Source organism: Budorcas taxicolor, chromosome 5, assembly GCF_023091745.1.
Source record: "Budorcas taxicolor isolate Tak-1 chromosome 5, Takin1.1, whole genome shotgun sequence".
Lineage (NCBI taxonomy): Eukaryota > Metazoa > Chordata > Mammalia > Artiodactyla > Bovidae > Budorcas > Budorcas taxicolor.
The window spans coordinates 149,181,922-149,299,362 of record NC_068914.1 but is presented as its reverse complement, the minus strand read 5'-3'; the positions used below and the strand labels follow the sequence as shown (position 1 = coordinate 149,299,362).

At 47.5% G+C, this 117,441-nt stretch overlaps 3 protein-coding genes across 4 annotated transcripts; 1 reads left to right on the top strand and 2 right to left on the bottom strand.

Moving 5' to 3' along the window:
* The first annotated feature begins 16,290 nt into the window (after positions 1-16,290).
* TIGAR (TP53 induced glycolysis regulatory phosphatase) lies at positions 16,291-33,991 on the top strand. Of its 2 annotated transcripts, XM_052640047.1 has the most exons (6): positions 16,291-16,409; positions 21,967-22,004; positions 27,549-27,670; positions 30,022-30,099; positions 30,730-30,840; positions 31,881-33,991. In XM_052640047.1, the coding sequence occupies exons 1-6, from the start codon at positions 16,378-16,380 to the stop codon at positions 32,310-32,312; spliced, it is 813 nt and encodes a 270-aa protein (XP_052496007.1). In that variant the 5' UTR covers positions 16,291-16,377; the 3' UTR covers positions 32,313-33,991. The 2 variants fall into 2 exon arrangements, with proteins under 2 accessions (XP_052496007.1, XP_052496008.1); XM_052640048.1 differs by lacking the exon at positions 30,730-30,840.
* Positions 33,992-39,328: 5,337 nt separating this feature from the next.
* Positions 39,329-47,880, bottom strand: FGF23 (fibroblast growth factor 23). The gene is made up of 3 exons (XM_052641440.1): positions 47,685-47,880; positions 41,326-41,429; positions 39,329-39,766 (listed from the first exon to the last, which is right to left on the bottom strand). Exons 1-3 carry the CDS (start codon positions 47,878-47,880, stop codon positions 39,329-39,331), a joined length of 738 nt encoding a protein of 245 aa, XP_052497400.1.
* A 38,506-nt stretch (positions 47,881-86,386) lies between these two features.
* Positions 86,387-101,566, bottom strand: FGF6 (fibroblast growth factor 6). The gene is made up of 3 exons (XM_052640459.1): positions 101,066-101,566; positions 100,004-100,107; positions 86,387-89,209 (listed from the first exon to the last, which is right to left on the bottom strand). The coding sequence occupies exons 1-3, from the start codon at positions 101,409-101,411 to the stop codon at positions 89,033-89,035; spliced, it is 627 nt and encodes a 208-aa protein (XP_052496419.1). The 5' UTR covers positions 101,412-101,566; the 3' UTR covers positions 86,387-89,032.
* Positions 101,567-117,441: the final 15,875 nt, after the last annotated feature.

Here is a 117,441-nt window from a genome sequence, read left to right as displayed (position 1 = left end):
GCTATGGGCCATCCCCCAAACTCTGTGAAATGGAGGCAGACGGAGCCCCAGGGTGGGATCTGGAACTTTTTTTTTTTCTCCTGAGGTGTTCAAGAGAGTAATGTGACCTTGGCATCCCTCATTAGGAAAAAAAAAACTAAAACGTGATTTTTTTTTTGGTGCTGATTGGCATGTCTGGTCCACAGGTGAGCGTTGGTATAAACCATTCCATTCGAAAAGCACTTTGAAAAATTGTTCCCGAGGGGGTAGATGGATTGGTTTATGCAAGTCATACAGAGTAGAGGCCTCCTTCCTTCTGTGCCCCCTCCCCTCCTGCCCCCCAATCAGGTTGCTGTCCTGTATCCGATACTCTCTGGGTTCCCCTCCGGGGACTCAAAAGACACATCCCCTTCCGCAGAAATCCCTATGACAACATTCCTAAAAGCAGAGATCTGTAACCATTTTGATGGCACACAAGGATCTTAATTCCCACCTCTATACTTCCCCTTTGGACATGGAAAGAAACATGATTGCTGGTGCAAAGACAGACAGCGGGTCATCCGTGTGGCATTTTGTTCCCATTTCCGTTTTGTTTCTTTTGTTGTTGATTTCATTGCAAAGTTGCATTCAGCGTACTTGAACTTTTTTTTTCCTCTCCACGTCTTAGAGGCATTCAGTTAGCAGAGAGGTTGAAGCACCAACTTTTTTTTTTTTTTTGCACAATTATAATTGACAGGTAATGAAGCTATTAAAATATTTGCCTTTTTAAGTAAAAAAAAAAAGATCAGAACAGGGCTACTCTGAAGAATTATTTTATACGCAGATTCTGCCTTGTTTCATAGTATTGAGGGTTTAAGATGGAGAAAAATCTAAGGGTCTCTTATTTTTCATTTTATTATGTTCAGTTTTTTATTATTTTTTTTTTTTTTGCGCTGCTAAGAAGCTAAGATCATTCATCGTTATCCACATTAACAGTACCTAGCTGTAATGTTTCACCGAGTGTGCTGCTATTATATAAACATTTTTATAATATATTATTTTACTGCTTAAATTTCCAAGTCCTGAAGTAGTTGGTTGAGATAGGAGTTCTTCGTACTGGAAAAGCCCTCTTCCATACATAGTGTGTTTTCTTCTGGTTGCATATTCATGGGTTTTTTTTTTTTTTTTCCCTCTCTGATCACATCCTTCAACGACAGAGTATTCTTTACCTCAGGTTTACTGGACAAAATCAATAGCTACGAAAGAAAATGGTTCACATTTTTGTTCTCATTAATACCTCACAACCGTACAGTTTCTGCTTGGGAGCCCATCAGTTAGGGAAGGCGGAGGGGGGAGGGGCCCACAGCCTCTCCCCAATGGAAGGTGGGGGGCTTAACCCCAGGGTCTCATGCCCAGGGACCTCTTCAGTGGTGAAGGTCATCAGGCTTCCATTCTGACTCCGGTATCCTCATCATGATGGAAAAAATGCAATTGGACCAAGGGATTTCCCCTCCCCCTGCAAGGCCGACACACAGCGTTGAGTGATGCCGTGTGCTGGGCACGCAGCATCTGCACATGGGTGCCAGCCATTTCCAGCAGGCCATTTGCTCAGAGAGCCTCGTCTGGTGGGCCTTTCTAAAGCACACCTGCTTCCAGTTCTCCTTTCACCTGGGAAGCTTCCCTTCTTTTGGCATGTTTCTCTCTCTGGCAAGTTTCTCTCTCCGGGATGCTGGCAGCCCCTTGGGCCCCCCCTTCAGGACCATCTCAGAGGGTTTCCTAGGTTGCCATGGGAACTGCTCCCACCTGTCTGGCCTGTGACAGGCAAAATGCTGGGGCAAGGGCGTGGTCCTCGCTGAGTGGCACTGAATGGTTTTCAGGTTTTAAATCGTGCGCTGAATTGGCATGATCGGGAAAACGGGTCGGGGTGAGTATCGGATCGGTGGTTGAAGGCAGGTGGGCAGGCTGCTTCTGTCCAGAGATGGAATCCCAGGTGAGTCAGGCTCCGCTGACGTGGGTTAGAAGGGTTCAGGACTCGGTGAGTTATGTGATCCTGAGATGCTCAGGATTCCTGGTGGGCCAGTGGGTGGTGATTTCTGAGGTTTGGGGGAGAAAGGCTGAGCGGCCTGTTTTATCAAGAGGCCATTCTGTGTAGGCCGCTCTTCTGGGCCCCGGGGTTGGGGGGAGTCTGCGTGGTGGAGAAAAGCATGGGCCCTAGAGTTCTTGAGAATCTTGGAACCTAAGGAGAAAGGGAAGTACAGATCCCTCTAACAGTGACCAGCTGCTCAGCTCAAACAGAAGCAGCGAGTGAGAGAAACGAGGAAGGAGACAGGCCAACAGACTCCCCCCGCAGTCTCTCCTCCACTTTCCCCGGAGCCCTGAGGGTCCCTGGGACCTTCTAGCTTTTTCTCCTTTTCCTCTTCGTGCCTAGTGTGATGGGAGGTGCAGGGTTGCAGGTGGGAAGGGTGCTAGGTAGTTTCTGCTTTCCTGCCTGCTCCTTCCTTAAACAAAAGACGGGCCCCAGGCATTGTTGAACTGTCTTGTGCCCTCTTCTCGGATCTTGGATCTTGGTTTCCTCCGTAGGAGTTTCTGTCCCAGAGGAGTTCAGGTGCATTGTTTTTTTTTTTCCCTCCCGTGAAGGAGGTTCCAAACCTATTCTGTTTTTTTCCCTACCTTGTTGTCGTTGTATTTCTCCTTTACTTTATTCTCTTTTATGTTTTTTTGTTCTTTTTTTTCTGGTTGTGTGTTTTTCTCCATCAGTGGGGACTGATTGTTCCCCTCGCCGGCCAAATTTTGTTCCTTCCCGTATTTTGGCCAAATCCTAGGGGGTGAAAATCCTCGTATGCCAAAAATATATGCTGAGCATAAGTCAGTTCCATGTGGGTTGTTCATCGCAGCTGAGAAGCCTGCAGGTGGGGGCAGGGGATGGGTGCCTCAGCAGACTGCACCCCCCCCTTCCAGGCCAAGAGAAGGGGCTTCTGTCCACGGAGGCTGTCCTCTGGAACTGTCCCCACCCCACTGAGCAGCCAGTGTTCCCCAGCCAGGTCCCCCTTGGTCTGTGGGCTGTTCTGAGGCCCCGTTCTGCCTCCTGTCCTCACCTGAGTCGGGCACGTGTGACTCGGGAGGGGCGGCCCTTGGCTGCAGGCATCGGGGTCTTCCCTTCTGAGGAGCCTGCCATCCACCCACCAGGGCCCCAGGAGCCCTGGGACTGCCCGCTGAGGATGGCGGCAGGACTGGACGACTTTTTCTCAAAGAGGGCAGCAGACTGTTCTCCCCACGGGCCACAGGGGGACAGGGCTGGGAGAAGAAATAGATGTGCACCTTATGTCATGTAAATATACTGATTTTTCTAGTTCAAGAAGAGAGAATTATTGGTAGAGTGGGAACGGGAGATAAGAATGGGCAGGAAATCTTGAGTAAGCCAGCTGGCTTCTAAGCCAAAAGGGTTCCTCCGTGTTTATCTTTGAGACAGTCCAACCCCAAGAATAGCTTTAAAAGGGAAATCAGTGCTGAGACGGTGAAGTCCCTTACCCAACACGCGCCCTGTAGCTTTAGAACGAACGCAGGCTCCTCAGCTGTGGGCTCGGCGTGGTTCCCGTCACCCGTTGGTGTGAAACGAGGCGGGAAATTCATTGGGATGTTTATGGCTTCTTCATCCCACCCGGCTTTTCCTGGTTCTGGATTCTAAACAACCCAGAACAATCTCTTTCCTCCAGAACCACTGCTCTGCACCCCGGTGTCTCTGCTTCTAGACTTGCGTGGACCCTCAGACCCGTTTCTTGGCTTAGGTTTCCGGAAGCCTTCGGCAGACGTATACACGCACGCTCTTGCTGCCACATTTATCCCTTTGCCTGCAGCCTTCTTTGGGGGGAAAAAAGTGCCTTACTGACTGTAGCCATTACAGTAGCCAGTGTATTTTCACAGATGCCTATCCTTTTTTTAAACAGTTCTCTCTTTTTTTTTTTTTCTTTCTTAGTTGGTTCTATTTCTTACTGCTCACCACCTCTGAAATCCCCAGCGTGTCACGGGGCCATTGGATTTTTTCCATTATGTTCATTACCCTTGTACCATGTACCTCAGATCTCTCTCTCTCAGTTACAGTTTCTCGTCTTGGACTTTCTTTTATTATTATTATAATTTTTTTTTTTTTTTTGCTTTAAACGAGTGTGATGCCATATCGAGTCCATGTTAATCTCTCACCATGTACTCTATAAGAGGTGTGGGTGTTTATTTGGTCGGTGTGCGAGCAAGTGCTAAAGTAGCATGATCAGTATACACGGAAGGTTTTTAGGAAGTATGGGAAAAAAAATGTTGTATTGGCTATGATGGTGGCATGGTATAGTCAAGCTGCCTTTTCTGAGGTCCTATCTTTTCAGTGTTAAGTGATTTTTAAAAATAATAACCTGTTTTTCTGACTAGCTTAAAGATGGATTTGAAAATGGTTCTGGATGCAATTAGATTATGCTATTTGGACAATAAACTCACCTTGACCTAAGGTCTCTGGCTCTTTGACTTATTTTTTAGACTAGCAGTCCTCAATGTGGAGCACAGCCTTCTCGGGTCAGAACTCTGTTGGCCATAGTTGGTGTTGGGGTAAAATGTGGATCCTAACCTGAAGGGTCATTTAGGTGGGTCACTTGGGTGCAAGCCACTGATGGCCTTTTTAAAAAAAACAAAAACAAAAACAAACCTTAAGGATCACCCAGGCAACCCTCTTGTGAAAAACCGGAGCCTCAGACCACTTTCAAGAGGTGCGTCAGTCACTGCTATCATGACTGACCTCAGACGCTATCCCCTGACTATTGCCAGCTCTTCACTCCTGGGTCTGAGCAAGCATCTTCTGGCTTCTGAGGGGCCATCTCAAGATTGTGTGTGTGTGTGTGTGCGCGCGCGCTCAGGCGTGTCCGACTCTTTGCGACCCCATGGACTGTGGCCCGCCAGGCTCCTCCATCCATGTGATTCTCCAGGCAAGAATACTGAGGTGAGTAGCCATTCCTGTCTCCAGGGCATCGTCCCAACCTAGGGCTGGAACCTAGGTCTCCTGCATTACAGGCGGATTCTTTGCCCACTGAGCCACCAGGGAAGCCATCTCTAGAGTGGGTGGGGCGTGTCCGTGGAGAACCAGACCACCGATCTTTTCCGGTTGCTTCCCGCTCTTCATGGCCCTTACCTGACTCCCGATTCTCTCTCTCTGTATCCCTTCCTTGAGGACTGCACCACCACTGTCTTGGAGGAAGGGGTGGTGAGGCAGAGCCTGGGAAAGGGGTGGGAATGGCCACACTTAAACGAATTGCCAGTGGCTCCATGACCTCAGAAACTCAGACTAGCCTCTTTCCCAAGAGTGATGGGTTATGCCCGTTGCTGTTGCTATGAAAATTCATTTGCTCTGTAGTTTCCTGTCTCTTTCGAAGTCACTGAATCGATAAAGAAGACGTGGTGCACATATGCAATGGGATATCACTCACCTATGAAAAAGAAGGAAATGATGCCAGCTGCAGCAACATGGTTGGACCTAGAGATGATACTAAGTGAAGTAAACCAGACAGAGAAGGACAAATACCATATGATATCTCTGACACATGGATTCTTAAAAAGGAAATGAACTCATTCACAGAACAGAAACAGACTCAGATTTAGAAAACAAACTTATGGTTACGAGAGGGGAAAGGTGGTAGGTAGGGATAAAGCAGGAGGTTGGAATTAACGTACAGATACATGTCTGTATGTTATCAAACAATGAACAAGGACCTCTGTTGTATGGCACAGGGAACTCTCTTCAATACTCTCTAATAACCTATATGGGAAGAGAATCTGAAAAAGATAAATGTATAACTAAATCACTTTGCTATATACCTGAAACTAACACAACCTTGTAAATCAGTTACACTCCAGCATAAAAATTTGTAATGTGAAAATTTAAAAATGAATTTCTATGAGAGTTAATAAAATATTAAAGGAAATAATAGAGCTGTAGAGAGAAAATAATAACCTAGTCTCTAAGGGGGTAAAAAAGTCACTTTAGGCTATTTTCCAGTTTAATTCTGACCTGAATTGCAAGCAGGAAGGGTAACGGTGGTCACGGAGGGACAGTCCGGATGAAGACATTTCACTGTTATTTCCTAGTAACTCCACTCCATAGGATGCTTCATCTTAGAAGGACTCTAGAAGTTCCCCTTTGTCTCCGTCTGCTGTGGACTTCCAGTGTTCTTGGAGGAAAGCAGACGTAACTTTTTTCTTGGGTTTCTGCCTAGTGGCGTCCGCTGGGCCTCTCGGGAGTTTCCAAGGCCTCTTTCGTTGGTTGCTGCTCTTAACCATCCTTGGAATCCTCTTCTGCAAGACCGACAGTGCAGCCCTCCCTCCCCTTCCCTCCCCAGTCTGTGCCCCGCAGTGCTTGTGCCTTGTCTGTTAATAACACTCCAGCACCTCTCCTCCCAAATACCGTCCAGCTGGGGCCGGCTTCTCCCTTCTGGGGCTCTGGGTACTGAAGGTGGGAAGGAAGCTGAAGCCTCACTCTGCACAGCTGGCTTGGGATCCATCCACTGGCCCCTTCACACACATTTTCAGACCCACTTCATCTTACACTTGGAAAATCTCAGACTTCAGACATCGTGAACACCGGTGTTACCCTCATGAAAAGGACGCAAGTGTTCTTTCTGCAAGTAGAGCAGAGATGTCAAAATCCCAGGTCTTTTGTTTCTGCTCTAGGGACTTCCCTGGTGGTCTAGTGGCTAAGACTCTGCACTCCCAAGAAGGGGGCCCAGGTTCAATCCGGGTGCCCCCTGTAAGACCCAGATGTTTTGGTCTTCGCGGGTGGCTCAGACAGTAAAGAGTCTGCCTGCAATGCAGGAGACCTGAGTTTAATCCCTGGGTCAAGAAGAGCGCCTGGAGAAGGAAATAACTACCCACTCCAGTATTCTTGCCTGGAAAAATCCCACGGACAGAGGAGCCTGGCAGGCTGCAGGCAGTGGGGTCACAAAGAGTCGGACGCGACTCAGTGACTAACACTTTCACTTTGTTTCTGCTCTAGGGAGAACTTTTCTAACAACTTTGCAGAGATCTGGGGCTTTGAGTCGGGATACAGAGGTCACGGCAAAATGAAAAGTTCCAGTTGCCCGAGTAGCATGCTTAACCTGCTGCCATGAGGAGAGTGTTCAGAGCTGAGTGTCACACTGGATCATTTCTGCCCTGTCCTTTCAGCAACAATGGCAGCAAGAATGGTGGAGACGGTGTGACGTTCAGCGTGTCTCAAAGAGCTGACCGGCCACGGCCAGCACGTGTGTGCAGGGCCAGCTACACTTGGCCTTCAAGGAGAAGCAGAGCAGACATAACCCATGCTCTCTGGTGTAGGAGGTTTTCCATGAGACCCCTGAGGTGGCACAGAGCTCTGATGGCAAACGCCGATGCCCTGGGTGGCTCAGGGTGCTTTCTGACTAGATGAGTTTTAGGAAAATACATACAGCCGGCCTTTCTGAGCTGATGGCGTGGGCTCGGGGATGTCCTGCTGTTGAGGGGCAGATTCCGTCAGGATCCCGTCAGGAAGGCAGACAGAACTGGGCGGCCTGAGGACACAGCAAGACAAGCCCCCAGGGCCTTGCCTCAGCATCCCACGGGAACTTGGTATCTATGCTTATCCAAAACACAGCTTCCATTTCACTGGTGGTGACTTGATCTGACTCTGGCCTTTGCTCCAGGTGGCTCAGTGGGTGAGGAGTCTACCTGGAGAAACGCAGGAGACTACAGGTTCGATCCCTGGGTGGAGAAGATCCCCCGGCGGAGGGCGTGGCAAACCACTCCAGTATTCTTGCCTGGAGAATCCCATGGACAGACGAGCCTGGTGGGCTACAGTCCGTGGGGTCAGAAAGGAGTCAGTCACGACTGAGCAACTGAGCACGCAAGCTGGGCCCCTGCCATCCTCTGGCCTTGGTGGGTATCAACTTCCTGGAAAGTCCGCTAGGTGGCACTAATGCCATGGGTGGGAGCAACTAGCAGAGAGAACCTTGGCAGACAGGTGTAGGGCGACACCTCCCTCCCACAGGTGAGCAGAACTGGCAGCTGCCTCCCCAGCATCTCTCAGCACTGCTGCCTTCTGACTTCTCCTGGGATGGGTTGGTGCCATTCATGACTTCTTACCGTTCTTCTCACTGTCTAATTTGGAGATGCAAAAAGTAATTTATGGGCCAAATCCAGCCCTCGGGCATGTTTAGCTTGACTCCCATCACGACTTATATTCATTGGAAGTACTGATGCTCAAGCTCCAATACTTTGGCCACCTGACGCGAAGAGTTGACTCTGGAAAAGACCCTGATGCTGAGAAAGATTGAAGGTAGAAGGAGAAGGGGTCCACAGATGATTGGATGGCATCACCAACTCAATAGACATGAATTTGAGCAAGCTCCAGGAGATGCTGAAGGACAGGGAAGCCTGGTGTTCTGTAGTCCATGGGGACACAAAGAGTCAGACGTGACTTAGCAACTGAACAATGACATCTCAGCCCAGAGAATCTTCCTGGTCCAGGGGACAGGGAAGACCTCATCACAGGCTCCCAAGCCCTTGCTTATGTCAAGGTTATTTTCTTTATCCTCCAAGGAGAGATGGTCATTTCCCTGGCCTCTGGCACCTACTCTTCCCTGAAAAGGGGACATGGGATAAAGAGCCAAAAAATGCAAGGGAAAAATGCTGGAGGAAAAACACTGATTACTATCTCAAAAAGTATCCTGCCGTGGACATGATCACCTGAACCCTGCAAGGGCTTATGCTGTTCTCAGTGTAGGGTCACTCAGCAATGGAGGCCTTGACAGGGAAAGTGCTCTCAGCTTGTGTGGGTTTCCGTTTGTGGCTGGGCTCAGTGAGTCTGGACACCTCAGTCAGTACCTTCCTGGAAAGTCTTGATGCCTCAGATGTTTTGACAGCAATCATTCACTTCTATCTCCCGTGTGTCCCTGTAGAATCAGAATGAAGAGTCTACGGGGGACTTCCCTGGTGGTCCCTAGGTTAAGATTGTGTCTTCTAACGCAAGGGGAGAGGATTGATCCCCAGTCTGGTAACTAAGGTCCCACACGCCATGGAGTGTGACCAAAAATTGAAAAACAAAACCAGATAAGAGGGTAGGGAAGATCTGCTTCAATATGACACTTCCTATGGCCTTACCCACTCCACATCCTAAATCTTTCCAGATACGAGGGCCAGGAGAACAGGATTCTAGGGTCTTGCTGAGCACTCTTCCTGGCTCTAGGGGAACCTTCCCAATCAAGACCCAACAATGCTTGCTCTCTGCCTGGAGTGTTGCTGACAGTGTTGTACATTTATTCATCTCATGCAGATTGTCACAGTGATGGGAAGAGTCAGGATGGCACAGCGCAGAGGCCGTTTCACTCAAGCAAGAGGATCTATATTTGAATCCCAGGGCGGTTGCTTGTTAACTGTAAGATGCTGGATTATTAAAGGGATTACATGAGGTAGTGTAGGTACAACACCTAATACTGGAAGTTTCAAGCAGTGTCTGACCATGGCCCTTCCATATCCACAGGTTCAACCAAAGATCAAGAATATTTGAGAAAAAAATTCCAGCAAGTTCCCTAGTGGCTCAGACAGAGAAGAATCTGCCAGTAATGCAGGAGACCTGGCTTTGATCCCTGGGTGGGGAAGATCCCCTGGAGAAGGGAATGGCTACCCACTCCAGTATTCTTGCCTGGAGAATCCCACAAACAGAGGAGCCTGGCAGGGCGCAGTCCATGAGGTTGCAAAGAGTTGGAAACGACTGAGTGACTTACACTCCTAGAAAGCAAAGTTTGAATCTGGAGAGGGCTGACAGCTATTCACAGAGCTTTTACATTCTGGGTATTCTGAGTAACCTAGAGATGACTAAAAGTGTCTGGGAGGACGTGCATATGTTACCTGCCAGTCGTATATGGTGCGTTATATATGCACCATCATATATAAGGGACTTGGACATTCACAGAGGGTGGTACCCAAGGAAGGTCCTGGAACCAGTTTCCAGTGGGCAGTGAAGTATATGCAAACACGTCAAGTTCCTTGTCAACTATTTTTAAAGGCATTATGAATGCAAATGTTAACTTTCCAGAAGGGCAGGGATGACGGGAGGTATCGCTTTCCTGTAGATCCTGATGGAAGAGACTGCTCTGATCCACGACAGTGAAACCATAAGCGTTTACTCTGTCTACAGTATCCCCTTCATTCTGCTGCCCTTCTCCCAAACATCAATGAACTTGGGCTCAGGCAAAGTTCTCTTCCCCCACTAAGTGACAGGCTATCAGGCGAGGCATGAAAAGGGATTACTGGATACATGTATTCAAATAAAGGGGAGTTCCCCAGAAGCAGGCTGAGAAGGCCTCCTTCCACCATCCAGTAGAAAAGCTGTTTGACTGGCAGATATAATTTTTTGGAAGCAGCAGTAATGGCGAACTCTGGGTGACAGATGTCAGATGTTGGCAGAGTGACTGCCAAAACAAATCTCCTTGCACCTTCAGACATCAAACTGATGGAGGACTGGGCACAGTTGGACTGGCAGCCCCTTCCTGCTTGGATCACTGCTCACATTATTATTTCTCAGTCGCCGGACAAAGCAGATGGTTTACCATGTATTTGTGACTTGTTATTGGCCTTGAAGTTCTGTTCTTCCATCAGGGTACAGCATGTAATCAATTATGACAGTGGGTGGTGTAAAAAAAAAAGTCCCTGCCAATAAAAGTCCAAGACTTTCTCTTTTATTACATTTGCACAAACCCTGACAATTTCCAACTTAAAAGCCAGAGGAGCAAAAAGCAAAGTCATGGTGTTAAAAGTACAGTAACTGGGGTAATTGAAAAAGCACCAAATCTTAGTTGGTCCTGAAGACTCTCGTTAGTTTAGACTAACATCTGATGTCAGCTTTGTCCATTTTGAGTCTTCAACTCAAAATCTTCTCATCTCTATTTTGGTGAGTCTTTAAAAACATTTTGTTTTTCTTTATTTTTTTAGTTGCTCTGGGTTCTTGTTGCTGATCGTGGGCTTTCTCTAGTTGTGGCGAGTGGGGGCTCCTCTTCATTGCAGTACATGGGCTTGTCACAGCAGCGGCTTGTCATGTTGCCGAGCGTGAGCTCTAAGCGTGCAGACTCAGAAGTTGTGGTGCACGGGCTCAGTTGCTCAGGAGCACGTGGGATCTTCCTGGACCATAGTGAAGAGTTTTCTATCTTATGATTTTTCCTTTTTTCCCCCCACTTTATTCTTTAGGAGCATGGTTTTTGTGGATGACAAATGTTGACTGGGCTTCTGCAACATGACTGTCACCATTCCAGGCCCGTGTAAGAGAACAAGAGAGTCCCTTCCTTAAAAAAAACAAAAAACCTACATTCCAGCATATAACAAAACAGAAATGGATTTATACATACAGAGGGCAAACAGGCGGCAAAATGGGGGTAGTGGGAGGAAAGAGATAAGGTGAGAAAGATGAGGAGGTACAAACTTCCCATTGCAAAATAAATGAGTCAGTGGGTATTAAAGGTTCAGTGAGAGGAATACAGGTGACATGTTGTAACCACTTATCTTGGTGATCATTTTGAAATGTGTCAAGCCACTATGTTGTAACAGGAATTAACAGAGTTTTAGCTCAATTAAACTTCAACAACAAACCCATGGACGGGGGGAGATCAGATTTGTAGTTACTGGGGGCTGAGGAGTGGGGAAATTGGATGAAAGCAGTCAAAAGGTACACACTTCCAGTTACAAGATAAATAAAATTTTGTCTCTAAGTCATGTCTGACTCTTTTTTGACACCATGGGCTGTAGCCTGCCAGGCTTCTCCATACATGGGATTTCCTAGGCAAGACTACTGGAATGGGTTACCATTTCCTCTCCAGGGGATCTTCCCGACCCAGGGGTTGAATGGGTGTCTCCTGCAGTGGCAGGTGGATTCTTTACCACTGAGCCACCTGGGAAGCCCTAAGATAAATAAATACTAGAGATGTAATGTACAACATGATAAAGATATAAACACAGCTGTAGAGAGTAAATCCTGAGTTCTCATCAGGAGAAAAGCTTTTTTTTTTTTTTTTTTTTGCTATAATTTTGTGTTTCTAAGATGATTCTTTCAGGAAAAGAAACAATTTCGAACTTGATTGATAATCACTAGAGTTTTACTGGACTCCCCTGGTGACTCAGATGGTAAAGCATCTGCCTGCAATGCGGGAGACTCGGGTTCGATCCCTGGGTTGGGAAGATCCCCTGGAGTAGGAAATGGCAACTCACTCCAGTACTCTTGCCTGGAAAATCCCACGGACAGAGGAGCCTGGCAGGCTACAGTCCGGGGGTCGCAAAGAGTCAGACACGACTGAGAGCAACTAACACATGAGATGACAAGATGAGGGATATTCACCAAGCTTTTTGTGACAGTCATTCCGTGATGGGTATAAATTACATCATTATGTTGCACACCTTAAACTTATAGAGGGCTGGATGTCCATTATATCTCAGTAAACCTGGAGGAAAAAGTAGACGAATAAGGAGAAAGCGGAGGGAGGGGACTGCAGGCTGGAGGTAGGATCACTGAGGAGACGCATGGTGGAGGACGGAAGAGGACCAAGGCATAGCCCACGGCGACCTGGACGCACACTGACCACTCCTGTGTTCCTCACTTTTCTTATCACCTTTGCAGTTAAGGAGGGTCACGTGAGCAGCTTTGGGCACTGAAGGAAGTGTCTAAAAACTGGCTCAACACCCTCAGTCATTCTCACTTCCTGCCCTAGTTATTGCGAATCCATGTAAGGAGGTCATTGTTAACTGTTAACTTAGGACTTTGTGGAGTAAAGCCCCTTCCTGATCCATGTCAGACATGTAGCATGAGAGAGAAATAAAACTTTAATGTAGTAAACCATGGGAATTCCAGGATTAATTTGGCACCATAACTTGGCCTATCCTGACTAATTCAGAATTCTATCATATGAGTTGCCACAACAAAGCATCCTTTTTTATAAAACAAACAAACAAACCAGCATGTTATTTTCTCTGTTGTCAACAAAAGTATATCAGTGGTCATTTCCAGCTTATATCTAAACACAGTTGAAATGAATTCCTTGTCCATTTTATAAACTGTAGGGTAGTCTCTGAACTCTTGAACGAATAACGTAGAATAATGTCCATTCTTTCAAAGATTCTCATTTTTCAACTGTTTTTTTCATGATTCTCAAAGTTTTTGAAAACATACATGGTTTTTATAAGTAGTTCCTAGATAATTAAACATTTTGTATTATTTTAATTTTCTAAATTTTTCCAAAACAATTCTCTCCCCTTACATTATAAAGCTAATTTTTTTTTAGATGTTTGATTTATTTGCCAAATGAATGCAACTCTGAACACAAGGACGAATGGAAATTTATAAAGGGTGGGCTACCCGGAGGCTGAGCGGAAAAGAATCAGCCTGCAGTGCAAAAGACTCAGGTTCAATTCCTGGGCTGGGAAGATCCCCTGGAAGAGGAAATTAATTATACCCTACTCCAGTATTCTTGCCGGGAAAATTCCACGGACCGAGGAGCCTGGCAGGCTAGAATGCATAAGATCACAGAGTCACACACATCTGAGCACACATGCATAGCCAAGGGTGCAGGGTGAAGGACAGAATAGAAAATGAGGAAGAGAACGGAAAATATGACCATGAGGAACTCGGTGAGATATTGGGGGAATGGGAACGGAGAGGAACAAGATTTTATTAACAGAATGGAGGAAGAGGAGTTTGATTGGACATCAAAGGTGGAAGGATTCTCCAGCAAGTGGCTTCGCAGGATTTTTGGTAAAAATCGGGCCCTGCAGGTGAAACAGGAGGCCTAATTGAGAAATGGTATGGACCTAACACAAGCAGAGATATTAAGAAGAGGTGGCAAGAATACACAGAAGAACTGTACAAAAAAGATCTTCACGGCCAAGATAATCACGATGGTATGATCACTCACCTAGAGCCAGACATCCTGGAATGTGAAGTCAAGTGGGCCTTAGAAAGCATCACTATGAACAAAGCTAGTGGAGGTGATGGAATTCCAGTTGAGCTATTTCAAATCCTGAAAGATGATGCTGTGGAAGTGCTGCACTCAATATGCCAGCAAATTTGGAAAACTCTGCAGTGGCCACAGGACTGGAAAAGGTCAGTTTTCATTCCAATCCCAAAGAAGTTCAGTTCAGTTCAGTCGCTCAGTAGTGTCTGACTCTTTGCGATCCCATGAATCGCAGCACGCCAGGCCTCCCTGTCCATCACCAACTCCCGGAGTTCACTCAGACTCACGTCCATCGAGTCAGTGATGACATCCAGCTATCTCATCCTCTGCCATCCCCTTCTCCTCCTGCCCCCAATCCCTCCCAGCATCACAGTCTTTTCCAATGAGTCAACCCTTCGCATTAGGTGGCCAAAGTACTGGAGTTTCAGCTTCAGCATCATTCCTTCCAAAGAAATCCCAGGGCTGATCTCCTTCAGAATGGACTGGTTGGATCTCTTTGCAGTCCAAGGGACTCTCAAGAGTCTTCTCCAACACCACAGTTCAAAAGCTTCAGTTTTTCGGCCCTCAGCTTTCTTCACAGTCTAACTCTCACATCCATACATGACCACAGGAAAAACCATAGCCTTGACTAGACGGACCTTAGTCAGCAAAGTAATGTCTCTGCTTTTCAATATGCTACCTAGGTTGGTCATAACTTTTATTCCAAAATCCCAAAGAAAGGCAATGCCAAAGAATGCTCAAACTACCACACAATTGCACTCATCTCACACGCTAGTAAAGTAATGCTCAAAATTCTCCAAGCCAGGCTTCAACAGTATGTGAACCATGAACTTCCAGATGTTCAAGCTGGTTTTAAAAAAGGCAGAGGAACCAGAGATCAAATTGCCAACATCTGCTAGATCATGGAAAAAGCAAGAGAGTTCCAGAAAAACATCTATTTCTGCTTTATTGACTATGCCAAAGCCTTTGACTGTGTGGATCACAAGAAACTGTGGAAAATTCTGAAAGAGATGGGAATACCAGACCACCTGACCTGCCTCTTGAGAAACCTATATGCAGGAAAGGAAACAACAGTTAGAACTGGACATGGAACAACAGACTGGTTCCAAATAGGGAAAAGAGTACATCAAGGCTGTATACTGTCTCTCTGCTTATTTAACTTCTTTGCAGAGTACATCATGAGAAACCCTGGGCTGGAAGAAGCACAAGCTGGAATCACGATTGCCGGGAGAAATATCAATAACCTCAGATATGCACATGACACCACCCTCATGGCAAAAAGTGAAGAGGAACTAAAAAGCCTCTTGATGAAAGTGAAAAAGGAGAGTGAAAAAGTTGGCCTAAAGCTCAACATTCAGAAAACGAAGATCATGGCATCTGGTCCCATCACTTCATGGGAAATAGATGGGGAAACAGTGTCAGACTTTATTTTGGGGGGCTCCAAGATCACTGCAGATGGTGACTGCAGCCATGAAATTAAAAGATGCTTACTCCTTGGAAGGAAACTTATAACCAACCTAGACAGCTTGGACTGCAAGGAGATCCAACCAGTCCATTCTAAAGGAGATCAGCCCTGGGTGTTCTTTGGAAGGAATGATGCTGAAGCTGAAACTCCAGTACTTTGTCCACCTAATGCGAAGGGTTGACTCATTGGAAAAGACTGTGATGCTGGGAGGGATTGGGGGCAGGAGGAGAAGGGGATGACCGAGGATGAGATGGCTGGATGGCATCACCGACTCGATGGACGTGAGTCTCAGTGAACTCCGGAAGTTGGTGATGGACAGGGAGGCCTGGCGTGCTGCGATTCATGGGGTCGCAAGGAGTCGGACACGACTGAGCGACTGAACTGAACTGAGTCCAGATAAGGGCTGCCAGGGGCCAAGCCTAGACTTTGAGCCCGGAGCAGGTCAGTCTAGGGGGAGTTGGGGGCTGAAGCCAAGGTGGGTCTAAGCACACTGCTGACCCCCGCTCCCAGTGCCAGCGGTTAACATAAACCCTAGGACTGAACGTGTCTGGAGCTGTACATCCACGAAGCAGGACTGCTGGCCGCACTCCAGCCTCAAATCAGACTAACCGCAATCGGAGCTGCAGCAGCCTTATCATCGCGGAGCCTCCAGCCCTGGGTTTGCCCTGGCGCGACCTGTCTGCCGGGGCGGGGCCGCCGCACCTGCGGCGCTCCAATCAAGGGCCTGCGCGCAGCTGCGCACGCGCCACGGCCCTGGGCGGGATCTGGCCGCCCATCAGTCTTCGCGACCAGCCGGGCCCCCGCCTCCCTGATTGGCTGGTCAGGGAGTGACGTAGAGGCCGCCTTCACCTATAGCTGTGGAGCCGGCCGGCGGCGCGGTGCGGAAGCGGAGGGGCTTGGCGGTCGCAGTGCGGGGCAGCGGGTGCGGATTCCGGCGGCGCTGGGGTCCTTGGTCTTCTGGCTCCGGGCGTGGGCGGGATGACGCGCTTCGCTCTGACCGTGGTCCGGCAGTGAGTATGGCCGTCGCGGGCTGCCCTGTCCCTTCCGTGGCGTGCTGTGGGGCTGGGCCGCGGGGGCCGAGGATCCGCACCCGCCCCGCCAGTCCTGTCCTGTGTGTTCCCCCGCGGCTCGGCCCGGCGAGTTCTGGGTGTTCCCCGTGAGTTACCCTCTTCCGGCCCTCCTGGCCCAGCGACGCCGAGCAGAAGGCCAGGGGTCAGATGTCATCGGTCCCCCAGTACGTGGGGACAGGGATGTCGGAAGGACTGAGGTCAAGGTCACCCCCCCACCTCACCCCAGCTGGGTGGGGTGGCTGAATCCGAAGACACAGTCGAGTCCCCGCACTTCCCGGGCCGCGCGTTTGCCCCCAGCTGGGCCCGCAGGGTCTGCAGCGTGGACCGGCTCGGGGCTGACCTTTCCCCTGCAGGCTCTGCTCCCACTCATGTCCCCTCGGTCCCCCAGGCTCGGGTCTGAGATTCTCTTCTTTCCCGCTGAGCTTCGGTCGCTGGGGGAGGAGCTGGGGGCTGGCGGGGCGGGAGCGGGGGGGGGGGGCGCCTCGCCCTGCTTTCAGCCGCCTGCACTGCCCTCGACAAATATTTTTAACCTACAACGTTACAGGGAGCCAAATGCTGACATGTCTTGCCATGCCTTCCTTTTCCTTTTCGACTCTGTTTGCCCGGTGTTGTTAACTGAGTTCAGGGCGGTCAGGAGCACAGATTTTTCAAGCAAGGGCGACACAGGTTGGAATCTGGGCTCCACCTGGGAGCCTTGTAACCTGGGCTTCCTTTAACCGACTTAATTTACATCACCTCAGTTTCCTGATTTATAAAATGGGGATAGTGATAGGCCCCACCCCACTGGATTAGTGTGATCATTGAATGTTAGAAAGGTAAAGTGCATCGCACTGGGGAGGGGTGGGGAGCATGTAAGAGAATTAAGGAACTTTTATTTTTGTAAGGGACAACTCTGATAAAAATGCAGCCTGTCGTCCAATATGTGTGTGTGGTTAGTGGGACCAGCATTCTGAGTGAGTTCTGTGTATCAGAGGACTGGGTTGCAGGTAACTAAGATTCCAGTTTTGACTTCTTGGCGCTTGCAAGGAACATCAGAATGGTCTAACCTTGTCAAGCTGCTTTTAGCTGCTGTCTTTTTTTGTTCCTGTTCTTCCTTAATAGGAAGGTTATCTCAGCTGTTATCTGAAGTTGTCCCTTTAGGACTCACAGGATTTTAATGGCCAAGTGAGAAATGGAGATGCTTTCTCCACCCCATTCCTCTGCATTTTATAGAATGATTTATGACCATCATGTGACCTTCTAAGGACCTATAGCTACTCAGTAGCAGACCAGGAACTAGTCTTAATTGTGAAGTGAAGAAGTGAAGTGAAGTCGCTCAGTCCTTTCCGACTCTTTGCGACCCCATGGACTGTAGCCCACCAGGCTCCTCTGTCCATGGGATTCTCTTTCCTGTTAATTTGGAGCACTTTCTAGATGCCTGACCCAGGGCCTGACATAAAATTGAAGCCCAGAAGCCGTAGAAAATCTAGGCTAAACCACCCCTTGAAAAACAAGCTGATATCTATTTAGATGCTTAGTAGACAATTGTTACATGAATGTATATTTTATCCCCTCCTCCCTTCTTAAAAAGGGCTTGAAAGGTGTAAAATTGTTTCCTAAAAGAAATCCTTTGAGGAGTTAATTTAAAAATAAGTCTTAATTAATTAGTATTTGCCAGGTACTGTTGTAATTAAATTCTGACTACCATCCAGTGAGGTAAAGAGGGCCTCTCAATTTGCAGATGAGGAAACAGACACAGAGGTCATGTGACTTGCTTAAAATCACATGATGAGTTGGGAAGGGGGTTTAAACTGAGGTGGCAGTACTGTGGCCCATCCTGTTAACTGCTTTTCCCTTCTGCCTCCTATTTTAGAATTAAAGCCTAGTGTTTGTGGATTGCTTGACTTCCAGCAGCCATTTCAGAAGCTACTTTTTACTTCTTGTGATTTGACTGTGACGAGTGATAAGAACAACTTGCTTTGTTCTGTTCTGTTCATGGGAAAGGGCTTCTCTGGTGGTTCAGTGATAAAGAATCCACCTGTAATGCAGGAGATGCAGGTTTGATCCCTGGGTCAGGAAGATCCACTGGAGGAGGAAAATGGCAACCCACTCCAGTAATCTTGCCTGGAAAATCCCATGAACAGAGGAACCTGGCGGGCCGCAGTCCATGGGGTCAAAAAGTCGGACACTACTTAGCCACTGAGCACACATGCACCCATAAGAAATTGCAGAGAAAGTGTTGAAATAATTGATAGGGAATAGTTTCCTCTTTCAGAATTCTCAAAGCTAAAATTTGATAATTCATTCAGGAAAAGAAACAAGATGCTAAAAGACGCTTACTCCTTGGAAGGAAAGTTGTGACCAACCTAGACAGCATATTAAAAAGCAGAGACATTACTTTGCCAACAAAGGTCTGTCTAGTCAAGGCTATGGTTTTTCCAGTGGTCATGTATGGATGTGAGAGTTGGACTGTGAAGAAAGCTGAGTGCCGAAGAAATGATGCTTTTGAACTGTGGTGTTGGAGAAGACTCTTGAGAGTCCCTTAGACTGCAGGGAGATCCAACCAGTCCATCCTAGGGGAGATCAGTCCCGAGTGTTCATTGGAAGGAGTGATGTTGAAGCTGAAACTCCAGTACGTTGGCCACCTGATGTGAAGAGCTGATTCATTGGAAAGACCCTGATGCTGGGAAAGATTGAAGGCAGCAGGAGAAGGGGATGACAGAGGATGAGATGGTTGGATGGCATCACTGACTCCATGGTTTGGGTAGACTCTGGGAGTTGGTGATGGACAGGGAGGCCTGGCGTGCTACGGTCAGTGGGGTCGCAAAGAGTCAGACAGGACTGAGCAACTGAACTGAACTGAGTTTTATTGAACGGTGACTCTTCTGATAATGGAAGAAAACTTTTTAATTGCAATTTAAGCTCAGCCAAACCCTTTATGAATCTTGTGCTTTAAGCTCAGCCAAATTCTTTATGAATCTTGTGCTGTTACTGTCAGCATGTTGATCTTCATCAACATCCTTGAACGTGAGAGTGCCAGTGTGTGTCATTGTTGGAACAGAATACCCCAGATTTCAGACTTCAAGTCTGCTGATCTGATTGAGCTGTGGTTTCTCATGGTCTTAGAACAGCATTGTTGAAAAGCCCAATAAATGCAGAAAGGCCCCTGGTTCCCTTCAAACGTTCTTGTAGGTGTTTGCAATTAGTTGCCTGCAAAACTATCCCATTTCACTCCATTTTTAGCTAGTTCTTTAAACATTTTTACAAATTAAGTTTCATTTACTTTTAATTCCTGAAAGATGATGAATTAGTATAGGTATTGACAACACTGATTTTATGTTTTTAATTCTGCCTCTTTGGGCAGTTAGTTTTCATTGAATGCTAATCATTGTTCTAATAGAGCAGGCAAGTTGAATATTGGATCATCTGTAAACTCTTATAAAGACACATGTAATTGTTATGTTCCTGTGATGTGTGTTTTCTGGGATTGATTAATTGGAAGAGCCTGTGCAGCTAGGAGTAATCTAATATAGACAAATGTATCATGAATTGGGTATTTTACGTTCCCTAACTCCCATCCAACCATCCAGTGAAAATCCTCACATTCCTAGCCCTTGCAAACTTCTCTATTTTCAAATGAATTAATTGGTGTGGAGGAATCACTGTAAGGCTGTATATTCATGGTTGAATAGCAGGAGAGCACACTCCATTCTCGTGTATACCAGAGCATATCTACTTTGACAACTCGCCCCAGTTGTACACTAATGTCCCATGATTTGTCTCTCCTGTGGCAAACCCAAGTACTTGTCTGCTGAATTTGAATTATTTAAAAGGATGTGGTTAGGAAATTAAGCTCTCTTACATGGTTTCTAGAGAAACGCTATCAAGCATAAACCAGAACTAACAAAATGTCTTTTAAAGTGAAGAACAGCGTGATAATCCCCCAAATGAACGGTGCATATTTGAGGGCCTATAAATGGCCAGTCATCAGACTTGGCTTCTTATCATAAGGCTTGGGATTCTTATAGAGTCAGATATCTGTCTTGGAAGTGAATCACACTGCAGATTTTGAAAATGAGTGCTGTTACTCCTGACTCCTTCAAAATACATTCCTCTGACCTTTCCACTCTCCTGATTTTCCCTGTGGCTGCTACAAGCCAAGCTTTGGTTAGGGAAGTGGATTAATAGTAAACCTGTTCTAGCCACCCACTTTTCTTTCCCACTCCCCAAATAAGCTAGCTATAACCAGTTGCTTCAAGGATTTGTACAAACCTCTCGAGAAATGTTTGGTTTGTAACATTTACAAAGCTGTAAAACTAAATATTTGTGCACGTTTTTTTGGGGGAAAAAAGTTCTGTTGCTAGATTGCTCCTCTGTGATGTTTATAAGGTGATTTGAAAACAAAATACGCCCCATAGAGTGCCAGTGCGCCCCCGCCCTCCCCTGCCCAGCCTCAGTCCAGTTATTCTGTGACAGTATTTCTCATCCTGTTACTCTTCTGGTTGCTTCAGAATGGGCTGGGTTTGGTTTTGTAATCTCTTAGCATTGCAGAGTGGAGCAGCTGGAGCCGCTCGGAGACTCAGAAGCCAGGGTGGGGGCTGTGGGTCACTGTACCCCTTTCTGCTCCGCTCATGGTCCCCTGAACCTGCTCGCTCAGCCCAGCAGATGAATGGATGGACTGGCTGGCCTATTTGGTCCTGATGCCTGGGGAAGTAGTTTTGGTCAACATATTTAAGAAGATGATTTAACAAAAATTTTCTGTCTGTACATACACTTTTTTTTTTAATTGGGGTATAATTGCCTTAGTGTTTTGTTAGTTTCTGCTCTACAACAGTGTGTGTCAGATACACGTGTACGTACATGGCCTCTCTCCCTTCCCTCCCTGCCAGGTTGTCACGGAGCACCGAGCTGAGTCCCCTGCACTGTGCAGCAGCTTCCCTCTAGCTGTCTGTGGTACACGTGGTCGTGTGCACATCTCAGGGCTACTCAGTTCGTCCGCCCACCCACCCATCCCCCCCAGCCATGTCCACTGATGTGCTTTCTACCTCTGTGTCTCTATTCCTAACCTGCAAGGACGTGCATCAATACTTTTTTCTAGATTCCGTATATGTGTGTTAATATACGGTATTTGTTTTCTCTTTCTGACTTGCTTCACTCTGTACGACAGGCTCTAGGTTTATCGACATCACTTAACAACTGAGTTTCATTCCTTTTTATGGCTGAGTGATATTCCATTGTGTACCTGTATATATACTTTGAAAAATAATATTCTCTGCCTTCAGTTCACTTAAGATTTATCTATACATTTTACTTCAGAACAGTTTGAAATTTTTAGCTCAATTCGGTCCATAGAATAGACAACTGCAGACAGTAGAGTGTCATTTTTACAGGTTAGAGTCTAACGTATGTACAATGTGCTATCTTTACAAATATGACCTTTTCTTGCCAATTTTTTTCCCTAATTTCAAAAGTAACCTAATTTGATAATAAGGGCTTTCTCCCTGTCTTTCTATTCTAGTGGAGAAACAAGACTTAACAAGGAGAAAATAATTCAAGGTTGGTATTCTCTGACTTATATTTTTTAGCTCTCTCTGTTCATGTTCATGTGAAATGCAGGGTAAAGAGATCTGATAGGGTAGGATGGACCAGGGGCAGGCCTGGACTGTGACCTGGGATTACGAAATTAAAGCATATGGTCAGAGAAGTATGATCAGAGTAGACGGAACTCAAGAGGAGCAAGTCTCTAGAGTGAATTGGATGTGAAGACCAGTGCTCCACGTTGTTTGTGGGAGGCTTCAGAGCGACCTCTCAGCTGATTAAGGAGTTGTATTGGATCTAATTGTCTTCAAATATATCTGCCAGAGTTTAAAATGACTTCATATTTGGAAACAAAAATTTACTGGCTGGTGTTAATGGTATTTTTCCTGCTAAGATGTATTATTTTTAGTAATAACAAAGAAATAGTTTCAAAAGAGAATTCCTGTTCTCACATGGGGTTGTTACTTTATTCTGTCTTCCTCCCCACCCCACCTCAGCCAAGCTTGTTCTGTTAATTTGGGCTCAGGTTCTTTTAATCTCCCTGCGATCCAGCGTTTCTGGCTTCTAAAGAATATCTTTCAGCTAGACATGCTATTTCCGTGCTCTGATGATACAAGTGTTGAGTTTTATATTTTGGGGCTAGGGACATCTGGTGTTTGCAGGAGCTGATTTTTAATACCTCACGTACCTGCCTCCTTCTGCTGGAAACCAGGCTCTGTTTCCCACTGACCTGGGACCCACCCAGAGCATCCTCAGGACTCATTACCTTGTTTGTTCATGGGCCCTGCTCACTTGTCTCATTTCATTTGAAACTGACAGTTCAGTTCAGTTCAGTCCCTCAGTCGTGTCTGACTCTTTGCGACTCCATGAATCACAGCATGCCAGGCCTCCCTGTCCATCACCAACTCCCGGAGTTCACTCAGACTCACGTCCATCGAGTCAGTGATGCCATCCAGCCATCTCATCCTCTGTCATCCCCTTCTCCTCCTGCCCCCAATCCCTCCCAGCATCACAGTCTTTTCCAGTGAGTCAACTCTTTGCATGAGGTGGCCAAACTACTGGAGTTTCAGCTTTAGCATGGTTCCTTCCAAAGAAATCCCAGGACTGATCTCCTTCAGAATGGACTGGTTGGATCTGCTTGCAGTCCAAGGGACTCTCAGGAGTCTTCTCTAACACCACAGTTCAAAAGCATCATTTCTTCAGCACTCAGCTTTCTTCACAGTCCAACTCTCACATCCATACATGACCACTGGATAAACCATAGCCTTGACTAGAGGGACCTTTGTTGGCTTTTTCTCTGCTTTTGAATATGCTATCTAGCTTGGTCATAACTTTCCTTCCAAGGAGTAAGCGTCTTTTAATTTCATGGCTGCAATCACCATCTGCAGTGATTTTGGAGCCCCCCAAAAATAAAGTCTGACACTGTTTCCACTGTTTCTCTGTCTATTTCTCATGAAGTGATGGGACCGGATGCCATGATCTTCGTTTTCTGAATGTTGAGCTTTAAGCCAACTTTTTCACTCTCCTCTTTCACTTTCATTAAGAGGCTTTTTAGTTCCTCTTCACTTTCTGCCATAAGGGTGGTGTCATCTGCATATCTGAGGTTATTGATATTTCTCCCGGCAATCTTGATTCCGACTTGTGCTTCTTCCAGCCCAGTGTTTCTCATGATGTCCTCTGTGTATAAGTTAAATAAGCAGGGTGACAATAGACAGCCTTGAAAAGCCTTATCAATTTGTGGTTTATATATTCTGCTTTTATATACTTTAAGGCTATTTTATTAGGTGCATGCACATTTAGATTGCTCTATCTTCCAGGTGAATTGAACCTTAAAAAGTACTCCTTTTCCTATTTGAAACCAGTCTTTTGTTCCATGTCCAGTTCTAACTGTTGTTTCCTGACCTGCATATAGGTTTCTCAAGAGGCAAGTCAGGTGGTCTGGTATTCCCATCTCTTTCAGAATTTTCCACATTTTTTTGTGATCCACACAGTCAAAGGCTTTGGCATAGGCAATAAAGCAGAAATAGGTGTTTTTCTGGAATTCTCTTGCCTTTTCGATAATCCAGCGGATGTTGGCAATTTGATCTCTGCTTCCTCTGCCTTTTCTAAAACCAGCTTGAACATCTAGAAGTTCACGGTTCACAAACTGCTGAAGCCTGGCTTGGAGAATTTTGAGCATTACTTTACTAGCGTGTGAGATGAGTGCAATTGTGCGGTAATTTGAGCATTCTTTGGCATTGCCTTTCTTTGGGATTGGAATGAAAACTGACCTTTTCCAGTCCTGTGGCCACTGCAGAGTTTTCCAAATTTGCTGGCATATTGCGTGCAGCACTTTCACAGCATCATCTTTCAGGATTTGAAATAGTGCAACTGGAATTCCATCACCTCCACTTGCTTTGTTCGTAGTGATGTTTTCTAAGGCCATGAATAAGTTTTCATGTTCATTGCCTGTGTTTTAAATTTGTTTTCTGTTCTTTTCCTAACTTTGGAAGTTAGATGCTTAGTTTCTTCAGTTACAGCCACCTTCTTTTTCTGTTAATTTTTGTAAGCATTCAAGCTATATGGTTCTGAAGTGGAGTGAAGTCGCTCAGTCGTGTCTGACTCTTTGTGACCCCATGGACTGAAGTCTACCAGGCTCCTCCCTCCATGGGATTCTCCAGGCAAGAGTACTGGAGTGGGTTGCCATTTCCTTCTCCAGGGGATCTTCCCGACCCAAGGATCGAACCCAGGTCTCCCTCATTCCACGCAGATGCTTTAACCTCGGAGCGTACTGTTTTTGTTGCATGCCTACAGTTTTGATTTATAGTGATCTAGTAAGTATTTAGTACCAAGTATCTTAAAATTTCCATTATGAGTTCTTCATTGACCTGTAAGTTATTTTGAACTGTTTTTAAATTTCCAAATGAGTGGACTGTGTGGTTTTGTTCTTCATCGTTTGTGATTGACTTAGAGTGTGATTGATTTCTGTTTTGACAATATGGTTTATTTGGTAATATGTCTGAAATTGGTTAGCGTGGTCAGTTTTTATTATAAATTTACTATATGTTTGAGAAAAATCTTTGTTTTCTGATTATTGGGTTTGGAATTTTATATCAAATCATTAATCTTGATTTTGCCATTCAAATCTTCCCATACTTTACTAGTTTTGTAAATTTGCTCATGTGCCTGTATGACCTAAGGGTCAGTTTATGCGTGAGGTATATTGAATTTGCCACTGTGATAGCCAATTTATCCTTAAATACCTTCAATTTTATCAATTTGTGGTTTATATATTCTGCTTTTATATACTTTAAGGCTATTTTATTAGGCGCATGCAAATTTAGATTGCTCTATCTTCCACGTGAATTGAATCTTATTTATAGTGATCTTCACAATCCTTAGTAAGACTTCTGTCACAGAGTCATGTATTTCTGAGCGTGATATGGCAGCTCCAGCTGTGTGGGGTTGGAATTTTCCTGGTGTGTATTTTCCCATCCCTTTCTTTTCAGCCTCGCTGGACTGGTCTCCTAAGTGTTACCTTGTCAATGGTAGGCAGCTGATGCTGGTTCTCTTAAAAAAAAAAAAAAAAGCAGTCTTTTTGTTAACTGGTGAGAGTGGTTTGACCCATGTTGACTCTGGTTTCTGGTGTGTTTGGATTTTTCCTTTGTGGTGGTTTTTTCCCTTCGTTTTCTCGTCTTTTCCTTCTCACTCACCTTTACTTCTTAGGTGCCTGCTTTTCTTTCCCTTATCCAACCCACTGTTACCTTGCCTTCTGGCCTTGAAATAAGCCATGTCTGTGCTTTTAACAGTTGTCTTTATATCTTGACCATTCATACCTAATAAAGGATATGCTCAATATCCTCTCTCCTGAAAAATGTGACGGCATGTGCTGTTGTTTTACTCTCCTGCCCTTTTTCACCTATGCAGCCTAGGCATTATTTTACTTAGTGTTTGTTTAAATTTACAGCTGTACTTGCCAGTTTCTCCTGTCACCATTTCTTCTGCATCTCAGACCTTCATTCCCGAAGCATCTTTTCTGAGAAGTCCTCTCGTGTAAATCAGTTGGTGGTAAAGATAGTTTCAATCAGTTCTATTCCAGGCAGTTCTGTTTTTATTTTCTTTAGACTTTTTTAGTCCAGTTCTAGACTGATGGTTCTTTTAGAAGCTATTACTCTGCTGGGTTTTTTTTTTATTTTGGCTTCCCTTGCTCCTGTCCAGAGATCTCTCAACCAAATGGTGTCCCATGGTGGATATCGCATCATGCCCATGGTGTCCCATCATATCCCATGGTGTCCCATCTGTCTTCCTCTGTAGCTGTTTTTAAAGTCTTTTTATTTTGGTTTTCTACAGTTTCTCTTACTAAATCTGGTAGGTTTTTTTTTTTTTAATTATCCTTCTTGGTGTACATCATGTTTCCTTTATCTGTAGCTTTATGTCTTTCCTGATTTCTGTTCTCCATTTCATACTTTGTATTCTCCATTTCACACTTCCTGTTCTCCATTTCACACTCCCTGTTCTCCATTTCACACTTCCGGTTCTCCATTCACACTTCCTGTTCTCCATTCACACTTGCTATTCTTCATTTCGCACTTCTGTTCCGTTTCATGCTTTCTGTTCTCCATTTCGCACTTCCTGTTCTCCATTCACACTTGCTATTCTTCATTTCGCACTTCCTGTTCCGTTTCATGCTTCCTATTCTCCATTTCTCTCTCTCTTTGAGTTCCCACTAGCTGTGGTTAGGAATCCTTGTCCTTCCTCCATGTCTTTAACATGTCTGAGATGTGCTCTTAGCTCCTCGTATCTGTGGGAAAGGGGCACGGACGACTTCAGCCTTACCTTTGGGTTCGTGAAGCTTCTCAGCTTAATGTATTTCCTTTTATCCACTGAGGGATATTTTTTTACCTCCACAGCAATTCCGTTTTTCATTGTTAAAAGGTTTGTGTAGTCCTTTTAGAAACCTGTCTGGTTTTTGAGGACTTGCTGCTGCTTGTTTTTGTGGTTCAGTGTGCAGTCTCTGCTGTCTGAAGTACTGGCGTTTCCAAGTCTGTTAACCCGTTGTTTCTGCTGACCCTCATTCACGATGGATTATTGTCCTGGGTGTTGTGTCACTGGCCGAACTGATATTTGCTCTAAGCTGGTAGAAGGCTTGTTGGCCTTTGTGGAGAATGGTTTGCAGTACTGCATGTTACTGAGTTTGAACAGTGGAGATAAAGAAGGAAAACTTCTCTAGGCGATCATCCAGCCACCCAAATACAGCAGCTGGGCCGAGAAGGTAGATCAGAGGCAGCACTAACCAAACAGACTGGTGAAGTGGTGGGCAGTGCAAGGCTGGGGAACAGTCTCATCACCCACCAGTTCCCATCAGGCAGACATTCTTCTGGAAAACACTTGGATACCTGAACCTCTATAGGGATTATAGCTTAATTTTGCTTGCTTTTAGTTTTCTGAAAAGTTATGTGGAAAGTACCCAAGGAAGTCTTTTAATAAAACATAGATGAACGCTCTTTATATTCTCTTAGGTGTGATTTTCATTTGCATCTGTTATATATTTGAACATTGCTGTTCCTTCTGTTAATACTGCAGGACAAGGAATAGATGAGCCTCTTTCAGAAACTGGATTTAAACAAGCAGCTGCTGCTGGTATATTTCTTAAAGATGTGAAGTTTACTCATGTTTTCTCCAGTGACCTTAAAAGGACAAAGCAGGTAAGTTTAGTCAGGGATGAGGCTCGTGAGTCAAAAGTTTCAACAGCTGTACATTGGAAAATTTCCTCCCAGAGTTCACAGAGAATTAAATCGCATAAAACCATCATCCCCAATCCCCTTTCCTCGCTGACAGAAGTTCTTTTTATTTCACTTCTATATTTTATTTTATTTTGGTAATTTAATCAGAGCAGCTTGGGGGAAAATGTCTAACAAAATGCCAAAAAAAGGCAAAGAGGGTGTTGTGAGAGAAACCCAGTGGAAACACCGCAGAGATTAAACGATTGAGACATCAGATATTGGAACTCAGAGTTTAAAAAGCAATTATGTTGCTATACAGAAATGAAAGATCTGTGAAATATCTTTAGGGAACAGATTATTATGAAAACAATCCCAGAGGTTTGAAAAACCCAAATCAACTTCTGAAAGCCAAGGGAAGGAGACTTTAGTGACAACCATGGGGGAATAACAGGGCTGGAATGTAGCCTCCCCCAACAAACCACCAGAAAACAAGACAAAAGCTGTGAGACAACTGTTTTCAGGTAGTGGACTCCAGGAAGCCTGGGCTGCAACCTCAGCTGGAGTGAAACATAGGGGATGAGCCCTCAGCTGTCGTAGTTTTCTGACTGAAGTGATCCCCAGACGTCTGCAAAAGCAGCCAGCTAGCAGCCAGTGGTCTCCGAGTTGAGGGGACAAAGCTTAGAATTTGGAAGGCTTAAGTAACTAAAATCTGTTTGGTGTGCTGGAGAGAGAAATGCACAGAGAAGACTCTAGACACGTGTATAGAAGTCCTCTTCAGTCTTTGGTGAACGGTTAGTCTGCACACCTGTGGCTGGAACGACACGAGGGCAGAAAACAGAGCTCCAGGGGAGACCAGTCGCTGGGGTGCGGTTGTCCAGCTGATTCCTGGGGCCCACACAAAGTGGGGAGGTGTTAGAGCTCCCACAGCACAAGTGGAGGCTGTGCTGAACACAGAGAGCGTGTCATCCCTTCACGGTGAGGCTAAACTGCCCTCAGAACAGCATCATGAGGCGAGAAGTAGGAGACGGCAGAGGCAACTCCATGTTCTAGAGATAAAAAATGCAGTGCTCTGAAACGAGAATTTCACAGGGTGGGATTAGCAGTAGATTAGACACTGTAGAAGAAGAGGCCAGTGAACATGAAGACATGGAAATGGAACATTCCAAAATTAACTGTGGAAGGAAAAAAGGCTGGAAAAGGAAAAATGAAGAGCCTCCGAACTGTGGGACGGGACCAGGCAGTGCACTATCACATATAGTTGAAGTCTCAAAAGGGAAAGAGGGAAGAGAGTTGGGGTGAGTGTGAAGGTAAAAGATACTTTGAAGAAATGACGACTCAGAAGTGCTTTCGAAAATTAAGGTGAAATAAAGACTTTCCAGCACAAGTTGAGGGACCCACAGTTACATGGTCAGTTGTTTTTGTAAGTGTTTTTGGTCAGTTGAACTTTGTTGACAGAGATGCCAAGATAATTCTGTGTTTGAAAGGGTGGTCTTTTCAATAAAAGGTGTTGAAACAATGGGCCAGCCATCTGAGAAAACATGACATGTGACTCTTGCCTCACACAGTACACAAAAACTAACCTGGCAGCCAATCATAGAACAAGTCTACAAGCTAAAGCTATGGGACTTCTATAAGAAAACACAGGAGAAAAGTCTTCATAAAAGTTTTTTGGGACAAAACAGAAATAAGACACAGGGAGGGAGAAAATTATAAATGTGTATGTTATATATGTGTGTATATATTTGACACATATGTATTTGTCAGTAAATAACTTTTTATAAGTGATTGATCTACAACCTTTATTAATATATATACCTTTTCCAATTAGATTTTTGCTTTCATGTGTTCTTGATATAATCAGTGCCCTTTCTTTTCAGCTTAAAGAAGCCCCATATATATTTCTCGTAGGGCTGATTTCGTGGTGATGAACTCCTTTAGTTTTTATCTGGAAAACCCTTGATTTTATCTTCAATTCTGAACAACCTTGCTGGGTAGAGTATTTTTAGCTGGAATTCTCAGCACTTCGAATATGTCACACCACTACCTCTGACCTGTAAGATTTCTGCTAGAAAATCTACTATTAGCCTTTTGGGGTTTTTCTTGTCCTTGGGAGGAGGTGAGTTGAGGGTCTTCCTATGATGCCATCCTGAGCCCTCCCAGAATGATTTTTTTTGGGGGGCGGGGTGCGTGTCATGCAGAACCTTAGTTCCCCAGCCAAGGGTCTGAACAGTGCTGCCTGCAATGGAAGCATGCCCTGACCATTGGCGTGCTAGGGGAATCCCCAATAATGATTATTTTTATGAGAGAAGAAATGGTTGTCTTCTGATTTGTAGACCGTGCATGGGATTTTGGAGAAGAACAAATTTTGCAAAGATGTGACAGTAAAGTATGACTCAAGACTTCGAGAAAGGGTAAGTATTAATAGCTTACTTATATGTTGTTCTTCTACCATAAAATATCACTACAGCAACTCAGTTTATCCCATGGCTAGAAATCAAATGCCTTCCTGCTTGGGGTGTGAAATTGGCTATTACATGAAGAATCTACTGTGTGGCAGTTACTCTTCCTCTTGTGAATAGTGTCTTATTTAATCGTTAAAATCGTAGGTGAGAGGCATCTTAAAGTATAAAAGCAAGGCATACTTGTGAGGACTTAGTACAGAAGAGTTTAAAAGTGAAAAGTTCTCTTCCCAGCCTCCAATCCTCCTACATCAACACTGGCTGTTAGTGGTCTCTGTGGTCTTCTGATTTAATGACTTATGAAAGGTGTCATTTTAATCTTTCTTACTATGGATTCCTGAGAAGGTAGATTTCCCATGTTTCTTGGCCATTGGTATTTCCTCTGTGACTTGTGCGTTTTGCTAAGGCTTGATTTTTAAGAACCTAAACAGCTAATGAGCTCTGAAGTCACGTGGATCTGGGTTTGCATCTTTTCAGAGGAGATAAGATAAAGTAAGCTGAAAGTGTGCCGTAAACATGTACTTAATTGTCTGTGTATTGCAAATTCCCCTTGAGGCACTTTTGTCTGTTGGATCATTGCAGAAATATGGGGCTGCAGAAGGCAGGCCGCTGAGCGAGCTGAGGGCCATGGCTAAAGCAGTGGGGGAGGAGTGCCCAGCGTTCACACCGCCTGGAGGAGAGACCCTGGACCAGGTATGCAGCCCAGGGGAAAGTGGCTGTGTCCACGAGCTGGTCGACATCCGAGTAGCTGAAACCTGACGCTTTGTGTGAGCAAGACGTTTCTGAGTTTTAGCTAAGCAATTTGCAAGTTGTTTGGTTCACAAAACAACTCTGCACGATACCATTTCCGCCCCCCCCCCCCTTTTAACCTGTCCTGTCTTATCTCATTTATTAATTTGGCATCATTACTGATCATGGATTTGAGGAAATGGGTTATTAGATGGTCTTGTTAAGAACGGGGAGCAGGAGTCTTTGCAGTGACAGGGTGGGGGTCAGTGAAGCAGGTGTGTGCCGCTCTGGGGGAGGGCAGCCGATAGACAGGTACAGGGCCATCACGCCTCCCCTGCCCCACCCCTCCAGGTGACGTCATAGCCCCTGGAGTCTTCTGCTGCTCAGTTGTGTTATGGGTGATCATCTCTCCCCCTATTTTTAATTTTCATAGTTTCCTTGTAAGGACTTTGTATGAGTTTAGCGAGGGACGGCTTTTCATCCTTTCTGTCGTTGAACTTCAGAAGTGTTGGATGCAGTTTCCTAGGTGACACTGTTTCATGACCTTCTGTTTGCTTCAAGTCAGGAGTCAGGCATTGTATCTTACTCACCTTTGCCCACTCTTGGTTCCAGAAATACATTGGGCACTTAGCTACTAGTATCAGTGGAAGTACTGATTGAATGAATAGAAATAGAGTTTCATCTGCTTCTGTGGTATTACTGGCTTGCAGAAAAATCAGTTCTGTTTTTATCCTAAGTATTATTCGGTCAGTTGTGTCCAGCTGTTTTTGACCCCATGGATGGTAGCCTGCCAGGTCCTCTGTCTGTAGAATTCTTCAGGCAAGAATACTGGAGTCGGTTGCCATTCCCTTCTTCAGGGAATCTTCCTGACCCAGGCATTGAACCCTGGTCTCCTGCATTGCAGGCACATTCTTTACCATCTGAGCCACCAGGGAAGCCTGTTTATGTCTTAAGATTGTCATTAATGTCACTTTATTTCACCTTTTTTTTTCCTTTCATTGCAGCTGAAAATGCGTGGCAAAGACTTTTTTGAATTTCTTTGTCAACTGATCCTGAAAGAAGCCAGTCAGAATGAACAGTTTTCCCAGGATTCCCCGAGCAGCTGTCTGGAAAGTTCCCTGGCAGAGATATTTCCATTAGGGAAAAACTGTGCCTCCACATTTAACTCGGACAGCGGTGCCCCGGGCCTAGCAGCCAGTGTCTTAGTCGTGAGTCACGGCGCCTACATGCGAAGCCTGTTGGATTACTTTCTGACCGACCTCAAGTGCTCGTTCCCAGCGACTCTGAGCAGGTCTGAGCTCACGTCAGTTAGCCCTAACACAGGGATGACTGTCTTCATCCTAAACTTTGAGAAAGGAGGCAAAGGGAAACCAACCGCCCAGTGTGTGTGTGTGAACCTGCAGGGCCACCTGGCCGGGGTGAGCAAAACTCCCTAAATCTGAATCATCTGCATGGAAATCAACAAATGTGAGCCTCTGAGCGAGTGCCTCTTGACTTGACTTCCATCCTCTGCTAATGCAGATTTGGAAACAGTTAAAAAGCTGTCCATTACAGCAAGTTATAAAACTCGAGTGGAATCAGAGCCATGTGAAACACTAATAGAAAACACTAATAGAAAACCATCGAAAATGGACTTCTTTGGTGCAAGTACAGTTGGAATTTTCCAGGGTAATTTTACCACCCTGCTCAGAGACCTCTCTGTATTGTAAATGGATGAGGGAACTCAGTATTGTGAATTGAGGCATGAATAACCCTGTTACTATGGTTTGGGTTACTATGTCTTTTTTTTTTTTTTTTAATGTTTTTCTTTAATGTCTGAAAAATCTGACTTGTTTTCTTGGCTCTTGGTATGATACTGTTTTTTTTTTTTTTTCCTTTTGCCGTCTTCATCCAGTGCTTGGAAGAGGGAACTTGTAATTTCCACTCCATATTTGTGTGACAGTATGTTATATTCAAAAAGTCCTTAAAGGAAGCCTGCTGTCATAGTTTACATAAAAGCAAACGACACTAAATCTACTATGGAAATCAACTGTTGTAACTGTGGACTCTGGAGGGTTTGAGATAATAGATAAATGTGGCTTGTAGTTGCAGAACATTATAGTGAGGAAGAACCATCATCTATTACAGAATTTTAAAGAGGGAATCAACGCAGGAGAAACAAAAAGAGCAGACTTTTCATATCTAACCTGTGGGCTGAAGAATTTAGTTTGAACATGGTGCTTAAGAAAGCACACAGTTGCTGATTTGCTTCAAAGCAGTGGGGATTTGTTCAAGATGAGGTTTCCTCTCTTTTCCACCAGATGGTGCTAGAGAAAAGGGATTTGGGTTATCATTACCGACTTCATGGACCTGAGTTTGAGCAAGCTCAGGAAGTTGGTGATGGACAGGGAAGCCTGGCATGCTGCTGCTGTTGGGGTCGCAAAGAGTCAGACAGGACTGAGCGACGGAACTGAACTGAAATTCTGTGCAACAGATGGGGGTCCTTCTGAAGTCCTCGTCTCTATGGAGAAAGTGTATGCCATGCAGTTCTGCTTATAAATAGTCATGTTGATGAATGCTGTGAGCCTCAGCTCACAAGAGGGTGAGACTGAGTCTGTCTGTCACTTAAGGCTAAAGTCACACGTAGACGCACGCCAGGTTCAGGATCATGCAGTCCTCGGTGTGCCCAGTGCCGCTGGTGGTCCTGGAACGGAGGGTGTGGTCGCGCACGCAGGAAGCTCATGGCAGACAGACAGCTGCAAAGTAACCAGAAAAGGACGAATAATAAGTGCCCGCTTCCCCACCCTCCAGAAGTAATAACTAACCCCCTCCTTTTTTTTTAATAACACACTGAGATAGAAGTAAAGTTCCTCTCAGCAGCCATCACTGCCGTGTTCCCTCCTGTTCTCCGCAGAGGCGGCCAGCACCTTGGGTCCACACACCACCCCCATCCTTCCCATGGCCGCCTGGTATCATCAGGGAACGGAATCATTCTGGCGTTTTACAAACGGACACAGCATCGGTCTATTCTGACTTCTCACTTCCTGTGTGTATCTTGGGGCTCTATACTGGTCTGTACAGATCCGGTTACTTCTCTAACCACTGTATTCTGCAGAATAAACACACTACGTTTTATTTCTTTATTCTCCCATCAGTGGATGTTTTGGTTTATTCACCATTTTCTGAATAGAAACAGTGCTTCAGGGAGTGGCCTTGTGCTGTGTCGGAGAAAGCGTGCATCCCCAGTCTGACAGGAGCCAGTAATCTCCAGAACAGTGGTTTTTCAGTCTCACTGGAAGTATTTCAAAAGCTGGGCTCCACATCTTCGGCAACACTTGATTTTGTCTGGTGAAAGTGCGTTAATGTTACGAATGAAGGATATGCCCCTGTGTTAATGAGCTTTTCTGTGACTGCTGGAGTCTGGGCATTTTTGTGTGTGTGCATCTTGACCATGGGGTTCCCTCTCTGGCAGGTCATCAGTCAGCCTGCATCCTTGGTTTGGCTTTCTGTTCGGCTGTGTAGCTTTTTCTTAGTGAGTTATAGGAGGCCTTGATGTCCTCCAGTTCACTTGTCTCTTGGGTATGCCACCATACACCTTTTTAATATATGTGTCTTTTTTTGAAGTCAAACGGATATACCCTATTGTTTATGATTTGGGGGAGTTGGGGGTGTCTTTAAGAAGCTTTTCCTACCATGAGGTCATAACCTAATCTCCTTTTTCTTACAGTGTTAAGGAGTTTTCTGAATATTTCCTCTCTAAATCATCTGGAATTTGTTTTTGAATACTGTAAAATCAGAATTCAGTTTTAGATATTTTTTCCCATGTGGTGAACGGTTACCAAGTGTTTCTTTTCCCAGTTGGTTCCTGATTCTCAGTCAGACCCCCATGCACCCACATTTGCTAGAGGGAGTGGACTTTGCCCCATCTTAGGGAGCTCTGGGTTCCGATGCAGGCTTTCTCGGTGGTTCAGCTGTAAAGAATCCACCTGCAGTGCAGGAGACTTGAGTTCAGTCCCTGGGTTGGCAAGATCCCCTGGCGAAGGAAATGGCAACCCAGTAAAGCACTTGAGTATACTTGCCTGGGAAATCCCATGGACAGAGGAGCCTGGTGGGCTACAGTCTGTGGGGTCGCAAACAGTCAGACATGACTTAGCCACTAAACAACAACAACTTTGTTCCCATAGGACTGTCATTCTCAGTTACTGCAGCTTCACAGCCAAGTACCCTGCACGGTGAGCACCTCTATTCTGTACACATGTTGGAATCAGTTCATTAACTTCCAGAAAAATTCTGTTGCAATTATAACTGGAATCGCATGCCTGTGTTCAATTAGTCATTCGGTAAATATATTTTGAGCATGGCACAGACACGCCAGGCTGTTAAAAGAATTATTAGAGCTATTCTAAGAACTGCAAATATATAGCAATGAACAAAAAAAAATAGACCATCCTTGTGGAACCTGTACTCTGTCCGGGAAGATGAATACAGGACCTGTCAGTGGGCTCTTTGCAGTGGAGGGAAATGAGACCGGAAGACCCAAGGGAGGCGTGCTGCTTTATTTGAGGGATGCCGGGAGCAGAAGGTGGGATCCAAAGACTGAAACCAAGAGTGAACTCTGCTCGTCTGTGGGAGGAGACGAGCAACCCAGATGGAGATGGGGGGCACAGGGATGGAGGAAGAGGGGTCTAGCTCTGTGTGGGACCCAAGCTGGTGCCGGGGGAGCGGGTACTGGGAAGTCTGGGTAGGTGACAGGAGAAGAGGGCAGAAAGCAGAAGGGATGAGGGAGGGAGGCCTGCCTTTGTGGCCTGTTGTAAGGGCTGGGGCTCATCTGTTGATAGGTTAATGTCTGATGGGGCCAGGCCGTAACATGGGGAAGATTCGTGGTCAGTAGACTTGCATTCAGCTTCTAGTAGTTTTGTGGCTGAATGAGTCTGTCCATGTCCCCGAGCTGCTATTTCCTCATATTAAATGGAGAATAATTATAATAAAGTGTGTGTGTGTGTTGGTAACCTTTTGCTTTTGATATATCATAGCTACAGAAAAGTGGCAAGAATAATACAAGAAACTCCTCATGTTAATCTCTTAACCCAGATTCACCACTTGCTTACATTTTGAACCATTTGTTTTGTCCTGCAGGCTCATGTGTATGTTTTTCCCTTGAAACACTGGAGAGCAATCTGGAGATCCCATGTACTTTCCCCTGCAAAATTTCAGTGTGTTGAAATGAAAGTGTTAGGCACTCAGTCGTGTCCGACTCTGCCACCGCACGGCCTCCAGCCCACCAGGCTGCTCTGTCCATGGGATTCTCCAGGCAAGAACACTGGAGTGGGCTGTCATTTCCTCTTCCAGGGGGTCTTCCCGACCGAGGGACCAAACCCAGGTCTCCTGTGTCTCCTGTATTACCGGTGGATTCTTTACCCACTGCTGCTGCTGCTAAGTCGCTTCAGTCGTATCCGACTCTGTGCGACCCATAGATGGCAGCCCACCAGGCTCCCCCGTCCCTGGGATTCTCCAGGCAAGAACACTGGGGTGGGTTGCTGTTTCCTTCTCCAATGCATGAAAGTGAAAAGTGAAGGTGAAGTCGCTCAGTCGTGTCTGACACCTAGCGACCCCGTGGACTGCAGCCCACCAGGCCCCTCTGTCCGTGGGATTTGCCAGGCAAGAGTGCTGGAGAGGGGTGCCATCGCCTGCTCCCTTTACCCACTGAGCCATCCCCAAATCACAGTTTGACTGTGATTACCTTTGTTGTTATTTTTCTTGAGGTTTGATGAACTTCTTGTATCAGTGCATTCATTTTTCATCAATTTTTGGGAAATTTCAGCCATTATATCTTCAAATAATATTCCTCAACTTTTTCTGTTCCTTTCCTGGAACTTACACATGCTTTGGACAGTTTGATACTGTCACATAAATCATTGAGACACCGGTCATGATTTTTTTTTTTAACATTTTTTCTTTCTTTAGGGTATATGTTGACTTTATTATCTTCAATGGCTATTCTTTCATCTTCAATCTACTGTTAAACCTGCTTAATAAATTTATTATTTCAGATATTATATTTTTCAAGTCTTGATTTCTACTTGGTTCTTTTCTCTGATCTGTTTATTCCTTAGTACCATTCTTTCCTTTTAAATCCTTAAATATATTTATCATAACTGCTTCAAAGTTCCTGTCACTGGTTCCAGGACCTGGCTCATCTAATGGCTGGTCTCTAGTGCCTGCATTTTCTCTGGACTGTGGGCCATTTCCCCTTATTTCATCCAGAGCCTGGAGATGTGTCATGTTCCTTCAGAGGGTTACTGGAATCTTGATGTTGTTGTCTCTGGGTATTTTTCAAATAGAAAATTTTCTCTCTGAAGGAAACAACAACCTAGAGTGACCAGAAATATAATCACGATTAAAATTTTTTCTTTGTTTTCCAGAATTCTCTCTGAATTAGTCAAAATTACTGAGTTTGTTTGTGTATGGGAAAACCCGGAATATTTTAAAGTTCTGATTTTTTTTTTCAGTTTTGCTTTCTCTACATTTTCCCAGTGCTCCTCTACCATAATTCCTTTTATTCTCATTTTGAAATACTTTTATGTATGCATACAGAAAAAGAAACTCAGAGAAGCTGAGATAAATTTTATTTTTAACAGAAGAAAGGAAAAGGGTGGGGTTACATTTTTATAAATATCTATAAATATAGAGCGAGAGGCAAAAATCTTCCAAATAAATAAATAAATATTGCCATGTGCTAAGGGACAAAAGACTGTGGGGCTCCCTCGGCTCTGCCAAAGAGAAAACCCCAAAGAACCAGTTTTCTGCCAAAGTCCTTTCCATGGAGTTCTCCAGTAGCTCTTATACAGTATAATAGTATCTCCGATGGGAAATGAAGACTATAGAGGAAATAGTTGCCATGTACTGCTATATAGTGTCATACACAGTCAGTGTTTCAAAATAGGAACTGGTCCTTCAGCCTAAAACCATCAGGTGAGGACAGCGGATCAGTTTCTAAGATTGGGTGCATGATGAGAAGCGGGGGCCGGCAAGGAGGGTGGTGAGGTGACTGGGAGGAAGCTGCTATTCAGATCTGCCCTGCTTGCCCACATTCTCCTCTTCAGGTGGCCATTGAAACAGAGGTAGGAACGGGGCCCCTGAGGATGCCTAAGTCATCAGTCCCCTGCCTAGTGCTCCATCGTCTATAAGTGAGAGTCGGTATTCCTCAGGGTGCCGCTGGGGCTTCTGGGACTGAAAACTGTCTTTGGTGCCCCCAGAACTTCCAAGTGGAGTAACACCCAGACATGCCAGCCTAGGAGAGTGTTAGCTAAGCCTCTGGCCATGGCTGCAGGGCAGGTAGGGTCGTGATGAAGAGCTGACAATGCTGGCTTTTTCTAACTCCTGCACTGGGGTCCCCAGTCCTGCATTTCTTTCCCCAGGATCCTCAATGCCACTTCGTGAAAGGGCACAATTGTCACAAAGACCCCAAAACCCACAGCAGTGGTCTCAAGACCTCCCTGCAACAGTTGTATAGTTGGGATTGCCACTCAACCTGGAAGCAGAGACTTAGTTAAACGCCTCTAAGGAGAGTTTGAATTTTTTTCCCCTTGGAAAAACAAATCCTAGCAGTGTAGATCCTCTGGAGCCAAGACTGGATCCCCTCCTTAGGCTCAATTCACTCAAGCCAGAGGCGGTCCAAGAGGCAGAGCTGTGTCAGGGCCGCAGGGGTCACTCTGGGCACCCGGCTTTGGCTGCAGAGAGGGAGAGGGCAGGGCAGGGGGACCGCCCAGTAGGGAGGGGATGTTTCCACCTTGATCCCTTGCCTCCCATCTCTGAGCAGTCATTTTGGCTAAGTTTTGACCAGCCTACCGCCAATCTTGTGGACAGGCTTTTCCAGAGATGCTTAAGGATGTTTGCCAGTAGGATTGCCTAGTCAATCTGTTAATGTCCTCTCAGGTCAAGGTCAAGCAGGGTCCAGGCAGATGACACAAAGAAGTGTGTAGTGAAGAATCTGCTGGCTTGGGTTCTCCCCTTCACCTCCCCGGGTGAGAGGAGGGGGTGTTGGGGGGGATCAACTGCCTAAACCTTGGTTGCTTTTTAAATTTTGTTTGTTTTGGCCCGCAAGGCATGTGGGATCTCAGTTCCTCCACCAGGGATCGAACCCACATGCCCTGCATTGGCACGGCTGAATTTTAACCACTGGACCACCAGGGAAGTCTCTAAGCCTTTGTTCTTAATGACTGGACTGATGGAGAGGACAGGAGAGGGAGGAGGAGAGTGGGCGGGGACCCCTTCTCTCCCAGGGGTGCGTGGAGAGGTGGGATGAGGAAGGTGAGGAGTTCCATCCCGCAGGCCTCAAAGGGCGATTCCCCCTGGAGCGGGGAGTGCCAGACCTCCCGGGAAGGGAGCCACCACCCCACTCCACCTCCTTTGCTAGGGGTGGCAAGGGAGCCTGTCCCCCAGGAGACGATGTGCCTTTCCCAAGTCGGGCGCCCTAGGCGAAGCCGGGGAAGGGCCGGCAGCGCTCGGCGCCCGCGGAGCCGGCGCGCACGTCCAGCCGGTGTCCGCGGAGCACCCCGAGCGGGTCGCTGGCGGCAGGGCCGGCGTCCTCGGCGCTGGGTAGCTCCTGGGAGCAGGCGGCGGGCACGGGCGTGGCGCGGGCGCGCGGCTTGAGCACGCTGAGCGGGTCCCCGCCGTCGTGCGCGCTGCGCGTGTGGCGCCGGGGCCGCGCGGTGGCGGCGAAGTGCGGCAGCGGGATCTCGTTCCTGCGCGACAGGAACTGCGCGTATGGGGGCGGGTTGGTGCCCGGCAGGAAGGCGCGCTTGGCCCGGCCCAGGCTGACGAGGAAGCGGTGCTGCGGCGAGTGGTACACGTCGTAGCCGTTCTCCAGCGTCCGCTGCCGGAACCGGCAGCTCTCCGGGCTGAAGTGATGCTGCAAGCGGGGCGGGGAGACTGGGGTGAGCCCGGAGCCTGTGGGGACTGGATGCGACCAGCCGCACCTCGAGGACCCCATCCCTCCGGCCCACTCTGCTAGGGCCGTGCCTTTAAAACCCTTTCGTGCCCTGCTGGGCAAAAGGGATTTCCACTCATTTCCAAGCTACCAGGCCCCCAGCGCGGTTCCTCTCGGCCCGCCTGAGGACTCACTGGCGGCGTGTGGCTTCCTGGAGCCACGCTGGTCAAAACCAGCTTTCTGGAAGGAGGCCGACTTCCATGCGGCCTCGTCCTGCCCTGTCACTGCCCTTTAAACCCTTTTTGGGCTCAGTGGCGACTTGGGTCAGCCTTTTTACCTGGACAAAGGTGGGCTGAGGTTTGTGGGGCCCCACTTAAGTGAGGGTGCTCCCAGCGGAGACAGAACGTGGGAATTCAGGACATGAACTTCATCACCAGATGACCTAGGCAAGCCCTCACTCAGCCACTCATTGGGGCTGGGTTTTGCCCAGTGACCGCTGGGACCTTTTGCAGAGTATGCCATTCAATCCTCAAAGTCCAGGAAAGAAAGTGTTAGGCACTCAGTTGTGTCCGACTCTTTCTGACACCATGGACCTGCCAGTCTCCTCTGTCCGAGGAATTCTCCAGGCAAGAATACTGGAGTGAGTTTGCCATTTCCTTATTCAGGGGATCTTCCCCACCCAGGGTTTGAACCCAGGTCTCCTGCACTGTAGGCAGATTCTTTACCGACTGAGCTAGGGAAATCCCAGAGTCCAGGAAGTCAGTATTTTAAAGATGAGGACTCTCTATATGCCTGTATGTGGTCAACAGGTATTTTCCTATCTATTTATCTATATTTGTTCAACAGATATTTATCTGCTCTGGGTCAGACTCTGTGGCGGGTGCTGGGCCACAGCAAGCCAAACAGAAAGGAATTGCTGTCTTGGAATTTCTGGTGGGAGGAGCTCCGGAGCTCCGCCTTCCTGCTCCTGTTTTAAGGCCTGATGTTTGGGAGGGCGGCGCTGCTGCTCTCCAGCACAGAGCAGCTGTCACAGCTGGGACGGAGAGAATCCCTTACAGACCTTGAATTGGGGGAAGCCCACAGGGCATATGATCCACATCCCCACCCTTGACTTCTTCCAGGTCAGGAAACAAGTTGACAGATATAGGGGACTTGCCCAAGGTCACGGACATCTAGGAACAACATCATGAGATGCCAGTGGCTTCTCACCCTTTCTTTCTAACGGACTTTACAATATGAACGGATGTGACATGAGGACCTGGGCTGCAGACAAGGTGCTGTGCCAGGTACAAAAATGGGGACCAAGTGGGGCAGGTCAGATTAGAAGCTGAGAGCCCAGGAACCCTAGAGCTGGACATCCTGGGTTCAGAACCCAGTTGTATAAACCACAGCATCTGATACTTAGATGGGTAAAAGTCCTCAGTGAAAAGATCACCAAGATACACTGCAAGTGAAAATCTTTAAGCTATAAGGTTCTATGTTTTGCCAGAGCTGTGAGATAAGTATTTGCAAATAATAACCCAGCACAAAAAGAAACTCACGGATCCAAAAATGTTGCCTGTGAAGTCCATGCAGAGGTACCGCCTGCTCATCACACCTGTTATCACCACAAAGCCCGCATCCTCCGATCTGATCATCAGGGCGCCTGTGGAGAAAACCATTCAGGTCCAAACCTGGCTTCACATGTGGTCCCCACCTCCAAGAAGCCTGCCTTGATTGATCTTGATTGGGGCAGGGTGAGGACTTCACAGAACTCCTCACAGTTGTCCTTGTTCAGCCTCTTTCTTCTGACTCCCACTTCCCCATGCCCCTCCCCTCCACCTTGCCTCCTGTTTCTCCCCCTGCCTGTCAGGAGCACCCCAAGCTCCCAGCATTCTTCTACCCGTGCCAACACGGTTCTCTCTCCCTGGACTCTGTTGTCCCCTTTTGGGGGACATACTTTTATGTAAGGGGACAAACTTATACTAGTAACTCATACTAGTATGAGTTTGGCTCATACTTTTATGTTTTGACAGTATAGATCTTAGTTCCCCGTCCAGGAATTGAACCTGTCCTCCCTTCCCCCCCCACATTGGAAGTGCAGAATCTTAACCATTGGACCACCAGGGAAGTCCTTGGCTCATACTGCTTAATGTTTGCCATGGTGGTCACATTCTCCCAAGCTTTTGTGATTTTGAAATCTATGCCCAGATGTCTTTCAGGAATCCAGATTGTACTTGGAGCCTGATCCTCCACCGAGATAGCTGTGCGGAGCCGGTGATACAGCAGTCAGCACCCTTTCTGTGTCAAAAACTGTATTTGAGTGAATCTTCTCCTCTCCTCTCTGTGTATCCAGGTCACTCATGCTCCAAGGCCAGGCTCATATGTCCCCATTTTATGGAGACTTTTCTAATTTCCCTCATCTGCATGGACTGTTCCTTCTTCTCAGCCCCTCCAAACAATGGCTCACCCCAGCACAGCATGTACTGCATCACCTGTGTTAATAAGTTTATGCCTCGCTAGTGTGGAGAAACAGGTGGTTTAGCTTTCCATGGTGAATGGATGCAGGGAATTACTTCTTGCTTCTCCATCACTATTCTTTTTCCTTTTCTCACTTGCAGGTGCCCCTCTCCCCCAGGGGCAGCCTCTCTCAAAACCTAGCCCTGGGGCTTCCCTGGTGGTCCAGTGGTTGGGACTCCACCTGCCAATGCAGGGGACACGGGTTCGATCCCTGGTTCGGGAGATTCCACATGCCGCGGGGCAACTAAGCCTGGGCACCACAACTACCGAAGCCCGCACGCTCTAGAGCCCGTATTCCTCAGCAAGAGATGCCACTGCAATGAGAAGCCCTTGCCCTGCAATGGAGAGTGTCCCCCACTTGCTGCAACTAGAGAAAGTCACACGTGGCAGTAAAGACCCAGCACAGCTGAAAATAACAATTGAATAACCCCCTAGCCCTGGACAAAAGCCTGACAGCCATTCATACTACTTACACCCTGAGTAAGTGACAGCAGCTTTAAGTGTGACCCCCCCCACTCCTTTGCCCACCCCCGTGGAGACTTGCAGTTTTAAGAAGTACCAGTGACTTTAAATAAAGTCTAAAGTTTCTGTTTTGTAGCAAGGGTACAATTAGACCATAAAAAGTGTGATGCGATTGATAATTGAGCAAGACTTCCTCCCCAAATGTGTTTAATTTCCTGACATTTTCTACTAGGATCATTTTTTTAAGTCTCAGGGTCTCTTCCCTTAGCCGACCAGAGAATTGTTCCCCAAATGTCTCATTTGGCCTCAGAGTCCCCAGGGAGGTAGTTCAGGCAGGGGTCTTCTAGAAAGGTAGCCTGGAGAGCTGTGGATGCCGGGCATGTGTGCCCAGTAAGTGGTGGCGCCTCGTTGGTGAGTTACACCCCAGATCTACCCACTGTGGGCTCCATGCAGAGCCCTCCAAGGACAGCAGCAGGCAGTGCTCAGACCCTAGGTGAGCTCAGAGCAGTCAGAATGATAACAGGCAGAGGCCGTGAGGCCGAGAGTGAGCCCAGAAAGAAGCCCAAGGGGAGCAGTCGTTGGTTTCCAAGTGTGGCTAAGGATTGGCCTTGACAGAAGCTTCTGGAAGTGGGGTGGGTTATGGGAGGTGCAGAGGATGTGAAATCCTCCATAGTGGCGTCTGTCGGGGTGTCTCAGATCTACAGTTACTGTCGAGGGAAGACCTGAAACATAAGGAACAAGAAGCTGTTTCTAGCCTGATGATTTTTCAATCTAGCTGGAATAAAAAATTATACTTCATAACTGTTTTCGAGAGGTTGTACTCTGAGTACTTGATAAGTTCTCAAAATATGGGACTTGCCTACTTGTCCAGTGGTTAAGACCCTAAGTTTCCATTGCAGGGGGGCTCAGGTTCAATTCCTGGTTGGAGAACTTAGATCCCACATGCCTTGGGCACTGAAACTAAAGAAGTAAAAAAGAATTTTTTAAAACCCCAGCTGCTATGTTGTTAATGTCACCACTATTAATGTTGGAAGTAGCAACCTCCCAATTTAAATGATGAGGAACCTATGGCAATATTCAAACTCCGGTCCGTGACCCTGACATCCTTTGCCCACGGCCCAGGAGGTCATCTCCAACATGACAAGCCTGTCATGACAAGCCTCAGAAGACACAATCAGGGGCCAAAATCCAGGCCATGGCTATGAGGCTTCCAGGTCGTGGTGCCCTGGAGGGGGTGAGGGAAGAGGTTCTGAGCCAGCAGCCCGGAACCCAGACACTAAGATTCTGTTCCCTGTTACAGCTTTTACTAACGTTGTAGCCTCCGCAAGTCATCGCTCTCGTCTCACAGCTGCGCTGCCTGCTCCCCAGGGCTGCGGCAGGATCAAAAGGGATGATGCTGTAAAAGTGCCTTGAAAATGTTTAGCAGATGGAAGGTTCCATGGAGGGTGGCTGGCCTGCCCTTGACGACAAGCCATCACTTGGGCTCTCACCGGTGGATGCCTGCGTCCCTCTGGGTGGTGTGTGTGGTGTCCAGGGCCACTGCGGACAGAAGGCAGCCTGCAGAGGGACAGGGAGCCGCTGCTGTGAGGGTGCGCAGGCTCGAACCAAATCCACGGGAGCCGATGCAGAAGTCTAGCAAAGGCAAGAGCTGCTTTCTCTCCCCGGTGCAGGGGCCCAAGGCAGGTCTGCACAGACCCATGGGCAGAATTTGGCAGAAAGAAGGCATCAACCAACCCCTGGCTGCTGGGACCACATCTGTTGGAGCCCGGCAGGTGTGAAGGACATTTCCTTTCATGATGCCATGTCTGTGTACCTGACCCCAGGAGAAGCGTGGGACCCTGTCCAGGTGTTCTTTAGGTCACTTACCATATGTGACCACAAGCCAGTTATCTGTGTTCTTGAATCTCTGTTTTCTCATTTGGAGCACAATCATTTACGCCATTTGGTCGACTTTGGGATGTAAGGAGATAATATTTTTATCCACTATAAACACACTTTCTAAATACCAGTGATTGTTACTGTGACCATTTTGCTTCAACCTCTGCTGTAAAAGTAGAAAATTTTCTCCCCTATTCACATCTCATGGCCAGTAAGTGACAAATAAGATGATGGGTGTAAACAGCTTTGTGTTGTGTGTTAGTTGCTCAGTCATGTCCGATTCTTTGCCACCCCATGGGGTGTAGACCGCCAGGCTCCTCTGTCCATGAGATTCTCCAGGCAAGAATACAGGAGTGGGTTGCCATTTCCTTCTCCAAAACAGCCTTGGGGTCCCCAAAAGAAAGATATTATTTTGAAAGATTAAAAAGCCCAAGGATGGTTCAGCTTCATGTAAAGAAAGTGACACTGGGGAAGGTGAAGGAAGTAAAAAGTTTAGGATCTAGACAGAAATATTAACTGGGAGTAATAAGCATCTCGTTGCTACTCTTGCCACATAGTGGGGCTCACGGGGTTCAAGAGGGTGACCTTGTTTACAGTAGGGAGGAGATACAGGCTTCAGAGACGTTCCCTAGACCTGAGGGTCTAGCATCTTGTAGCAGATAATGTAATGATGATCAACAAACCAAAGATGGGCTGAACACTCACCAATTAATCAAAGTTCCTCACTTACAAAAGTTAAAAAAAAAGAATTTAGTAAAGCACATTAATCAAGTGAACTGCATTTTACTGGAAATGCATAATTAATTAGGAGGGGAAATACACCCCACATCTTTCCATCAATGTGAAACCATCGTTGGTTTTACAAAAATTCCAGCATCGCTTGGTGGGGAGGTCATTACAAATTCTTCAGCCTGTTACTTGGTTGTGCTAGCTAGTTACACGTATCAGTGTTTCTTCTTTCCTTTTTGGGTAACTTTTTATCTTAGCCTACCTATCTCTCTCTTTCTCTAATCTATTTCTTTATCTATATGTATATAATGCTCATGACAACTGATCTGAATAATATAAAAGTTTATACAAACTAGGAGAAGTGTCTCCCTCCCACCCCTGACTCTGTCCCTTCCCAGGTTTCTTAATTGCCAGAGACACAGGCTTAGCTAGAGTCTACATATGACAAAACAAAAGCACATTTCTGTAAAAAAAAAAAAAAATCTGAAGTCAGTCCATTTCACTTTGCTTCCTCTCAGTGATTTTAATTCATTCCAACTAGCGCTCTGTGCCTTTTGGGGGCCTGAGGTCAGTGGCTACAAGAGGGAAAGTTCTCTGATTCATTCTGCAAATTCAGTAGGCTAAGCCCCGCCCCCTTCTGGCACCACTCACAGCCCTCCTCCCATCCCCACCAGGATGCATCTTTGGGGGCTTCCTTTCATCAAAGGAAGATAAGTTTTAGAAGCAGTCTCTAATCGTCTGCAGCCCTTTCCATCTAGGGGAATCACAGTAATGTACCATAATCTACTATCCTGCATTGAAAATCATCTCTCATCTTGAAGGGAGGGTGACCCTCCACGAGAGGTGCAAAACCATGTTTCCTAATAGTCTCTTCACAGCGGGAAGACATGAAGGGTTGGAAGCCTGGAGGTGATTGAAGGGCTGGGTCTTCTTCTGAAGTCACCTTAGCTTTGGGTAATGTCGGACACATTGCAGATGCTGCTAAGTATCCATTGAATAAAACACGCTCTCCATTGGCGGCAACAACTGTATCCCGATTTAGTTCAGATTTTTGCCATGTGGCTCAAACTTGGCTTCCAAGATGTTGGTGCCTGAATTCTACCATATTCCCCTGAGTTCTGGAAACCATTTGGTATTTGGGGAGACCTTCTTCCTATCTCCCGTCACCACCTGCTGAGAATTTGAGGAGGTCTGTCTGATCTCTCGGCTTTGCTTGTTCATCTGTCTTGCTACCACGTTTAAGGCCCTTTGATTCTTAGCAGAATGAATGTCTTGCATACTGCAAGGCCGTCGCAAAATTACTGAATCCTTCCTTGCAGCAATAAAGGGCAAGTCATTCCTACAATACATTTTTTAAAATTAAACAGAGATTGTGATTACTCTTTCACTCCTCTGACTGAATTTTGAATCAGTTGGCATTTTTCTGTATCCTTAGAGTAATTTTTACTAGTTCTCATAAAAGAGAAGACCATGTCTTTTTAAACATCCATCCTCTTCCCATCCCATTTTCCCTTCTGGGGACATCGGAAGCACAGCTAGTTGGCTGACTATTGTAGTCTGTGGTCCAGTTTTCCACAAACCTGATCTTTAAAAACATTCTGATTGTCTTATGTTTTCAGTGAGTTTCCAAGCAGCTCAATTTGCTACTAGGTAGACCTTTCAGCTCCACAGAGAAGACTCACTGGCTCATAGCAGCCTGGGTACCACTGAAGCCCTCAGTAAGGTTGTCGGATGGATGAGTGCACGGATGGGTGTGTGGATTCACTGGGTCAGACTCATGAAGACAGTGAACGCTGTCTAGTCTAGTCTAGTCTTTGATACATTTTTCCTGAGAACTTTTACATGGCCAGAATAATAGAAGCCCGGAGTTGGAAAGAGCCCCTGGATTCATCTATCCCAAGCCTTGGTCTGGTACAAGAATCCTCTTTACAACCTCCAAGGCTAAGCCAGTCCAAAGTGAGCATAACTCAGCATCTACTGACTGGTCTGGCTTCCCTTCCTCCCAGCCTCCTTGTCTATCATTTGTACATTTTCATGACTTTTTGGACAGGGCAAAGGGGAAGAGGTTGCTCTTTGTGGGAAGACAGATTTTGGTTCAGGTGGAAATTATTCCTGTTGGGAGAAACCAATAAACACTAATTGGGGAGGTGACAGAATATTCTCCCGAGGTCTAAACACACACACACACACACACACACACACACACACACACACTGGACAAGGGTCTAGGAGGCTGCATTCGCCCTCTGGCCCAGCTAAGGCCTCCCCAGGCCCCTGAAGGTGGATGCTCGGAGCAGCCCCCTTCCCCCGGCATGGGTGGAGCCCCACTCACTGTAGACGGTCTGCTGCGGGGAGCCATCTACGTGCCCGTCTCCATGGATCTGCAGGTGGTAGCTGTTCCTGGCCGTGGCTGTGTACAGGTGGGTGAGGCCGCCCCAGCTGGAGCCCAGCAGCGGGGAGCTGTTGGGATAGGCTTGGACCGCACAGCTCAGGGTGCAGACCCAGAGCCCCAGGCCGGCCCCCAACATCTCAATTCTCTGAGTGATCGGTGCTGAGTCTGAAACCCGACCCTGCCTCCCTCTGCCGGCCTCTTTCTCCTCTTCTTTGCTGGTTTCTGGCCTGAGGCTCCTCAGCTGCATTCCCTCCTTTTTTCCCCTCGGACTTTTAAAGGGTAGCAGTGTGACATCAAACAGGAAAAACTCCGCCGTCCACATCCTCTGTGTTGTAATCAGCCCATTTGAAGAGAATACAGGGATCTCTGAGGCTCACGGAAGGCACGTCGGTTCCAGACACGCACACACACACACATAAACACACACACCCCTCAATTTCAAGCCAACGCTCCCAAAAGTGAATGATGTGTGGGCAAAAGTTATCTACGACTCTGGGCTGTCTGCTGACCTGCCCCACTTCCACCAGGAAATGTGAAGGCAGCCAGCAGTTCTGAAAAAAATCCAGCTTCAGCCATGCAGTCGACAGACGTCTGTGCAATTAATCTCCCATCAAGTCCACTCATTTTGCTTCTCTCCCAAACGAGTGTTTTGAATTCCAATCAGGAGCTGTGCATCCAGAACGTTCTCTGTGCACAGTGTGCTAGGTGGGTGTCTGGAGGGACGCAGAAGTAACCCAGGTCAGCATCAGGCCGTGGCATCCTCCAAGACTCCATCCTCGTGAAGATTTGGGAGCCAGAGGCTGAGGCACCCAAAGCCAAAGTTGCTGCCTTGGGAAGGATTTGAGATGGGAAGGAAGGATAAAGACCAAAAGTCACTGCTTCTTTATGAAATGCTGAGGTTCGATTGCTTGGTTTCCCTGATGTGGACTGCCCAGGGCCACTCCACCAGGATAGTGGTCTCCCTGGCAGCGTGGAGTTGAATTCAGAGAGCTTGTGAAGATGGGACGTCTGCTGGCTATACCCAGGGAGCAGCGCCCAGGAGGGTCCCTGGAGCAGAGCTGCAGGCCAGGGGGCCCCACAGTTAGTCCTTAGGGGGCCTGGGGCCTGGGACTGGATATGTCTTCTGATTGGAGGAGAGAGATGTGATGCCTGCCCCAGGAGCCCTCAGCTAACACAGGAGGCAGAGAAAAGTCAGGAACTATTGCACAAGGCATCATGGGGTGCGAGGTCACACAGATGCAGGCACAGAAAGCTGGTGTTTGTTATTCTGCACGTATACATGTTTTCATAGTTTATAAAAGCATTTTTCACGTGTATTTGCTCATCTGATCTCATGGCCACCCTGTGAGGTAGACACACCAGGCATTAACAATATTTTAATTTTTTGCATGAAGAAAGGGAGCTCTTGGGGTTTATATGTCTGGAGTCACAAAGCAGATGAGCAGGAGAGCAGGGACAGCGTCTTAGTTTCCCCAGGCTGCTGGCCCCATAATAATCCTGGTGACACGTGGCACTTACGGAGAGCTTACTAAGCGCTTTACATGTAACTCATGTATTCTTCATAGTAACTCTCTGGGGGAGGAACTGTTACCGCCTCTGTGTAGATGAGGAGGCTGGTGAAGACAGTTTAAATAACACGCAGCTTATACCGGGAGTGGTTGAGTCTGAAGCTTCATGTCCTGAGCCCACCACGGGTTGGGGCTGAAGTCACGAGAGCAGGAGAGGAAGGACCAGGAGCAAAGGTACACAGTGCTTCTCACCTGGACCCAGGATGTGTCTCTAAGACACAGGGTGCTGACGCCCCAGGTTAGAGAGAAGATTCAATGCGCTATGTGGGGCTTCCCTGGTGGCTGCAGGAGACCTGGGTTCCATCCCTGGGTCAGGAAGATCCCCTGGAGGAGGAAAGGGCAACCCACTCCAATATTCTTGCCTGGGAAATCCATAGACGGAGGAGCCTGGTGGGCTACAGCCCATGGGGTCACAAAAAGTCAGACATGACTGAGCGATGAACCCAGCACCACTGATGCTATGTGTCAGACAGCCTTTTTTAGGAACAGTCACAGAATGGTTCGTACAAAGAACCCCATGCCTCAGCGAACCAAAGAAACAACTTTGAGGATTGAAGTACAAGTCATTCAGGAGCATCTGATGGTGGATAGCACTGTAAAGCCAGCCGCAGGGGTACTGAGAGCCTTCCCTGTGCCAGAAGGGGCAGGGGAGGAGTTACCGAATACAATGCAAACTTATCTTCAAGGGACCCACGCCATGATCCTGTGATTTGTTCCCTACAAGTTGCCTTCTGAGAGGGACTGGACGGCCAGGGTGGGTGGGGCTTAGCAGGGCATCCGGAGGAGGGACAGATCTCTGGGTGGACCCAGTGGTCCAGGAGGACGTGAGGGCAAGAGAGGCTTGAGGGAGACTCACAGGGTGGATGGGGAGGGTTGTCCCAGCCCCCACCAAGGCATGGTGGGACGCAGGGCAGGTGTCTTGGGAGGAGGATGTGGGCATTGGCTTCAGTCCCAGTCTGGTTGGAAGGCAAACCGCCCTGGCCCCTTCCCTTGTGGGGAGGTGGTCTCAGAGTGGGTCAGGGTTTTCTCTGCTTTGTGGGACTGTGAAGCTCCTGTCTGCAGAAGAAGGTCTCTGTTCCCTACCTGTACGTCTTCGGGGTATATCATTTCAACAGTGGTTTCCCCTGCCATCTTGCCCATCCAATCCCTGGAGTCAGGAAGATCAATGCCTAAGACTCCAGGAGGGATGGCCTTCCTGAAAGCATCATCCTGTGTGTTGTTCTGTTGACAGTTAAAGCGCGTTTCCTAATATCCAATCAGATTCTCTCTTCCCCAATGCATCCTCACATAAGTGTTTATAGGAAGCCTACCTTACAGCCAGTGCTTTGTAGGAAGTCTTTAGGGAAGCCTAAGAATGAAAAAGGACAGTCCTGCTCTTCAAGGAGCTGATGACATGCTGGGCAGGAGACGGTTAGCTTCTGTCTGGCTCTTCCCAACCTACAATCTGCGTCTACACCCAGCATCCCATCTGATGCTCTGACAGTCCTGTGAGACAGGCTGTCAGGCCACTTTAAGAACTTCACATCTCAAAACTACAATGAAGAACCATCTCACACTGGTCAGAAGAGCCATCATGCAAAAATCTACAAATAATAATCTGGAGAAAAAGGAACTCCCCCCTACGCTGTTAGTGGGGATATAAATTGGTGCAGCCATTATGGAGAGCAGTATGGAAGTTCCTCAAAAAACTAAAAATAAAATTGCCATATGATCCAGCAATCCCACTCCTGGGCATATATGTGGAGAAAACTATAATTTGAAAAGATACATGAACTCTATGTTCATAGCCAACACTATTTCCAATAGTCAAGACATGGGAGCAACTTAAATCCATCAACAGATGAATGGATAAAGATGTGGTGCATGTAAGCACAATGGAATACTACTCAGTCATAAAAAGAATGAAATGATGCAGCGACATGGATGGACCTGGAGATTATCACACTAAGTGAAGGGAATCGGACAAAGACCAATATCACATGATATCACTTACGTGGAATCTCACATATGGCACAAATGGACTTATTTACAAAACAGAAACAGACTCACAGACACAGAGAACAGACTTGTGGTTGTCAAGGGGGAGGCAGGTTGGGCAAGGGATGGACAGGGAGTTTGGGATTAACAAGTGCATGTATATGTATATAAACCATGTATATTAACATATATAAGCGTATGTATAACGGAATCACTTTGCTGTACACCAGACATTAACGCACATTGTAAATCGACTGTAGTTCAATAAAACACACTTAAAAAGAGCTCATCACCTCTCAGTCAAGAGTCAATACCTCCCAAGTTGTCCTCCCAAGTCCTCCCAAGGGCTTTTATTTTGGGAAGGCTACCATGACCAAATCTTCCCTGATAGCTCAGTTGGTAAAGAATCTGCCTGCAATGCAGGAGACCCTGATTCGATTCCTAGGTCAGGAAGATCCCCTGGAGAAAGGATAGGCTACCCACTCCTGTATTCTTGGGCTTTGCTTGTGGCTTAGCTGTTAAAGAATCCGCCTGCAATGTGGGAGACCTGGGTTCGATTCCTGGGTTGGGAAGATCCCTTGCAGAAGGAAAAAGCTACCCGCTCCAGTATTCTGGCCTGGAGAATTCCATGGACTGCATAGTCCATGGGGTTACAAAGAGTAGGACATGACTGAGTGACTTTCACTTAACATGACCAGAAAAATAAGCTGAAATGTCTGCCTTGGGAAGGAGAAAATGAAACATCTCTTTTGGGAAGGAAAGGATGGAAGAGGAGATGAGTAACCCCATGGGAGGTTTTGACTGAGAGGTGATGAAGTTCTTAAAGAACTTTCCAAAATAAAGGCCCTTGGGAGGACTTGTCGTCTGGGCCCACCCTTCTCCAACAGCCTGAGAGAGGGACCCTTGGACCCAGGCAGAGTGGATGCACCATCAGGGCCTGGAAAGAAGTTCAAATCCATCTAAAACGCTGAGGTGAGAATTGTTTCCACACCTGCTGCTTCTGCCAGTGAACGTTCAAGCTTCCAGTGACCTTGTAAATCTGTAATTACTGACACTGATGGGTCGGCAATAGCTGTGGATGAAAAGGATAGGCATCTGGGTGTTATTTATTGACTTTTGGAAAAATAAGCTTTGACTTTCAAATGCATACCATTCAACTTTGCCACCTAGTATCAACTTACTACAGAGCTTAAAGGGTTTCCCTGGTGGCTCAGCTGGTAAAGAATCTGCCTGCCAGGTTCAGTCCCTGGGTTGGGAAGATCCCCTTGGAGAAGGAAACGGCTACTCACCCTAGTATTCTTGCCTAGGAAATCTCATGGACAGAGGAGTCTGGTGAGCTACGCATAGTTCATGGGGTCGCAAAAGAGTGGGATACGACTTACTGACTAAACCGCTACCACTACAGAGCTTGAAAGCTTTAAAAAAAAATAAGAAGAGCAATTGTTTGAGTGTGTTTGATGAAAATGATATCTGAGTGCTTGCTCAGCATAGGGGTTTAACGCTTTTCAAGAAGGTATACGTCCTGCTGGATAGGAATTCTGAAGAGGCTGCAGGGTGTGTCTGTGTGTGTGTGTGTGGGAGGGGGCTCTGCTACTTGGTGACTGAGAGGAAGCTGTCATGAGAATGTGGAAGGAGTGGCTGGGGGCAAGGAGAACCAGGAGACGGGGACGTCCTAGGAAACAGCACCCCTGGAAGGCAAAGGCTTTAGGGTGGGGCCAGCCCTGCAAGCGTACAGTCATGCCCTGCACCCTGCCGTCTGTGGCTGCTGGCACTCGGGCACCGTCTAAGACAGTGAGAGGAGCTGAGCGCTGGGAGGACACCCACACCCAAGCATTGGAGCACAAGGGAGCTTTAAGGCTGTGAAATTGTTCTCGGAGAGACTGTAATGGTGGACACACAGCCACATAGAATTCACGAGCCAAGGAGTGGACCCTCATGTAAACTCGAGACCTTTGTTAGTCATCACATGTCAATATTGCTTCACTGATTGTGACAATACTTAATGCAAGATGCTGGTAGTAGAGGAGATTATGTGCTGGGGGAGGCATATGAGAGCTCTCTGCTCAATTTGGTTGTTAACTTCTGTCTGTGTGCTCAGTCGAGCAATTGTGTCCAACTCTTTGGGACCCCATGGACTGTAGCCCACCAGGCTCCTCTGTCCATGGGATTCTCCAGTAAGGATACTGGAGTGGGTTTCCACTTCTTCCTCCAGGGGCTGTTTCTGACCCAGGGATCGAATCTGCCTCTCTGATGTCTCCTGCATCAGCAGGCAGATTCTTTACTACCGAGCCATCTGGGAAGCCCACTGTTATAACTGCCCTAAGAAAAGAACGTATATTCCAAAGAATGAGAACAAAACTCAGCCATGGCATTTGCCTGAATGGGGGTCGAAATGGGATCACCACCTGGAACAATTCATTCCAGGGTCAGAGAAATGAGATCTGTGGAAACAGCATCCATCTGCCTGCATTTACTCATTACCTTTCGTGCCTTAAGATAAGACACGTTCAGCCTCTCACATACCCTGTCACATGGAGCAGCTTCCCTGTCACTGGGCAGACTTGTTTTTTTCTAAATCTGTGCCTGCAAACTGTGGAGCCGCACCCTCCTCTCTGACCTGTATTCCCAGCTGTCTGCTGGGGAGGTGGATGTGTGAATGGAATAATCTCTCAAGTCCCTACCGGGTGTCTCAGTTTGGCAGTGTCTCTGGGGGTCAGACCCTGTCATGTCTTCCATTCCCCTCCACAATAACTCACTTTATCACCTGCTACACTTGACCTGGTCAGCTGGGAAGTGCCCACCTGTGGATGTAGACAGAGAGTTTATTGTTCTCTGCTGCTGGCCTCGTTTTTCCCCTCTTGCCTTGCTTATGTTCACACTGGATTAGGGATTAACTCAAGCAAGAAAGTTGCCTTTACCCTCTATTTTCTTGTATTTCGTCTCCGATCATTCGGTTTTAAATTACAGATGTTATTTTATTTATTGTACTACTTTTTTAAATTGGAGATTTTTTTTTTTTTTACTTTTGGTAATCAGTCTGTTTAAATGAACTGTTTTTTTCTTCATTCAACTTTGGTGGGCTGTATGTTTCTAGAAACTTGCACATTCTTTCTAGGTCGTTGAATTTGTTGGTATGTAACTGTTCATAGTGTTCCCTTGTGTTATTTGGTGTTTCTGCGGTATCAGTTGTTATGTCTCCTTTTCCATTTCTTATTTGGCTTATTTGGATTCTCTCTCTCTTCTTGGTGAGCCTGGTCAGAGGTTTGCCAGTCTTGTTTATCCTTTCAATGAACCAGCTCTTGGTTTTGCTCATTTTTTAAAATTGTTTTTTAAATCTCTATTTCCTCTCTGTCCTTTATCATGTAGTTTTTAAATTACAAACACTACAGATGCTGTTAATTTAATATTGAATATCACACAAAGGATTGTGTATTTTTAACATTTAATATTATAGGTCCCTATAATATCAGTCTCAGCCCAACAGATGTGCTCAAGAGGAAATCCAAATATATAGCTAGAACCCGCCTGATACATTCCCCAGTGAAATGCAAACAGCTTCTCGAATGTCACAGAACCCATGTTGCTGCTGTCTGGCCTGTGGTGGTCCGAATGAAACTTATGTTGCCAGACAAAGAGGAGTTAAAGCCCTGTGGACGCCTTCATTGGGGACCCCGGTCAAGGGCGGGTCACAGAAGAGCTTGACAGCGGAACATAGACTGACCCGAGGCTGCAGCTCACGTCCCCTTTCCTCCGCCACCTCCCCCCTTCCTCTTTTCCGCTGACACCCTTCTTACTGGAAGCCCTCTCCTGGCCTCCTCCATGACGGCCGGGGAGAGATAAGACAACATCGCGTGTCCTGGGCTGCGGAAGGGATGTCAGAGGGTTCACTTTGGGCAACAAGAGTGAGGCTGCGCTGGGTCCATTCAGAGCAAAGCCAGAGACTGGGGTCAGGCTTGCTGGGGAAGCGGGGAGAGGTGGGCCTGGGGGTGTGGGGGAGGGAATGGGGCAACACAGCTTGTTTTTGAGATGAGATTTCATTTTGAGATAAGACTATATGTTTTTGCATAAAAACAAAAGAATTTATTTATTTATTTTTTAAAATTAATCTTTATCGGAATCTAGTTGCTTTCCAATGCTGAGTTAGTTTCTGCTATGCAGCAGAGTGAATCAGCTGTACATATATGTATATTCCCTCCCTTTGGGATTTCCTTCCCATCTAGGTCGCTCGGAGCGCTGAGTAGAGTTCCCTGGGCTATACAGTAGGTTCTCATTAGTTATCTATTTTATACACAGTATCGATAGTGTATATGTGTTAGTCCCAGTCAGACAGGGATGACTCTAGAGTAATGTCATCCAGAGAGAAGTAAGCCAGTAAAAGGAAAACGGTATAAATGATCTTATTTGCACGAGAGACACAGACATAGAGAACAAACATGGAAACCAAGCGGGGAAGGGAGCATGGGATGGATTGGGGTAGCCAGCTTTTGAATAAGGATTCTCAGTATTTGTTGCTGTTGTTGTTCAGTTGCCAACTCGTGTCCGACTCTTTGCGACCCCACGGACTGCAGCACACCAGGCTTTCTGTGCATCACTGTCTCCCAGAGTTTGCTCAGATTCAAGTCCATTGAGTCAGTGATGCCATCCAACCATCTCATTCTCTACCGCCTGAGGATTCTGAATATAAAGTTTGTCAATTTGTTACCCTGCCTCCCACCACTTTTTTTTCAAAGAAGTTTATAATTTGAAGTGGTGCTTTCCTGAGCTCTGTGTCCTGTGAATCCCCAGGGATAGCAGATGTGCAGGGCATGGCTGGGACCTGGGGGGATGGGTGGCCAGCTTGCAGGCAGATGCCGCCTTCTATCTGGACCCCCGTGTGAGGAAGATTTGGAAGCCCCATTCCAAGATCATCACACTTGCTCCAGGTATAAAAACAGCCCTAGGGGTAAAGTGCTATCTCACACCTACTCGAGCCCAAGCCCCCGTGTAAGCCCAAGGAGGAGGCGAGAGCACTGTCCCAGAGGAGATTTTCAGCAGCGTCTCCAAGGTGATCCACACTGAAGCTGGGACTGGCCTGCATGGCCTAGGTCTCATGTAATAACAAAAGCTCCATCTCTGACATTTACAAAAGGCTTTCCAAATGGAACAGTCTCACAGAACATCCTCACATCCATTCTCTCTCTCTTCTTGGCTACTCTGCAGTGTATGGATTTCTAGTTCCCTGATCAGGGATCGAACCTGCAGCCCCTGCATTGGAAGCTCAGAGTCTTATCCATTGGACCACCAGAGAAGCTCTTCTTACATGCATTCTCTTATCTGATCTTCCCAACCACTCCGTGGGAGAGTAGGAATCCCATTTGATGTCTGAACAAACCAAGGATCAATCTGGGACTTATGCAAGGTTTTATGCTTCCTCTGAGGCACAGCCGGGAGACAGACCCTGGCCTTCTTGCTCTGAATTCAGAGCTCTGCCAAAGGCACCCCCTCGCTGCATATCTGGTGTGTGTTCCCATTTTCAGGGACTTTAACTGAGTGGCTGGGGTAGGAACATAGTGGGCAGAGAGCAGTGGCAGGGAGAGCTGGAGGGATCTGGTACCCTGCAATTAGGCTCTGCAGGAGGAACTTGGAATGTTTTCTCTCTTCTAGGTGAGGAAGAGGGATTCCCAGGTGGCACCAGTGGTAAAGAACCTGCCTGCCAGTGCAGGAGACCTAAGAGACCAGGGTTCCATCCTTGGGTTGGGAAGATCCCCTGGAGAAGGGCATGACAACCCACTTCAGTATTCTTGTCTGGAGAATACCCGTGGACAGAGGAGCCTGGTGGGCTACAGTCTATGGGGTCACAAAGAGTCAGACACGAGTGAGCACACTCGCACAGGTGGGGAAGAAGGAGCAAGGCCTAGAAGCCTTGGTTATCCTGCTGGCTAAACTTCGCTGGGCTGCTATCTCCTCCTAACCCCTCCCACTCTGCTCTTTTGACCAGAACCAGAGAGAAGACGAGGATGCTTGTCAAGCTGGGATTGTGTCCAGAGAACAACAATGGGAACTGTGAACTGCAGAGTTGTCTTGTGTGTGTGTGTGTGTGTGTGTGTGTGTGTGTATGTGTGTGTGTGTGTGCACATGGCCTGCCTGATCTGATTGGCACTCGTAGGCTGCCCATCGGAACCCAGCCCGCCCTCGCAGGATGCCTGGGGCTTGTCACGCAGCCCACGTCGGAGAGCAGACATCCTGGTGCCCACTCACCTCCTCGGAGCCTGTGACCCAGGCCAGTCCACTGCGTTTGGGATGCCGCACATCCGGGCCCGTGTTATCTCGGGGTCCTGGGACTCCTTGGCCCCCCTGCCCGGCCTCCTCCCCTCCCGGTGGACACGTAGCCACCGCACACTTCTTGGAGGGCTATTTCTAGCTGAGGGGGCTGGTGATTCAGCCTAGCCTGTCAGGTCAGGTTGTCTGTGTGCTGCAGCTGGGATGGGTGGCCCGATGTGCTTGGGTTCAGCAGAAAGCAGGATGCGGGGGCTTCCGGAGAAAGGCATCCCCTTGGGCTGCTGGAGGTCACAGCTGCTGACACGTGGGGGTGGGGCAGGCAGGATGCTCCTGCCTCACGATGGGGAGGGGCGGGGAGTCCACAGGGCGAGGCGAGAAGCCAGCCGCCTGGCACCTCTGTGCTCTGACCCCCTGCCCCGTCTCCCTGCGGGAATCAATTGTCTTCAGTGTGCCTTGGAGTGAGCAGAGTTCTGTGGTTGAAGGAAGGCCCTGGGGTTTGACAGTTTGGGCCAGAACCCGAGCTCTGTACCATCAAGCCACTTCCCCACTCTGAGACTCAGTTCTCTCATCTGTCAAAAAGGAGGTCAAACCTATTGCAGGGCACAGGGAATTCTGCTCAATATTATGTAACAACCTAAATGGAAAAAGCATTTGAAAAAGAATAGATGCATGAGTATGTATAACGGCTTCCCAGATGTCTCAGTGGTAAAGAATCCTGCCAAGCAGGAGACGCAGATTCCCTCCCTGCAATGGGGACGATCCCCTGGTGTAGGAAATGGCAACCCACTCCGGTATTCTTGCCTGGGAAATCCCATGGACAGAGGAGCCTGGTGGGCTACAGTCCATGGGGTCGAAAAGAGTTGGACACGGCTGAGCGACTAAACCACCATCACCATACATAAGACTGAACCACTTCGCTTTCCACTGAAGTTATCACTACACTGTTAATCACCTATATTTCAATATAAAAGAAAAAGTTAAAAAAAGGGAACCATAATTATACCCATCTCATTAGATGGTCAATAAGATTTAACACAATGACACGTGTGGTACACAATCTCATGGGAAGGGGTCCCGTAGCCCTGCTTGGTAGATGGTCAGTTTTTCTTGCTGCTGGCAGTTCCTTTTCCAAACTCTAACCTCCTACTGTAGATCCAGCTGGGAACCGTCTGACCATTCCCACCTGGATCTTTCCTGCAGCCATAATTCCTCACAAGTGACCTTCAGAGCTCCGGTCATTTCAGAGTTACTTCCGATGCCTGTTGCATATTGGCGCTTGTTGTTTTTGTTTGGAGTTGTTCAGTCCCTAGGTCATGTCCGACTCTTTACAACCGCATGGACTGTGCAGTACGCCAGGCTCCTCTGTTCTCCACTATCTCCTGGAGTTTGCTCAAATTCATGTCCATTGAGCTGGTGATGCCATCCAACCATCTTATCCTCTGTCGCCCCCTTCTCCTCTTGACCTCAGTCTTTTCCAGCATCAGGGTCTTCTCCAGTGAGTCAGTTCTTCACATCACGTAGCCAAAGTATTGGAGCTTTAGCTTCAGCATCAGTCCTTCCAATGAATATTCAGGTTGATTTCCTTTAGGACTGACTGTTTTGCCCTTGCAGCTAAGGAACTCTCAAAAGTCTTCTCCGGCACCATAATTTGAAAATATAAATTCTTTGGTGCTCAGCCTTCTTTATGGTCCGGCTCTCACATCCGAACATGATTAGTGGAAAAACCATAGCTTTGACTATACGAACCTTTGTCAGCAAAGTGATGTCTCTACTTTTTAATATGCTATCCAGGTTTGTCATAGTTTTTCTTCCAAGCAGCAAGCGTCTTTTAATTTCATGGCTGCAGTCACTGTTAGGATCTTATTAAGTATTTACGGAATGAAAGGATGAGGTCCCGCCTGAGCCTGATATAAGGGCAGGGCATTGAACTTGGAAGGAAAATGAACACAAAGCGAAAGCCTGGGTTCGAGTCCCAGCCACCCCGTGGCCAGTGGCATCACCAGCTGCATCAGCGAGACGGCCCCATTTCAGCGCCCCCTCCCCGGCCCGCTCTCTGCCCAGCCTTGTCCCAAGGGGGTGGGAACAGGTAGGCCGAGTGTATGGCTCCTTCTAGGTGGATTATTCTTCATCTCCAGTGACTTCCCAAAGAAGGAAATAAATGAGCATTTAAATAAAGGGAATAACTGAAGACCCTCCTCTGAGAGACTGGACTAGAACCCATCTGGTCTCTCCTCCTTCCAGCCTGGCCTTGATTCCCACCAGGTATCTAAGGAGGCAGAGAGAAGGGAAGGAAGAAAGGGAACTTAGTGGCTGAGAAGAGCCTGGTGTGATGTACTCCATGATGTTCCTAGCTACAATTTATTTATTCCTTCTACTAAAGAGCTCCAGCCACTAGTGTGTCAGAACCTCAAGGTGTACACCTCAGAGAAACAAGCCCTTTTGGTAATTGACTCACATGTGAGATTTCATTCCCAGGGCTGGAGTGATGAGGAAGTCTTCAGCTCCCTGCTGTTTGTTCTTAATTATCAGGAATGAGGAGAGGAAAAAAGGGGAGTGGAGGTCTTGGGGAAGCCTGAGGAAGTAAGATTTCCAGAAAGAGGGCATGAAGAACCATTCCCGACACTGCTCAGAGGACATACAAGCTCAGGGATCAGGCTTTGCAATTTTTCATTCTTGATTTTGCTAAGAGTTCTTTCAACACAGTAGGACTGGAAACCAGATTGTGTGGATTGAAGGCAAGATAAACGAGGGGATGAAAGTGGAGAGTGTGGACATTCTTTTAAAGTGTGGAGAAACATTAATAGGAAGAGCCATAGAGTGATGGTGTAGGCTAATTAGTTAAACTCAAGAGAAAAAGTGATGTAGTTATCAAATCACAAAAAGAAAAACTTTACAGGAATACCACTGCCATTGTATCATTTGTTCCGCTCATAAGGCTTTCTTTGTGGAAGGGCTTACAGGGCTAATCCATCCATGACTGACTGTTTTCTCCCATCAAGGAGATGGGAAATCAGGGACTATTTTTAAAATTCTGGGTTCAAACTGCAAAACTATAAAACTCCTAGAAGATAATATGGTTGAGAAAATGTAAGCAACCTTGGGTTTGGCGGTGACTTTTTAGATACCAGTCATTAAAGTGAAAACTTTGGTTCTGAGAAAGTAAAGTCAAGAGAAGCTGCAGACTGGAAGGAAATATTTGCAAAAGGCACATCTGAAAAAGGACTGTTAGCTAAAATATACAAAGAAATCTTAAGACTCATCAATAAGAAAAGAAACAAACAATTAAAAAATAGGCATAAAACCTGGACACCTCACACAAAGATTCTATACAGATGCCAAATAAGCATTCAAAAAGATACTCCATGTCATATGTCATCAGAGAAAGGCAAATTAAAACAACAATAAGATACCACTACACACCTGTACACTATACACTCATTAGATTGGTATTCAGAATTGACAATGCCAAATACTGCCAAGAACGCGGAGCAATAGGAACACTCACTCATTGCTGGTGGGAAAGCAAAATGGTGCTGCCACTTTGGAAAATAGCTTGGCAGTTTCTTGCAAGATTAAACATACTCTTACCCTGTGTGCATGTGTGCCAAAGTCGCTTCAGTCATGCCTGACTCTGTGTGACCCCATGGACTGCAGCCTGCCAAGCTCCTCTGTCCATGGGGATTCTCCAGGCAAGAACACTGGAGTGGGTTGCCCTACCCTCCTCCAAGGGATCTTCCAGTGCTAAAAATAAAGATGCTATCAAGCCATGAAAAGACACAGAGGAACCTTCATTGCCTAGCACTAAGTGAAAGAGGCCAATCTGAAAAAGGCTACATACTGTGTGATTCCAGCTATGTGACTTTTTGGAAAAAGCAATGCTATGGAGCCAGTGAAAGATCAGTTATTTCCACGGTTCGAGGGTGGAGGGATGAATAGACAGAGCAGAGAGGATTTATCCCTGGGTTCAAACTGCATATTTCTTGGGCTTCCTAGGTGGCTCAGATGGTAAAGAATCCACGTGCCAATGCAGGAGACTCGGGTTCCATTCCTGGGTCAGGAATATCCCCTGGAGGAGGAAATGGCAACCCACTCCAATATTCTTGCCTGGAAAATCCCATGGATAGAGGAGCTTGGCAGGCTACACAGTCTATGGGGTTGCAAAGAGTTGGATATGACTGAGCACACAGACAAGGCTGTAAAAATACTCTATATGATACTCTAATGATGAATACATGTCACTTGATACCTGTGTCCAAACCCATAGAATCTGTAACAACATCAAAAGTGAACTCTGGTGGAAGCTGTGGACTTTGGATGATCATGTGTCGATATGGGTTCATCAGTTGTAACAAATGTATCACTCTGGTGTGGGATATTGATCAAGGAAAAGGCTATGCATGTTGCGGGCAGGGAGGACGGGAAATCTCTGCGCCTTCATCTCAATTTTGCTGTGAACCCAAAATTGGCATCAAAAAATAAACTCTTAAAAGATTTCCTTCTTCAAATGTTCATGTACCTTATAGCCTGATGAGTCTGACAAAACCAGAGGATTCGATTTAGAAAATAAAAAGTATTTGCTGTTTGATATGACTCCAGCAATACACTTTTAAAATACATTTTTATTGAGGAGTGTTGCTATATGATACTTTGGCAGGAAAAAGTGATGGACGTGACCTCCGCTCTCAAAGTGGTGACTGTCTAGCAGGGAAGAAAGACAATTTTAGAAGTCACATTCAGTTCAGTTCAGTTCAGTCGCTCAGTCGTGTCCGACTCTTTGCGACCCCATGAATCGCAGCACGCCAGGCCTCCCCGTCCATCACCAACTCCCGGAGTTCACTCAGACTCACGTCCACCGAGTCAGTGATGCCATCCAGCCATCTCATCCTCTGTCGTCCCCTTTTCCTCCTGCCCCCAATCCCTCCCAGCATCAGAGTCTTTTCCAATGAGTCAACTCTTCGCATGAGGTGACCAAAGTACTTCAGCTTCAGCATCATTCCTTCCAAAGAACACCCAGGGCTGACCTCCTTTAGAATGGACTGGTTGGATCTCCTTGCAGTCCAAGGGACTCTCAAGAGTCTTCTCCAACACCACAGTTCAAAAGCTTCAGTTTTTCGGCCCTCAGCTTTCTTCACAGTCCAACTCTCACATCCATACATGACCATTGGAAAACCATAGCCTTGACTAGACGGACCTTAGTCAGCAAAGTAATGTCTCTGCTTTTGAATATGCTGTCTAGGCTGGTCATAACTTTCCTTCCAAGGAGTAAGCATTAAAAGTTGATAAATGTTGCAATATGGGTGGAACACAGACCCAGGAGAAAGTGTGTCAGTGGGTCACATCCCAGCAAACAGGACAGTGAATAACCAGGAGGACACGATGAGGGCTAAACCGAGATCTGACAGGTGAGTACCTGTGTAAACTATAGAAAAGTAGAGAGGCAAGAAAATGCTCATACTCTGTCTGAGCAAGAAAAATTATTTGATCACAACTCAGTGTATTTTCTTTAGACCTTCCTTTATTGAACACCTTTTTTTGTTCTGTGAGAATTGGTTACTCATAAATAACTTAAGAAAATAAAATGAAAAAAGAAGAAAGAATAAAATAGAAAGAACAAAGCTTAAAAAAAAAAACCCTGCCATCTATCAATACCCACTCTTGAATGAACTTCGTTGTATATATCTCCATATATAGTCTTCCCTGGTGGTTCAGTGGTAAGGAAACCGCCCGTAATGCAAGAGACCAGGGTTCGATCCGAGGGTCGGGAAGATCCCCTGGAGGAGGAAATGGCAAGCCGATCCAGGATGCTCGCCTGGGAAATCCCCATGGACAGAGAAGCCTGGTGGGCTACAGTCCATGGGGTCACAAAACAGTCAGACATGACCGAGCACCACCACCACCATTCCACGTATATCTTAAGGGGTAGAAGAACAGGCAGAAACATTAACAGAAACATTTTTACAAAAATGGAATCATACCACATATGCATGTTTTTACACAAAAATGTTTTAATTCGATATTACTCGGATTTAATGGAAGGAAACAATGGAAGTAAAAGTGGCGAAGTAATTGGTGAACTTCAGTTAAATGAGTCATTTGCAAAAGAGATACTGTTTTGATAAAATCCTCCCACATTTAAGAAAATAGATTATGAAAATATTATAAAAGCATTAAGAGGTTAGAATCATTGCCTATCTGTCAATATTTTTTTGGTGACTGATTTAAATTTGGCAATTTCAGTTGGGTAAATGCTACAAAAAATAAGGTAATTAGCATCTTTCACATGTCTGTGTTCTCCTCACAACTCCCTAATTTTGCTAATTATATTCTTAATTTTACATCTTTAAGGCTTGTTCTATGATTGTTTAGTCTTAAGTCAGTATCTAATTGTTTTAGTGCCTACCACCTGTACTTTTTCAGCTGTTTCTCATTTCCTGAATTTTTGTTTGGATTCTTATTTTAATATATAAAATTTTATTAAATAGCTTTCTAGGTGCTGTCTTCCTAAATTCTTTCAGGTTTGATAAATTTTGTTTTTCGACTTCGGCTAAATGACTTCTTGGTGGTTATAATTTAGGGTGCCACTTTCTTTTCCTCAAAACTTGGTAAATATTGACCCATTATTTGTCAGGTAAACAATGCTCCTGGAAGTCTGAGGTCAGCTTGACTCTACTTCCTTGCAGGTGTATTGTTTCCTATACCTAGGTTTTATACTTGGAAGGACGAAGTGTCTTCCCTCTTAAAAGCCAGCAGTCTTGTAAAGAGCCTGAATGCAATGAGACTGCCCTACTGTGAGGAAATCTAAGTCAGCCACCCGGCAAGAGAGAGGGAAGCCAGGCATGTGAGCGAAACCTTCTTGGACCCTCTGGTTCAGCACAGCCAACGCTAAATGCAGCCAGGTCTTGACACCATCTGGTGACGTGGAGCAGAAGAAGCCCCCAGCTAATCCCTACTCACATTCTTCATTTATGATGCTGTGAAAGTGCTGCACTCAATATGCCAGCAAATTTGGAAAACTCAGCAGTGGCCACAGGACTGGAAAAGGTCAATTTTCATTCCAATCCCAAAGAAAGGCAACGCCAAAGAATGCTCAAACTACCGCACAATTGCACTCATCTCACATGCTAGTAAAGTAATGCTCAAAATTCTCCAAGCCAGGCTTCAGCAAGACGTGAACCGTGAACTTCCTGATGTTCAAGCTGGTTTTAGAAAAGGCAGAGGAACCAGAGATCAAATTGCCAACATCCGCTGGATCATGGAAAAAGCAAGAGAGTTCCAGAAAAACATCTATTTCTGGTTTATTGACTATGCCAAAGCCTTTGACTGTGTGGATCACAAGAAACTGGAAAATTCTGAAAGAGATGGGAATACCAGACCACCTGACCTGCCTCTTGAGAAACCTATATGCAGGCCAGGAAGCAACAGTTAGAACTGGACATGGAACAATGCCAGGGTCCAGCCCCGGTGGATCCAGGGAATTCGAAGGTGGGGATGGCGTCGGCGTCTTTGGAAATAACTTATGTAATTACAGATAGAAAGGGATTAGAAGATTAGCAGAGAAAAAGAGGCTGAATAACTTGGTTCACATGGGATACCAATCACCACCTACTCAGGCTGCAGGCGTCTTCCCGTTCTCCCGAAGGAGAGGAGGCACTGAGGCCCCCCCGGTCCGATCTTAGAAGCCCAGGCAAAATTAATAGGCTTGGTGGGTACCCATGCACCAGATGGGAATTCGGCCAGAAAATAGTAGGAGAGAAAAAGGGGCTGAATAACTTGGTTTACGTGGGATACCAATAAAATTCCAAGACAAGGAATTTGCACCATCTACGTTGGGCCACCGGTGCCACTTGAATATCGGAAGGTGCCCCTCCTTGGGCTCCTTCTCGCATGGGCTTGAAAACCGGGGCAAATAAGTAGAGTTGGAGGGCACCCACTCTCCAGATGGGAATTCAGCTAGAAAAACGGGGAGCCGAAAAGAACGACATGAGGGAATCAGTCTTTCCGGAAACTGATCCGATTTCTTTATTTTGGGGTTTGCTTATATACCTTTTGTTACACATAGGGATGAATACAGAGTCATGTGGGAGTCAGCAGTCCTGACCTTTATCAAAATCAGGTGCTTCACATAAATGTATAAAAAAGGTACATCATCTTCTGGCCATGAGTGAGACCTGCTGACATTTTATGATCCTTTCTTTCTGATAACCAAAAAACTTATTTCTTCCAAGGTGTTTTTTCTTAAACCAGGCACCACCCTCCAAATAAAGTTACATTCCTATAGGGTGAGGGTATAGTGAGTTACAATCAAGAAAGGAATTTATTTAACCCAAGGTTAACATGATTAGTCTTAAAGGTTAATACTCATTTCTCCTATATGCTTAAAGGTTAATACTTATTTCATCCTATATGCTAGTTATATTCATTATAAGGGTAGGGAACATGGAGATTTAGCAGCAAACATCAGCCCAACAAATGAAAATCCTTTCACCAATGCTCCCCTTAAGATCTATTTAGTCTTAAGATATGATAAAGTTACATTTTTACATAACAAGGACACAGTGATTTATAATAAAGTACAGTGATCTATTACAAAAGAGAAAATTGATTAACTCGAAAAGCCTAGTATTGCTAACCTTAAAAACTACTATATTTCCTTTTCTATAGTCCAAATACATTGATTAATATATTCCCAGGTGCCTAAGGATATGGAGGCCTGCTGGCAATCATTGACTCAACAAGAAGAAAAAGCCCTATGCTAATTAGGACTCTCAAAATACTCCAAAACTCTCTGTGCTGTTTATGGTTGAGAGGTAGTAAACAGTCATGTGGCAGGAGTATGGATAATCCTGTCACACAAGCTAGTCTGTCAGCAGAGAGGTTTGACCTGAGACATCCTTGTCCCACCCAGAGTAGGGAATTAGCAGCAATTATTGACACAACAAATGAAAAACCCTTCACCAATATAATTCCTAACCAACCCATTATACTAATAATTTCTAACTCCCCAAAAGAATTTGCCTTTAGTAAGTCTAAAACATCTCTGTGCCTCTCAGATTGGGAGGCTGTAAACAATCACATGTGGCCGGACGAACCTATACAGGTGGGCTAGATAACCTTCAGAGGAGTCCGTAAGCTGAAACACTCTTGTCACGCCCAAGAATTTTTATTGCCTTGGAGCTGCACGTTTACTCCTTCTCCGAGAGAAATGGTTATGGGGGAGAGCCCCCCGTAAAGTCAGAGGTGTAGGTGAGAGCATAAAACAGACTCTGGTTTTGGGGTTAGATGCTCGGGAACAGGGGGTTTCCTGAGGCTTGATCACGCCTTTGCGTATGCCAAGCCTCCTTCCTCATGACCTTTGCCATGGGCGGAGTTCCTCACGCTGGCTCCCGGCAGAACAACAGACTGGTTCCAAATAGGAAAAGGAGTACGTCAAGGCTGTATATTGTCACCCTGCTTATTTAACTTCTATGCAGAGTACATCATGAGAAACACTGGACTGGAAGAAACACAAGCTGGAATCAAGATTGCTGGGAGAAATATCAATAACCTCAGATATGCAGATGACACCACCCTTATGGCAGAAAGTGAAGAGGAACTAAAAAGTCTCTTGATGAAAGTAAAAGAGGAGAGTGAAAAAGTTGGCTTAAAGCTCAACATTCAGAAAACGAAGATCATGGCATCTGGTCCCATCACTTCATGGGAAATAGATGGGGAAACAGTGGAAACAGTGTCAGACTGTATTTTTTGAGGCTCCAAAATCACTGCAGATGGTGACTGCAGCCATGAAATTAAAAGATACTTGCTCCTTGGAAGAAAAGTTATGACCAACCTAGACAGCATATTCAAAAGCAGAGACATTACTTTGCCGACTAAGGTCCGTCTAGTCAAGGCTATGGTTCTTCCAGTGGTCATGTATGGATGTGAGAGTTGGACTGTGAAGAAGGCTGAGCACCGAAGAATTGATGCTTTTGAACTGTGGTGTTGGAGAAGACTCTTGAGAGTCCCTTGGACTGCAAGGAGATCCAATCAGTCCATTCTGAAAGAGATCAGCCCTGGGATTTCTTTGGAAGGAATGATGCTGAAGCTGAAGTACTTTGGTCACCTCATGCGAAGAGTTGACTCATTGGAAAAGACCCTGATGCTGGGAGGAATTGGGGGCAGGAGGAGAAGGGGACGACAGAGGATGAGATGGCTGGATGGCATCACCAACTTGATGGATATGAGTCTGAGTGAACTCCAGGAGTTGGTGATGGACAGGGAGGCCTGGTGTGCTGCAATTCATAGGGTCGAAAAGAGTCATACACGACTGAGGATTCGTCTCATGTCTCATTGACCACCTCTTATATTTGTATGATAACCTTCCTTTTCCCATGACTACAAGTGGAAAAGATGCTCATTCTAAAGCCTTGGAAAATTCAGAACTGAACTGAACTGAAGCCATAGCCACTGATTGTTGTTTAACAGTGATTAGTTATGTAGAAATAGATAACTAAAACAACTCTATAAACAGTTTTGTGTCCTTTTTTTTTTTTTTTAAATCCACTTAATGATGGATCCCGACCACTTCTTCCACAGTGAACTTCCCAGGTGGCTCAGTGGTAAAGAACCTGCCTGCCAAGCAGGCGATGTGGGTCGGATCCCTGGGTTGGGAAGATCTCCTGGAGAAGGAAATGGCAACTCAAGTCAGTATTCTTGCCTGGGGAATCCCATGGACAGAGGAGCCTGCAGGGTTGCAATAGAGTCAGACACAACTTAGAGACTAAACTTAAATAACTTCTACTTTTTTTTTTTTCCACTCTGTCTGAGCAACTCTGCTTGTTCTGGGTTCAAGGATGAGGTTGAGAATAGCTCTGAAAAAAATCTATGCAAGTCTGTTAGACTAATTCTCATGAAATGAATATTTGCCACTGAGAGTGAATATTTACCATTACGATTGACAGAGAACCCAACTGACAACAGTTCAAACACAGAGAGGGTTTTTTTCTCAGGTAATAAGAAAATATTAGTAGGTGTTTGCTGGTAATGGTCCAGTGGCTTATCATCAGGGCTATATCATTTTGAATCTTCAGCCTTGTCCCTGGAGTTGAAAGATGGCCACTCCAACTCCAGACATCATGTACATTTTCCTGGCAGCGATAAAGGGGAAACAGCAGGAAAAGCTTCCTGAGGCCCTGGTAGATTTGTCTCATGTCTCGTTGGCCACCTCTTATATTTGTATAATAGCCTTCCTTTTCCCATGACTACAAGTGGAAAAGATGCTCATTCGAAAGCCTTGGAAAATTCAGGAAAAAAAAATAGAGAGCAACAGTTATGTGGCAGCCTGGATAGGAGAGGAGTTTGAGGGAGAATGGATACTGAGTCCCTTCACCCTTCACCTGAAACTATCACAGCATTGTTAATCGGCTATACCCCAATATAAAATGTCTTTGCTGTTAAAAAATTAAAAATTGGAAAAGAAAGCAAAATCATCAATAATCTCATACCCCAGAGATGGTGTCAAATGTTAACATTTATGAACATTTCCTTCCGGAAATCCACCCCTGACATATGTAGATGATATTATATTATATATTTGGTATGGGACCATGCTTTCTTTAAAAAAAAAAAACCCTCAGTATTGTGTTTTCCCACACCGTTAGTTTTTCAAGGTCATAATTATTTTTTTATTATTTATCTTTCTTTTTCTGGATCACCAAACTTACACATCCCTGTAAAATATTCATGTTTACGAACATTCCTGATATTCTCACCTCAAGAGAAAACCACTCGAAGCAGCCAGCAGCTTTATCAGAATTTATAACTATTCCGTGCTGTTGGGCATCCAGGTTGTCTGCATCACCACAGATAACACTTTGATGAATATCCTCACACATAGATTCTGTTCTCATTCCTGATGATTTCCTTTGTGTAAATTCCTAGAAGTGGAATTACTCGGTGAAAGGGTAAAAACATTTTTCAACACTGCCCCTGCCTACTGCCAAATTGCTTTCTGGAAGGGTTGTACCATTTATACTCCGACCGGCATTTTATGAGCGTGGCCCATCACTGCAGCCTTGCCAGGACTTCTGAACCTCTTTCAGACCTATTGCAAAAAAGGCAGTGGGGCTTAGGAAGCACAACAGTCAGACTTCTGACTAATTCTAACCAGCAACCAGAAGTCCTGCTTTTAAGCTCTGACTCCAGCAGAGCTTTTGTGTGACCTTGGGCAAGTCAGTGAGTGCACGTCTAAGTTTGGTTGAAAAATTCTGTGTACTGTAGTGAACACTGTTGTCTGCCTGCACAATAATTATTTGCCCTCTACTCCTTTCCAACAGATCCTGATTGGCTCAGACATGCACCCCTCCTCTAAGATAAGCTTGGGGATGCTGACCACGGGCCGCCCCAGCCTCAATAGGTGGAAGCTGATTAATTTAAGCAGTGGTTCTCACACTTTTTGGTCTCAGACGGCTTTACCCTCTTTTTTCTTTTTTAAGTAAAGTTTTATTGGAAGATAGTTGCTTTACAATGTTGTGTTAGTTTCTGCAGCACAGCAAAGTGAATCAGCCCTACCTATGCATATATCCCCTCTTTTTAGGAGTTCTTTCCCGTTTAGCTCACCACAGAGCCCTGAGCAGAGTTCACGGTACCACACCAGTAGGTTCTCATTAGTTCCCTATGTTACACACAGTCGTGTGTCCGTGTCCATCCAGACCTCTCAGTTCATCCCACTCCCTCCCCCACCCCTTGGTATCCATGCATCTGTGTCAGACACCGTCACACTTCTGAAACTTTTTGAAGAACTCAAAGAGCTTTCGTTTCTAGGGGCTATGTCTGTCAATATTTACTGTATTTGCTACTAGAAGTAGGGAATTTAAGAACTCTTTCGAATTAATTTACAGATAGCAACAAGAAGCCAGTTAGATGTTAACCTGATTAGCATATTTTAAAGAAAACATCTTTTATTTTCCCAAACCAAAAACACTCAGTAAGAAGAGCAGCATTGTTTCACATGTTTGCAAAACTCCTTTCAGCGTCTGGCTTGATAGCAGCACAGCGGGATGCCCACATTAGCTCCTGTGTTCCATCTGCTGTGTTATCACCCAGCATGCAGTTGCTGTAAAAGTCCATCGTGAGAGACTGAGAGAGACTGAAAGGATCTCGGTGCCCCCAGGGGCCCCTAAACACATGTTGAAAGCTGTCCTGGTGACCGCACCAGAAGCTGGCCTGGGAGTGGGCACACAGCCCAGTGTGGGGGGTGAGGCATATAGGAGAGGTTGTTGGTGGGCTTCAGGGAAATTCTTGCGCCCGAAGAAAAGTGTATGAAAGGGGTGGTGGTATCTGCACGCACTAGCTGTGTCTACAGCTATTTTTCTGCCACTGTGGGAGTGAAAGGTGTCCATGCAGAGGGGCACAGCCAAGGGGTGACAGGTGTGAGGAAGAGAGTGGCCCTCAAACGAGGGATGGGCGAGGGGAGGAGGTGGGGAAGCAGGAGCCGGAATCAAGATCCCCGCTGGTCCAGGCTGGACAACTGGACACTGCTATGAGGCTGTGAGTTACCAGATGCAACTATTTTTAGTAGAACTGTGGGATGATAAGTGAGTGCCCATTGAGGGCGTGGTGTTAGGGGAAATGATGGGAAATTCAGGATATTGGAGCACTGACTGTTTTTGGTGGCCTTTAGTAAATCTTACAAGAAAGAGACAAGATTATGCCAATCGGAAAGCAGAGAAGGAGGTGGGAATCTTCTTTCCAGGAGATACTTAAGCCCATAAAAACCTTACTGGCCAGGACCCTCCCAAACACCTTCCTTTGAGTTTTTTCACCAGACGCTCTGGACAGGGTGTCAGCAAGATCAGCTTTATGGTGGGGGCTCCCTGCCCAGGAATGTTAAGTGCCTCTGGGCAGACGTCTTTACACTGGGCTCAAGAGCTCGATTATCAGGGGACTCAGAGACCACATCCCGATCAAGTCTTTGGTTGAGGATTAATAAGTCATAGAACTGACTAGAAGCAAATTGATGGAAGCTACATGTGGTGATGAGAAGACTCTTGATAATCCCATGGACAGCAAGGAGCTCAGACCAGTCAAACCTAAAGGAAATCAATCCTGAATATTCATCGGAAGGACTCATGCTGATACTGAAGCTCCAATACTTTGTCCACCTGATTTGCACTGGAAAAGACCCTGATGCTGGGAAAGACTGAAGGCAGGGGGAGAAGTGGATGACAGAGGGCTAGATGGTTGGCTGGCATCACTGACTCAATAGACATGAGTTTGAGCAAATTCAGGGAGATAGTGAAGGACAGAGAAGTCTGGCGTGCTGCAGTCCATGGGGTCACAAAGAGTCAGACATGACTTAGTGACTGAATAACAACGAAAATATTAAGGAAACTGTTTTGCCAGAGAAATCCTAACCTTGGCCAAGAAAAGGATCATTTTTTAAATCCCTAAGTAATCCCCATACCTCTGAGCTTGTGGTCACTGAAACTCTGTACCTCCTCCAACAGCTATCTCATTATGGCTGTGAAAAATTCATTCCTTCATATTCAGGATCTATCTCCAGTAGGCTTCTATGAAAATGTGAATACTTTCCAACATACAGCAATATATTGAATACCACCCAACAAAAACATACTAGCTGCTTTCTACCCACCAGATATTTTACAGACATTATCACATTTGACCCTCACAATAACCCTACAAAAATGAATTCTGATTCCTGCTTTGCAGATGAGGAAACTAAAGGTTAGTTTGTTTCGGAAACTTCCTGGTTTCTTAAATTTTCTGATGATTTCCATCTTTAGAAGCTGGTTCTCAAGCTGGTAACTGCTGGCACCTTTGTCTATGTTTGCTCATTCAAGTTGCAAAGGTACAGATGGCCAACCCAGCAGTCTCGGGGCAATAAAGTTCTCTGACCCCACAGAATCTAGAAATGAGTTTGCCCACGAAGAGGGAAATGAAATTCAAAGCATAGTGACATGAAATACTGATTTGGTTTTTCTTAATCAAAAATACAAATTATAATCTGTCAGGAAGTCCACAGGTATGGCCGTTTTCATGCATGTTGGCGGGAGGGGTGTTTCTGACTGGAGGAAGGAAGTTCAGAGGAATTTCTGACCCACCTTGAACCACATCACGTAAGCGGCTAACCTGCAACTAGTCCTGGGATCTGCTGAGAGTCAGTGGCTTCAGTCAGTGTCCTTAGTGACTGCCGGGCACACAGTTCTGTTCCCTATTCCCATTGCCCGGATCACCCTCCAAAATCCAGGAAAGACTCATGCGTGGACTCCTCTGACCGCTCCCAGACTGCATAGCTTCTCCACTCTTACATCTGTTGTTGGTCGCTAAGTCGTGTCCGACTCTGCAACCCAATGGACTGCAGCACACCAGGCTTCCCTGTGCTTCACCAATCTCCAGAATTTGCTCAGATTCATGTGCATTGAGTTGGTGATGCTATCCAACCATCTCATCCTCTGTCGTCCTGCCTTCAATCTTTCCCAGGTTCAGGGTCTTTTCCAATGAGCAGGCTCTGCTTATATGCATACAGGTCATTGTGGACAAGCATACAGAATCTCACAAATAACAAGTGAATTAATTACAAAAGAAGCCACTGTAGGAATCTTTTCAGAATTGCCGTTGCATTCCACAAGGGCACGTAGCCCTGTATCCTGTTTTCTCCAGCTGTTCCAAGAGATGGTTTCTCAGAATGGTGGAGAAGGGAGGGACTTGGCAATCATGCAGTCCACCCCCTTATTTTCCAGGTGAGACCAGAGAGGGGAAGTGCCTTGTCTGAGTTTTCACAGCTGGCTTAGTGTTGCCACACTTAGTAGAACCTGGGCCAGAATACATTATGTCAGGAACATGTCCCCAAACATGCCCATGATGATAACTCATCTGCTGACTTATGTAATTTCTGTCCCAAGCCCAACTATATTTTCCATCTAGATTAACTCTTGGAAGTAGTGAGTTCTAGAGCCTTGCCACCTGCGCAGAAATTGATAGCACTTAGCTATTTTAAAATTTTCCAAAACTTGAAGAAGTTTTGACAAGGGAGCTGACATTTTCATGTTTTGAGATTTGCTATATAAAGTACACGTTTACCTTAATGATACTAGTATTCGCCAGACTTTGATCATACTACATCCTTGCCTTTTTTTAGGATTCATTCTTTAAAAGTCTTTTAATACTCTGGCTTGATCTCAGAGAATCGTGGAATTTGAAAGCAAGGAAGGGACTTTAGGACTTGATACAACTGTTCTCTAGTTAAGTGTCCTTCCTCATAAACTTTACTAGAGAAACTTTAATTAGAGTACTTAGAAATCAGTTTCTGGAAAAAAAAATTGTTTGGGCTGCAGTTTTCATGAAGATAGTGACTATGTAAAAGTGAATTGATCTGAGCGCTGCCTTCAGGAAATGGTCCTCTGGTTCTCCTAGTTTATATAGTCTTTCTGGGAAGAGGGAATATTTCTAATAATTCTAATTCTCTAGTAACTGTGTCCACATCCATAGTGCTAACATGGTCTGAGGTCACAGAAGGCGCTTGATGATTGTTTACTGAATGCATGGATTAAATGAACGGACGCAGCCCCACACGTGAGGCTTGTGTTTCTTTATAATAAAGAGGGTGTGCAACAGGCAGAGATGACATGCTAATTCCAGAAACAGCAACAGGGATAACATTCCAGTAAAGAGAAGAGACTTGTTTCCGGCTAGCATCTGCCAAAGTTGGTCCAGGAAGAGGGGCAGCAGTGATGATCATTTCTCAGAAAACGCTTGTGTCCAGGCACGGATGCTCTTGTCCTGGGAAACGAAACCTTGCAAAGGTACAGAGGCCAAGCATTCCGCTGACCCCTGCCCCCTTCCCTACCCCCAGCACTCCCCGCTGACCACTGTTGCTTGTCAGCAGTGTACTCAGAGTGTGGTTCAGATTCCAAGAATCGTTGGAACTCGGAAAGGGCCTGAATCATTAGGACAGAAGGAAAGAGAAACACTCTCTAGAGGCCTTGAATGATGTGCTCTGGATGGGGCTTTGTTGCTGCCGTTGTTCAGTCACTAAGTCATGTCTGACTCTTTGCGACCCCATGGACTGCAGCACGCCAGGCTCCTCTGTCCTCCATTATCCCCCAGAGTTTGCTCAAACTCATGTCCATTGAGTCAGTGACACCGCCCAACCATCTCACCCTCTGTACCCCCCTTCTCCTCCTGCCCTCAATCTTTCCCAGTATCAGGGTCTTTTCCAATGAGTTGGCTCTTCACATCAGGTGGCCAAAGTATTGGAGCTTCAGCTTCGGCATCAGTCCTTCCAATGAATATTCAGGGTTGATTTCCTTTAGGATTGACTGGTTTGATCTCCTTGCAGCTCAAGGTACTGTCAAGAGTCTTTTCTAGCACCACAATTTGAAAGCATCATGGATAGAGTTTGGCTAGTTATACATTCTCCACTCCTTTGTTAATGTCAAGAGGCAGATGTGAGCCGTATGGAAAAGCTAGAACTTCAGAAACCATGGGAACAAAACCTCCAGACACTCTGGAGCACACATCTGCTGTTGTGAAGAAGTTCTCAATAGAAATGAATACAATGGAGCCTGCAGCCATCAAAGAAAATCAGCTTATTCACTTTAGGAAGATTTGAGTAAGCAAGAGGGTCATTTGTTATGTTTGGTTAGCAGGGGCTGGTAGATTTAGTTATGATTGTTCTATAAATTTTCTTCTGTGCATAAGTCATCAAATTGACCATTTTTTTTTCTGAGAGATTTGGTCACACTGATTCTCTTAAGAGGAGTGCATGCCTGCGTCCCTGCTCAGATGCTCAGCCATGTCTGACTCTTTGCGACCCTGTGGACTGTAGCCCACCAGGCATGTCTGTCCATGGAATTTTCCAGACAAGAATACTGGAGTGGGTTGCCATTTCTTTCTCCAGGAGATCTTGGAGACCCAGGGATTGAACCCAGGTCTCCTGCACTGGTGAGTCAAGCATAAAAGTCATCAAACCATCTGCACTGACTCTTAAGGACATCTCAAAAGCTGAACTTAGTGGGACCATGCTTGGCCACAAACCTTGGTGCCTGGGATGGAGTTTGTTGGATCAAGCAAGCTGGGAAGTGTTGAACTCTTGCAGTTCACTTGCATAAATTACTAACAGTGTTCATTCTTTCCTCCCCTCCACTTGCAGAGGGCATGAGGAAATTAGGGGTAACATTTACCTTGAGGCCATGGAGGGGAAGAGTGAAAGGGAAGAAGAGGGCCAGCACTCCTTTGGGTTCAGAGAGGAAGTCTGAGCTCATGACGATATAATTATAGGGAATACAGGGGTGTGGGCAGGCAGCACCAACCTGGCCTCAGAGGCTCACACATGGGGACCCGAGGCAGTTCTACCAAGGTCTGTGAAACAGTTTTGTCCTGACTTAGTGAACTAGGTGTGACTTCTCTCGTCTCCTCGGCCCTGGACCACAGGGAGCACCTCCTTCCATGTTCCTATCTCACCAAGAAAAGCACAAGAAGGCAGATGCTCCCAGTGGGATTTCTTCATCTTTTTGACCCTGGTTGTGTGTGCTAATGATGTAGGGAACGGACATTCTGTGGGGATGTTAGGAGACAAGGTTGTCTTCCCAACTTTCACTGTTATTGAGACGCATGGTGTGGGTAAGTTACTTAAGTCTCATTTTTCTTCTCTGCATGATGATGGCTTGCTATTAGATTGATGCTGAGGTTACTCTCAGCTCCATACATGTAATTCCAGCAGCAATGAATTGTCTTCATGACCATTGTCTCATGTCAAATGAGATAAAGTATAAAAGCATGCTATAAGACCTACCTTATGTATATATGAAAAGACATCATCGAGCTGCTCATATGAGTCTTCGTTTGTGTGTACGTGTCTGAGCCCCAAGAGTGTTATAACACAGCTGACGTGTGCAGATTCTTCTTTATGTGCCAGGCATGCTGAGCTTTTTAGGTGTATTTACTAGTTTAATTCAGGTGTCCCTTGGGGCACCTGCCTGCCAGTGCAAGAGACCCGGGTTCGATCTCTGGGTCAGGAAGATCCCCTGGAGAAGGAGATGGCAACCCACTCCAGTATTCTTGCTTGGAGAATCCCATGGACAGAGGAGCCTGGTGGGCTACAGCCCATGGCGTTGCAAAAGAGACACAGGCCAAGTTGGACACAACTTAGCGACTCAACAGCAACACCAGCTAGTTTAATTCATAGACCAGCCCTCTGAGGAGGGGCTGGTGTGAGACCAAGGATCAAGTTCATTTTACAGGTAGAAAGACTGAGTCTGAGGGCAGTTATATGAGACCAGGGAGGTGGGACGTGGTGTAGCCAGAGCTTGGTCCTGGCTGGTCTGTCCCTGGAGGCTCTGCCCTCGGCCCCAGCACCTCCTGCCTCTCCTTGGGCTGGGATGCGCATTATCTTTTTAGCATCCTCCCTTGACGCCAGAGCTGATCAGAAGAGCAGAGTCAGACAACGACTGAATGAAAGGGATGCCGGTTGTGGGTAAACTCCCATGCTTGAGAAGACTCCAGAACAGGCATCCAAGGCAGCTACAGCTCACATCCTGCAGACAGCTCAGAACCGAGCCAGAGCTTTGGGCACGCTCAGTCAAGGCGAGACAGAGGCTTGCTGGCCCCGTAGAGTCTCCCAGCCCAAGGATTCTCTGTTCCTCTGATTCCTAGAACTGTTGGCCGAAAGAGAAAAGCTTACGATAAACCACAGCGTGGGATGCAAGGTGACAGGAACCGTGCGTTTGGCCTGATGTTTATCTTGTGGGCCAGCCAGCGCCTGGCAGCCAATCAGCAGGCTCTCAGCCGCGGAGCAGGGCTTTCCCCGTCAGCTTCCTTTCCAGATACTCACTACCAGTGAGCGGGGAGAGAAGGAAATGAGGGCACAGGGAAAGGAGTGTCTCCCTGGCAAGAGGCCAGGGGGGTCCTAGAGCTGCTGACCTGCTTGCCTGCCTGCTGGACGGGGAGCCCAGCAGCCCATTTAGCCGTGGCCCAGGGCTCAGAGTTTGCGCAGTGTCCCATGCTTCACTCACTCCACTCCTTGACACTTTCATTCTCTCAGCAAAGAACACAGGGCTCACTGGGTATCCTCACCCACAGCACTCTTTCCTGACCTTTTCTCCAGCCCATCCACATACTCTGAGGATAGTCATCGATGCCTTTATTCATCCAGAACAAATAGTGCAGCGAACACCTACCCTGTGCCAGCAGGTGGGTTTGGGATGCCAAGGGCCTCCATCTCTGCCCTCAGGGAGCAACCAGCAAGTGGCATGCTGGCAGGGATATGGGAACGATACCAGAGTGTGAGACCTGTGTGCAGAGCATGGCGGGACCCCAGCTCAGGAAAAGGAGGCTTTCATGCAGATGGCATTAGTGAAGGTGGACATGGTCAGGAGATGGTTCTCCAAAATGGTGATCTCCTGTGTTTTAAGTTCATCCCCAGCTACAAAAGCAGGAATGGTTGTATAAGGAGAAACGGGGCACGGAAATGAGCTAAGAGGCTCAGAGGCACGGGGACCCAGACAGAAGAGAACATAATGCCCCCTCCTGCCTACGATCCTCTCACTCCATCTAGGACAGTGGGACATGCGCCAGGATAATTCATTGAGATGCTCAGCTATGTCTTCTTCCCTCTATCTCCCTCCCTCCTCTCTCTCTCATTCCTGAATGGCGCAGACATTGTGTTCCCTCGTCCTTCTAAAACAGACTTGGATTCCAGGCTGAGAGTCAACAGGAGGTTCACTTACATGGCATTTGAAAGCTAGACGACCCTCTCTGGCTGCAGGAAGTGCAAAGGAAGGATCAGAGGAGTCAACTGCAAGGAGACCGGGGGCAAACGCCTCAGAGCTTCTGCAAGAGCCCAGGAATAGCCAGAAAAGAAGAGCCAGCACACCGTTCTCACTGCTCCCGGAATCCTCGTTTCCCAAGCCCTGTGCGTCATCGCTTTGTGGGTTTTTAAATTTTTTTATATTGAAAACCAGTTGATTTACAATGTGGGGTTGGTTTCAGACGCACAGCAAAGTGATTCAGTCATACATGCGTGCCTGTGTACTCAGCTGCTTCAGCTGTGTCCAACTCTTTGCAACTCCGTGGACTGTAGCCCACCTGGCTCCTCTGTCCATGAGATTCTCCAGGTGAAAATGCTGGAGTGGGTTGCCATGCCCTCTTCCCGGGGATCTTCCTGATCCAGCGATCGAACCTATGCCTCTTACATCTCCAGCACTGGCAGGTTCTTTACCACTAGGGCCACCTGGGAAGCCCTCAGTTATACATACATATTACGTATATGCTTTTTCATATTCTTTTCCATGATGGTTTCTTACAGGATAATGAGTATGGTTTCCTGGGCTATATAGTAGGTCCTTATCATTTATGTCATTTTTGAGAAATATCAAATTATTTCCACCAAATTAAAAAAAAAAAGTTGAAGAAATAGCCAGCGGAGTTTGGGGAGGATTATTCCTGAGAACACAACAATGGTACATTTTAATATAACGAAAACATGTTATGAGACGCTTAACATGTCTCCACTATCTACTTTCTACATAGTAGTTTGTATCTGTTAATCCCAAGCTCCTAACGCATCACGTCTTTTGCATCTGCAGACCGATTCTGGCCTGTAGGCACGGGAGCTGAAGTGACCCATTTCCCTGGTATTCTCTATTCTGGCCCCATGGGTGGGCCCCTGCCACCCTCCCCTTGTCGTGTGATAAGGGTATATTGTCTGGGGACTTCGTGGCCATCCAGTCTCCACTAGGACAAAGGCTTCCAGCAGCAGGAGCCTGCTCTTGCTTCCAGTTCACCGAGCTTCACCAGCATGAGCGAGGTATTTACTTACTTGGCTGCACCGGGTCTTCGTTTCGGCCTGGAAACTCTTGGTTGCTGCACGTGGGATCTAATTCCCTGAGCAGGGATCGAACTCCAGCCTCCTGCAATGGGAGTGCCCAGCCTTGGCCGCTGGACCACCAGGGAAGTCCCCAAAGCTGGCAGGTTGTAAACATTTGACTGATACATGAGTGAGTAGCTTCCTTGTCGTTTGCTGTTAGTCGCTCAGTCGCATCCAACTCTTTGCGACCCCATGGACTGCAGCCCGCCACCCTCCTCTGTCCACGGGACTTCCCAGGCAAGAAGACTGGAGCGGGTTGCCGTTTCCTTCTCTCGCGGATCTTCCCGACCCAGAGATGGAATCTGCATCTCCTGCACTGGCAGGCGGATTGTTTACCACTGAGCCACCTGGGAAGCTCTGAGGGGGGCTTCCTTTGCTTTCCCTATTTTACTCTCATCACAGATTTCTCTTAAGATAAGATTTCATCAGAATGCTTCCCTTGCCAGCCCTACAGTGGGGCCCCTTTGTCTGTGGATGGTTCGGGAGTCCTGAGCTTGGTATTCAACATGTGGCTCCAGTTTACACCACCCTCCACACCCATCCACGCCACCCGCTGCTCTAGGACACCCTGAACTGCTTGCTTTGGCTGCTTCATTGTACTTTCTCTGAGTCCTGTGCACAATATTTTATATATATTATTCCATTCAACCTTTGCAAGGGCTCTGTGGATAGGCACTAGCTTTATCCCCATGATTCTTGCTTTTATGGAAGAAAAAACCGAGGCTTAAATAATCCACCTAAGATGGAGCAGCAAAAGGAGAAGGGGGCGGCAGAGGATGAGATGGCTGGGTGGCATCACCGACTCAATGGACATGCGCTTTGAGCAAACTCCGGGGGACGGTGAGGGACAGGGAAGCCTGGTGTGCTGCAGTTCCTGGGGTCGCAAAGAGTCAGACATGACTGAGCGACTGACAACAACAACGTGATGGAGCAGCTCCCCCGCCAACCCCCCCCCCCCCCCACCTGTCTGCCACCCGAGTCCTCATTTTCAACCCCACTAAGCAGAACCTACCTTGCGTTTTTACATTCTGAGCTCGGCCTGTGATCAGGCTCGTCTCTGAGCCTAAAAGAGTCCTTCCTCCTCCCCACGTGTCTTTCACACTTGGAGTCCAAGCCCCACCCACTCTGTGCTTAGTCGCTCAGTCGTGTCTGACTCTTTGCAGCCCCTTGGACTGTAGCCCGCCAGGCTCCTCGGTCCATGGGGATTCTCCAGGCAAGGATACTGGCATAGGCTCCTACTCCAGCCTCCACGAGGCTTTCCACCCCTCTGCTGAGTCACCTTTTCCTGGGCACCCTCGGACACATTCCGATTGAAAGCAGCATCAGTTGGGCAGGTGACTCCTCCACTCAGGGCCGTGAGCTCTTTCTAGGCAAGGACTACAGTCTATTCATAAAATTAGCGTCCAAGTCGCCACTCCTATTGACATCCAGTGGATCTCAACCACCGTGATGAAGGAAGTGGCCACAAGGGGGCAGTACCAAAGGGTCTGACGATGGATCGCCCTGACTTCATCCAGGGGACCCTGCAGGGCCCAGAGGAACAAACGTATACAAGAGATGAAAGGTGCTCACAGTACTGTACTGTAGATTTGAAACTTGTCTGAGATTGCTGTATTATCTGACCTTATTTTGGTAATAAGTTTGCATATATATATATGTGTATATGTGGCTTCCCTGGTAGCTCAGCTGGTAAAGAATTTGCCTGTAATGCAGGAGACCCTGGTTCGATTCCTGGGTCGGGAAGATCCCCTGGAGGAGGGCATGGCCTACAGGAGGAGCCTATGCCAGTATCCTTGCCTGGAGAATCCCCACGGACCGAGGAGCCTGGCGGGCTACAGTCCATGGGGTTGCAAAGAGTCGGATATGACCGAGTGACTAAGCACAAGATATATAAAATCATGATATCATACACGTTGAACTTACACAATGTTATATGTCAATTATATCACAATAAAGCTCGAAAAAGTACTCAGCTAAAAAGGTAAATAACAATGTGAAGTATAGGAAGAAATCTGGACGAAAGTTATCAAACCTGTTTTGGGAAGTTTCTGAAAATTTTTGAAGTTTTTCAAAAATCCGGAAAACACAGGGAAATAAGATATTTATATCTTTAGTTTCCCAAGCACAATTTTATTTGCCAGTCAATGAGTACATAACACATTCGATAAGGACAAAGTCCATCTAGGTGTAAAAATAAGGTTAAAAATATAACTCATGCGATTTCCTATTATTTTCCAAATTTTGTTACTTTTCTCCCTCCACGCTCCTAATTGCTGTATGAATTTAAAGTGGTTTTAATCAAGAATTATGTATTATCTAATTTTTGTTGCTTTGTTATTGTTACTTACCTGGGTTTTTCCAATTAAAAATGACTAGAAGACCATAAAAATATCAAGACGTGTTATCTTCTTAGCATCCTTGGAGATCAGAGGGCCCCCCAGTAACCCTGGGGAAGGAGTGGGGAGGGTCAGGTCGGATGGGGAAGAACAGAGGTGGCCAGTGGGTGCTGGTGGTCACAGCTCACTAATTCGTGGGCTGCATCAGGACGGATGTGAGAGCGGACCACAAAGAAGAACTGATGCCTTCAAACTGTGGTGCTGGAGAAGACTCTTGAGAGTCCCTTGGACTGCAAGGAGATCCAACCAGTCCATCCTAAAGGAGATCAGGCCTGGGTGTTCACTGGAAGGACCGATGCTGAAGCTGAAACTCCAATACTCTGGCTGCCTGATGAGAAGAGCTAACTCATTGGAAAAGAGCCTGATGCTGAGAAAGAGTGAGGGCAGGAGAGAAGGGGGCAGCAGAGAATGAGATGACTAAACATCGCTGACTCAATGAGTTTGAGCAAACCCCGGGAGACAGTAAAGGACAGGGAAGCCTGGCATGCTGCCGTCCATGGGGTCGCAGAGTCGGATACAACTTAGCAACTGAACAGCAAGGAACAATTTAGGGATAAGATTTTGAACAAGAGTCCTGCTGGCTGGGATGGGATGGATGGGGGCAGGAGCAGGATGGGGGTTGGGGAAGGGTTCTGACCCGGGTTTGAGAAGGTGACAGAGAAGAGGAAGGACCTGTGGGGCCTTTACTTCATTTCCCTTGGGTCCTACTCAGCTGCCCCTCACGTTCCTCCTTCCACCCAGGAACACTCACCTGGCTCCCAGATGTGAACTCCTCATCTGCCCAGCCTCCTCTCTGGACAACCCTCCATCGCCCACTGCCTTATCCTGTCTGCACAGGACTTCCTGGGGATGCAGAGGAGGAGCAAGGGATGCTTCTCTCAGAGCCTTCCTGCCTCACCTGGGTCTCCAGGGAGAGTCAGTGATGAATTTCAGGCTGAGTAAGGGACTTCCCTGATGGGCCAGTGGTTAGGACTCTCTACTTTCACTGCTGAGGGTGTGGGCTCAATCCCTGGTCAGGGAACTAAGATCCCATAAGTGGCGTGGAGCCGAAAAAGAAGAAGAAGAAATTTTAGGCCAAGTGAGAGGGGCACCTGTACCTGTCTGCAGGCTTTCATAACCCGGGCACCACTGGACTGTTCTCTGTGGTCGGGGCTGTGCTGGGTACTGTAGCAGCCCTGGTCTCCATCCATAAGATAAAATAAAAGCCTGCACCCCTACTTGTGAGGGTCAGAAATGTCTTCAGAAATCACCTAAGGTCCTAGTCGTCCTCAACGGAGATTATTGCCTATGTTGTGAGCATGCTCAGTCACCCAGTTGTGTCTGACTCTTCCCTCAGCCCCACCTGCCCCTTCAAACACCTGCAACAGCCTCCCTCCCCTAGAGCATCCATCCTCCCCTGACCCCACCCACCCACTCACTCACCTGAAATCTGACTGACATCCCTCACAGCTCAGCTCTCACTGGGATGGGTCCCCTTATCCACCCTGGACCCTGATCTGTGCCCCCAAGGGACCCCTGGACTTTCTCATTCATGCCTCTTAATCACAAATGGCTGAATTATTCCTTTAATGTCTGTCTTCCTTGCTAGTATATGAGCCCACAGATAACTGACCACAGCAATATTGCTGGGGCCAGTGTGGTATCTGGGCACACAGTAGGAGCTCAGAGATGTTAACTGCATGTATAAACACAAGGGTGAGATAAAGAGGGCACGGGACCAGGTGCTCTTCCAGCAGAAAATGAAAGTGAAAGTGTCCATCGGTCAGTCATGTCCGACTCTTTTGCGACCCGTGGACGGTTGTCCATCAGGCTTCTCTGTCCATGGGATTCTCCAGGCAAGAATACTGCAGTGGGTTACCATGCCCTCCTCCAGGGGATCTTCCCCACCCAGGGGTCGAATCCAGGTCTCCTGAGCTGCAGGCGGATTCTTTACCGTCTGAGCCACCAGGGAAGCCCTCTTCCAAGAGTGTGTCGCTTTATTCAGAATCCATCGTTGCTCAGCTGAAGACACGCTGCCATCCATCCCCCCCAGGGCCTGTGGAGGAGGCAGAAGAGGGTGGGGTGTGGGTGCAGGAGTGAGGGGTGGAGTGGAGGGGCTGATGATGGTGGGGGACAGTGCACAGAAAGGAGAGAAGGGGTCTCTCTCTCTCTCTCAGGCTGGGTGAGCTTGGGTAAGAAACTTACACTCCCTAGCCTTTTTCTTCTTTTAACCCATGGAAAGATTTTTTAAAATGATTTATAAAGTCTCTCTTGGCCCAAATGTTCTACGAGTTCAGTCATCCTTCTAGACCAGGGCTCTGCAATGTTGAGGCTGCCCAGGTAGATTTCTGGGCCCACCCAGGCCTAGATGCTGGGAGTGTGGCTCAGAATCTACACTTCAATACATTCACGGGTGATTTTTATATTTTTAATGCAAGTCCGTGAGAGGCTAGGAAACTGTTTCTGCCTTGTTCACTCACATGCCCGCCCCCAAACCTAGCCCAGGGCAGCTCAGAGACAGGTGCCCCCAAACTATTAATAATCCCGGATGGGCGAATATGTGGATGAGTAACGAAAGTGATTGACGGCCCCAGAAGTGTGCATAACCAGGGCCCTGGTACACTATGTGCGTGCACATGCTCAGCTGTGTCCAAGTCTGTGTGACCCCTGTAGGACTGTAGCCCACCAGGCTCCCCTGTCCGTGGGATTTCCCAGGCAAGAATACTGGAGTGGGTTGCCATTTCCCCCTCCAGGGGATCTTTCTGACCCAGGGATCGAAACCGGCTCTCCTGCATTGCGGGTGGATTCTTTATCAGCTGAGCCACTAGGGCTTCCTTGGTCTACCATGCTGACGACATCGCCCTTCTCCCTTCTTGGCTGCATTTCCCCTTCTGTAAAATACAGAATGGATGAAGCGACCCACGTGACTGCTTCCGGCCTTACAGATCCACAGCACCGTGCACTCCTGCTTTCTCTTTCCAATCTGCCCTCCTCCTCGAGAGGAGAAAAAGAATCCAGAGGAGAATCAACCACAGCCCAAAGACTTGTTGTCGGTTTTAATAGGAGGGGTGGAGTCAAACAGTTTAGAGGAACGTATAAAAAGACCTTTTCCTTTTTGCTGGAACACGATATGGTTTGTGCATAGCACATACATATTAAAAAAAAAATAGAAGCATCACATTTTACAAGCACAGGACTGAACAAATTCTGCGTTTTCCTACTCGCTAAACCCAGGCTCTGCCCTGGGATGCAGCCTGAGGTACTGATTGATTTATATTAATAGGAAGGAGAACCCACGTGAGGACCCAGCGGTGTGGGTGCTGGAATCTGCCGTTCAGTGGGGCATCCACACCCGGGCCTGTGTGAGCTATCTGCAGGGTGGACCAGATTCAGGAGGCTGTGGGAACAGTCACTCTTGCCTCCTGTCCAGGGAAGAGGATGCACCAGTTCTGGGGCAAGCACAGATTTCAGTGTTTCCATCTATTCTTCTGGCCCTGACCCTAGCTTTCCTACCACTGGCGTTTTCCTGGGAGGTAGCACAATGAATGGCTGGGTTCCTGCTGAAAGGAGAGTGTAGAAATACTAGCTACCCACTTTGCAGGTGTGGGAGGGGTGGGTGGCAGAGAACACCTCCTTGGTGGTGACGGACCCAGAGCCCTTGGGGGAAAGCACTGGGACAGAAAGAGGTAGGAGCAATCTAGCTTGTGTCCACATGAAAAGGGGCAAAAAGGAAAGGGAGGGCAGAGAGCTCATCCCAGAGGCCAGTGACTGCGTTTGGTTTGTACTAGCAGCTGTGGCCCAGAGTGGGCAAAGGCGATGGATGTCCAACTCTGGGAGGAAGGAGACTGACAGGCTACGACCTCATACATTTCCTTTCTCCCCTAGGTCTCTCTTGGGATGAGGAAGGGTCCAAGATCCAGGGCAAGAGAGGGGCAGAGCCAGCCTGGGCTGGAGAGTCCCAGCTGCTTCTGGATAGGATGGGAACTGGGAGAGAATTCCGGGCTTGGGAAGAAAGCGATGTGTCTGAAGGAGGGAAGTGTGTCGCCTGGAGCAGAGGACAGGAGAATCTCCCCTCTTTCTTAAGCCCCAGAACAGCCCTGACCAGGGGCCTGGGGTGTGCGTTGGAGGTGTGGTGGGATGTGGGGGTGGAGGGAGGGTATGAAGGAGAAGAGTGATGGAGTGTCCCTCACAAAGTTGTCCGCAGCTTTTCCATTGGGAAGTGGGGAGGGAGGGGTCAGGAGGCAGTGAGCGACCTACAGGAACAAGCAGGGCGTTTTCTGGTTTCCTCTGCGGTCTAGCCATGGCTACCCGAGGAGGGGGTAGATTCTTCAGGGGCCTGGCCCCCCTTCTTTGTCCTGAGCTAAGTCGTCCCAGCTGAGAAGCCGCCTTCAGGGGTGCACCTTTTTGCTCTATTCTGCATCATTGGTTCTTGAAGGGGTAACAAGGCAGTCTCTGGGCTCCTGGAGCCCCGCCTTTGCCTGGAGCTCCTGGAGATGGTTTGGGATGGAACAGAGGCCATTTAGCTACAAAAACTGCATGAACCGGTGTCATAGCTCAGGATCTGGTGGAGGGAGGACCCAAGACATTCTTAGTCCATGCTTGGTGGGAAGGTGGGGACCACCTCTGTTCCCCTGCTTCTGCCACCTCCCTGCAGCCTTTCAGATCCAATGGGGCTGACAGCCAAGCATGAGCCTCGGTTGGGGATGAGCAAGGAGAGAACTCTGCACACTTGTGCAGACCTCACTTTGTTTGTGCCCCGACCCAATGTCTATGGACGGGGGTTGATTTTTCCCTAAGCCTCAGTTGCTCACAGGTCACAGGGAAAGCCCTGGGAGAATTCCTCTGGATGGGAAGGATGTTAAAGAGTCAATGATTCAGCCATATATCAGAGGTGATCTTTGAAGTACTGAAACTCTAGTACACCATGGGCCCGGGTACCAGTGAGAACAGACGCCCAGCTGCCCACAGGGTCGTCGGACAATGCGTTATACTGGAGTGACGGGCATCAAGCCTGCCCGATCCTGGGCATTTGAGAGCTTCTCATCCTCCCTTCCAGCATCAGAGATGGGAATGGACATTTGAGGAAACTCCTGGTCAGGATTTGGGCACTTTTATAAGCCTCTAGGGGGCTGCAGGAAAGATCTAACCATCTGAGCCCTGATGACTCTCCTTAGAAGAGCCTTCTCCTGCCAGAGAGCTCAGCACCTGGGGGAGAAGGGAACCAATATTTTGGGACCTGTGACTTCCTTCTCCTCTTCAGATCGCTCTCCATCCATCCCCACCCAGACCCCCTACACGCCACTGCATCCTATTGGGAGCTGACCCACCACTCAGGTTGTGAGCGCATCGGTTTCCGACGTACCCTGTTAAACAGACCAGTTACTCAGGACAAGATCTCCCGAAGAACAATCCGTTTTGTCCCCTGCCTCCAAGCAGATCTACATTTGAAATATTCCAAACAGTCAAGATGGACTGATGTTTTCCCCTTCTGCTTGACCAAGACCCCAGCTCCATCCAGTTTCCATTCAAGACTTGGCTGCGTCCTCTCTCATCCTGAGCTCTCACTGTTGCATCTTTGCCCACTTTGGTGCAGCCTCTTGTCCCTCCCCCAGCACATGTCTGCCCTGATATGTGCCGGGCAGAGGAGGTGACCAGCAGGGTGTCTCTCCCTTGGATCATCAGCCCTTGCCTTCAGCTCATCCCGGCTCTATCTATAGCTGGACGCATCTGCAAATAGAGAGGTGTGTCAAAGGCGAGGATATTTGCAGCAGAGGAAGGGCTGGTCTTGCTGGCCGGGGCCTCTGAGAGTCACAGAGGGTGTCAGCTCATTTTGTAACCTGCCCGTCCACGTCCACTGAAAATATGTGTGCTCCGACGTGGGTCTCTCTGGTTTCAGATTTAGGAACGTCCCAACAGCTCAGGCATCCAAAGGCTCCAGGCGGACAACATTTATAGTCGCTTGGGGCACCTTTGCTTTAAATACTCTCAAAGGCCAGGAGGCAAGAAGGCATTGAGGCAGCAAGGAGCCGCTTCAGCTGGGATGCTCCATTTCACCGGATTATCACTCTTCTCCTACTGTAGGGGGTCGGGGGGCAAGCTCTGAACGTCACGATGCCCAATTCCACTGCATCCAGGCACCGGTGCATGTGTGGGGGAGGTCGGCTGAGAAGGAAGTGAGAGTATCAGATGGGAACTTGGGTGAGTTTCCTGGACGTTACTGGAGAGGAATTAGCATCTGAAGTCTGAAACCTCTCTACTTCCTTCATGACCTATTTTGTACCCCTTGATGCTCGCCAAAGAGGTTGCCATTATTAGGATCCTTGTCATCTGAGGTTAAAATAAGACCCAGTTCAGTGTGAGGAAAAGTTACGGGCAGGCAGCCTGGCCGCAGCTTGTTCTTGGAGCCACACGCAGCATTTGAGTCCTCCGGGCAGAAAGGCTCTCTCTAGGAGGCCCCGTCCATTCCGCTGCTTCTAGCCGGTATTCTACCAGTTGCTTCACACACTGCTCCGACCCTCTCCTCCAAAAAAGGGGGATATCGTCTCCCCCAGCTTCCCCAACAATGTGTCCCAGGGTCCCCAGAGCCCTCACACCCAGGATGCCTCGAGCGCCCGCTCAGTCTTTCTGTCTGCAGCTAAATCTTACGCCCTGTCACCCTGCCCTCTCTGCACTTTAGAGGACAGCTGCTTCCTGCCCCCGCCCCCGGGGCAACCCACGGAGTCAGCAGCCTCTGAGAGGGAAGGTGATTGGGAAGAGGCAGAGTGGGAGCACGCATCGATCCTGCTGGGCTGACAGGTGACATTCTTGCAGGCAGATTCCGGCGACGCCTGGAGGAAGAAACCTGTTCGGAGATGCCCAGATGCCCTGGCTCTGACGATATAGACTGAGATGTCTGCACGCATAGACCGAGATGTATGGATATACGTCAGCACACGCACTTCCTCCCCTTCTTTTCCAGTGCCCAGGGTCCTCTTCCACAAGTGTCTCTGGACTTTCTCCCCTCAGTCGAGGTCAGAGCGTGGGATCGATCGATCCATTGCCATTCTAGGAGCCCAGCTGCAACCCCTACCTCGGGTGGGTCACACGCCATGGGGTCCGGTGGTTCTGGGTACCAGTTCAGGTCTCCCCACTCCTAAGCAGAGAAGGAGCTCGACTCAAGAGGCATAGAGGGAGGAGGAACTGTCCACTTGTGCAAAATTCCAACAGAAAAGACGTTACTTTCCACCTGTGAGCCTTCCTCTGGGGTCCTCATATCCTAGGGAGGAAGTGTGTGACAGTCATGGTCGGGGACACCTTGCTGCCCCGCTTCACCCGTCCGTATTTGCTCAGTGCGATGTAGGCACCTCGGTACATGTCCGACTCGTAGGCGTTGTAGTTGTTGGGCAGGAGGGTCTCTCTGAACTTGCACTCTTCTTGGAAGCTGGGCTGTGGAGGAAATGGACAAATGGCAGAGCGTCAGTGATGAACGAAGCCCAGCAGGCCTCGGGCCCTTCGCCTCCCCGAATCGGATGACTGCTGGGAGCTCTGAGCCATCCTGGGTAAGCAGAAGCCTGGAAGCTGAAAACAGGGGGGCCTTCGGAGCTCTCGTGGGCCCCCCTCACCTTCCCCCACTTCATGATGAGAAAACTCAGGCCCTGGGATGTGGGTGGACGGCCTGTGTCACGTGGTGACCGGGGGCGGGGCTCCAGACTGCCAGTCGTGGGCACTTAGTCTACTAAACACCTGGATGATAATTTATTATGTTCAGAGACAGCACCAGGAAGGGATAGAAGAAGCTGTTTTCTCCAGTCTGCTGGGAGAGGATCCAGTGGAGCAGGACTGAGGACTGGGGTTTGATCAGTGACTTCACTTGTGTGACCTTGGGGCAGCCTTCTCCCCTCCAGACCTGTTTCCCTTTTCTGCATGTCACGTGCTGAGGGACCATCAGGAGGGGCAGGTGAGTGGAGGTTGAGACGGACAACTTTCTAAGGCCTTCCCAGCACACCTGCGTCTGGTTATTATGGTAATTCTCTCTCCAGTTGGATCCCTCATCCCATCTTTCCCAGGTTAAGGCCCAAGTGTGCTGCCCCTTAAAAGGCCCATCCTTGGCTTTGATTCTGAGCCCAGTGGTGCCTGGTGTCACCTGTGTGTGTGTGCTTGGCCATGTCCAACTCTTGGTGACCCCATGGACTGTAGCCTACCAGGCTCCTCCGTCCATGGGATTCTCCAGGCAAGTATACTGGAGTGGGTTGCCCTATCCTCTCCAGGGGATCTTCCCGACTGGGGGATCGAACCCGTGTCTCATTATGTCTCCTGCATTAGCAGGTGGGTTCTTTACCACTGAGCCACCTGGAAGACTTGGTGCCCCCTAGGAATCCGCCGTTCTCCAGAGAAAGGCAGGAATGAGATGGTGATGAGCAGAGACCCTATGGGGAACAGAACCTGGTTCCCTCTGCGACCTGTGGTTCCATGGAGTCTGGGGCTGGTGATGAAGGGGCCCCGCTGGAGCGAGTTATGTGAGGACCACCTGTTCAGAAACTGAGGGCCAGGCTTCCTGCCACACATCGACAAGTTCAGCCCCAATAAATCAACCAAGTCCTCCTTTATTCCTAGAAGAGAGGGCCCTCCATTCAAACCCACCCAGGTCACTGCCCCCGGCCGGGGGGATTTCTGGGCTTCAGGTGGGGGTCGCTCCCTTGGAGGGCCAAAAGCCTGGGATCTGGTCTTTGGAGAAATGCAGAATGAAACAGACACAGAGCTGAGCATAATACCTGACTCCTTCCTGCCGACTGAGGCCATCGGCTATAAAAAACCCACTCAATGGCTGAGCGGCTGTGCCAGGGGTATCGTCTGACCTTCTCAAGAGGAATTGTACTACGAGTGCCTGGCCTTACCCTGCCGCCGTGGGGTGGACGAGAGCCTCTTTCTCTGATGAACAAGGGTGATGAGCTGGCTCCTCGGGGCTCCGAGTGGACCAGTCTGACAGCACTGAAAACAATGCACCATCCCAGGGGACTCCCAGTTCCTTGAGACAAGGACTGTGTCCTTTTGAGCAGGTGACACTGGATGGATGATGCTCTAATAGGGGCTCATGGATGCCCACAAAGGGATAGCTCTTGGATGCAGCGAGAGCCAGTGAGGAGCCATGGGCATTGTCTAGGTAATATGCTGGGTACCACTTACCCATCCCTTTGCCACCCCCTCAATGAATGAAGGTCTCCTCTCTTTCCCTCTCACACCCCTGGGTTACTGTTGACAAGGCACCTCCCTGTGATGTTCATTTCCTTGAGATGACCCTGCAAGCCTGCCCCAGCCATGCCAACTGGCTTCTGAATATCGCACCAGGGAGTTCTGTTTTTCACAAATTTTTATCTTGTTTGCTATGGGTGCTCAAAAACATTTGCAGAATGAAGAAAGGAATGTCCCAAAGTAGGAAGAAGAAACTAATCAAAGTAGGCAAAGCATATGTGACGATTCACCTCTTATTTAGCTATGTGAACTTGGCAAGTGATTTCACCTTCTAAACCTCAGCTTCCTCATCTGTAAGATGGGAGCAGTGATGACAATTCTGTCATAGAATTGGAGGGCGCATTCACTGAAGTAATGCATGGTATAAGGCTTGGCACACAGCAAAGTAAAAAGTAATTGCTATTGCCATAATGATTCTCCTCCAACCGATTCGTAGATTAGTTGAAAGTAAAAGCACTAAAGGCTTTGTCTTGGGATCATCATTCCTGTAAAACTTGCTGTGGGGGCTTACCTGGTGGTTCAGTGGAATCTACCTGCTAATGCAGGGGACATAGGTTTTCCAGACATCCCTGGTCTAGAAAGATTCCATGTACCTTGGAGCGACGGAGCCCATGAGCTGCAACAATTGAGCCTATGTTCTAGAGCCCGGGAGTTGCAACAACTGAAGCCTGCACACCCTAGAGCCCGTGATATGGAACAAGAGAAGCCACCACAGTGAGAAGCCCGTGAACCTCAACGAAGAGCAGACCCCGCTCTACATCTAGAGAAATGTCCCTGCAGCAGCAAGACCCAGGCGGCCAGAAATAAAGTTTAAAAAACGCTGCAGTGGGTTGTAGGACACGTTAGCTTCTAAGCCCTGCGTTTATTGCCTGAGTGGTGGTAGGGGGCGAGCCTGGGGGAGGGGGGCACAGAGCTGACCAGGCTCTGGCCCCGCACTCCTGGGGCCTCTTGGGACACGGGGGGTCGGGGTAACCACAGGACCTAAGGCTGTCCATGGGCAAAGCTCCAGGGAAAAGTGAATTCGGGATCAATGGTCAAAGTTGAGCAGAAATAATGCTGCATAAATCAACAGTCTGGTGCAGCTCAACAAACAGAAAACGATCCAGAAGTAAATCCAAACATGAGCATAAAATGAATATAAAACAGAAGTGGCGATTGCAATCACTGGAGAAAACACGGTGTTGGAAGAACTGGATACCACCGTATATAACAATAATAATAATAATAATAATGATAAAATCTGATGTATGACTTTATTCCTAACTCTAAAATAAATTCCAAAGGAACAAATATTTAAATGCTAAAAAGAGAAACTTAAGGAGAATTCCCCAGTGGCCTAGCGGCACTTTCACTGCCAAGGCCCAGGTTCAAACCCCAGTCTGGAAACTGAGGTACCACAAGCCATGCAGACAGGACCGAAAACAAAAGGAAAAAAGAGGGAAGAGAATCTTAAAAAAAAAAGTCAGAAAGCTCTTTCTAAGCAGGACACGCAAAAATAGAGGCCATTATGAAACCCAAGAGTAATAAATTAGACTTCTGCCTGGAAAAAAAAAAAAATCACCTTAAAGAAAATAAGAATGTAAATAGCAAACTGAATAAAAAAAAAACATTTACAATGCATTATACTTTATAATATAGTTTGCAATAGATTAAATTTTGCTATTATATTCAGAACCATGAACTGACTGAAAAATGGATGTTTATAGACAGTTCACAGAAAAGGAAATACAAGTAGCATTTAAACATAAGAAAATATGCCTAACTCAGTCGTGTCCGACTCTTTGTGACCCCGTGGACTGTAGCCCGCCAGGCTCCTCTGTCCATGGACATCTCCAGGCCAGAATACTGGAGTGGGTAGCCATTCCCTTCTCCAAGGGATCTTCCCAGCCTGGGAACCTGGGTCTCCTGCATTGCAGGCAGATTCTTTACCATCTGAGCCCCTAGGGAAGCCCTGAAGGAACCATAAAGCACAGCTGTGCGATCACATTTGTAACTGTCGGGTTGCACAGAGAACTGAGCTGGATAAGAGGCATTGCATTGGGGAGGGCATGGGGCCTAGCAGTTCTCATTGGATGTGTTGCTGTGTGTATTGTTATAACTGCTGTCAAGAGAGAATTTACAATATTTATTAGAATGAAATAATAACTACAGGTTTGATGAGTGCTTCCACTTCTAGGAATTTATCTTACAGGCTCACTCCCACTCGTGTATAAAAGTCACTCACTGCAGCATCACCTAAAACAGTGAGAGACCGGAAACAGCCTCAGGGTCTGCCAGGCGGGCGGCGCTCCGCTCAGTGACGGGACAGCCACACACAGAAGGCTCTCAGTCAGAAAAAACCAGAACCCCTCTGTGCACTGTTTGGAGGTGGCCCCTAAGGCATGCGGTTCAGTGAAGAAGCAAGATTCAAACACTGTGAGTAGTTTGCTCCTGTTTGTGTGATTTTAAAATATGATGCCAACATAAGCACCCACATAGGGAAGCTGGTTCTTCCTAGGATGGTTGGCACATGAGGCCTAGTGACAGTGCTGCCCAGGGGAGAGTCTGGGTCTTTGAGACAACAGTGAAAGGGAAGAACTTCCCTGGTGGTCCAGTGGTTAGGACTCTGAGCTCCCAATGCAGTGGGCACGGGTTCAATCCCTGTCAGAGAACTAAGATCCCATATGCTGCATGGCATGGCCAAACCCCGCCTCCCCCCAAAAAAACCACAAAAAACAGTGAGAGTGAGACTTCATTTCCACAGTGTGTTCTTCTGCACCATCCCACCCCTTAAACCATGTGCATGTATTGATATTACCTCGTCATGTTAGTGGATTAGTGAAAATGGGGAGGGAATTGAGGATGGAAGATGGCCCAGAAAATGGACTGAGAGAAGCTTTGTATCAGAGACTGGTCTGTGCTCTCCCTCTAGTCCTGTCCAGCCTCCATCCACCCACCAATCGGTTCTAACTTTTTATGACCGTGGAGAGCACTCCACCTGCCAGTTTCCAGGAGAATTCATTTCTGATCTAAACGGTGGTCAAGGGAGAGTTTTCATGTGAGGTTTGCAAACTCTGATTCCCTCGTGGCTCAGATGGTAAAGCCTTTACCCGCAATGAGGTAGACCTGGGTTTGATCCCTGTGTCGGGAAGATCCCCTGGAGAAGGAAATGGCAACCTGCTCCAGTACCCTTGCCTAGAAAATTCCATGGATGGAGGAGCCTGGTGGGCTACAGTCCATGGGGTCGCATAGAATTGGACACGACTGAGTGACTTCACTTTCTTTGCAAACTCTAGAGAGGGAATCAGATCTTGGGGCAGAAGCCTCTGGGGACAGGACAGAAAGAGAGAGGAACTGAGCCAAATTGGAGCCAGAAATTCAGAGCGTTTGCCCTGATCCAATAGAAGAATCTAGCTTTTGCTAAGGTCTAGATCTTCTAAATGGAGAAGGCAATGGCACCCCACTCCAGTACTCTTGCCTGGAAAATCCTATGGATGGAGGAGCCTGGTAGGCTGCAATCCATGGGGTCACTAAGAGTCGGATATGACTGAGCGACTTCCCTTTCACTTTTCACTTTCCTGCACTGGAGAAGGAAATGGCAACCCACTCCAGTGTTCTTGCCTGGAGAATCCCAGGGACGGGGGAGCCTGGTGGGCTGCCGTCTATGGGGTCGCACAGAGTCAGACACGACTGAAGTGACTTAGCAGCAGCAGTAGTAGATCTTCTAAAACGTATTTGTTTAAATGTGCACGATGGTGGTGTTATACGTGGTGCTTTGGTCTCTGCTCATCAGATTTTGATATTCAACTTCCATCCCCAACTTCTCGGAAAGTTTCCGACCTCCATTTCTTTCCTCCAGCCCACTTTACGTCCCTAGCCTTCCCCATGTTGTGTTAGCTGCTCAGCCGTGTCATGGTCTTTCCAATCCCACGGACTGTAGCCCTCCAGGCTCCTGTCCATGGGATTCTCCAAGCAAGAATACTGGAGGGGGTTGCCATGCCCTTCTCCAGGGGAGCTTCCTGACCCAGGGATTGAACCCAGGTGACCCATATTGCAGGCAGATTCTTTACTGTCCAAAGCCTTCCCCAGAATTCTGTGCAAATCCAAAGTGAGAAGAGACATGGATGAAGTTGCTTTGAAAGCCTCTCTGCCTCTCTCTGGCCCCTTCCTCTCTGAGCCCCTCTTCTGCATCCTTGGTGTTCAAGTGGCCACGGGGCCCGGGGCAGGAGGCCAAGATCATGGCCCTGAACTCTTCCCTCCAGCCTGATACTCCACAGCCCCACGGATGCTCAGGTTGGCATCGGGACCAGCCCCTTGCTTCATCTCACCATTCGTGTCCCTGAGTCGAGTCTCATGGCTCAGGAATGTTGGCTCCTCAGCTCTGGTGGGAAAAGCCAAGCGAACCCCGTGTTAAGAAAAGCAGCTACCGTATATTATTACTTGAACAAATGAAAATAATTCCCCCGGATCACATTGCCGGGGCCTGCTAGGCCCCAAGCTCCAGCGTGACGATGTCTTAAATTCCACATAGGTCTAATCGGACTTCTGAGGACCCAGCTCTAAAGCGTTTAGCTCTGGCAGTGGAGAAGGGGCATTTTGCAGGGGTGGGTGGGACATACAGGGGTCTTGGCATGAGTTACCGCTGGCAGAAATGCCTCTCAGAGTCTGAGGTGGACCGGACAGCCATCCCAGACTCTGGTGTTTGTTCACCAGGTCACCGGACTGATGCAAGTGTCTCCTTGTCTTTAAAGTTCTTTTTTCTAGGGCTACGCAGGCCATTTGCCCCCTTTACGCCTGGTTGTCTATGGGCATGGGAGTTGGGGAGGGGGTTGCATGGATAAGGAGGGGGGAGGTGAGAAAAAACCCAGAGAACTCTTTGTCCCAAGACCCTCTCCTCCTGGAGCCCAACTGCTGCTTTCTCGGTCCCTAGCTGAAATGGAGAAACAATACCTCCTGGCTCTGAAGACGCCTATCCTTTCGAATCCCCGTTCCTAACACACAATTGCATCGGCAACTTAGAAGCGTTTGAAGATGCTTCCACCGGGCCTGCCGTGCTTATCACTCCTTATTCCTGCATCGCCTGGGCTAGCAGGGAGGCCGCAGACAAAGCCATATGGGAGACTGTCTGCAGGGCTCCGCAGGCCCCTGGCTGCACCACAAGCCACCCCCAGCTCTGGGGTCCCATCTCTGACCCTCCCACATACTGTTAGCTCCAGTGACCCTTTGCCCCATCTGCTCAGACTCCATCTCCCGCTAGGGGAGAGAAGCAGCTAAGAGCAAGAGAGAGACCTGATCCTCCCCTCCCTGTAGGTTAACGCCCCAGGTAACAACCAAAGGCCTCTGTGGATGAAATAAATGCTTTGCTTCGCCTGTTGTCATGATGCCATTGATGAAAAGGATGGAGACACAGTTATACTGAGTAAAACCAAAATCACAGAGAAGCATAACTGAATCCCTAGCAGATTTTCATCACTATGTGCTTTTCTCAGCTACAGGATTCTAACAGTACCACTGGCAGGTGGAGAGCTTTGATTTTTTTTTTTTTCTTTTTTAAATTTTAAAAAGATTAAGGAGATTGGAACTCACTGATTCCTGCCTCCGTCCCAATCAGAGGGAGCAGAGGTCTGGGTTCAGAGGTGGTTAGAGACTTTGCTGGAAGTAAGATAGTGGCTGGAGGCTAGGAGCTGAAACCGGGTGTCAGTCTGCACAGGTGGTGCGTTTCTGCTGCAGCCCTAGGGCATCACCCGTGGAGCCAGGTCTACACACAAACCTGATTCACCTGAGACCTCAGAGACCCAGGGTCCCATCTTCAAAATGGGGATGACAGTCAGACACGCCTCCTAGCTGTGCTGGCGGGGGTGGGGTGGGGTGGGGGTGGTTACTGTCCAGAGAGCATCCCCAGGACACCTGGCAAATAGTAGGTGCTCAATACGGGCGAGCTGTTTATATTGTCTAAACACTGCCACAGGCTCTGCACCCTTCCTTCCAAGGGATGAGACCCGTGGGAGCCCACTCTCTAGGTGAGTTTTCTTGGAGCTTATTTTCCTACCTTGGATTTCCCTGTAAAGAATCTGCCTGCAGTGCAGGAGATGTGGGTTCAATCCCCAGTTTGGGAAGATCCCCTGGAGAAGGGAATGGCAATTCATCCCAGCATTCTTGCCTGGAGAATCCCATGGACAGAGGAGCCTGGTGGGCTACAGTCCATGCGGTCGTAAACGAGTCTGACACGACCTAGTGACTATTTTCCTACTTTGCCCCCTGTCCCTCCCTCTGTCTCTCCCCCGAGCAGGGGTCCCCACCCCCCAGAGGAAACCCCACTCAGGGACCATAGTAGCAGCTGAGCATGCAGGGAGGGAGACAGTTCCAGGGGCTTAAAGGGAAATGGTGTGAATGAAATCACCATCCATCAGGAGTCTTCCTGGCTCCGGGATCAGTTGGCAACTGTTCTTTCAGACTGTGATAACGGCCCCTGGGGGGCACTGCAGGGCGGGGGGAGGGGGTTCAGGAGCATCTGGTGGTGGGTCTGGGACTCCAGGGAGGACATGTCCCCTCCAAGAAGGTGCCCTTGGGCAGACGCCCCTGGGAGGTATATGAGGGGAGGAGGTGGAGGTGTAGATGGTGGGCAGGGATCCTCCCAGGGAAGCCCCCCCTTTTCCTGGACTTTGTCTCTTCAGTGAGTCCTGTGGACCCCCTTTGAAGTCATCTGCCCAGGAGTGAGGGGTCAGCCTATGCTTCAGAGTCTCCCCCTCCTCGTGGTCCCGGAAAGCTCTGTCCACTCCCAGCGCTCCTGCTGGTCCCAGCCTCCCTGGCTTCTCCTACGGAGACCCCAGGTTTCAAGTGGGAAGTGGTCACACTGACGCTCTGTTTGTGTCCTTCCCCCAGCTCACAGGTAAATTTCTTTCAGGATAAGGAGAAACAAATACTAAATAGCTTGTTAATGATGGTGGCAGAGATAAGGGTTGATGTAATCTGTGCTTCCTTCCAAAAGATTTACTTTGCAGAGAAGCTCAGAGCCAACTGCCCCCACTCCTGGCTCTGCAACCAGTGGGATCCAGGCAACACTCACGTGGCTGGGAAGGGGCTGTCGGGGACCATCCGCTGTACCGGGCAGGGCACTGGCTCCATCGAAGCCCTGCTGGCCCCAGGGACCTCCTGCCCTCTCCATCACACATGCAGAGAGCAGTGAAAAGGACATCTGAGGATCCCCGTTGCAGACCAGTTTCATCTCCCTGAAGCCTTCAGCACTGGTGTGACCATCGGCCAGCGAGAATTCCCTGCCGTGCAAAGCCCATGTAGCCTGGTGGCCCCTAAGCTTGCTTGCACCTCAGAAATACCTGGGAAACTTGAAGAATAAAAACAAACATATGCGGGCCCCCGATCCAGCCCTAATGACTGAGCATCTCTGAGGAGGGACCCCAGAAATCTGGCCTGTGACAAGTTCCCAAGGTGGCGTGGATGCAGAGATTCCTTCCAGGAGACTCCTCTCTAGTAGGAGATGGGTAGAACCTACAGCAGTGTTGAGACAACATAAATGATTCCCCTGTATTGAGCACTACTGTTGATCAGGAGCCCTGGGGATGCTCTCTAGGCACTGTTCCCCAGAAGCCCCGAGAGGTGCATCTGATCTTCATCCTCACTTTGCAGGTGGGACCCCAGGTCTGTGTGCAGACCTGCCTCTGTGCTCTGCAGGTGATGCCTGTAGGCCCTCAGCAGAAGCGCCTCCTCTCACGGTACAGACTAGGACGGTTCCAACTCCAGCCTACCCGCCCTCCAGCCACTTGTCCTCAGAGGCTCACTGATTCTGATGCATGCCTTGTCTTCACACAAACCAACACAGACAGAGAGGTGCTAGCGCTGCAGATCACAGGCCGAGGCCACCTGGGCTCCTGCTTCGGGCATTTCACAGCCCTGGTCTGTTGGGACAGCCTCCCTGGATGCCGGCCCCGGGTCCCAGGGCCTCCGCATTCACTTCCTGCTCCCGTCTGCCCCCACGCAGGGGTAGAACGGCCCTCCACGCCCTCCCCAGAAATAGTCACTCTGCTATTCCTCGGCCATGGCTCACAGGTCTTCCTTTTTAGCCTTCTTATTTCAGTCGCGAGAACTCCCAGGGTCTCTGCCTTCATAGGAATGCTTTCCCCATCCACGTTTTGGAATATGCCAAAATTATGGGCTGGGAGACCCAGGAAGGAAGGGGTCAGAGAGAGCAGAGAAGTGGGGAAACGTGGAAGTTGGGGAGGTTAACCCAAGTGCTAGCATTGCCCCTACCAGCCGTGACGGGTGATGGGAGAAGGCAGAGGTGGAGGCTGGTGCCAGCTAAGGGGGTACAGTGGGAGGCATGGTTCTTTGGCAGCTGGGATCAGAGGTCAGAGGGCTTAAAACCTTAAAGTGAGATGTCCACGCACTGATAAAGGGGAGGAAAAGAGCTTCATTTCTTCTCCCCGAGCTGTGCTCGTGGCTGGAGGGTGGCTCATGGGAGCAGCATGTCTAGGCTGAAACACAAGTCTGCTTCTCTGGGCCTCTCCAGCTCAGGGCCTGACCGTAAGCTTGGACAGCAGCTTTATGCAGAACTCTGGCTTCCCTTGGACCCTATAGCCCTCTGAGCTACGGTTCCTTTCTTGCTACAAGGCTCCAATGGGTGGGATCAAGGAAAACACAATCCAGCACAGAGCTGCAAGCACCTCACTCGCACCGGCTCCTCCCACAGCCCCCCTCCTCATTCTAGACGGATATGCACATCTCTGCTCAAGAGTTTGCATTACTTTCTTCAATTGCACACTCTTCAGGCCTCATGCAGGGGCTTCCCGGGTGGCTCAGTGGTAGAGAGTCCACCTGCTAATACAGGAGGTGCGGGTTCAATCCCCGAGTCTGGAAGATCCCCTGGAGGAGGAAATGGCAACCCACTCCAGCCTGGAGAATCCCATGGACAGAGAAGCCTGCCAGACACGACTGAGCGACTGAGCACGCAGGCAGGCCTCGTGCAGCCGGAAGCTTCCCCTGGCCTGATGGACTCACCGTGGCGTATAATTTTCCTTTACTGTTCATGGCGACGAAGAGGGCGCTCTTCACCCCAAAGAGGCTCACCACACCTCTCTCCACTGTGGAAATCTCCAGCAGGCCTGCCAAAGAGACAGGGGCTGTGTTACCCCAGGATTGTGCAAAGCAGAGTGGGATGTCAAGCTAAAGGTGACCCCCCCCCCCCCCCCGACCAAGGGCATCTAGGCCCACTCTCCTGCTTCTAGAAAGTCAGGCCTTCTATCGCCTCCACCCTGATCTCACTTTAGGAGCTGAGTTGTCAGCTTGGGCCATTTTACTGAACTGTTAACAATCAAGTTCTGCAAGGGGGAAGTTCTGACACTGGAGTTAGAGATCCCAGTGGCCACCTGGGCATCTACCTAAGAGTAGCTTCGAATCTGGGCTTAATCACACGAGGTCCTTGACATGGATTAAAAAAAAGTAATTTCTGATTAGCTTTATTTAAAATGTCTCCTCGCATTTCAACACATTTCAGCCTATCTAATCTTGCAAACACTGCAGCCACACAGAGTCTGACGGCTGCCCTGGATCCTCCAGTCCCATCCCCTCCTGGGGATAGCCCATCTAGACAGCAACCCACCAACTTGTAGGGCGGGCATGGGGGGTGGAGGCAAGCTGAACTAGAAAGAAGGACAAGCTGCAGCTGGAAATTTTGCAAATGACTTGCCTTTCCTCTCAAAGAGAGAAGTGAAATAAAAAGCAGCTCATATCTAATCTGGTCTAAGCATCCTTGCCGGTTCTCTCCACCCTCATTTTGTGGCTCCCCCTGGCTGGGGGTTCCTGGTGGTCCTATGAGGCCATGGCTGTGCCTGAAATACTGAAGGAATTGATGCCGCAGGGGCTCCATGGGCTGGTGGCAGAGGATGCTCAGACCTCAGCCTATGCATCCTGCAGGGGCAAAGCGAGTTGGGGGTGGTGGCTAGGCTAGTGGGCACCCAGGTGGAGAATCCCCCTTCCCCCTTCATCACAGGACCCCAGGCACCAGAGACCTGCTGGAGTCCCATCCCCTGGCTTCCCCAGCTGGCTGCGGATGGCACTCACTGTAGGGGTTCTCCTCGTGGGTCCCGCTGATCCGGCCGTCGGGGGGCACCTGAAGGTGGAAGCCGATGCCCACGTTGCAGTACAGCCTCCGCTGCCTCTTGATCCCCACCAAATAGCCACTCTCCCAGTTCACGCCTGCGATCTCTCCGGCCAGCCCGGCCCGAGACCTGGACAGCAGGGTGCCCCAGCCCCTTGAGGCCAGCAGCGTGCCGTTGGCTCGGGTGCCTGCGGGAGAGGGCACCACCATGCCCACTAGGACGCCGAGGAAGACGAGAGCCCACAGCGTGCCCTGCGGACGTCCTGCTCCCCGGGACATAGTGATGAGCAGCGTCTGTCCCCGGGCCATCCACCTTGCCTCTCAGGCACGTGGTCAGAATTAATGGCCCTAAAAATACCGCCCTTCTTGTTTTTCTCCCCTCGGCATGGCGGCAGGGGCTTATTTTTGGAAGGCAGTTGAAGGCTGCTGACATGAAACCAAAGCCGGCTTTGGGCACTTGGGTCTGGAGCAGAGGGACCCAGGCTGAGCCGCGGCCGGTAGGGACCATGGCTTGGGGACGCTGCCTGGCTGGCCCGCTCACTCCGACCCGAGTTGATTATATTGGATTGGACTTGTCTTTATAGTTCAGCTGCTTGGCCCTCCCTGCCACCCATCATCACCCTGACGTCAAGTGGCCCAGCTCACTTATCCAGGGCTGTAACATTAACCTGCTCCACGGCCTGGCTGCCTCCCCAGACCCCTGGCACCCCCCCCCCACCCCCGCCCCACACACCCCACAGATTCTGGGAGCTGCTGTCATTCCAACTATGAGGCAGGAATGAAGTGAGCAGGGCGCATCTCTGAGGGAGGGGGAGTTGGCTGGGGGCCCAGGGGAAGAGGGAGGCGAGAGGCCACCCAGGACCCAAACTGGGCAGAAGTCCTTGGCCTAGCAGCGCTGGCTTCCTTATTTAGAGGGCAAAGGGTAAAGCCAGGGATGGGGGAGGCGTGGTGGCGGGTGATGACTGGGGCCTTTGAGTCACCCTGTTCATGGAAAGAGCTCATGGTTAAGGGCCACCGAGGCTGGGAGGATGCTGGAAGGCTGCACCCCTTTAGCAAGAGAGAACAGGGATTGCACAGGGGGTCTCCAAATGTCTTGAGGATTGTGGAGGGAGGTGGGGCTAGGGTTGGGCTTCTGTTCTCCACACAGGTCCTGGCGTGCAACCAGCCAGAGGGTAGGAGCTGTGTCCAGCCCTGGACAGAGTCACCAGCCCTTTTCCTACTGGGGTTCACCCTTGGCCACCTGACTGCTGTCATTCCCATTTCAAAGATGAGGAAGTTGAGGCAGGGGGCAAGCTTAAGTGACTTGCCTGTGGCCAAAGTCCAAATCCAGTGCTTGCAACCTCTGCATGATGCCTGTTATAGAAGAGAGATTTCCATGAATTGAGCGAGCTTGCTCTAGGCCAAGGGTACCTCATAGAATCATTTCCATAGCGCTCACTCACAGTGGAGCGTGCGGGCAGCGTGGGGAAGGTTTCTGGGAGGAGGCCTGCTGCCCAGGGCCTTCGCTGAGACTGCATGCCTTCCCCTCCAACTGTAAGCTCCAGCCTTGGCCTGGGTCCCCACCTCCAGTCTGTGGCGTCCACCTGCCTTCTGCCCTGCCGCTTAGTTCACCTGGATGACGCTTTGGTTAGGATTTTCGCCAAGCCTTGCATGTCCGTTTTGTCCTCTCAGAATCCTTGAAGCCCAGCGGTCTTCTGTGATTACTTTCATCTGGTAAAGTGTGGGGAATTGGGGAGGGAATACGTGAACTTCCACCCTGCCACCGGCCTCACCCTCAGGTCCCCAGCCTCCTGGGCCCCCACCTCCGTCACCTGCACCACCGTCTCATCCACAAGGAAAGATTGGAACCCAGTGGGTACAGAGCGGGTCGTATCTCTCTGCAAAATAGGAAGGTCTTGAATAATCAAAAACAGAACTGTCAAAAAATGGACTTTCATGCTGGACTTCTAGGTAGATTGCACACATTAACCCTTTCAACATCCAGGAGTGGTGGAGACATCCCCTCACCCGTGGCCACTTTGGAATCTTGTGTTCATGCTACTGCTGCTTGGATTTCAGGAAGAGGCAGCCCGTCGGACGGTGAAAAGCTAGTTTGAGATGAATGAACGCTTGCCTTGGATGATCAGAGAGGTGCACATGAGCGGGGCACCAGAATCTCTGCAGATTTCTTCCTGGAACCCATCCGCTTTGGGACCCCTTTGGAGGATAGATTCAACCATTACAAGGTGTTTGCCAAGTGTCAACAAAAGTAGTGAATCTCTTTAGGTTTGCCTCATTCCAGATTTTTGTGCAGAGATGGTGGTTGGCGTCTTACAAAGCAAAGGGCTTTGGAATGCGGGATGCCTGGATTTAAATCCTGACTCCACCACTTGTTAGCTGTGTGAACTTGGAAAATTTCTGAACCTCTCTGAGCCTCATCTGCAAGATGAGACCATTACCATGCAGGGTTCTTATATATTAGTGACGATATATGCAAAGGGCTGGGTGCAGAGCGCAATACAGTCTTTTCTCAGAAACACATTGAAAATTGCTCAACCAGTTCAAGGAGGACAGACCCAAAGTGAGAAGGACCATCTCTCAGCTCAAGGATGGGAGAGACACGTGGACTTCTACTTCCTAACTGCCGGCCACCCGAGTGTATATTGTGATGGCTGCTAACATATGCAGAAGCAGGCAGCTCGGATTCCTAAAATATTCTGAAAACCAGTAATAGCTTTGGTATCGTCCCCTGTTAAATATAAAACTTAAGTAATTCATTCTATTAAAAAGCCTAGGTCTTATTTTTATCGCGTGATGTGATGAGGCCCTGTTCTAAATGCGCCTCCTGGGCCTGTCTCCATAGCAACCCTGCTGTGCTCATATAGCCATAGATTTTTCCTGAAGGCTAATTAAGTTGACAACTGCTAGGGCTTCTTGGTTTACCAGATTTGCACCTGACCCTTCTCCTGGGGCTTAGGGACCCCTATGGATGTGAAGTGATAGAGAAAAAGAGTAACAGGTGGAGGAGGCCTCTCCATGGACCCCTCTTTCAAATAGTTGCCCAGCAGCCTCTGGGGCTGTCAATCACTGTCTCTGGATGAGCCAAGAGTTCGTAGAGGTGAGCAGGGGGAAAAAATGCTAATGTCCATCTCCTCCCATGACAGGCCTTGTCCCTGGCTGGGGTTGGGGGCAGGTAGCACGCAGTAGACATTGATCAAGTTTGACCTGCCTGGTGGAACCCCTTCTATCACAGCCAGGTGGGTTGCCTTCTACGTGCTGTGTGTTTAGTCGCTCAGTCGTGTCCAGCTCTTTGCAACCCCATGGACTGTAGCCCGCCAGGCTCCTCCGTCCATGGGATTTCCCAAGCAAGAATACTGGAGCGGGTTGCCATTTCCTTCTCCAGGTGGTCTTCCCAACCCAGGGATCGAGCTAGTGTCTTCAGTGTCTCCTTCATTGCAGGCAGATTTTTAATCTGCTGAGCCATCAGGGAAGCCCTGTTGCCTTTTATGCCTCCTAGTTATCGCTTCATGAATTTCAAACACCCTAGGAGCGACCATAAGGGAAAGCCCAGAAAGCTCACCTAGATTGTCAAAAATGCTGTTTGCCTGAACTTCTGATATTTGATTCTGAAAAAAGTTAACACTTGCCTTTTTTGGAGACAATTTGGAAAATGCAGAAAGTTATCAGGTAGAAAACGACACAGCTATGTTGAGCGTCTTTGGCGGTCTTTCTGAGTTACCTGGGCCGTGGGACTGCCGCCTCTGCATTCTCCCTCCCTCTTGCTCAGACACCTGTGCGCCCACACCTGCTCGGCAGAGGTAGTGTTTGCTCAGGGAGCTTGACGGGGCAGAGGTGGGCTCGGGCCGAGGGGAGGGACTAGCAGGAACCCTGCCCAAAGCCGACATTTAGTGACACTTACTACAAATAGGAAGATTCAAGAGAGAGAAAACATTTCCAGGGACATCCCTGATGGTTCAGTGGTTAAGACTTTGCCTTCCAAAGCAGGGGGTGCGAGTTTGATCCCTGGTCGGGGAGCTAAGATTCCACATGCAGTAAAGCTCAGCTGGAGCTTCACCACACTGTAAGTGGCCCCTAGTTATTTCTGGAAGTCCAGAGTGTGCCTTACACGTGTGGGTGAGCACGTGGCTGCTCCTGCCTGGGACTACCGCAGGGCACCTGCCGGGAGTCCCATCCATCAGCCTTCCACCTCCTGCTTACAGCCGATGGGTATTTCTTTGCCCTCCAACGCTGAAGACCCAGAGCCCTCAAGGAGCCAATGTTCTGTTTCAGCACCAGGACGAGTATCTGGGTCCCCTCCTATCGTGATGCTTGTTAGAGAAGTGCCCGACCAGAACTATTGATCCCTGCACCCTGGGGATTCCTCTTTGGGGTTTTATTTCCAGACCCCTCATTTGAAATGGGTCAAGCCCAGAGACCGAGTTCTCTTCACCTCCAGGCTGGATTCTTTCTCGGGAGGCCCCTCAGTGCTCAGGCAGGTGGAGTTCTGCTGGGCCAGCCCGTCAGTGATCTCCAGGCAGGCGTTCAGACTGGAAACCCTGCTCTTCTCCCCGCCATCCCTCACTGGGAACATCCCACCCTGCTCAGCTTTGTGTCCTGGTGGCCCAAGGATTTGCAGAGTCCTGTGGACGGGGGCATGTCCTCCTCTCCACCCCAGAAATCCCCACCTTGGGTCACGGGGCTTCCTGGTCTGTGCCTTCACCCCGAGCCTCATCCTGCTGCATCTCCCAGCCTACCCCTGCTTCCTTCTCTCCTGGCTCTCCTCTCCCCTGACCCTCCCCCCTCTCCCCCTGACTATTATTCTCCAGCCACACACACAAGCCTAGAGGGTTCACCAGCTGCCAAGGAGGTGGCACCTCAGGGCTGGCTGACCACCGTGGCTGCACATCTCAGCTGAATTTGCAAAGGGGCAGAGGAGTCAGGTAACCTTCTGGAGCCTCAGAACGTAAGGGGTTTTGGCTCTGCTCAGAGTTTTGAGGTTCTCAGGTTTGCCTTTCATGATCATTGTCTAATAATACCTACTGCGTGCTGAGGCGGGCATGCATCCTGCCAGCCACCGTGGAGAGTTATGTAAAAGACTCGGCTCGCGGTGGCAGGCTCCCCAGTGTGGCAGGACAGGCCCTCCGCGTCCTGACCTCTGCTGGCCTCTGCGGCTCCATCCCCTGCCTCTCCTTTGGGAATTTTTACTGAAATGGCCCACGTCTCTCGAGGCCCACTTTGTGTTCCTTCTGCCTGTGTGCTTTCGCTCAAACTGTCCTCTCTTTGCCTGGCGGATGGCTTCCCATCTTTAAAGACTCCGCTGAAATGTCACCACCGGAAGCTGTCGTTGACAACCTTCCACCTGTCCCCAAGCTGGACTTGGTGCCCCTGCCTCGCCTCCTCCCACCCTCTCTTCAGTAATGTTGTCTATGTTTCTCTATCGCCGCCTTTACCAGCTTGTAGCATCATAATCTGATTCGGTAATCATTCTGATAGGGAAGTCCTGTTGGTAGCAATGGAGCCATACTCATCTCTGTGTGCTCACAACCTAGCCCAGTGCCAGCTGTATAATAAAGGCCATGAAATGTCTGAATCAATGGTGTTCAATCAAAGGCTTGGAATCTGTGGATTTCACTAGATGAGTGATTCTCAAACACATTCCAAGCCCTCTGTGCGTGTGTAGGGGGGTGTGATCAGTTTTGATGCGGCATTTTAATTTGTAAAACCACTTTAAAAGTATTTTTATTTATTTATTTGGCTGTGCAAGTATAGTCAAAGATGATTATCTTCAAACCAAATGCTGCTCAATACCTAACAAATATATTAAAAAAAAACACCAAACCCGAAAGGATTCATGTGTTTCCAAGTATAAAATTCTCTCCAGGATAAAAGCTCAAGAATACCCATAAAAATACAAGACCATTCAAACCCTAACAGGGCAATTTTCAAATGTTTGGCATACAATAAAACACACCAGGCTTCCCAGGTGGCTCAGTGGGTGAAGAATCTGCCGGCCAATGCAAGAGACATGGGTTCAATCCCTGATCCGGGAAGATCCCACATGCCGTGTGAAGAGCACTAAGCCCTGTGTACCGCAACTACTGGGCCTGTGCCCTAGAGCCTGGGAGCTGCAACTACTGAGCCCACGTGCCCACAACTACGGAAGCCCGAATGCCTAGAGCCTGTGCTCCGCCACAAGAGAAGCCGCCACGATGAGAAGCCGGTGCGCTGTAAGTAGCGCGTAGCCCCACTTGCCACAGCTAGAGCAAAGCTCACGCAGCCACAGAGGCTTAGCGTGGCCAAAAACACATAAATAAAAGTCGTTTTAAAAAATAATGGCTATATTAAAAAAATTACCAGTAATACAAAGAAGCAGGCCAGTGTGAGGCATAAGAAGAAAAAAAAAATTTTGAGTAGAAACGAACCCAAAACTGACACAGGTGTTAGTATTATCAGGCCACCACATTCAAATAATTATTGTAATTCTATTTTATATGTTCAAAATGCTAGAGGAAAAAATAAAAAAATGTTACATAGAGACAAGATGATACAAAAACAGACCCAAAATGAACTTATGGAGATGAAAACACAATGCTCAAGATGAAAAATGCACTGGATGGGGTCAATGACAGGTGAAACAATGCAGAAGAAAAGACCAGTAAAATCAAAGACGTAGCAATTGAGACTATTCAAAATAACCATAGAGAGAAAAGACAGCTTTTAAAATGCACAGAACATCATTAAAGCAACTTGATATATGTAGAATTTGAGTCTTGATATATGTAGAATTTGATGAAGGGGAAGGGACAAAAAATATTTGCTAAAATAATGTTTAAATTTTTCCAAATTCAAAGGAAACTCTAAAGTCATCGATCCAAGAAGCTCAATAAACCCCAAGCATAAGAAACATAAAGAAAACTATAACGCTATCATGGAGAAGGAAATGGCAACCTACTCCAGTATTCTTGCCTGGGAAGTCCCATGGACAGAGGAGCCTGGAGGGCTACAGACAGCCCATGGGGTCGCAAAAAATCGGACACGCCTTAGCAACTGAACAACAAATAATGCCACCATAATCAGATTACTGGGTGGCTCAGACAGTAAAGAATCCATGGGCTATATAGTCCATGGGGTCCCAAAGAGTCAGACGCGACTGAGCGACCAACTTATTTACGGTCATATAGGATAAAAAAATCATGACAGTGGATGCTGCCTGGGAAAAATCTACTGCAAATATAAAAACACATCAAAAATAAAATAAAGCTGGAATGTCTATATTAATGTCAGTCATAGTAGATTCCATTTTAAAAATAGCATAAAAATAAAGATGGTTGTTTCAAAATGGAAAAAATATGTTCATCAACAGGACATAAAAACCATAAATCATTATGCACTTGACATTAGAATTTCAGGAAAATGAAGTAAAAGCTGTTACAACTACAGAGAGAAATAGGCAAGTCCACAATTACAGCCAAAGATTATAATACCCTCTTGCAATCGTTCATGGAACAAGGAGATAGAAAAGTAAGTAAGGATGGAGAAGACCTGCACAGCCATATCAACCAACGTGACCTAGCGGACATTTGTAAAGCTCTCCATCCCACAATAGCTGAACACTGTTTTTGTCAGGTACATCTTCCTAGTACACAAGAGAGATTATATTATGGGCCAGAAAACAAGTATTGGTAGGATCTGAGTCATATAAAGTATGTTCTCTGACAACAGTAAAATTAGAAATCAATAACAAAAAAAATCTGGAAGAACCTCAGATGTTCGAAAACTAAATAACACAGTTCTAAGGAACCCATGGGTAAAAGGAGAAATCTGAAGGGAAATTTACAAGTGTCTTGAATTGAATGAAAAGGATAATATGACTTGCCCAAAGTATGCGGAATTCTATTAAAATAGTGTTTAGAGGAAAATGTATAGCACTGAACACCTATATTTGAAAAGAAGAAAGATTTCAAATCAACGATTTCAGCTCTGCTTTCCAAAAACTAGAAAAAAGAAGAGTAAAGTAAACCCGAACAAGAAAAAGAAAGGAAATAATGAAGATTAGAGAGATCAGTAACATAGAAAACATGGGGGAAAAGAGAAAATCAATGAAATTAAAAGCTGATTTTTTAGAAGATAAATAAAATTAATAACCTTGAGTAAAGTCATCAGGAAAATAAGAGACAAAATGCAAATTAACAGTGTCATGAATAAAAAAGGTAACATCCCTAGAGATTTTGCAGATATTAAAAGGATAATAAGGAGTAATACGAACAACTTCATAACAATAAATTGGGCAGTTTCATTGAAATGGACATATTCTTTGAAAGATTCAGACTACCAAAGCGCACTCAAGTAGAAATAGATAATCTGAATAGCCCTATATCTAGTAAAAATTTTATAACTGAAAACTTTCCCAATAAGAAGACTTTGGGCTCCGATGGCTTCACTAGCAAATTCTACTAAATATTTAAGGAAGATATAATGTCAAACCCTTGCAGAAAATTGATAGAGAGAAAAACTTACCAACGTATTCTATGCCACCAGCATTACCACTTACAAAACTAAAAAAAATGCTGTAGACCAGTATCCATCATGAATGGATGCAAAAGTCCTTCAGGAAGTTTTAGCAAGTGAATTACAATAATATATAGAAACAATAACCATTATGATAAGTGTGGGATTTATCTCAATAATGCAATCTTGGTTTAACATTCAAAAATCAATCACTATAATTCATTGAACAATGCAATTCATTTAACAAACTGAAACATTATGGTTATCTCAACATAAGCAGAAAAAATGTGTCACAGTCAACAGCTATTTCTGATTAAATCTCTTGAACAAGTAAGGATAAACTGGAACTTCCTCAGCTTGATAAAGGGCATCTATGAAAAAGCTGTGCTCACCTTATACTTAATGGTGAAAACTGAACGTTTTTACCCTAATATCAGGAGCAAGGCAAACATGCTTTCTCTTTCACTTCCACCCAGTGAAAGGTTACAACCAGTGCAGCTAGGCAAGAAAAAGTAAAAGGTAACCATTGAAACGAAGCGAAAGTCACTCAGTCGTGTCTGACTCTTTGTGACCCCATGGACTGTATAGTCCATGGAATTCTCTAGGCCAGAATACTGGAGTGGGTAACCTTTCCCTTCTCTAGGGGATCTTCCCAACCTAGGGATCAAACCCAGGTCTCCCACATTGGATGCAGATTCTCTACCAGCTGAGCCACCAGGGACGCCCTTGAAATCACTGAAAAAGAGTTAGCAAAACTGTTTTTATTTGCAGATGACATTATATCGTAGGTAAAAAATCTCAAGAAGTAAAACACACACACACACACGCACACACACACACACACACACAAACTATTAAAACTAATAAGCAAGTTTCAAAAGGCTATAGGCTACAATATCTGCTTACTAAAATTGATTGTATTTCTATGTACTAACAATGAATAGCCTGCAAATAAAACGAAGAAAACAATTCCGCTCACAACAGCACCAAAAAGATGACACTACTTAGGAATAAATTTAACTAACGACATTCGAGACTTGTACCCTGAAAAAACAAAACTGTGCTGAAAGACGTTAAAGATCTAAATAAATGGATAGACATTCAGTGACTGTGGATCCCTAAGAAAATCAAGGGAATCCCAGGCCCGGAAAAGTATTTGCAAATCATCTATCTGATAGAGAACTGATATCCATCTGATAAAGGAATATATAAAGGCCTCTTACTACTCAATTGTAAGAGGGCAAATGGCACAACTGAAAATAGGCAAGAGATTTTAGGAGGCAAGAGATTTTAGTGGATGAGTTAGCAAAGATGCATGGAGGGCCAAAAAGCAAATGAAAGGATGCTTAAGACACTCAAGTCATTCAAGAAACACAAATTCAAATTACAAGATAACTCTTCACACCCACAAGAATGATTCCAAAATTAAAAAAAAAAAAAAAGACAATAACAAGAGTCTGGGGAAAAAAATGGAACCCTTAACATTGCTAGTGGGAACGTAAAATGACGCAATCTTGAAAACTAGATGACAGATCCCCCCAAAGTTAAATATAAAGAGAAATTAAAATATACGTCCATAGAAAGATTTGTGTATGAATATTCATAGCAGTATCATTCACAGTTGTCCCAAAGTGGAAACCATCCAATGTCCATCAACTGGTGAATACGTAAACAACATGTGGTTTGTTCTTACAACGGAATACTATTTGGCAATCAGTTCAGTTCAGTTCAGTTCAATCGCTCAGTCGTGTCCGACTCTATGTGACCCCATGAATTGCAGCACGCCAGGCCTCCCTGTCCATCACCAACTCCGGTGTTCACTCAAACTCATGTCCATCGAGTCAGTGATGCCATCCAGCCATCTCATCCTCTGTCGTCCCCTTCTCCTCCTGCCCCCAAGCCCTCCAGCATCAGAGTCTTTTCCAATGAGTCAACTCTTCACATGAGGTGGCCGAAGTACTGGAGTTTCAGCTTTAGCATCATTCCTTCCAAAGAAATCCCAGGGCTGGTCTCCTTCAGAATGGACTGGTTGGATCTCCTTGCAGTCCAAGGGCAATAAACTGTTACAAAGTACTGACACATGGTACAAGATAGAAGAGCCTTGAGAACCCTATGCTAAATGAAAGAAGACAAATAAAAAGTACCACTTGCTATGTGACTCTGTTTACCTGAAATGTCCCGAAAAGGCAAATTTATAGAGACAGAGCAGATGACTGGTTGCCTGGGGATGCGGGCTGGAAAGGGGGATTACAGCAAACGTGCATGAGGAATCCTTTAGGGATGATGGTAATGCTCTAAAACTGAATTGTGATGATGGCTCTACAAATTACTGAAGTTCTTTGGATTTTACCCTACAGTTCAGTTCAGTTCAGTCGCTCAGTCATGTCCAACTCTTTGCGACCCCATGAACTGCAGCATGCCTGGTCTCCGTGTCCATCACCAACTCCCAGAGTTCACCCAGACTCAGCTCCATCGAGTCAGTGATGCCATCCAGCCATCTCACCCTCTGTCGTCCCCTTTTCCTCCTGCCCCCAATCCCTCCCAGCATCAGAGGGAGTGAGTGAGTCAACTCTTCGCATGAGGTGGCCAAAGTACTGGAGTTTCAGCTTTAGTATCATTCCTTCCAAAGAAATCCCAGGGCTGATCTCCTTCAGAATGGACTGGTTGGATCTCCTTGCAGTCCAAGGGACTCTCAAGAGTCTTCTCCAAAACCACAGTTCGAAAGCATCAATTCTTTGGTGCTTAGCCTTCTTCACAGTCCAACTCTCACATCCATACATGACCACTGGAAAAACGATAGCCTTGACTAGACAGACATTAGTCAGCAAAGTAATGTCTCTGCTTTTGAATATACTATCTAGGTTGGTCATAACTTTTCTTCCAAGGAGTAAGCGTCTTTTAATTTCATGGCTGCAGTCACCATCTGCAGTGATTTTGGAGCCCCCCAAAATAAAGTCTGACACTGTTTCCACTGTTTCCCCATCTATTTCCCATGAAGTGATGGGACCAGATGCCATGATCTCCATTTTCTGAATGTTGAGCTTTAAGCCAACTTTTTCACTCTCCTCTTTCACTTTCATCAAGAGGCAACCCAGTCCAGTGTTCTTGCCTGGAGAATCCCAGGGACGGCAGAGCCTGGTGGGCTGCCATCTATGGGGTCGCACAGAGTTGGACACGACTGAAGCGACTTAGCAGCAGCAGCAATTTCTGCTATAAGAGTGGTGTCATCTGCATATCTGAGGTTCTTGATATTTCTCCCGGCGATCTTGATTCCAGCTTGTGTTTCTTCCAGTCCAGCATTTCTCATGATGTACTCTGCATAGAAGTTAAATAAGCAGGGTGACAATATACAGCCTTGACGTACTCCTTGTCCTATTTGAAACCAGTCTCTTGTTCCATGTCCAGTTCTAACTGTTGCTTCCTGACATGCATACAGATTTCTGCCTCTTGAGAACAGTTAGAACTGGACATGGAACAACTCTTACAATGCACAAATTCTATGGTATGCAGATTATACTTTGGTAAACCTGTTTTCTCTTTATAAAGAGGGCTTCTTGTTGAAGGTGATGATTTGCCTCTGAAATTTATAGGAAATGCAGAGGACCTCACTGGTGGTCCAGTGGCTAAGACTCTGCACTTCAGTGCAGGGGGCCTGGGTTCGATCCCCAAACAGGGGACCCAGATTAGTTCCCTGATTAGGGAACTAGATTCTGCATGCCACAGCTGGGAGCCTGTATGCTGCAACTAAAGACCCCACGTGCTGCAACTAAGACTCAGTACAGCCGAGTAAATTAAGAAATTAGGAACTATATGTCCTAAACTTATAGGACATGGAAAGTTTCTTATAACAGCCAAAAAAAAATTTTTTTTGAAAGAACAAAACTGGAAAACTTAACACTTCAATACTTTAAAGCTACAGAAGCCAAGAGGGGGTGGTTTTGGCTTGAGACAGACACATCGAATGGTGGAACTGAATATAGTCCAGAAATAGATTCACACATGTGAAAACAACTGATTTCCTCAGAGATGCTAAGGTAATTCCAATTTATTGGGGGTTTTACTGTGACTGTCATTTAGGGGGATGTGCCTCACCTGTAACTCACTTTCAGGGCAGGACAGACATCAGGCTCCATGGTGGTCAGAGTGCCGTCCCTAATAAAAGATTCCACTCGTGCTTACAGAACTTCTGCTACCAGCCAGTGCTCAGGGATCATCCCTCAACTACCTCAGCCTCAACTCTTTACCTTTCTAGCTGTTCTTCCCTTTGACCTAGAGGCTCTGTTATATAATTATAGTGCCCAAGCTAATTTAGTAATGGGAGAGGAAATTGTGGTATACAGCAAGGTCCCCTGGATTCAATAGAAGGGATGCAAACATCAGATGGAAACTGGACTTGGTGGCTCTGAGACCTTTGGTTCTAGAAAGTTACAAGTGCACTGTTCATATTAGTCAGTTCAGAGTGTCACACGTGGCCATATACCTATCAGTCTACTGTGACAAGCAATGTTAGCCGGCTACCCAACAGACCTCCTTTCTTTCTGCTTTCACATGCAGTGGTGTATGCATGTAGTGTGCGCAGCGGCAACCCTTTTGTGACCATGAAGCTTCCACGAAGCCAAGAAGATAGCAGGAGGCTGAGCAAGAGCCTGACACTGTTGAGCTGCTGAATTAAGTGGCCCTGAAATCTCCTGCATCTAGACAGTGAAATAAATCTCATTGTTGAAGCAACTTTAAATTGGGTGGTATATTTTGCTCTCTTTCCCTCAATGGAGGCAAACACATTTTTAGATCCTCCTAACGTGCAGATCCCAGACTAAGACCAGAGACACATCTTTTTGCTGTCCTTGTATTTATTTGGTAGGTAGCCAGCCTCTAAGATGGGCCCCTTGGCTGGCCTTTTCTCACATTGAATCAAGACAGGTTCCTGTGACCAGCGGAGTATGGCAGATGTGAAGGTATATGAGGTCTGATGCTGGGTCATGAAAATACAGAGGCTCCCATTTGGGTCTCTTGGTTTGCTCTGCCCCAGCCATGCTGTGAGGACTCTTAAGCAGCACTGTGGAGAGGCCACGTGGAAAAGAGCTGAGGCCTCCAGCCAACAGACGTGCCAGCTGGTCAGGCACATGGGTGCGAAAGCTCCTCCAGTTTCGGTCAAGCCTCAGATGATCGTGGCTCTGGCTGACCTCTGACTCTACCTTGTGAGAAAACATGAGCCAGAGCACTTGGCCAGGCCACTCTTGACTTTCCTGACCCCAGAAACAATGGAAGATGATCCATATTTATTTATTTATTAAGGGTTAATTAATTATTTATTTCACGGTGGCAAAATACACATAAAATGAAATTTACCGTTTTAACTATTCTAAAGTTCAGTGGCGTTGAGTACATTCACCTTGTTACGCAACCTCTGCCGCCGTCCATCTCCGAGTTTTTCATCTTCCTGAAATGAAACTCTGTGCTCATTAAACAATAACTTCCCACTCCCTCCCAGGTCTTGGCAACCAACCACCACTCTACCTTCTCTATGAATCTGGGCACTCTGGATAGCTTGTAGCAGTAAAATCACACAGTAGAATCAACATTTAAGTCACTAAATTTGGAACGAATTTGTTGCAGTGAATACAGGTAAAAAACTTGTAATGACAGGACTCTACTCCTCAGCACTTGGTCACAAATGTTTTCCTTGCAACTACTCAAAGCCCCACTTGATTTCCTAAATTTCACCCAGAAATGATTCAAATGGAAATTTTTCTTCCTTCCGCCCCCAGCCCATCAGTCCAGATGCTCCTCCTGGCCCCTGTTCTAAAAACAACTATGGCTCACTCTCCAGCTCTTCCTGGTCTTCCTTTCCTTCTCCTGCCTTTCTATCTTTTAGTCTTGACTCTAAAAGTATCAAGATTTTGCAAAACCAGGTCCTCATAGAATTAAATCGCTCGGGGCAGGAGTCAGGGCAAACTCTGTCCTGAGGACCGAACCGGAGCATCTGCCTGATTTTGTGTTGACGTTTGTTTGGATCACAGGCATTTGTTTACCTGCTGTCTGTGTCTCCTTTTGCACTACAGAGCTGATTAGCTGTGACAGAGATCGGATGGCTCACAAAGCCTAAAATACGTGCTACTTGACCCTCAATAGAAACAGCTTGCAACCCCAGACTTAGGGTTTCTAATATTTCATATGTGTAGCAAAACGCCAGCGGAGAACGAATCATGACTGCCTTTGTGCGGCAGCGTTCACCTTCCAATCCAGGGAGTCTGTTCCTCTCTGGTCCTCACCTCTCATTCTACAGATATCAGCTCATCCCAGTCCCCCAGCTAATTCAGCTTTTCTGTTCTGTTGATACTGGAGTTATCAATCCACAAGCAGGGTTGCAAGGTAGGGGCATGGCTGTTTCTATTTTCTACCCCCACGTCCCATACTCCTTCCTCCCTCCCCTTCTGGCCCCTCCTCTCCCCCTTCCCCTTCCTTCCCTCTCACCTCCTTCCCTCCTCTCCCCCTTCCTGACTTCCCTCCCCCTCTCTCCTTCCCTCTCTCCATCCTCTCTCTCTCTCTCCCTCTCCTCCCTGCTCCCTTTCTCTCCCTTCCTTCCCTTCTTTCCTTCCTTCCACTAAAGATGGGGGAAGAGGCAAAAATATTTTCATTCATTCCTTATGAATTGAGAAACCCTGCAAGGAGGTGGGAAATTTTTATTCTAGAAGTGCACGCACATGCACACACACACGCACACACGCACACACACATGTGTGTACACACACACCCTCACACAGCAAACCAGTCCAAGCCTGTCTGGTGTGGAGATGCCATACCCTGAGCCATAATCACAGGGCACTTCTCAGCTCTGGCCCTTCGAGAGGAAGAGGAACAAGGGTAATTCCAGCTATTACAGGCTCCTGGGCACCAAATGACATGCTCTGCTGTAAATTGTATATAATCAGGGAGGAAGACTTTTATTTGTCCGTGGTTATGAATGGAACTTTTCCTTCCTCTCGTCTAGCAGGAAAGGAACGGGTTTAGATCAGTCCGGGGGAGTTTCCTTGAGCTGAGGTGACCAGAACTCTCTCTCTGGGTACGAGCGGGGCCCCTGTCCTATATTCAGGACGTGCGTAAACAGAGAATCTCATGTCTCTTTTCTTGACCAAGATTTCCCTTCTCCTCACCACACAATTTCTGTCCTTAGGACAAAGCATGTTTACTGCAAGGTAGTGGAGATTTTCAGATGATTAAAAGCGATCGACACAGAATATAAGCGCCTGTTGGTCCTGTAACATTTTTGCAACTTTAGCTACATTGTCTCTGCCCTGTGGGAGCTCACAGTTTTGAAGGGGAGACCAATTATTTATAGGAAAACGCTGAATTACGGAGAGAAGATCCCCTGGAGAAGGGAACAGCTACCCACTCCAGAGTTCTTGCCTGGAGAATCCCTAGAACAGAGGAGCCTGGTGGGCTGTAGTCCATGGGATCACAGAGAGTTGGACATGACTGACTTACACACACACACACACAGACCCTTAGAAGCACAAGTTGGGGGTGCGGGGTGCCATCACATACTGCACACGTGTTTTCTGTGCAGGGGCAGGCTGAACAACCTCTCCTAGACCAAGCTTTTAGAGATGACCCTTCCAGAGGTGACTGGTGATGTCTGGCAGGGAGGGGACAGTGGCAGTTGGAGGTGAGGTTGTCCCCAGGGTTCTCACTTCCATTCCAGAACTTTTCCTTTAACAGATTCTCTCCCAATCCCATATGGGGCAGCATACCAAGAAAGTGGAGTGAGGGGTGGACCTATGCTCGTTAGGGAAATAGTCTTCTGGAGCAAAGACAAGAATTGCATCCACAAAGCAATTAGAAAGTCGGACAG

Bases quoted from the DNA above. Each gene is read 5' to 3' on its own strand.
- TIGAR (XM_052640047.1), top strand. From the start codon at position 16,378: ATGACGCGCTTCGCTCTGACCGTGGTCCGGCA. The intron at 27,671-30,021 runs GTAAGTTTAGTC...TCTGATTTGTAG, and splicing joins ACCTTAAAAGGACAAAGCAG to ACCGTGCATGGGATTTTGGA. The intron at 30,841-31,880 runs GTATGCAGCCCA...CTTTCATTGCAG, and splicing joins GAGGAGAGACCCTGGACCAG to CTGAAAATGCGTGGCAAAGA.
- FGF23 (XM_052641440.1), bottom strand. From the start codon at position 47,880: ATGTTGGGGGCCGGCCTGGGGCTCTGGGTCTGCACCCTGAGCTGTGCG. The intron at 41,430-47,684 runs GTGAGTGGGGCT...TTTTCTCCACAG, and splicing joins CCCGCAGCAGACCGTCTACA to GCGCCCTGATGATCAGATCG. The intron at 39,767-41,325 runs GTGAGTTTCTTT...CCCCGCTTGCAG, and splicing joins CAGGCAACATTTTTGGATCC to CATCACTTCAGCCCGGAGAG.
- FGF6 (XM_052640459.1), bottom strand. From the start codon at position 101,411: ATGGCCCGGGGACAGACGCTGCTCATCACTATGTCCCGGGGAGCAGGA. The intron at 100,108-101,065 runs GTGAGTGCCATC...TCTCTTTGGCAG, and splicing joins CCACGAGGAGAACCCCTACA to GCCTGCTGGAGATTTCCACA. The intron at 89,210-100,003 runs GTGAGTCCATCA...TTTCCTCCACAG, and splicing joins AAGGAAAATTATACGCCACG to CCCAGCTTCCAAGAAGAGTG.